The 144,179-nt window shown below is 42.8% G+C and overlaps 1 protein-coding gene across 1 annotated transcript; it reads right to left on the minus strand.

The window, feature by feature from the left end:
• Window positions 1-33,640: 33,640 nt before the first annotated feature.
• Window positions 33,641-109,280, minus strand: LOC147628284 (transcription regulator/ zinc ion binding protein). Its single transcript, XM_086813361.1, has 6 exons — window positions 108,760-109,280; window positions 72,438-73,097; window positions 72,254-72,352; window positions 60,045-60,596; window positions 34,564-34,920; window positions 33,641-34,407 (listed from the first exon to the last, which is right to left on the minus strand). Exons 1-6 carry the CDS (start codon window positions 108,913-108,915, stop codon window positions 34,132-34,134), a joined length of 2,100 nt encoding a protein of 699 aa, XP_086669487.1. The 5' UTR covers window positions 108,916-109,280; the 3' UTR covers window positions 33,641-34,131.
• Between the last annotated feature and the right edge of the window lie 34,899 nt (window positions 109,281-144,179).

A 144,179-nucleotide genomic window follows, 5' to 3' on the forward strand; every position in this document is an offset into this window, starting at 1 on the left:
TGGTCGCACATTTGGTGTAGGACGATATCTTGGTGCTAGAGTTGGGCTACTAGCAGTGGTCCACTTGGATGTTGAAGGTCCCTCTCTAGTGAACTCTCGTAGGGGAGGAGCAACAGTTTCTCCAAGAAAGGCTGTCTCTCCTAGTTTGGCTGTATTTGTTGAGAACACTTCCATGAATAATGGTTGTCCTTTCCACGTGAGTTCCCGAATCTCTTTCCAATCTAAGGTTCGGTATTCATTGGCCCATTTATCAATTATTCTGTTCATGTGTCCTGTAAGCTTCTCAACTACCACCACATGAGCTAGAGGAAGATCTAGCTGTGGCAATCTAGTTGTGGCATAATATCCCTCTAACGAGTCCTTATAGACCTCTTGAAGTGGGTCATCCTGTAAGACCTTTGTCACTGGAAGTTGTCGTACAAACTCCCATTGGTTCTCAGCCCCCTGATCCATTTTGCTCTTGCCTTTCCTATCCCTTTCCAAATTTAGATCTACAAGAAGTAAATCATCTATGGATGGTTTTGAGGACTAGGCATTGGAGGGTCCAGGCATGTCCGGCTCAATGAGCCAATCATCTCTAGACTCCCTTGCTCTGGAAAGTTTTGATAAGTCTAAGAACTCGGTTTTAGAGAGCTCCCCTAATTTGTCTACATTTTCTGGATGGTAGGTGACTTCGTAGCGAACACCATCTCCACCCATGTACATGTTACCCTGGTCATTGACTAGAGGTACTCTATCAAGTTCTGAGAAAATGTCTGCGATCTTAACAAGATACCGTTGTTGTGGATCCCTAAAGATCTCAGCTCCTTGAGCATTTGTGTAGACATATTGGAGTCTCACATTGAGTGTTAACCCCATGGTGTCGGCTTCAAATGGATTAAAAGATCTTGCGGGTGTCCTATTTGGGGCTACGGACTGACTATTTGACGGCCCAAGATTGTCCTATTTGGGGCTACGGACTGACTATTTGACGGCCCAAGATTGTCCATGGACAATGAACTAGTTGTTCTGGAGGAAAGGGTATCGGATTGGGATTCAGAAAGGGTTTCAGCAATATCTGCCAAATTGCCTACCGATTGGGTCCCACTTTCCTGCGTAGGTACTCTAGAAGGTGCCCTAGGCCCTATGGCAGAATCTATAAGACGTCTCGATCGCAAGTGCATAAGGTCAAATTTTTTTTGGTTTTTTATGTGCTTTTGTTTTGTTTTGTTTTGTTTTGTTTTTGTTTTTGTTTTTGTTTTATTTTTTTTTTATAAATATATATATATATATATGTATATATATATATATATATATATTTTAACCTACCTAATCACTAAATGCAACTAAAATGAGTATGTGTGGTGTAACTATCTATCTTATTTTTTATTATTATATTTTTTTAATTGATTTTTTTTAATATGATTTTATGTGTTTTACTTTTTTTTTAAATTAATTACAAAAAGTATGAATCACGCTAAAAAAATACTAATTATGCACAAAGTTACAAAAATTAAAAAAAATGCAAGTTACACTAATTATGCAAAAAATTAAAAAAAATGAAGAAACAAAATATGCAAAAAAGTAGACTCCTAAAAAACACTTAATTTATAGATTTTTTTTTTAATTTTCTTTTGTTTTCTTTTGTTTTCTTCTCCTTTTGTTGTTTTTTTTTGTTTGTTTGTTTGTTTTTTTTTAACTAATAAATTTCATGCCAATTACAAAAAATATAAATCTACTAATTATGCATGCAATTACAAAAATATAAAAATAAAAAATGCAAGCTACTTAAATTATGCAAGACTTTACAGAAATTTAAAAAATGAACAATGGATTCAAAATACAAAAATAAAAATTGTTTTTTTCTTTTTTTTCTTTTTTTTTAAATTTATTATTTTATTTTTTTTCTTTTTTCTTTTTTTTCTTTCTTTTTTTATCTCTTTTTCTCTTTTTTTTTTTTTAAAAAAATTTATTGTTTTTTTATATTTATTATTATTATTTTTTATTTAAAAATACAAAAAACATGAAAAATTAATAAAAATAAAAAAAATAAAAAATTTTGAAAATGCACCTACCTTATCCGCCGCCTCGCCGACTCCCGGATTCTTCGCCGGGCGCACAGTCGCCCGTTTTCAATGCTGCCAGCTCTCCATGCTCGCATTCAATGCAGCCGCCTGTTTCGGCTTCTTGCACTCCACACAGATCTTTGCTTTGCTTCACTAGCGAGTGGGTGGCCGACAACACTCTTCTTGCGGCCAGCCTTCCACACCTCTCGCGCAGGTCACCTTCCGGCTCTCTCACACCTCCACGCAAGCTTTACGGCCTCCTCGCCCTACTTTTCCCCAGGCTCTCGCCTCCAGCAACTATATAAGGCCTTGAGGTCATGTAGGAATGGTCCTTGCTCCTGTTGTGCATGAAAAGAATGGCCCTAGGGCCATTCTTGGATGCCCCATGGCCATCCCAAAATGACCTTGAGGCCTAAGGGTCATGCAAGAATGGCCCAGGGCCATTTATCCTCATGTTGTGCATGGAAAAGACCGGCCCTAGGGCCATTCTTGGATGCACCCACGTCCCCTTGGGGTCACGCAAGAATGTCCCTAGGGCCATTCTTCCACCTGTTATGCATAGAAGGAGGCCATTATTGGGAGCTCCATGGCTATTACAAAATGACCTTGAGGCCTTGGGGTCATGCAATAATGGCCATAAGGCCATTCTTTTACCTGTTGTGCATGGAAGGAGCCCATTATTGGGAGCTCCATGGCCATTATTGGGAGCCCCATGGCCATAAGGCCATTCTTCCACCTGTTGTGCATGGAAGGAGCCCATTATTGGGAGCTCCATGGCCATTATTGGGAGCTCCATGGCCATTCCAAAATGACCTTAAGGCCTTGGAGTCATGCAAGAATGGCCTTTGGGGTCATTCTTCCACACCTGTTGTGCATGAAAAGAATGGCCCTAGGGCCATTCTTAGATGGCCCATGGCCATCCCAAAAATGACCTTGAGGCCTTGGGGTTATGCAAGAATGGCCCTAGGGCTATTCTTCCTCATGTTGTGCATGGAAAAGAATGGCCCTAGGACCATGCTTGGATGCCCTATGACCATCCCAAAAATGCCCTTGAGGCCTTGGGGTCATGCAAGAATGATCCTAGGGCCATTCTTCCTCACATGTTGTGCATGGAAAAGAATGGCCCTAGGACCATTCTTGGATACCCCCATGGCCACTATTTCATGCACTATGATGTATTTTAAAGTAAAACAGTGGATATATGAAGCCTTGGGGTCATGTAAGAATGGTCGTTGCACCTATTGTGCATGAAAAGAATGGCCGTAGGGCCATTCTTAGATGCCCCATGGCCATCCCAAAAATAACCTTGAGGCCTTGGGGTCATGCAAGAATGGCCCTTGGGGTCATGCAAGAATGGCCCTATGGCCATTCATCCTCATGTTGTGCATGGAAAAGAATGGCCCTAGGTCATTCTTGGATGCACCCATGGCCCCTTGGGGTCATGCAAGAATGGTTCTAGGGCCATTCTTCCACCTGTTGTGCATGGAAGGAGGCCATTATTGGGAGCTCCATGGCCATTCCAAAATGACCTTAGGGCCTTGGGGTCATGCGAGAATGGCCTTTCGAGTCATTCTTCCACCTGTTGTGCATGAAAAGAATGGCCCTAGGGCCATTCTTGGATGTCCCATGACCATCCCAAAAATGACTCCTTGAGGCCTTGGGGTCATGCAAGAATGGCCCTAGGGACATTCTTCCTCATGTTGTGCATGGCAAAGAATGGCCCTAGGACCATTCTTGGATGTCCCATGTTCATCCCAAAAATGACCTTGAGGCCTTGGGGTCATGCAAGAATGGCCCCACGGCCATTCTTCATCATTTTATGCATGGAAAAGAATGGCCCTCGGACTATTCTTCATCATTTTATGCAAGAATGGCCTTGGGACCATTCTTGGATGCCCCATTGGCCATCCCAAAAATGACCTTGAGGCCTGGGGTTATGCAAGAATGGCCCTAGGGCCATTCTTCCTCATGTTGTGCATGGAAACGAATGGCCCTAGGACCATTCTTAGATGCCCCCATGGCCACTATTTCATGCACTGTGATGCATTTTAAAGTCAAACGGTGGATATATGAGGCCTTGGGGTCATGTAGAAATGGTCCTTGCACCTGTTGTGCACATGAAAAGAATGGCCCATGGGCCATTCTTGGATGGCCCATGGCCACCATGGCCATCCCAAAAATGACCTTGAGGCCTTGCATCATGCAAGAATGGCCCTAGGGCCATTCATCCGCATGTTGTGCATGGAAAAGAATGGCCTTAGGGCCATTCTTAGATGCACCCATGGCCCCTTGGGGTCATGCAAGAATGGTCCTAGGGCCATTCTTCCACCTGTTGTGCATGGAAGGAGGCCATTATTGGGAGCTCCAGGGCCATTCCAAAATGACCTTAAGGCCTTGGGGTCATGCAAGAATGGCCTTTGGAGTCATTCTTCCACCTATTGTGCACAAAAAGAATGGCCCTAGGGCCATCCCAAAAATGACCTTGAGGCCTTGCAGTTATGCAAGAATTGGCCCTAGGGCCATTCATCCTCATGTTGTGCATGGAAAAGAATGGCCCTAGGACCATTCTTGGATGCCGCATGAGCATCCCAAAAATGACCTTGCGACCTTGGGGTTATGCAAGAATGGCCCTAGGGCCATTCTTCCTCATGTTGTGCATGGAAAAGAATGGCCCTAGGACCATTCTTGGATGCCGCATGACCATCCCAAAAATGACCTTGAGACCTTGGGGTTATGCAAGAATGGCCCTAGGGCCATTCTTCCTCATGTTGTGCATGGAAAAGAATGGCCCTAGAACCATTCTTGGATGCCCCATGGCCATCCCAAAAATGACCTTAAGGCCTTGGGGTCATCCAAGAATGGCCCTAGGACCATTCTTCCTCATATTATGCATGGAAAAGAATGGCCCTAGGACCATTCTTGGATGCCCCATGGCCATCCCAAAAATGGCCTTGAGGCCTTGGGGTCATGCAAGAATGGCCCCACCGCCATTCTTCATCATGTTATGCATGGAAAAGAATGGCCCTAGGGCCATTCTTGGATGCCCTATGGCCATCCCAAAAATGACCTTGAGGCCTTGGGGTCATGCAAGAATTTCAAATTTTAGAGAAAAATTCAAATTTTAAATTTTGGGGAGATTTGAATTTCAAATGTTGGGAAAATTTTTAAATTTCAAATTCGAGGATGTAGCTTTATTCATATTAGCTTGGCCCTAGGGCCAATCTAATCTCTCAATCTATTTAGCCCATCTCTCCCAAAGTTTAGACCCAATTTCAAATTCTCACTCTCAATTTCAAATTCTCAATTCAGCCCATCCGTCCGAAAGTTTGAAAAATTCACAATATTTCAAAAAAAATCTAGTTTGGGGCTCACAAGTTTTTCCTCCCAAGCCTCCCGTGGATCGACATCGTCAACATCCAACCAAAAACACGAAAGGTGCACTTTCTTCTAGTTTGATTTTCTTATGTATGTGAATGTCCATTAAAGTAAGATTAATTAGTATGCATATGCTAATTTTAAACTAAATAACTCTAAATAAACTAATTAAGCACTAGTTAAACCAAACTAATTAAACACTAACTAGATTGTAAACACTAACTAGATTGTAAACACTAGTTAGACATAAATTAGAATCTAAAAATTAATTAGATTTTAAACAAATTAAACAAATTAGAAAGAGAAAGAGAAAGAATTGTGTGAGAGACTAATTAAAGAGAAAGAGAGAGAGAATTGTGTGTGAGGGATTAATTAGATTTTAATTTAAACTAATCATAGAGAGAGAGATTAATTGTGTGTTAGAGGGACCCTATGTGGGTGTTTGAAAGAGAGAGAGAGAGAGCTGAGAGAGAGAGAGAGAGAGAGAGAGAGAGAGAGAGGGGAACCTTTTTCTTGCACGGACTACAGTCCCTGAGGAGCCGATGCGCCCTCTCACCCTTCCTCGTGTGATTTTCGGCCTACAGCCGATGCACCCTCTCACCCTTCCTCTTTCACTTGTGCCCAAACCATAACCCTAGCTCCTCGAATAGGCGACATCTTCTTCTCGCTGAAGTTCCCTCCTCGAACAGGTGACGTCTTCTTCTCACTTGTGCACAGGCGGCGTCTTTCGTCGTTGCTTTTCATTTGCTGGCCTTCCTTTGTATGTGCGGCCACGTTTGTGGTGTAATCCAATATTAGGTCTAGGATTACATTAACCATAATATAATGGTTATTTTAATTTAACTGGTTAATATAATTTTACCATTATATAATGGTTAATATAATTTAACCATTATATAATGGTTAATATAATTTAACCATTATATAATTGTTAACCATTATATAATGGTTAAATTACAAAAAACAATTATAGTACATCTACGTTATCCATAGTACACCTCTAGGTTTTAACCATTATATAATTTAACCATTATATAATTTAACCATTATATAATTGTTAACCATTATATAATGGTTAAATTACAAAAAACAATTATAGTACATCTACGTTATCCATAGTACACCTCTAGGTTTTTTTTGCATAACATAGATGTAATTCTCTATCCATTTTTTAATAAATATATAATAATATTTAATAAGAACAATTATAGTAATCTACTTCTACCTTGTATCAAACACTGACATGTGAGGATGAAAATTGAACCTTACGTAATTATTGTAAAACAAATATGGAAAGGATGGAATCATTGTTAGAGAATGATGATTAATTTAGGTCTTTTTTAAAACTCCTCATCATGGCATCATTGTGTTTTGATCACATCTATGTTTAGACCCTTGTGAGTCATGTCAAATATGGTAAATATACACACTAGATTGACAATTAAAATTAGTAACGGGACATTTATATGTATTCTATCATATTAAAGCATGAAACATCTCCCTCCCCCCATATCAATTTTAAAATTTGGATTTGAAACCACCCTCATCCGTAATTTTCCCACCCATCTATGTCGTCCATTGCTTCTATGCTACATCATGCAAGAATGGCCCTTGGGCCATTCTTGGATGCCCCCATGGCCATCCCAAAATGAGAAAAAATGGCCCTTGGGCCATTATTCCACATGTTGTGCATGAAAATAATGGCCCTATGGCAATTCTTGGATGCCCCACGGCCATTCCAAAATGGCCTGGATGCTTTGGGGCCATTCTCTAATCGCACCCACGTTACGTATGCACTGGAGCCATTCTTGCATCTGTTATGCGCATGAAAAGGATGGCCTGGTTGGGTGGCACCAAGGATATGCTAGAATGGCCCTAGGCCATTGTTGCATGCACAAGAGCATCAAGATTAGCCCTAGGGCCATTCTTGGATACCCAAGTGCATGCAAGAAAGCTGGTGCCACCAAGGCCATTCTAGCCATTCTTGCATATAAAAGAGCATCAAGAATGGCCCTCTAGCCATTCTTGGATGCCCCATGTCCATTTCCAACATAACCTATGTGCTTGGGGTCACACAAGAAATGGCCCTAGGGCCATTCTTTGATGCCCTAGGGACAATCTTGTATGCTCTTTATTTGCCATGAAAGAATGGCCTTAGTAGGGCCATTCTTGCACCGGTTGTGCATGAAAAGAATGGCACTTGGGCCATTCTAGCACCTATTGATTAGGTAAAGGATGGCCCTATGGCTATTCGTGTTTGCCCAAGAGCATGCACGAAGGTTGGGTGGCACTAAGGCCATGCTAGAATGGCACTAGGGCCATTGTTGCATGCACAAGAGAATCAAGATTGGCCCATTCTAGGATGCCCAAGAGCATACAAGAAAAGAATGGCCCTATGGCCATTCTTGGATGCCCAAGAGCATGCAAGAAAGTTGGGTGCCACCAAAGGCCATGCTCGAATGGCCCCATATCCATTATTGCATGTAGAAGAGCATCAAGAGTGGCCCTATGCCCATTCTAGGATGCCCAAGAGCATGCAAGAAAAGAATGGCCATAGGGCCATTCTTGGATGCCCAAGAGCATGCAAGAAAGTTGGGTGCAAGGCCATGCTAGAATGGGCCCATATCCATTATTGCATGTAGAAAAGCATCAAGAGTGGCCCTAGGGCCATTCTTGGATGCCCCATGGCCATTTCCAACATGATCTATGTGCCTTGGGGTCATGCAAGAATGGCCTTGGGGCCATGCTTTGATGCTCTTGGGCCAATCTTGCATGCTCTTCGATGTCTTTAAGGCAAAACAATGACCTTATTTGCCATGAAAGAATGGCCCTTGGGCTATTCTTGCACCGGTTGTGCATGAAAAGAATGGCCCTGAGGCCATTCTTGCACCTATTGTGCATGAAAAGAATGGCCCTATGGCCATTCTTGTTTTTCCAAGAGCATGGAAGAAGGTTGGGTGGTACCAAGCCCATTCTAATATGCCCCATAGTCATTCTTGCACCTTTTGTATAAGAAAAAAAATGGCCATGTGGCCATTCTTGGATGCCCAAGAGCATGCAAGAAAATTGGGTGCCACCAAGGCTATGCTTAACCCCATATCCATTTTTGCATGTATAAGAGCATCAAGAATGGCCCTAGGGCCATTCTTGGATGCCCCATGGCCATTTCCAACATGATCTATGTTGCTTGGGTCAGGCAAGAATGGCCCTGGGGGCCATGCTTTGATGCCCTATGGCGCCCATCTTGTATGCTCTTTAAGGCCTTTAAGGTAAAACAAGGACCTTATTTGCCATGAAAGAATGGCCCTTGGGCCATTCTTGCAGCGGTTGTGCATGAAAAGAATGGCCCTATGGCCATTCTTTTTTGCGCAAGAGCATGCAAGAAGGTTAGGTAGCACCAAGGCTATGCTGGAATGGTCATAGGGCCATTGTTGCATGCATAAGAGTATCAAGATTGGCCCTATGGTATTCTAGGATGCCTCATGGCCATTCTTGCACCTGTTGTATAAGAAAAGAATGGCCCTAGGGCCATTCTTGGATGCCCAAGAGCATGCAAGAAGTTGGGTGCCACCAAGGCCATGCTAGAATGGCTCCATATATCATTGATAGGTATGGATGCTCAACCTGGAGACAAGGTCTTTATGATGCTAGCAAGTGAATGTGTTGGAGTTGGTTGCATCTCTAGAATAGATCCAGAGATGTTTTGTAGTGGCTCTAAGATCGGTCAAGGGAATGTGTCTGTGTTTGTATAGAAATGTTTTGTGGTGGCTCTAAGATCGGTCAAGGGAATGTGTCTGTGTTTGTATAGAAATGTGTGAAGGACGTAGACCAACTATGGATGCAAGATCTAAGAGGTGCAGTTTGGACTTCCGTCCGTTGGCCTAAAGTTACGTTAATGCCTTTTAGAGATTCTCCAAATTTTGGAGAGCAAATGGAAAATGCAAATGGACAAGCCAGTCCTATGGAACCTCCAATTGTGGATGCTATACCAGTGACATCTTTAGAGTCTAATATCAGAACTCGAGTCTTGGAAGAGAAAAAAATGTCCTTTTATAGGATGAGAGCAACACCCAAATGATGTACAAGGGTTTAATACTGTATGTGCTTCCAGAAAACTGTGTCAACTTTGAACAACTTGGTGAGCATTACGTAGGTGTTGCTATTTGATAGGGCGCAAGAGGGTACATTAAAGAGGAAATGGTTATGAGGTGGACAGCATCAACTTAGTTAAGTGGCCTATCAAGCAAATTACAATGTTAGACAATACTCCATTACAGCGCTATGTAGCCTTTGAAGACATTCAGGGTGATGGTGGTGGCAAGCAGAACACAGTTGAGTATCCAATGGTGGCTCAGGAGGTCCCAACCTCAAAAAAGAGATGCTATACTTTCATAAAAATTACTCCAAATGAGAGAGAACCACCAACTTTGAGTTTCTATTTGTTAATGGAATCAGTGCAAAGAGTTGCCTCTATTGATTGTTGTAAAAACAAATGTTGTCAGCTTGCAGATCGCAACATGATAATGTGCATACACCAAGATTTTTGGGGACAATCTCAAGAAATTCGGACAAACTATGTATATGATGTGCTCTCTGTGTCTTGGCTATAAGACTCAAAAACAAAGAAGATTAAATATTAATTTAAACTTAATAGGATGGGTGTCTGTTGTTGCCGATCATGGTATGAGGTGCATGGAATCCCGAAGACATCCTTTTACCGCTACATGGAAAAGTTTGAGATTGGTGTGCGTCAACATGTACATGGAAACACATGGATAGTTCGAAGAAGCCTTGAGCATACTGGTATGGCTAGAGCACTACTTGAGGACTTCATCAATATTAACTCAAAGAGCAAATGCCTAACAAGAGTAGAACTATGCTGGATGGCTCAAGGGAGACTCAGTTAAGGATACCCGAAACATACAAACATGTTGACATATTAGATGAGATCAATACAATGCTTGATCAATTGGGATATGAAAAGAAGTTATCCAAGTCTTCTTTTGGGAGAATATGGAATCAAGAGTATCCCCATGTGGCATTGACAAAGACAAGTGAGTTCTCTAAGTGCAATTTGTGTAGTTCATTGAAGGCTAGAATGGGAACCAAGCCAAGTCTATAGGAAAGAGCAAAGATCAAGAAGGAAATAAAAGTTCACATGAGTTAGCAAACAACAGAGTTGTAGAAACATGTACTATGCATGTCGTGCATTTTCAGAATTACAACCAGAGAAATATGTGTGCATCATGCATGATAAATGGATCAAAAGAAGACAACCATTCCTAGACTACGAACAGTACCAAAGGACACAAATTCAGCATGGCAGCTGCTGCAAGTGACATTGTTGGTATGATCACTCATGGACATGGGGAGGGGCTTTACGGTCACTTTATGCTAAATGGCTTATGGCCATCGGATCCTAATCTCACAATTGGATCAATTGCATTGTGTTTGCATAACCTAGAGCAGTTGGATAAGCACCCCCTTGGTGATCTAGCTATAGATGGGGCTTCAAGGAGCAATGTTTCACTTCTCCATGTCTTGAGCTCAAGGGAAGCTTTAGATTATCACTATGATTGTTACAAGGATCCTTTTTGTACATCTTAAAGAAATAATTAAATCCTCACAAATATACATCAATTAATAAAAGAGAGACTTGAAATTGAATTAAAAATCAATTAATAAAAGAGAGACTTGAAATTGAATTAAAAATCAATTAACGTGACTTGTTATCATTATACAAAGAAAAATTAAATACATAAAATAGCAACATCATCAAAGGTTATGATAGAGAGTACCACACAAAGAAGAACAACAGACTGGGTGCAATCTCCCTCCCCCCGACGTGTGTAGCTCCACTCCCACACGCAGTATTTAAATCATATTAATAAATTTAGCCCTTGGAGCCATAAATAGCATAGCTTTTCCAAAATTGGGCTTTTACAAAATTGAATCTTAGTCCAATGCTTTTAAAGCATCTCATCAAAAATAATCCTTGCCCAACATATGTACAATGGGCCAAACCATACAAAGTTAAATATTTAGTACAACTGTGCTTAGCTAGATAATCTCGTCCAATGTACACCTTGGTTGTCTCAAACCAAGGCCCATGATCTATACTCAACATAATCCACAATGTTAGATCACAATTACTTTGGAATCACTCACAAAAATAATTATAACAAATGGAAATCATTCACTACCATGCTTCACACATGAACCATGCAGCATCACATGAACCATGCAGCATCACACATCATTATTTGGATTCACTCCTATGATAAAATATTCTGAAAAATCTCACTCCCGTGATAGTCCTCCCGTTTGAGGAAGAAATTGTCCTCAATTGCGTCAAATGATCAACAACCTAACAAGGTTAACTCAAATAATTAAACATAGTTCAATCACCATTCCTCCCTAGTAATACTACTAACACTAGATTATTAGTATTTATTGTGGAGTCACCCACGATACGCAATCACTAGTATGGTATGACTCGTGTTAATCTCTCACTAGTGCGACACCTCATTCGGTACCCTCGCACTCATCTCTCTTGTGTGACACATCATTCGATACCCTCACATAATCTTTCACTGGTGCGACACCTCATTCGGTACCCTCGCACTCATCTCTCTCGTGTGACACCTCGTTCGGTACCCTCACACAATCTTTCACTGGTACGACACCTCATTCGGTACCCTCGCACCTGCCATCTTATTCGAATGATGATTTCAATAAGCATGTGTTTAAGGTAGGAATCTCGGTTTCTTGTTTGGTCTTGAAGATGGTGTCGTGAAAGTTACCTGTATCAACAGATTATTTCTAACTTGTCTGTAAGAAAAAGATGAAAGTTTAATAATTATTATTGATCTTGGTATGATATTGTATTAAACTTAGATAACATACTAAACTCCTCAGTCTAATATAGTTTTCAAGGATTTTAAATCTTGAAAGAGGTCTTGTTTACAATTGATGTTTGTAGACCTGAACAAATCTCTGTTTTTTAATAAGAAATTTGTAATCTTTAGCAATCTTGTACTTTGATTAAAGTTTTGGTTTGAACGTCTCTTGTACTAAAATAAAACTTCCTCTTGAGCTTGAATAGATCTTGTACTTGTATCTTGTGAAAAATTCAGTCTATACTCTCTTGTGATTGATACTTTGATTCGTAATCTTGAGTTGATGGTTACTTTTAATCTTACCTTATCATCCATGATACGATCAAGTGATAGAAAACTTGATTTTCAAAGTACTTTTCCAACAACTTAATGGGAACTTGTCTTTATCTACTAGCAATTTCTCATCATTTGAACTAATACTTGCTGGAGACCAACTAGCTATGTCATTAAATTTAGCATATCTTCTCTTAGTCGTAATAATCAATCCAAGTGATCTACTAGTACAAGTTTTCCTTATTCTTGATATTATGAATTGAGTGTTTTCTTATCATCTGGAATTGGTTTCTAGAAACTAGGGTTCTCTAAATTTTTCTTCCTAGGTCTCAATGAATGGCTAATAATATAGAAGGAAATGAATACTTAATTTTTAAATTATTTCAGAATTAAGGAAATGAATACTTAATTTTTGAATGAGTGATCTACTAGTACAAGTTTTCCTTATTCTTGATATTATGAATTGAGTGTTTTCTTATCATCTGGAATTGGTTTCTAGAAACTAGGGTTCTTTAAATTCTTCTTCCTAGGTCTCAATGAATGGCTAATAATATAGAAGGAAATGAATACTTAATTTTTAAATTATTTCAGAATTAAGGAAATGAATACTTAATTTTCAAATGAGTGATCTACTAGTACAAGTTTTCCTTATTCTTGATATTATGAATTGAGTGTTTTCTTATCATCTGGAATTGGTTTCTAGAAACTAGGGTTCTCTAAATTTTTCTTCCTAGGTCTCAATGAATGGCTAATAATATAGAAGGAAATGAATACTTAATTTTTAAATTATTTCAGAATTAAGAGAATTATTCGAAAGAAATGAAATAAATAATTAATTCGACTTTAAAAATGATTAATGATTAATTCTTAAAACTTAAACATATAAAAGATAGTAAAATAAATGCTTACAAAGTTTCCTAACCTCAAAAGTGAAATTTCAATCATTTAATGAAACTTGAATAAAATAATTAATTTAAAATAGTAAAAATTAATCAACAACTAATTTTAAAACTAAAGAGGGTTAAAGAGATTAAAGTTATAACTTACATGATTTTTCTGTAATTTCCTAGCAGTAAAAATGAATTTTCATACAATTCTAAAGAAAAACCACTAAGTAATTAGTTTAAATAACTAAATTTATAAAAGTTAATTTCTAAAATTTATAAAAAACTAAAAAAACATTTAAACGTTTATTGTAAATTTCCTTGGAATTTTTCTACTATTTGTACTAATTTTATTATAATTTTAATCTCTAATGCATTATACAATGAAATAAATTATAAAAATTAATTGAAAATGACCTTTAAAATCTAAAAATTAATCAAGAATATTTAGAAACAAAAATTTGATTTTTAGGAATTTTTTTAACATGCAACTATAATTTTTCAAACAAATTTTAATTAAAAACTAGGAAATAAACATTGAGATAATTAATTTTGCACATGCAAATGAATTAATCATCCAAAGAAAAAGTGATAATTTGAACAATGACTAATGAAAATTATTTGGATTTAAAAGGATATGATTTAATAATTTTTAACGAATTAATAATTTGAAGAAACAATAAATCAAGATTTAATTATTATGATCTTCAAATTAAATACTCGAAATTATAAAGATAAATAGAGAGAGTAGTGAAGGACTGAGCTCACATGAATTTGATTCGCCGAGCTGCAAAAATAATTGATTTGGATGACACAAAATATGCATGCCATAATTTAATTAATCTTACAATTAATCTAGAATGCGGATACGAAAACTTAACTCAACTTGTCGAAGTCAAGCTGCAAAAATCAAAATGTTTGGAAAATATAGAAAATTATTTTATAAATTGATCAAGGTATGAGAAAAGACTTATCTCATTATTTGTTGGGTTGAAAAAAAAGAGGATATTAACTAATCAAACAGAAAATTTTATTAGTTAGTAAGTATAGGTATCATTCTTGGGTTGAAAGCCTTTACATGAAATTTCCGATAAGGTAGAAAGAGACTGAGTAGATTACATTTTTGAATGAAATCATACAAAGTGAAATCATAATTCAGAGGATGGTGAGTTGGTCTGAGAAGATAGTAATCTACTACCCCTAATTTTTCCAAAAACATGATTAGTTTAATATTATTCTGGAAGAAATTAACTAAGTTTCAATAAAGACGAAGCAACGTTTTTTCGTCGTCGTCGCTCCAGCATACCGGCCATCTAAGAATTTGTTCAATAGGGTTATTAAAAATCTGTTAAGCCAAATATACATAAATTTTTTGTGGGTTGGTCGCCATGTGCTCTCAAACCAATCTCAAGATGTCTTCCATAAGCTTGATCCCCAGAGTCTTGGAAAATTCGAATCCACTAAAATTTTCAAAACTGAAAATAAACCTTTTAAACTTCCAATCCCTCAACGGGTGGAAAAGAAAATCGTGGCCAGTTGGAAGGAAAAGAAGGCATCCAACGCTGCTAAGAGAAAAAGGGGGAAAAATTAAAATTAAAATTATATATATATGGCTCGTTGTATTAAAGCTTATTTATATTTTAAACTATTTAAAACTTATATATTAACAAGCTCCAACGCCGAGCAGTGACTCTAAATTGAAATTGAAATTGAAATTGAAATTGTATAAGTCGAATTTGAAATTGAAGGATGAAATGGAAATTTAGTCCTGCGCTATTCTTTGTTGCTTATTATTTATATAAATAATAAGCCTTAATTCAAAGGTGCTTCCCCTCCATAAACGCGTGTAGGAAAATAAAAATAAAAATAAAGGAATTTTCGCTCCCTCCAGTCCCTGCGTCGGTAATTCTCCAAAGTCCCCTTTTCCTCGTCTTCTTCGCATTCGCGCGCAGGGCCGCTAGAGGCAGCCATCCGGGTAGCGAAGGTTAAATAACAAAATATTTTGTTGAAGTTTTTGTCTGCAACCCTTTATAATTTAGCAAGGTATAACTTAATATTCAAAAGCTGAAATTATTTGACACCGTCAATTATAGAATTCTTCTCTAGAATTCTTAGAATTCTGAGGATATAGGAGAGCGCTACTCATGCCTTGGTCTTCACATCTACTATAAAGAAAGATCTCAAAACCACATTGAAATTCTCAAAACCACTTTTGTGAAACCATGCTTGGTTTTCTCTCACACAGTAGTAATGGTATTTGCAAGAAAGGTGACATTAATTCTTAGCCATTGATTCTAATCTCCATCCAAGGATCCATACTAATCCCATAACCATTCAATCTTTGGCCCAAATGTCTTCTATGTTCTCTCTCTTTTACCCTTTGGTTTCTTGTGTGCTTTCTCTCTTTTACCCTTTGTTTTCTCAAGATTTAATCTTCTTCAAGAATGTACACCCAAGCTCTGATACCACTGTTTACGGGGATCAAGCTTAAAGCTTAAAGTTATCCAGTTCAAGCATGTACTTGAGCACTCTGAGAACCCGGGATAGTCATGCATTATCCAAAGCAAAACTCCTTTCACCTCCACCTCACACCTATTTATTGGCCTTGAGACCTTATGCACTTTAATACCTCGCCATAGTGTCTCAAGCTCCTCAATCAAAGGCTCGAGGTACACATCCATGTTTGCCACCTTATACTTTCCTGGTACAAGGAGAGCAAGCATGATATGACCTTTCTTGATTTCCACCCATGGACGCAGGTTGTAATTCACCAATACAATAGGCCAGGTAGACCATGATGTGGACTTGAAGCCAAATGGGTTAACACCATCCATGCCCAAGCTAAGGTATAATTGGCATGGCTCATCTTTCAACTTCGGCCATTGATGCTCCACATGTTGCCATGCCAGTGAATCAGCTATACGATCCTCATTATGCCATCGGTTAAGCGATGAGTAGCATGCCATGTCATGAGTTATGCAATCCTCTTACATTTAAATATGTGTTAATGCGAGAAATGATAGGGAAGTGTCTCAACACCTTCTGGGGAATTTAGTCTCTTTGCAAATTATCGCTATAGTAGCGGCTCTCTCCACATTGTAGACATTGTGTTGCATATTGATTAACCCCTCTAAATAGCATGCAATCATTGTTGGGACATGCGTGTATTTTTGTGTAATCTATACCTAGCATAGAGAGCATTTTACAACACCCATCTCGTGAGTCCAGTATTAGATTTTGAGGGGGAAGAATCTTCTTGCAAATCCTACAACGTAACATAAGAAATCATATGTCAAATATCTACAAGGAGAGTATATAAAACATGAGACATTTTCTATTTAAGAGAATAGAATGAGGCGATCTTACCTAAGAAGATTTATGACACTTGCATCACTCCATCCATAAGTTGTTTTCAAGTTTAATAGCTCCAAGTTTCTCACAGTGTGGAGTACGAACATTCCTCATACAAAGAGGTTTCCTCCTCTTGTAACATTGGAGCTTGCTCTCTATCATCTATGACCTCCCGTTCAAAGAAATCATTCACCATGTCTTCCATGATGAGATCCTCTTCCTCCTCATGTGGCAATGGTGGAGACACCTCATTCATTGGTTGGCAAAGATGAGTCTCAGCCATGCTTTCCCTATGAAGCCTTGTCACCTTTCACAATCTACCCGATGTCATTGAATGGTGTGGCATGTTGTGTAACACTCTCCTATGGTTCTCCTCCATGTCATCATCTGCACTTAGTCATGCCAATGCCTCATGAAGCCCATATATCTGGGCATGATTCAATTGTTATACTACATTGTCGTATATATTGACCCTTGCATCGATCAAACCATTACGACATTTCGGAGGTCATTTGGAGGGCCTTGTAAATTCACTAATTTCTAATTTCTCTCACTAGAGAAAATTTAAAAAATTACCAAAATGTCTGAATATCAAAATGTATATATTATTCCAAATTACCATTCTGATATTTAAGAAAGGTTGCAAGCTTGTCATAACCTTATTTTTGAATAAGGCTCCGAGTTTGTCATAACCTTATATTCGAATAAGGTTGCGAGCTTGTCTCATAACCTTATATTTAAGGTTGCGAGCTTGTTTCATAACCTTATATTCTAATATTTAATGAGACTGCAACCTTATTTTCTAATCTTCTTCATTAAGATTTTCCTCTTAAATGAAGCATTATGGGAGTATAATTGAAATTCAAATAATAAACCACTTCCGTACACCCTCTTTCATCTCTACACGTAAACAATGGAGGATTACAATGCAAGTAACCCTTCAATTAACCAGATTAATCAAGAAGATAAAAAGAAAAAGTATCATCTACACATTGATCTTGATTGTGAGTATAAGCCCATCCAAAAAGCACAGAAAAAACTATGCAATCCTCTCATCAAACGTTAAGGAAAATATGAGAATAGTAGGGTTGCAACACATAGATCTTTGGTGTGATGGATCAATTTACCTTATCAACCCTATGACCACTTTCCATCCTCCCTTTCGCAAACCCAACTACTTTGTTACGTTTTACAGGAGATGGAGTCAATGGATTGCTAGGATATTGTAAAATCTATTACTACGTATGCAGATGGTGAAAGACATTATTCACAACATCAAGCAGGTGAACTCCTTGGTTCAACAGAAGATTACAAAGAAATAAGTTGGAGAAATATGAAATTGAATTGCAAGATTAAGGCCACAAGTAAGGAGATATAGGGCAAAGGACACTAGCATTGGAGAAAGACAAAGGAGGAGAAAGCTCAAAAACTTTGAGACCTTAAAGCCATTCTCAGGTGGTGTGAAGAGAAGAATTTAAATGTATTTAAATTAGTTGATTTGTTAATATTGTCTTCTAGATGTTAGAATTTATCATTGTTGTAACAACAAGATTATAATGCAATGTGACAAGGAGAATATCAACCCCAATCTCCATCCAGAAAAGAAATTAAAACCTTTGTTTACTTCAAGAATGGTAAAGTAATTGATGCAGGAAAAGAAGTTCAAGTTGGTCAAAAGAGATATTATAGTGTTTTGTTAGTAGTAATATAGTTTCAAGAATGGCAAAGGAGTTGATGTAGGAAAAGAAGTTCAAGTTGGTCAAAAGAGATATTATAAAATGTTTTATTAACAGTAATGTAGTTTCCACATTAGAAATACATGAAGCTATGGATACTAATGGTGTTAGTCGTCGTAAGGTTACAATGCTCTTTAGAAGTCACAATCTTCAGTTCTTAAGGCTGCCAAGATTAAAGGGAGACTACTTCCAACTCCTACAAATTTTTGGACTTTTTGAAGCAAGCTCAATGCTGAGTTCTTGCAATATATCGCGGTAAACCTTACCACATTAAAGAGGAGTTAAATGGAGAAAATCGCAGCCTTTGGTACAATGAATTCAATAACATATTCCTAGATATGGAGCTTTTTTAGAAGAGAATGGTAGAATTCTATGACATAACTTTCAAGGAGACAGGAGGTCTGCTTAAATTTGTCATCAAGCTTGATGAATGTGATATTATCAAACAAAAAAAGGTGGAAAGAGTGACAATAACACTGATGAAGAGCACTTGATACAAGCATCAAGGATGATAAACCTCAATATTTGGCCACCAAACCGAACCTGATTGATGAGAACTTTCATCCTGTATTTTCCATTCATCTAGTTAATGTGCATATATGTACCATACATGCCCTGTGCCGTATCATAGAGAAACCAAGTGTTTCTATACATTGGCTTTTCTTGGAAGATTAAGGAGGTGGTAGAGAGACAGGGACCTATTGCATCATTAGAGAAAGTGTTGTGAGACATTGGACTACATGGGGGAAACATTCGTATTTTGCAAGACACAAAGAGGTCAACAAATGAGAAGGATGTTCCATCGAAACCATCCATTGGGTATTTAAAAGCAAGAATATTTCTTTCAAAACCTACAAAATCAGGTATGATCAATGGAAGAAGCTCCATAATGTTGTGAAAGACCAAGAGGGTGAATCGACATGCCAAAGCAAAGATTTGGTGGTCAATTGATGTTCTGTTCAGGATGTTTGAGAAATCTACTTGGACAAAGAAAGATAAAAAGAACTTTCAAGACAATCTACAAACATTTAAAAACAAGTCGTGAAGGATGCTTGGACTGAATCCAACATAACACACTACATGATAAGCTTCATGCTTTTTTTTAAGTAAAAGTAGCTTGTGTAATGCACTGGTAATGCACAACCTTATTTTTTTGTGTTGATTTACAGCATATTATCTACAATTATATACCATCATTTATTCAAAAATATGGATACCCAAGTATATGGAACACTCAAGGAATGGAGAAATCACATTACATGGCTCGAAATGCATATTTTAGACATACACAACATGGTGGAGGAAGAAAAAAAAGCAAACAACATGCATGAAGTATTCCAATGGTTCTACCACAAAATACTGCACCATAGGAAATAGAAAAGATCTGAAGACCTTAAAAATTCAAGAGCTATTGAAGCATAGAACATGTGGAGAGAGAAAAAAAGATATATGTAAATCACCGCTAGATTAATAGAATGTAATGATACAAAGTTGCTTTAATTCAATTCTCGTTATCTTTGTATTGGAGTAGATGATTTCCAACTTTGTTGGTTGGTTTCTTGTATCTAAGAAAAAAAAATTACCATACTCATCTACCTTATCAAGATTATCTACACATAAACAGAACATGAGCAGTGTATGCATGGGCAGAAGCACATGAGGCAATTTATAATAGTATGCCTTTTGAATTGTAATACTCTTTCTATGAGAGAAAAATTTCCAGTAAAAATTACAAACAAAATCATATACAATATTGATGAGTATCATGATCATCTGTTGGATATATCACCCAAATCCATTCAAAGGTTGAAAGGGGCTATGTAACCTTGATTACTTCACTCAAGACACCTCCTCAAAAGGGCGCCTACATCAAATATAGCCTAGAGGGAATATTTCTCATTTATGGCATACCCACATGGGGGAGATGGGATACCCACATGGGGGAGATGGCCTTCCATGCTTGTAAGACATCATAGATGATGTCATGTGGTCATGTACTACTTGCCTATATAAGAGGCTCTTGCTAATGAAGAAGTAACTTGTGTGTTTACATGATTATGCCTAAGCCATGTCTCATTAGTATCTCCTAATCCACTCTTAATCATGTTTCTAATCATGACATAATCATGACTATAACCATGTTTGATCCTCCTTAGCTCTTGCTAATCCACTCTCAATACCAAGAATTGGTATCAGAGCAGGTTTTACATCATCCAAAGCTCACTTATTAGGGATTAATTAGCAATTTATTAACTTAATCATATCTTATCCTCTCCTATTATCTAGGCTGAAAGACAGGCAGTCCATGGAGCTTCAATATCTCACTACCCACTTCAAGATTCACCACAAGCTTTCAGCTGCCCATTCTCAACTCAAACACGAAGGTGCTGACGGGCGGAATTAGCCAGAAATCGCCTGGAGCCAACGGCATTGCAGCAGAAACCGGCGCCTTTTTATTTGGGGGAAAACGCTGCCCCATCGCCATCGCGTCACCAAACTCTAATTCCTCAGAGCCTCAAGGGTTTTCGTAGGCTGCGAACACGCTGATCTGGTCAGAATCGCGAATGGATGCGTGGTTTGGTGGCTGTAGAACTGACAGAGCTTCTGAAGCTTCAGTTCTTAACAGTAAATTAATGGGTGATTATTCAACTTAATCACCAATGTTTTGTGCTTAAAATAGTCTCAAATCTCTGATATTTAAAGTACTTAAAGCATTAGATGCTTTGACCTAGGCCTCTACCTCCTTCAAGTACTCCAAGTGACCCAATTTTTGGAAGTTGTTTTGAAAGCATTTATCACATTGGTCACCATATACTTGATGATATTACTATATTGTGATGATGATATTGTTTACATCATTTTTTGAATCACAATGGCTGAACCATCTGATGCTGAATCATCGAACATTCAACATTTGAGGCCTAAGAAGAAAAGCAGAAAGCCGAGGAGACGGGTAAGAAACAATGTCTACAACTCAAGAGCAAACAATGTTTTAGGAGGGCATGATTGGTCTGAATTTTTCATAAATAACCTTCATCTATTTGGTGAAGGTATCTAATCTTGTAAAAGCATTAGACACTGCCCTTGAGGGATACTCAAGTGGTAAGACCTTGCTTTATCATCATGTCTACATCCTCATTCCATGTTGATAAGTTTAATGGGGTAGGCTTTCATACCTGGCAAGTTAGAGTAAGATTTATTCTCATGAAGAAAGGTCTGTGGGGAGTTGCTAGTGGAAAGGAGAAAAAACCTACCACTAGAGATGGTGAACAAGGATGGTTACCTAGAGATGAGAAAGCTTTTGCCATAATTGCATTAGGTCTAAGTGACAACTACATACATCATATCTCTAATGCAAACAACTCAGCTGAAGCATGGGAAATCTTAGAGAAATTATTTGGGGCAAAAGGGAAGCATTCCAAGATAGGGCTGAAAATCCAATTCTTTAAACTTGAAAAGAAAGCTTCTGAGTCTTTACCTACTCATCTTAATTATATGAAAAGCCTAATGTCACAACTTGCAACAATAGGAGCACCAATAGATGAGGAAGATGCCATTGCAGTTTTATTGAAAAGCATGCCTTATGATGAATATGGGCACTTAGTGTCAACTCTCATGAATCTTCCGGATCCTACTTTAGAAGCCATTGAAGCTGCACTCCTTGAGGAGTACAAGAAGAAGCAAGAGAATATAGGGATAATGGAAGGGGCATACTTCTCCAACAACAAGTCACACTTCAAGAAGAAGAACTTCATCGACACAAAAGGAAAGAAGAAGACTTGTGGATTCTGCGGCAAGGACAATCATATTGAAGAAAATTGTTTCTTCAAACAAAAGGCACAAAAGGCATTTCTCGCAAGTCAAGACAAAGAAGAGCTGCAAGAAGAGGCCTCCGAAGAGGCCAATTTTATCGAAGAAGATTGGGCCTTTTGAGTAAAATCAAGGGATAGCCCATACCATGTTTAAAAACCTCTCCATCCTAAACATAACTATCTCATTGTAAGCTTTACTATGGTATTCTAGCATCATCCATCATTGCTAGCATTGTAAACCTAACTGGAATAAGACCTACGGGCACCAGCATGGTCATCATAACTAGTTTTTGTATGTTGTAACTAGAACTTAGAATTGCCATCATAAAGGTAGCATTGTCATGGATTTGGTTGAAGGAGGGTTTGTTGGATATATCACCCAAATCCATTCAAAGGTTGAAAGGGGCTATGTAACCTTGATTACTTCACTCAAGACACCTCCTCAAAAGGGCGCCTACATCAAATATAGCCTAGAGGGAATATTTCTCATTTATGGCATACCCACATGGGGGAGATGGGATACCCACATGGGGGAGATGGCCTTCCATGCTTGTAAGACATCATAGATGATGTCATGTGGTCATGTACTACTTGCCTATATAAGAGGCTCTTGCTAATGAAGAAGTAACTTGTGTGTTTACATGATTATGCCTAAGCCATGTCTCATTAGTATCTCCTAATCCACTCTTAATCATGTTTCTAATCATGACATAATCATGACTATAACCATGTTTGATCCTCCTTAGCTCTTGCTAATCCACTCTCAATACCAAGATCATCGTCACTGAAAAATCACTAAACCCTTATCCTTTTTGGAGCTAGCTCATCGTCTACATGATCTTCGATTGGAGCAAGTAATTCTTGTTGATACCTGAGGAACTCCATTTTTTCCAAAATATTTAAGTAACTGGATATCCTTAGTTCCACATAATAATGCATATACTAATGTAGGTCAAGTGGTAAGGTCCTCTGAAGGCATAAGTACCAGGCCCCTGACCAAAGACTCGCAAAGTTGTTTACTTTTCTAGCAGCATTATCTTGTCGTTATTCCATCTAATAGGATATCCCTCAAGATATCTAAACAAAGTCTTGATTGCAAACAATGGAAAATTTGCATTGTCTGAAAACTTCTGGTGACATATAACAAATTGTGGCAATTTGAAGGATTTTATGTATTCTCCAAGGACCAAGTCCTTTCCCAATCCTCCAATGCATGAGCCTTTGCCTCGATGAATGAAATCATCTTCATAGACAACAAGCTATAAACAAGCAACACAAAGAGAACTAGATATATCTATACCTAGATGTCACAAAGACATTGAGAAAGAGCCCCCCTCACATAGTACTGACCCTCACCCTAAACCACACAAGATTGATTTAAGCCAATAGAAACTATTTGTACTCTTTTTGAGAAAGTGAGATGCTTTTAGTATGTACACTTATTGAAATGGGTAAGATCTGTACCAGTTTTGGTAAAACTAATTGAAGTGTTTTTCCAATTTCAAAGATTGATCATCCTTTACATTAATAGTCTATTATTGAAAAGTCAATGCTCAGTCAGTGCCTATTGATCAAAATTACAAAAGGTTAGTTAGAGAGGAATGATGTTCACTTTGTTCTATAGATCTTTACACAAAATTACCTTCTCTCTTCTCTGCAACACTTTTCTTCCATTTGTGAAAGAAAAGATATTCTGGTGGGAGCTCATGTATACATTCATTTGTAATATCCTTCCTCAGTTGTTTGCAGTAGATTACATAGCTCTCATAGTGAAATGACTGTTAGCAAGGTTGAGGCCTCATCATAAACTTCAATATCTATCACCTTGTTGTTCTCCAAACTTGCAACTTCTTGATCCATTAGAACTAGTTCTCCTTTAATGTAATGAGAGTGTTTATACCAAAATGACATGATAAATGTCTGTGTTGCTATCATATAATTAACATTTATTGTTTTTAATGCGATCTCACAATGGACTTTTGCATGTACTTTCCTGTCCCAGCTCTCATCAAGTAGTTTAGCCAAGAAACCATGCTCTAAATTTCTACAAACAGACATTGTTTTTGTAATTTTCACCTGACAAACATTGAATAGCTCCACAAAAATAGTTATTGGCATGTACAAGATAAGTTTCACTACCCGTGTGGGTATAATACCTCACAGTGAGTTGCTACACATCTTTGTAATGCTTGCTCTTAATATATTCTATAATAGAAGAATCGGGAATGGGCCAATCTATGTATCTCCAATCTTTGTTGAGAGGCAACTTCTCCAAATGCCCAATGGTGTTGTTTCTATCTAACAGAGAGTAGAAGTGGTCATTAAAAAAATACCTGCCTTTGCAAGGCTTCTTGCACTTCTCCCCTCATATTGCAGTTGCCCAATGTGTGCATGCAACACATTCATGATCCCAATGATGCACTCAATTGGTTGCCACTCTTCATAGGAGGAGGGATACACATATGCACACACAAAACATTGAACACTTGAATGAGAGAATGCAAACATAAGTAAGAACAAGATTTCATTAAATCAAAGGTCAGTGGCTTACAATTTAATATGTGTGCGGGTAAGGATGATGTATCATCTTTGCCAAGCACAAGCTCCTTGTGCATGTAGACATGTTGCACAAGAACCTCCTTCATATTGGTTTTCCCAAGCTCTATCTTGAAGTCCTTAATTATGCCCTTCCATGATGTAATGTAAATATTCTTGGTGTTTGAAAGCTTTCTACTTTTTGGTTGCATAAGTACCCATGTTCCCTAACTTATTTGAAGTTGAATCCATTGGTTCTGCTCATTGACTATTTGGAGAGACAATTATGGCATCATTACCGTTGTTCTAGGTCTCCTTGGACTTTGAACTGTTTCATCAATATCCTCAGAAGCAGGATAAGCCCGATATGATACAAAGCGATGAGTTGTAGCCATTTATGAAATAATAGATTAGAGAGAGAAGAAGAACATGCTGAGACGAGTAGAGCAAATGTGAAGAAGAAGACCAAAAAAGCGGGGAAGCATTCAAATTTTTTCCTTCTCTATAATATTAGAGAAGATATGCCTTGTACTTTGTCAGGCATCTTCAATGCCATTGGCATCTTCAATGCCATTGGCAGCCATTTTCTCCAAAAAGGTATTACTTTTTAGATGAATACGGCGGTTTTTGAATATACTATAAAAAAATGTAATGTATTTTTATATACATTTAGCTATTTTCAATGTTACGCCTCTTGTTAATTGATAGGCTTCTATTTTCTCTCATGTAAAAAGCCCTCTAAATGACCTCCAAAATGTTCTAATGATACAACAAATTTTTTCTCTCAACCATGCTTCAAAACCAACTTCCGGCCCTTGATCACTGTTAGACATCTGAAACTTGGCCAAAACTGATTGATCTTGTCAGACATCTGAAACTTGGCCAGAACTAGTTTTGTGTTAGTACAAAAATACATGAGCTACTGGTAGACATAAATTTGCCCAGGGTTTCGCTGCTAGAAAGCATTTACAGCAGCAAAATTAGAAACTGTAATTTGTGTTGCTGTGGACAGCAACCTAGAAACTGAGACTTTCGCCTAAATCATCTCCCGATGGGATTCTTCTCTTTCTACCTACCTCTCTTAGTTGCACATGCAAGGAAGATGCCTGTAGCAGCATTTCCTCCCACCAAGTCCTTTAATATCTTCCATCAGACCTCCCTTCCTCTCCAAGGTAATTGCCTCTCTCCTTTCTTTCTTTCTCATAAGCTTTCATGGAAAGTTTCAATGCTTTCTTACATTCTAAGCTTTCATGGAAAGCTTCTACATAGCTCTCTATGTGAGCTTTTCTTTCCCTTCCCCTCTCTTTCCTTTCCCATTCTCCCTTCCCCTCTCTTTCCTCTCCCTTGCCCTAACCCTAGCCTATGCATAAAGCTCTAATAGAGAGCTTTGATGGAGATCTCTCCATCATATCTCTCTATTATGCATTCTATGTATAATAGAGCTAGGGTTAGGGCAATATAAACCAATTTCTTTCAATCACATGCATTAGGAATAGGGTTTAGGATACTCACCTCTTCTTCTCCTTGCTTGCTAATATGTTAGAATGAACTAACTTTTTGATTTATTATGTTTCTTTTTTGTAGGTTTATTCAAGTGAATAACTAACAAGGGTTTAGGCTAATCCTCTCCTTTTACGGCTTCTCAAATAAGAGGTAAGCCCTCTTTTTTCATTCTTTGTTTATGCTTTTCTCTTTGTGTTATTGCACCCTTGGGTTCCGGGTTTAGGGTTAGGTCAAGTTACGCATGCATAAGACTTATGCAAGCTCTATGTGTAAGCCTTATGCACAAACTACATACATAGGCTTATGCATAAGGCTTAAGCTTATGCAAAGAGATTGAAGCTTATACATAACCCTTATGCATAAGCTCTATGCATATAGGCTTATGTATAAGCCTTAAGCATAAGGCTTAAGCTTATGGTGGATAATGCTTAAGCTTATGCATAGAGCTTAAAGCTTAAATGCATAAGGCTTATGCATAAACTCTCTATGATGTAAGCTTATGCATAAAGCCTATGTATAAGGATTAAGCATGAGGCTTAAGCATAGAGCTTTCATAGAGAGCATAAGGCTTATGCATAATGCTTAAGCTTATGCATAGAGCTTGCTGCTTATACATAAGGCTTATGCATAAGCTCTCTATGTAAGCTTATGCATAAGGCTTAAGGCTAACATATAATTATGTAACTGCCTATGGGATTTTCTATGCTGGTTTCTGACCAAACATTCTAGTGTATCCTTTGGAGTTTTATTTTGCTATGTTTGGTTTCTGACCAAACATTCTAGTGTATCCTTTGGAGTTTTATTTTGAATCTCACCAAGCGATAAGTGACTATCTGTAGGATCTATTGATTGTTATATATAGATTTGCTTCCATGACATGATAGAAATTGATTTGATATAATATAGATTTTGGCCCCAAACTTGTTTGGGTCTTTGAACACTTTGTATTTCTATGCCATCTATGGTTATTTGCTTCAGTGGCTTGCTAATCTGCTTGATAAGATGTATTTTGATTGCCTAATTAGAGTACTAATGACTTGCATAGGCATGGATATGAAGGCATTTTTCATTTCTTAAGATTACATTAAAGGTCTACGGGTTATTTATCCGAATTGTGGAATGGACTTGTGATTGGATTATTCTGGGACTAATTGACCCAGCTTTAGCTTACACTTTGGGGTACTTGCTTGACATCTATAACACGTGGTAGGGCCTAAGACACCTGTAAGACACACACAGGCTAACTATTTGTTTGTCTATGTTGGATGGATGCAAGTAACAGGTTCTACCCTCTCAAATATCTCGCAATCTAAGCTTCTTGACACATGGTGTACTACTGGAGATATTGTCTCTCAGTACTAATAACATGATTATTATAGCAATACTTTTGTTTTGTAATCATGTTAAACTTTTCGAGTTGTTGCAAGATCAGGGTGTCCAGTTTTGTCCAGTTTATGCTGGAATGGGACAATTCTTGGACAACAAATTTAGGGGGGAAAGGTACTTCAAACGAGATCAAGAAACTAATAGAAAATACACATACACTCAAATTTACTCCCAATATAACTTAAATTAATATAAATTAGTCCAATTTATCAAAATTAACCAAAAATATGATAAAACAATTAAAAAATGATCTCTCCATACTTAGAGTGATCTAATTTTTTTTCCATAGATGCATCAATACAAGTACACTAGTCCCTATAGGTTTTAGATGATTTACATCAAAAATGTAATTTTACTAAATTAGATTATTAGTATTTGCAGGCCTTCTGACAGCCTGGAAGACCTTTAGAAAAGAAATCATTAAAAATCGAACCATTGGATTTGCAATTTTGACTAACCACCACATTCTACCAATGTCTCACTATCTACCACTCTTTTGATCTACAAGATTATGCATTTTTAAGTGGTAGTTATTGTGGGTGCAAAAAGTGGCATATATTATAACACTTTAAAGACCTTGAAATATTTAAAGAAAATAGACAAATAGCTTAAAAAATTTTCAAAAAATCAAGTTAAGCTCTATATTATGTGAAGATCTAAGATGCAATGGAAATCTCATATGAGTTTATATGTGAAAGATATTAGCATTTTTTGGAACCAGCCCAAATTTGGGACATGGTGTATACATTAAGCTTGTACCTAAGGAAATGAGGACTTTTAACTATCTAATGCTTAATTAGATTATGCAACTATATTCCCAACTTTGCATGTGACGTTCCAACAAAAGAACTTGAAAGGAAATTCCTTCGTTAGCTAGGCGAGATTGGCCACTAAAGGTAAATAAATGCCTGTTTTTTTACTATTTACAAGGTGCCTGAGTGGACAAAACTAGGCACCCTGATCCTGCAACCACCCTTTCATTTATCAAGATTGGTTGGGTTCCCGAATTCTTTGGGTTCGGCTGCAGATATGTTATTTGTATAAATCAAACACACACACACACACACACACAAATATAGCAATTTGAAATCTATAGTGTGTGTGTGTGTGTGTGTGTGTGTGTGTCCCCCATTAGCCACATCTACCCCCCCACCAGTAGATCCCCACTCCACCACCTCCTTCTTCACAAAGGGCATAGTTCTCAAGCCATCTGTAGACTATGTAAAGGGCAAGCCCAAGATCATGAGGGACTCACTAACAAGTACATGCCAAGGATACCCTCACTAACAAGTACATGCCAAGGATACCCTCATGCCCCTACTAGCCTACATGTTCAATAGAGCCCTTTGTGAAGGATTTCCAAAGCAACTGGGCTACTCAAGTGTTCACATGTCCCATTCCATGCAAATTGCGATTGGCCAGTTATAGGTTTCATCCCACCACCATGCAGAACACAACTAGCCAGATACATGTTTGATCCCATTGCCTCCTCGGAATGGAGATAGGACCTAAGTGCCATGCAAATTGTGATTGGCCAAATACAAGTTTGATCCCATGCCCCAAACTGGAGATAAGAAGACCGTAGCACCTTTTGAGCCAAGGTGCTCATATACAGAGGAAAGGATCTGTTGATTATGCCACACAGAGGTTGAGACAAGGGAGAATTCCATATCCCACTATCCAATATACTATGAGATCTGTGCCGAAGGTTTCATTGTCTATTCCATGAGGGATTTGACCCACTCTCTAGGCTCATTAACTTCTAGGACCAGCGTTGCCTAGGGCTCTTCCTACTGCTACTTGAGCTCTGTAGACATAGGGAAAATTTCTTGAAAGAGCTTTGTCCCTAGCCACCCGTGCCCCTCCATCGCCAGCTAATCATCACATGAGCTTCTTCCAAATAGGAGGACACCCATACAAAGATCTCATGGACCCAGCTCGGGCTACTCCAGATTCACCTCACCCGAGAGGAATTACCTTAGACCACAGGCCTTCGCGTTTTAGTATGCTCGATGGGCGTGACGAGGATCTCCTCATCAACTCCAGATCCAAGACATGCTCCATCACCATCTAGCTACCTTTCCATGTGACATAGTTTGAGGGAGACCTCTTGGCCATACTCATTAGCCCCATGCTTGATATTTTGGAGAGTGGTATACCATCTAATGGGGGTTGATGCTCCTCTCATGTTTCATGTTTCATGTTCCTAGTATTCTATGATGAGATTTCCATGGAGAGTTTTGTATCATTCCAATGAGATAGTTTTGTTGTGTTTCTATTTTATTTTTTGTCCCATATGATGAGATATGCCATGGATGTTATTGTATCATTTTGGTCTCATAGGCCCATTTGGGCCTTTAGTAGACGTTTAATATTTCTCTCTCTCTCTCTCTCTCTCTCTCTCTCTCTCTCTCTCTCTCTCTCTCTCACACACACACACACACACACACACACACACACAGGGTTTACATTGTAGGGTTTAAGGTTTGTGTTTTGGCGTTTAAATTTTGGGCTTTCAGGTTTATAGTTTAGAGTTTAAATTTTGGGCTTTAGTGTTTTGGGTTTTGGGTTTTGGGGTTTGGATCTTAGGGTTTAAAGTTTGAGCCTTAGGGTTTTAAGTTTCCATTTTAGGGTTTGAATTTTGAACTTTAGGGTTTAGAGTACACACTTTCTACTTTTAGATTTAGGGTTTGAGCTTGAGGGGTTAGGCTTTAGGAACACTTTCAGGTTTAAGGTTTAGGGTTTGGGCTTGAGGGGTTAAGCTTTAGGATTTAGACTTTAGAAATTAGGCTTTGGATTTTTGGGTTTAGGATAAGGTTTGGACTTTAGGATTTGGGGTTTTGGATTTAGACGTTAGGGTTTGGGTTTTTAGGGTTTAGAGTTTAGGGTTTTGGATTGGGCTTTCAGTTTCAGTTTTTAGAGTATATGATTTAGGATTTAGTGTTTTTCTTTTATATTTCAAGGCTTATCCGTTGAGGATTTAGGATACAAGATTTAGGTTTTTAGCTTGAGGGTTTAGGGTTTTACCTTTAGGGTTCAAGTTTGGTCTTTTGGGTTTACAGTTTAGGTCTTGGGTCTTTTGGGTTTTGGTTTTGGTTTTTTAGGTTCACAATTTAGGGTTTGGGGTTTAGACTTTTAGATTTTGGGTTCTAGATTTACCACTTATTGTTTGGCCTTTTTTGTTTAAGCTTTTGGTTTTAGGTTTTTTGGGTTTTTGGTTTAAGCTTTAGAGATTTGGGTTTTGGATTCAGTGTTTAGTGTTTGGCCTTTTTTATTTAGGACTTAGGATTTGGGATTTAGGGTTTAGGGTTTGAGATTTGAGCACTAATTGATGATCATGAGAATACAAATTAATGGTGAATTAACCTTAAACAAGTTAAATTTACACTAAGAAAAACTAATTAATAATAACTTAATTCTAATTGATAATGAATTAAGACCAATTGATGGTTAATTGAACTCAAATGATGTGAATTCATGGTATATTTGCATCTAATTGATAATGAATTAAGACCAATTGATGGTTAATTGAACTCAAATGATGTCAATTCATGGTATATTGGCATTGATTGTTGGTATGACTTTGGCACTAATTGATGGATAATGATTCGTATGACAATAAAGGACACCATGGATTCAATATTGGACATAGAAGCCTTGTACCAAACCTATTTAGATCTAAAGGCCACAAGGCTTTACAAAGACTATGTATCTATAGTAGTTACACACTCTTGCAAAGTCTCATGGTGGCTACTATCAAATCTAAAATAGTCATAATGCAAAGCTTCAAGGTCCACATGTGGCACTAAAGAACTATGTTGGTACAAAATTGGGCGTTGAATCCTTATATCATGTCTTTTATAGCTAGTTTTGTTACAATTCCAGATGCAAACAGGTGTAATCGTCTTCTCTACAAAAGTCTTCTATAGTTTCTTTAATAAGTTTTCTTTGTTTTTTTAATCCCAATCTTGCAGTAGGCAACTTCTTTATCCACATCCTCATTGTCATCAACATCATCCTCTTCTTCGTCTAAAAACACAACACCATCCCCTACATTTGATCCCAAATCTAGCACTAAACCTCGCACGCCATCTTATGTCATATCTTGGACCATCCACCCCTCTCAAAGACCCCAATAGCAAGCTTCGCCACCGACTTGAGTGATAAAAAGACGGGTCACTGTTAGGAAGGAGACTCTGGTTAATATGGTTTCATCTACCTATTTTACTATAAGGCACTTTACCATCTCACCAATTGGAACGGGCACCTATCTTTTGTAAGATGGTGCTATAATATATAAAGTGACCTTACCATGAGCTTAATGTCAAATAAGGATAATATGTATACATGTGTATGTATCTGTGTGTGTTCGCATCAACGAGTATTCAATCATTGTATTTCTGCACTTCGAGCATTGCTACAATGAGAAGTGGGAGCCTTACAAGGAGAAGGTAACTAAGGGCTATAAGATTTAGGCCTACAGTCCTGACTCCTTTCTTCTGACTTACAAATTTACTTGGGTAGCTTAGGACCACCAAAAAAAAAGCATGGAAGTACATTCACCAACATGGCAAGATGTAATTGGCACTTTGCCTTTTTTCCTTCTTTTTTTAACAAAACATGATTGGGTAAGAAAAACATCTACAGGTACACCTCCCCTACAGCACACCTCACGGCCATCTACCACTATTGCTTAACCTATACATGCGTAAAGAGTTTACGAGGGATTCTTTTGTACAACGGTCAAAGCTTTTGCCTCGTTCTTGGCAATTACTCTCAAAATTCTAGTAAAATACAAGGGTTAGCAAGATGAATTCTCAACAAGCTTTACATAATCATTAAAAGAACATGTCAACTCAAAAAGCACAGCCCAATTGTCCAAGCATTTTAATGAGAATAGTGACTTAACTATTGGAATGATATTCCCAAGTTTTAGAGGTGACTTTACAATCAAGGAGATGCCCTTATTTAATGAAGTAAATGAGTGCTAGGAGCTTGCTAGGAAAGGTAACCCACCCAATTTTTAATAGTGGGAAATCAAACATGTGTCATGAAATGGAAAGTGATTTAAGTTAAATTGAATTTATCATGAAATACATAAATGACTTTTATGTTACAACTTACCGACAGAAACTTCTTAGCAATAAATATTGAACCTGCCAAAACCAAACCACCTCACGTTATCATTAACAAAAAAAGGAGTGTAGATTTCAGACCTTCTAAAAAGGAAAGATGACAGACATGCTCAACAGTTGAACACATGCATGAAAGGATGGGTGCACGTGTGAGAATGGGCATGAGTGTACACGGACGTGATAGAACCCCGAAATCCCAAAAAAAAAAGGGCACTTGCATGATATCTCTCTAAGCAAGTGGGCTGGTCGACTGACTCGTATGACTACAGACTCCAAAGAATGTGAAACTGGTTATTAGTTTTTCTCCTATCCTCAAATCATCGACTTTGCGCAAAAAAAATCTAAAAGCGTAAAAATCTCAGTGTAACCATATTAACCTCCTCAATCCTTGAGGTGTTTTATTTAGGTTTTATCAAAGAATGTGAAACTGGTTATTAGTTTTTCTCCTATCCTCAAATCATCGACTTTGTGCAAAAAATCTAAAAGCGTAAAAATCTCAGTGTAACCATATTAACCCCCTGAATCCTTTAAAAGTTTGTTGGTAAACCTTACCAAGCTACTACATTCTGATACGTCACCTTGCTGCAATCTTTTGCAACTATTGCTGGTTTTGTCTAAGTATTAATACTAGTACCTACAAAGAGGCCTTGGTCCATAAGCTATGAACCCTCATCTTATCATGCCATTGTTCCCAACACCAGAGAAATTCGTGCAAAGTGAGTTTTCTCATATTCCCCTACCAAAAAAAAAGTAGCATTCTTGGCTTCAAAACTAAGGGGTGGTCTGAGTATTTCTTTCTTTATACAAAACTTAATAATAGCTTGATCAACTTTCTTATATAACACATTGGCTAATCTCCAAGTGCTCTGGAAATTGACACACCAAAAAGTCAGTATGGCACTTAGGAGTCCATCAGAAGATGCCAGCTATAGCACAAAGCATTGGGTTGAGCAGATAAGTTGCTGCATCATGGCATCTTTCAACGTGAATACAAAAAGCTTTCATTTTTGCAGTTCAACCCTTCCAAGTGTCATGTTGAGAGCTTGAGCTGAGAGATATGAATGTGAATACAACTGCTGTGCCAAGAACTGTAACCTCTGGCCACATGCTACTGCGTCATGCAATAGATTCTAACGAGCTATTCTCTTTCTACATCAGCACAGTATCAGAGTATTAAAATGTTCCCTGTACATATTGTCATGATTGACGGAATGTCAGATTGATACGCCCAGGTCGCAGATTAGTCCTCTCAATAAGCCATGATGGAGCAGTTTGAGGAAGGATGAATGAAACCCCATGATAGATCATTCTAGAGGGCCCACCAAATATAAGAACATCTCCAGATTCCAGTATAACACTTTCAGCTGCATCTATGTCCCTGTCAACCCCATACTTGAACTCAGCTGAATCACCAATGGAGAAAGAAACAACAGGTATTCCATGCTTAAGGCTTTCTTGACTTTCATCCCTATCCTGAAACACGAAAAATAATGTGATTCCATTAGATATGCTGGGAGAGCTCCAGACTGCACAAGATACAGATATACGCCTTGCATGCATGAATGATAGCAAGAGCATTTGAATTACTACTGCCTAATCCAAAAACTTTCATGAGACACCTTGAATTACCTGATGCAATCCAAGCTTGCCATTGCGTTCATAAAAATTGATCAGGCAAATATTTGGATGCATGTCAGGTACCATATCTATATCACCTCCTTTGATGTAATTACTTCCATTTTCACTTCGGAATGCATGCCGAGCCTCACGAAGACACTGGGCTACTAGTTCCTCAAATAAAGGAGGAATAGCTGGCGGTGATGCATTATCAAAGGAGCGCTTCATCTCGTATGATTTAGTGATTGGTTCCCAATGCATTCCAAGGCACATCATCCATAAATGCATCTTGTTTGCAGTTCCATAGCCTGGCTGATAAAATCCACCAGGCCCAATGCCCAGATCTCTACATCTTTGAGCGATTTCCACCTGTATGCCAAGAGATTCTCTCTCTCTCTCTCTCTCTCTCTCTCTCTCTCTCTCTCTCACACACACACACACACACAAACACACACAAAATCAAGTTCCAGGATCAAAAATACCAGGTGGACTTTCTCAAAAAAAGGGTGGCGAAGAATTACATTGGTGATGATCTCACCCCCTTACAAGTGGACCATCTCCGGCCCAAGTAAACGAAGCAAGGCCAGCCGGACAATGGGCTGTCTATAGGGATGGCTAGGTCATTTTAAAGAGGCCCACCCCAACTAGGGGCCTGGGGTCCATGAGACCATCACAGGACTAAAGGTGGCCACCTGGAATTGCAACTGCACACTGGCTGGATCCCAGAGGCTTTGCAAAGACTTTCACTTAGATAAACATCGTCTTCTACATAGAGACACACCACAGCCCTGAGAGAGGGCTACCACAGATAGTTGGATATGAGAGGGAATCAGTGTACGTACGAGAGTGAAGAACATCTGTAGGGGTGCGAGTTCAGGAGTTTACCACATCTACGCAAGACCCTCACAGTGGTTAGGAAGGCTGAGGAGGCCCAACACATGTGGCTGCAACTACGTCTCCCAGGGGAAAGGCATGTACACATTGCAGCTTGCTATTTACCCAAGAAATCTGCATATGCCCAGCCCAGTGGAATTGCCATCCATGCCTCTATATGAGGACATCATGGAGTACTCCAGATTAAGCAACATTCACCTACTAGGGGATTTTAAGGCAAGGACAGCATCGGGTTCACTTACTGGATTTTGGAGACCCAATTTCAATACACGAGCTAGACCCTCAGGAGACAGATATGCATTGGGAAAAACAGGACTTGGGACACACCATAGCTTTTGGCAGATACTTCCTTGACATGGGAACCGATTATATATAACGGAATGGATAGATGACCCTCTTCTGACCATCTTACTTGCTTCCCATATGGTGGAGGCTGTAGTATAGTGGATTATTTGATGGGATCCCCGGCTTTGGCTACCCACATCTAGGATTCCACACCCACTCCGAGCCACTCATGCCTATCTCCTTCACCGTATCTGGGACCCTCCCCATTACACCACCTACCGTACCCATCTCTCACTACACAGGTCCACTTTCGCCACGATCTCGATGATGTATATCATGACAACATCTACAGACAACTCTGTGAGCTTGATCCCTCAGCCCCGTTCCCTGCACTCAGTCACCATCATCTTGCAAAACTGCACCCAAACCTCCTTCCCTTGCACTCCACCTTGTGGATCCATGCCTCAAAACAGTGGGTATGATGGAGAATATCGAGCCACCCGTCTTCGCCTCCTGCAACAGGAAGACTGGCAAATTGCGAAGCACGATGAGCAACAGATTTTCCGACGCCTTACTCTCGATGTGAGAAGCGCAGTTTCTAGTCGAACGGGAGAGTTAACTATACCAACTCTTTCGTGTGTGGATAGTGAGAAGGCCTCAAGCTCTAGGAACACCGACCACCCAGACCCATCACTAATGCTCTCATCTAGCACACATGCACACTGCACAGAAGCTCTACCATGTACCCAACCAACCACCCCTTGCCCCACCACCCAACTGTTGAAATATGTAAGCTCGGTTTATGTGTGTGTCGGAAAGCACTCTAGATATTGTATGGTGTGAGTTGTGGCCACTCATGTGGAAAAGCGAGTGCCACATGTAAAGTTGGATGGGTCAAAAGTCGAGCGCTCTCTGAGCTCCCCCCCCTGCGGTGCCTGCTCCCTTCCCCATTTCCCCCCTTTCTCTGCGCCGCCCTGCCCCGCTTCCCCCCCTTTTATCTGCACCCACCCTACCCAGCTCCCCTTTCCATCGTCTGTCCCCCGTTTCCCCCCCTTTTCTCTGCGCCGCCCCCTTCCGCCTCTTCACCCTCCGCCCGCCCCCCCCCTCCCCTTCTTTTTTTGCCCCTCCTTGTTGTCCCCCCAGCCTTCGCCACCTTTTCAGCCTGTCCCTGTTCTTCCCAGCCCCCCCCCCTCCCCCCCCCCCCCCCCAAACACCCTTTTGCCCTTTTCTCCCGCCTTCTCTCTCTTCTTTCCCGCTTTCAGCGCCCTCACCGCCCCCCGCCCCCCCGCCCCCCCCCCCCCCCCCCCCCCCCCCCCCTCCTCCTTCCCCAGATCTCCGCCTTCCCTCCTCCACAGCTTCTCCCCGTTTCTCCTTCATCTCCTTTTCCCACAGGTAGTTTTTTTTCAGGTTCTTAGGGGCATTTCCCTTTCAGCAAGTCTCAGCATTTTCTGGTCCTCCGTCAACCCGACCGAGGCTACCATTGCTTGCTTATCTTTTTCCGAAGTGGACCTTCAGATCCTCACTACGACTATTGCAACATTAGAGACCTCCACCTCAGTTTGCAAAATTGTTGGTAGCCACCTTGCGCGCGGACAACTCAGAGATCTTTTGCAGGCGAGCCTCATTGGTGAGCCAGCAAACATCATACACATTCACCATCTGGGACGTAGCTACTACCAAGTGGAGTTCGACTCACCAACAGCATTAGACCGAGTCATGCAGCTGAGCCCCCTTACATCGAGTACGGCCCAAGCCTTCTTTGCGCGGTGGCAGCATGGCTTCAACCCTGCATCCGACCCTCCGGTTGGTGTGTCGGGCTTCCCAGTGATAGTTTGCTTCCCAAGCCTTAGGAAGGAATACCTTCCTCTCTTCTCCTAGTGATTGGTGCTGCCATCGGGAGAGTGATGGAATCCCCCCCCCCCCCCCCGGTTGCCTCGGCCCTCACCCGGGCAGCCGGGATTCCTCCCCTTCACATCTATGTTGCCCCGTTGGATTCAGTGCCTCATGTTATATCTATTCCTTGCCTTCAAGGCAACCCCATCATTCAACGAGTGGAGTACTCAAGCCTTCCAGGCCAATGCTTCATTTGCAAGCAGATGGGACACCTATAGCCAGAGCTCTCTCTCGACGCCAATCCAGGAGACCACATCCTGTGTCCCCAACCCCCCCCTCCCCCAGTTTCCCGTTCAGATCATCACCAAGGGGTAGAGAGAGAGGCAAGTTCTCAGGCAGCGGAGCACCAAGTCTCGACCGCGGATGGCCCAGCTATGCCGAAGAGTGGCAGAAGGTTGGCCCGTGCCCGAGCCATCAACCGACCACCAAAGCTGAGGGCCACCACCGCGAGCGCGCCAAGTCGGCAGAGTACAAGAGGATTCGGTTCTGTCAGAGAACCGTTTCGAGCATTTATCATAGCACCCACCCATTGGCGATGGCCCCCCTCCAGTCACGGAGAGGGTCCCTTCAACCCCTCCGGTTTGGCGGCCAATTCCCCGTCGTGATTCCTCCCTCTGGCAAAGTACAAGAGGATTTGATTCTGTCAGAGAACCGTTTCGAGCATTTATCACAACACCCACCCGTTGGCGGCGGCCCCCTTCAGTCACGGAGAGGGTCCCTTCGGCCCCTCTGGTTTGGCGGCAAATTCCCCATCGTGATTCCTCCCCAGGCTCTCAGTGTCTAGTGAGGCCAGTAGGCCCCCCTGAGCCCCCAACGAGCCTCTCCCAATAGCCTACTTCTCTGATGATCACTCCCAGCCGTGCCCCTCTTGCCTCTCCGCCATAGTCGCCAGAAACAAGAAATGGAAACGGAAATGTTCGAGGAATGGAAATGGGGACATGGGTTTTTAGGAGTGGAAACGGCCATTTCCTGTAACGGTATCACTTGGGAAACAAGAAACAGCCATAGAAACAGATGGGGTCTTGAAATGGAGAAATGTGTTTCTAGGGACTGAAACCATAGTCACAGGGGACGCCCATCCCAGGCCTTGGGGACGGGGGAACGCCGTCCCAGCCTACCTTTCACACGGGGACGCATCCCTCTGCAAGGGGACGTCCCATGTCCCGTCCCTCACCAAGGGACGGCCGTCCCCTATCAAGGGACGCCTTAAACATAGGGGACGGCCGTCCCTCACCAAGGGACGGCCGTCCCCTATCAAGGGACGCCTTAAACATGTGGGACAGCTGGTTGGGGACGAGAAGGGAAAAAAACAAACGGGCGCCTCATTTTATGTTTTTTTTTGTAAAAAAGAAGGCCCAGTCGTGCGAGCATCAAGCGATCTCTGCTCTCCTCCGTCTCTGTTGTGTGCGATCAAGTGCTCTCCAAAGTCCCGACTCCTCCGTCTTTGTTGTGACCTGTCACCTTTGCACTTGCAGTCTTGCTCTCCTCCTTCTCTGCTCTCCTCCATCCAGGTCTGTGCTATTGCGCTTTCCAAGTTCCACTGTCTCTGCTATCACCTGTGCAGTGTGCACACTTGCTCTCAGCCTCTCCTCCATCTCTGCTCCTCCATCTTTGCTCTGCAGTGTGCAGTGACTGCACAGCAAGTTGCAGCACAAGTTCTTGCCACAGGTGACAGCCCACTACTCCAGAGTCCAGTCTCCATCTAAGCTGCCCAGCCCCCAGGCCCCAGGCCCATCAGTGGCCAGCCTTCAAAGCTCAAAGTTCAATCACAATGGCCTCTTCCTCGCGAGCACCAGCAGCCCATGTTGGGGACAAGGGTTCAAATTGGTCTTGGTGGGAAGAGGTGAATGCCCAGAGACCAAGAAGCGGGGGAGGTTCACGTCAATGGCGCTGCAAGTTATGCCCATACACACGAACAAGTGGGGCAAACAAGGTGAGAGCTCACCTTCTCCATGAGTCTGGGCATGAGGTGCAGTTTTGCCCAAATGTAAGCCAAGAGAAGAGGACGGAGCTCTTAGAGCAGGCTGCAGCACAAGCGTCTCTCTTTACAGCAAAGAGGGCGGCACGTCCTGTGGCAATTGACCCCGTAGCATTTGTCAGGCCACCTGTATCAGAGGCATGTAGTAGAGCCTCTAGAGCTTCTGCATCAGCATCAGCTAGCCATACATCCTCCACACCACATGCGTCCTTTAGCATGCCATCCACAATTCCTGCACGTCGACAGAGCACCCTTGATCAAAAATGGGATCCCAAGAGAAAGGAGGATGTTGATACGGCAGTGGCTCGCTTCTTTTTTCATGATCATATTGCCTTCAATGCTGCCAGATCTGAGTACTTCAAGGTTATGGTGAGGAAGATTGGTAAGGATGGTCCATCTTACACTCCCCCATCCTCAGAGACCTTGCGTACCACTCTTCTTGAGAGGCATGTTGTAGAGCAAGCTGCAGAAGAATGGAGTGTCTCTCATCGTTGATGGATGGAATGATACACGAAAGAGGTCTATCCATGGGGTAGTGGCCTATTCTCGAGGAGAGATGTATTTCGTTTCATCGCATGATGCATCAGGGACTGGGAAGAGTGCTGATGTGCTTGCATCAGAGTGGACAGAGGCAATAGAGTTTGTTGGTGGTGACCTTGTTATGGGATTTGTTGTGGATGGCGAGGCCAGGTGCCATTGTTGAAGGGATGTATCCACATGTGACAGTGTCATTTTGCATGGCACATTGCCTCAATAATTTGCTGAAGGATATAGGAAAGTTGCCTTGGATTGCGCCCATCATTGAGAGGGCAAGTCACATGGTCACTTTTGTGGTAGTCAACCCACAAGACTATATAACTATCAACTCCATTATGCATAGTATAGACTAGATACTACAACATCCCCACTAACGTCATCAGCACCCAATAGTGGGTGTAGAACTCTATATCAAGATATGCTCTCACACACGCACTCCACAGACACACACTTTCTTTTTTTTTTGTAAAGCTTCATGTCATTAATTACAGGTGGGAAACCTCAAAACGAGGAAAACCCACCAAAAAGACCATATACAAGGGAGACTACTAGAGTGTTCACTATGTTCAGTGTGAACATAGTTAAACATCTAAAAACAATCTGTAAAAAGAGCATACAGAGATGAGTCAATCTCATGAAGAGAGAGACAGTCATATAAAGATTGCTGAAGAGAGGAACGGAAGAATGAGTAAGCATCCAAATAAGGCCCAGCAAAAACTATCCTGTTGCGAGACTGCCAGGTAGTCCATAAAGCCCAGTAGCGAACCCAATCAAAGAAGACTTTATAGGATCTAAGGGGTGAAGGGAGAAGACCGAAGATCCAAAAGTATTTCCCAAAGGGTGCCTATCGGAAGCGTGCTCTCAAACGTGCAGCAATCCGATCCAGTAAAGTCCTGGTCAGAGGACAACTCCACAAAAGATGAAGACTGTCTCTTGAGAAGCACCACAACTATGACAAGTTGAAGGTGCTAAAAGTCGCCTAGCCAAGAAAAGGCCGACTGGCAAGACTCCAATCAAGCATCTCCATAAAAAAAGTCTACTTTTCAAAGGAAGACTGCATTTCCAAAGAGAATGAAGCCGCTGTTTCCACCAACCCTGACTTTTATGAAGATGCCAAATCTGATTCGCATGTTCTTGAACCCAAGAGGCAGGCAACAAGAGATGATATATCGAATGAACCGAAAGTTTAGCCATTGATAAAGGGCCTCGTGCAGGTTGTTCTCTTCTAAGGCTCCAATCAACCAAACGATCAGAACGATCCAAATCTGCAATTGGTTCAAAAGGAGCAAGAAGCTCTCGAATAAGCTGCCAGATTGATCTATAATGCATCCCCAGACCAAATTTTCTGGCGGCAACCACAAAAGAAAGCACATGGCCACCAGCATCCAAAACATCATCAATAAGATAAACTCCTTTCTTTGAAAGGAAATATCCCTTCCTAGGCTCTCGTAGAGCCAAGGGTACATCAAAAGCCTTTGACCAATGAATACTCTCAAGGCGAAGCGAAGAAGATTGCGCATTAAGCCTGGGATTCCAAAAAAGATATTGCGTAACCTGTTTCCAGGCAAAAATTAACTTAGATGAAAGAGGACAGCCGACAATTTTTCCATCGAAATGGCTGAACATTGCATCCCAATACGTAACAGTCCACTTTCCAAAAGCAGGTGAAGACATAGACATACACATATTACCCAACATAATAGCCCATGGCTGGCGCTGATGTACAAATTCCAACAGCAAAGTGGATTTATGAGAAAGCACATGAAAATGAATATTCAATATGTTCAAGCCACCATGTATCTTTGGAGAACACATCTTTGGCATTGACAAAAGACGAAGACCCTTTTTACAATGTTGAGTTTTCCACACAATTGCCATTGCCATAGACATAAACCGATCTATATCAGCTTTCCTCCACATAATCAATGGAAGAAAGAACTGTATGTAAGCCATTACAATAGCCTGCACTATCCTGAGACGTACATGAAGAGGCCAAGTGGAAAGCTGCCAATAATCAATTTTGCGATTTAATTTTAGCATAACCCATTAAATCATTTGTGAAGATGACAGCTGCCAACCCAAAGGGTAACCCAAATGACGAACGATATGTCCACCAGGAGGTATTCCACCGGGCCACAATACATGATGCCATTGCTGTACGTTAAGCGCAAGCAAGGTAGACTTATGGAAATTCACTTTCAAACCAGCAGCCAGACCAAAAAGTTGCAAAGCCTCCATTAATCTCTGAAGATCTTGTTGCGTATTCTTGGGCATAAAAAAAGAATCATCAACATAAGCCTGAGCCAGGAAAGTAAAGTCTGTACAACACTGCTAAACAACTTTTTTTTTTTTGAAAGCTGTATGCTGTATACAGGAGCCTTTAAAATTTCTGCTGATGCGAATCAAAAAGAAAGCTCTGTTTACTGGAATACTGAAACTGACTTCTGCTGATGTGAATCAAAAAAAAGCTCTATACACTGGAATTCTGAAACTGACTTCGAACTCTAGAAAATCTGCAGATACGAACTAAACCTGAAAAGGAAGGCGAAACTGCACGGGGAGAGAGGATGGCGTGCGAAGATCTCAACGCGCGCGCGCGCACACACACACACACAGAGTAGGAGGAGGGAGAGGCGAGATTGCAGGCTCACAGACAGTTGTGTCACAGGCGAGCAGAATCGAAAGGAGACGCAGGCGAGACAATCGCAGGAATCGCAGGCGAACAGAGTCGCAGGCTCACAGGCGAGTAGAGTCGCAGCTTCGAAGGCAAAGGGAGTCGCAGGCGAACAGGCGAACAAGGTCGCAGGCGATAGGCGAACTGGGTCACAGGCGATAGGCGAACTGGGTCGCAGGCGAGCAGTCGAGCAGGCGAGCCGTCACACACAGAGTCTTCTTACACACTCTCTCTCTCTCTCTCTCTCTCTCTCTCTCTCTCACACACACACACACACACACACATCATAAGAGCATATATTCACACAAAGGCCTTCGTACTGAGTTTATGTCAAATCTCAGGAGATGCAGGGCAAACTCAGCCATAATGAAGCCTAGCACTAAGGGAAGTAGCAAATAGAAATAATTAGTTGATATGGCAAATATACCGCTAAAGATAGAAAGAATCAACACAATATCAACTACTCTGATACCAATGTAACTTGGTTGAACACAATGCTAATCAGTACACTTAAATACACCAAGATTTAATGGACAACATGCTCAATACAAGAAGTAATTTCCTCAATTGACAAGAGATGCACAATGAGCTACAACGGACGGCCCCTCCCTCAAAGAAAGTACATTGATCTTGGGAGAATCAAGTACATAGTATCATGGGCATTTCTGACCAGATTTCCATACCAATGTATATGAATACAGTATTGCAAACAATGTGATTGTTGGTGTAGACTTACAACTCACACTACCCTCTCAAGTGCCCATGTTCCCTACCATCTTCTCTCTATTGTTCCACTAACACATGGTAGCAACAATCTGCAAAAGAGCACGTAGGACAAGAGAACACTACATAGGGTATGTGATCTTGGAGTCCGGTTCAGTTGCAAGTAGAGTCAATGACATCGGAAGTCTTCGCGATGGAAACGCTTGGAGTGTTGAATTCTTAGATTTGTCGCAATCCTTCGCGACAAAAATCTTCAAGAGGATGAAGAGAACCCTGGGAAAGCTTCCCTTATGGTTCAACTTAAGAAAGGAAGGCTGAAATTAGGGTTTTCAACAAAAAGACCAAAAATTACAGTAAAAATAAGAGCTGTTTTGCTGAATTTCAGTCATTCGGAGTGTGTAGAAGAGTATACAATACCTGGAAACACTCTTGGAAGCTTGGAAAACACCCTAGCAAGCTTGGATATGGAGTTGGGAAGGAGAAAGTGCAGAAAATACAGCCAAAGAGGCCTCATGCCTACTTCTAGAGAGAGAGGAAAGAGGGAGATGGTGAGTTGTCCACTCTAGGTATCAGGTAGGTGCTTTGTGGTGCAAGCTAGAACGGACACATGGCTGGTTGCTCCCTTTGTAGAAAGGGGATAAGATCTGGGTGATAGGCATTGGATTTTGTCCACCTCGGGACATCAGTGTGTGCGAACATAGGACTGGTCATAATTTATAAGTGAGTTTTGGTCGCCCAAAACTTAATGAAGTGTGTACACACTCACTTATAAATTAGTGCTAATTCCTAAGGCTAGGTTTATGACCAATACTTACCACCTGTCACATGCCACATAACCATGTCAACAGACAGTTTCACACGCACGGTTCACAGGCGGCGTCCCCTTACTCAGAACCACACATTGGTCAAGCAAGCATGAAAACAGCATGCAATTTCAATTGCAAGCAAGCACATAAAGATGCTATGCAATGCGGCATTGGTATGGACAATCCCCGTTCATGAGACTATATACCAAAATAGATGTGCTCCAGGCAAGTACACGAGGTACCAGACCCAATGGCACACCAATCCACCAAGCATTTCCGGATATGTACACAGAGGCACAAGTCCCAACAGAAAGTCAATTCCACAGTATCACATGAGTGTAATCAATCCCCAAGATATACACATTTAGTGCATGAAAAACTAAAACAACTTTTATTCTATCACCGTGCTTGCTCATCATGTATGTACATTGGACTGGTGTGCATGGCAGTGGGTAGGCACATAGATACATACACCTAGTGTTGCAGTGAGTTTTAGATTTGGGGGGAAGTTTTTTTTTCATGAAGACTATGGACTAATGTAAATTTTTCAAGTTTGATGAATGAATGTTTTGCAGGGACTCTTGAGGGAGGTGATGAAATGCGGTGTGGGTGCACCAGTCACTCCAGAGCAATGTGTGTTGGGGTAAAGGCACTGTAGGCATATGCTCACTTATGGTAGTGCTATGTGTGAACACGGCTTAACCAAGGGCACTTTTTCCCATGTGGTTTTTCCCCTTGGACATCAAGTGTGAAAGGACACATATAATATTTTGTAGTTTTATATTATATGGATGTGGCACACATGCAAGGGTTGACTTGCATTTTGTGGATACCACACTTTTGGCTCTCTCTCTCTCTCTCTCTCTCTCTCTCTCTCTCTCTCTCTCTCATTTCTGTGTGTGAGCTTCTCTACCCTGCACCTAACCCTAATGTGCAGGTTTGTGTGTGTGAGTGTGTGAGTCCAACACCCAACATTTGGTATCAGAGCTGGGAGCTGGGAGCTGGCCTTGATATTCTGCTGCTGGAAAAATTCTTGCAAAATTCCGTCGCCACTGTGGTTCCGTCCGTCGAATTCCGTCGCCGCTGTGTTTCCGTCCGTCGAATTCCGTCGCCGGATTGTCTGGTTCCGTCGGAGCTCCTCCGTCCACCAGTTTCGGGCGGCACTAGTGGGGAGCCCACCACCTCCGCCCAGCCTCGCGAGCGGCACCGCCCTGCAACCGGCGACCCACCACCAGCTCCATCACGCATCTGGGCACCGTCGGCGCTTCGTCCGGTCGACCAGAGGCAGGTGCTCGCATCAATTCCGTTTCCACGACGCTCGCGTACGCTCTGTCTCGAACCCGCCGTCACCGTCGCTCAACGCCCCAGCCGGCTGCCCAGAGCCGACGACGCGTTGCTGTCCCGTTCCGTTCCGGCATTGCTGTCAGCTCCCCAACATTAGCGCCGGGAGCCTGCATCAGTAACGCCTAGCCGACTCCAGCACGCCTGCTGCTCGCCGGCTGGGACCCGTCAACTCCCCAACATTCCGCCTGCTCGACTACCCAGCACACGCCCACTCTAGTTGGTCCGACGTTTGCTCTCATCAGTCCTCTGCAACGTACAACACATTGGTTTGACTCCCTCCAACGTCTCCACCTGCAACGACTGGCCACCTGCAACGACACCTTGCCTGAAGAAATTTGGGGTTTTCAAAATTGAGGTCAAAATTGGCAAATTGGAGCTCTTACATTTGCAGAAATTTGGGGCTTTTGTGAAAATTGGCCAATTAGATGCACATTGAAGCAATTGGAGTGCATAAAAATTGGGGATTTTCAGATTGGAGCATGTAATTGGGCATTACAGCTGCGATTTGTCGCGTATGTATACACATTGTGTGTAGTTGGACAATTTGGTGCAGGTTTACACTTGCTTTGGTTTGCAGGCATACATTTGCACAGGACATTTGGTTGCCTGGCGGTGCACATTGGTGCTTGGTTTGCTTGCAGTTATACTTTGTTGACATGGCACAGAATGCTACAGATGTATTTGGTGTGCTCACCCAGGAGGACAAGCTGGATGGATCTAACTACTCCCTCTGGAGTTTTATGATCCGTAATTTGCTGGTAGCCAAAGGGCTTTGGGGCATCGTGTGTGGTGATGACACACGCCCACATACCATTCAGCCAGCCACGCCTCAAAGGGGAGGTGCTCAAAGAGCTCCTGATGTAGATCCTACTCCCACACAAGAGCAGAAGAGATGGGACTCTAGAGATGCACAGGCCATGTCATTGATAGCCCTTTCAGTGAAAAGGACTATTATTCCGCACATTCGTTCATGCAAGACATCGAAGCTTGCATGGGACACATTGGAAGCAATGTATCAGGTACGCAACGAGGCAAGAGTTGCCTACTTGAAGAGGCAATTGGATCTTCTTTCTATGGATGAGGGTGACTCTATGGCAGATCATCTCACCAAAGTGAAAGATTTGCAGGAACAATTGCTCAACATTGATGAGGTTATCCCAGACAGACAGATGGTCACCAACACTCTTCATTCTTTACCGCCTTCCTATTTGGGCTTTCACACCTCTCTCAACCTCTCGATGAGAGGAGGTGGTGATCCCATCACTTTTGAAGAGCTCGTGGGTTTACTCTTGCAGGAAGAGCAAACAAGAGCAAACATATCGAGCAACTGTGGTGGAGAAAAGGCATTTACAGCCAAGGATAAGGGTAAAGCAAAGAGCCTTAAGCATGGGGGACAACAGTCTAGCAAGGCTGGTCATGGACAGCCCTCTTCTAGTGGTGAAAAGTCTGACAAAGGGGATGCAAACAAGCCCAAAAAGAAGGGCAAATGTCACTACTGCCATAAGCCTGGACACTAAGAAGCAGGCAATGCAGTAGCAGACTCTTCGAATGACAAAGCACAGCAATCAGCTAATGTAATCCAGGAAGAGTACACTTTTTTGGTCACATGCACTAGTGACACACCAGGTGCTTCAGACACTGATATGTCTTGCATTGCATCTGACAGACAGAATACATCATGGTATTTTGATAGTGGTGCTTCGAGCCACATCACTTCATGCAAAGATGTATTTCAGCACTTGGTTTATGCTTCAAATGGCCGCACTGTATCATGTGCAGATCATACCACATATCCAGTAAAGGGAATTGGTAATGTCATACTTATTGCAGCCAATGGTGCCAATATATATGTATGAAAAATGTATTGTATGTTCCAGGGATAAAGAAAAATCTGCTCTCCGTCTCAGCCATAAACGACCAAGGTTTAAAGGTTGAATTTGAAGATGGGAAGTGTTTGGTAAAAGACCCATCAAAGGGTTATGAAATAGTCACTTCTGGAACACGATACAAAGGCTTGTATAAGCTGGACAGCTATGACAAGCGCACTTATGATGTAAATACAGTGGCTGCCCACACTCCTGCTATGCATGATGCAGAGCTATGGCATGCTCGTTTTGGACATGTAAATTTTCAGAGTTTGATGCCGCCTCTTGAGTCTCCGCCAAGACATGTATGTGAGGGGTGTATTTTGGGAAAGATGCATCGGAAACCATTCCCCAAAGATGGAGCTGTTAGAGCTGAAAATAAATTACAGCTCATACATAGTGATGTATGTGGTCCAATGCGGACACCATCCATAGGGGGGCATCTTTACTTTGTCACATTCATTGATGACTACTCCAGGTTTGCTTGGGCTTACCCTTTGAAAGCGAAAGAAGATGTGTTTACATGCTTTCGACACTTTGTCGCAATGGCTGAAAATATGTGTGCATGTAAAGTCCAAACACTTCGCTCAGATAGAGGTGGAGAATACATGTCAAATGCATTCAAGGATTATATGCTTCAAAAGGGCATCAAACATCAATGTACTGTGCCTTATACACCGCAGCAGAATGGTGTAGCTGAGAGGAAAAATAGATCTCTCATGGAGATGGCAAGATGCATGGTGAAAGCACAAAAGTTGCCTCACAAATTCTGGATGGAAGCTATAATGTGTGCAACTCATGTGTTGAACAGGTGTCCAACAAAAGCTTTGAAAACCATAACACCATTTGAGGCTTGGTAAAGCCAACAGTGGATTATATGCGTACATTTGGGTGTTTGGCATATGCACATGTGCCAGAACAACTCCGAACAAAGCTTGATGACAAAGCAATTAAATGCATTTTTGTGGGCTACAACAATGAAAGCAAAGGATACCGTCTTTATAATCCAACTACACGAAGGATTTTTGTGAGTAGAGATGTGGTATTTGCTGAAAATTCAGAACAGCCCATGGTCAGCTTGTATAAAAGCAATGATACAGGCATACAGGACATGTTTGATGGACTTTTACCCATTGCAATTAGGGGGGATTCAGATCAGCCAGCCCCTACACAAGAAAATCCACATGTAGAACATGTGGACCAGCCAGCCATTCAGCCCCCTTCTGTAGAAGAAGTGGAAGATCTTGTCAGGGAAGAGCAAACAGCCATAGACACAGCCAAGTCAGTGCCAAGATGGTTGCTGAAAACTTTGCAAGAAAGCAAACTTGCAGCTCAACTCACAGGTAGAACAAGGGCTAGTTCCAGCCATGCTTTGAATGTACATCGTGGGGAGTCTGCATTCGCAATGGGTGGTCTCTTTGATTCAGAAGAGCCTTCTTCTTATGAAGAAGCACATGAGAATGAGCATTGGTTGCAAGCTATGCAAGCTGAAATTTCTTCTATCATGAAGAACAATACATGGGATCTTGTGGAATTGCCTAAAGGCAAGCATGTAATTGGAACAAAGTGGGTGTACAAAGTCAAAAGAAAGTCGGATGGTACTATTGACAGGTACAAAGCAAGACTTGTGGCTAAAGGCTACTCCCAGAAAAAGGGAATAGATTATGAAAAGACTTTTGCTCCTACTTCGAGAATGACCACAATAAGATCTGTGATTGCATTGGCTGCCCATAAAGGATGGAAAGTGCATCAATTGGATATCAAAACTGCATTCTTAAATGGGGATTTACAGGAGGAAGTATATGTAAATCAGCCCATTGGTTTTGTAGTTCCTGGTGAGGAACATAAAGTATGCAGGTTGCACAAAGCATTGTATGGGTTAAAGCAAGCTCCAAGAGCTTGGTATGATAAGATACATGCTCATCTAACCAACCAAGGTTATGAGAATAGTCCAGCTGAATGCACATTATATGTGAAGAAAACCCATGCCGATATTCTCATAGTCATCTTGTATGTAGATGACATGCTCATTACAGGTACAAGCAAAGCACAAATTTCAGATTTCAAAGCTGATTTGAAAGCTGAATTTGATATGTCAGATTTGGGGCCTTTACACTACTATCTCGCCATACAGTTTATGCATACAGATGATGGCATTGTTATGCAGCAAACTAAGTACATAAAAAGTTTGCTAAAAAGGTTTCACATGGATGAATGTAAGCCCATTTCTACTCCGGTAGAACCAGGTGTAAGGCTTACTATGCATGATATTGGAGAGCCTTTTGAGGCCGGCCTTTATAGCCAGGCAGTGGGATGCCTCATTTACTTGTGTAACACGAGGCCAGACATATCTTTTGGGGTGTCTTTGTTGAGCAAATTCATGCACAGCCCAGGCACAAAGCATTGGCAAGCAATCAAACGCATTTTTCGATATCTTAAGGGTACCCTGGATCTTGGTTTGTTCTATCCCAGGGGGGGCAGCATGCAGCTTTATGCATACAGTGATTCAGATTGGGCTGGTGATTACGATACCAGGCAATCCACCAGTGGGAATTGTTTTTTTCTTGGCAGCTCATGCATATCTTGGTTGAGTAAAAAGCAACCCACTGTTGCTACATCTACTTGTGAGGCTGAGTACAGGGCAGTCTTTACAGCTACAGTAGATTGTGTATGGCTGAGGAGACTATTGGCTGATCTTCGTGAGTGTCAGCAGACACCCACCACCATTCTCACTGATAGCCAGAGTGCTATGGCCGTGGCACGAAATCCAGTATTTCATGCACGTACCAAGCACATAGAGATTCATTATCACTATGTCAGAGAGAGGCTACATGCAGGGGAGATCAGTTTATCTTATTGCCCTACACAGGATAATGTTGCAGATCTATTCACAAAGGCTTTACCTCGAGAAAAGTTTGAAGCTTTCCGCAAAGCTTTGGGCTTACTCTCATACAGAGAGTAATCTGCTACCTTGCACAGGTTCACACTTCCACTACAGGGGGGATTTGTAGGCATATGCTCACTTATGGTAGTGCTATGTGTGAACAGGGCTTAACCAAGGGCACTTTTTCCCATGTGGTTTTTCCCCTTGGACATCAAGTGTGAAAGGACACATATAATATTTTGTAGTTCTATATTATATGGATGTGGCACACATGCAAGGGTTGACTTGCATTTTGTGGATACCACACTTTTGGCTCTCTCTCTCTCTCTCTCTCTCTCTCTCTCTCTCTCTCTCTCTCTCTCTCTCTCATTTCTGTGTGTGAGCTTCTCTACCCTGCACCTAACCCTAATGTGCAGGTTTGTGTGTGTGAGTGTGTGAGTCCAACACCCAACAGGCACTATGCCCACCCTTATAGTGTGTACAAGCCCATAAGTTATAGTACATAGTACACTTAGTACTTTTAATGTACTAAGTGCACTATGTGTACTAGTGCAATATACATGTGTGATAGGGGAGTCACACACTCATTCCCATGAGTTGACTTATTCCCACAACTCTCTCTCTCTCTCCTTGCTTCTCTGTGTATGTCTCCCACATGAACTCTAACCCTAATTCTAATCCTCCCACACAACAGGTATCAGAGCCAGTGCTGTCTTGATCCTTCCCCTTTGCCCTAGAGCTTGCCATTTTCCGGTGCAGCACACTCGGCTCGTATTCTTTGTGCATCTCTGCTGATGTACAAGCCTAAAGTGCTCAGTAGCCAGCCGACCAACGCTTGAAAGCTGCAAGCGCACGAGTGGTGACACGCCTGTGGCCAGGCGTCTAACGCCTTGCTTGTTTGCTTGTTGCGCTTTGTGGCCACCAGCGGCTGCTGCTGTAGGCGAGTGGCGCTCATCAACGAGCGAACACAGGCGAAGGCTGCGAACACGTAACCGGGCGTCAATACATCAGGCGTTCAACTAGCTACTAGGCGTAAGCGAAGGAAAGCACCCGTAGCGCGAAGGGGAACCCAGGCGAATACCCGTGGATCGAACACGCGTCCTTCACAAGCTGGGAGCGTAAGCACTGTAGTCACCTGCAGAAGCTGGGAGCGATGGCGTGGCAGCTGGTAGGCAGGCGAGCGAAGAAGAACGCCGTGCATTCAGCTGGTAGGCAGGCAAGCGAAGAAGAACGCCGTGCATTCAAGTCGTAAGTAGGCGCTCAGCTCCACGTCACCTGCTGAGGAGAGCTACGCAGCCCAGCCCGTACAGTACCTGCTGCAGGTGATCTAAATCTGCAGCGCAGCCAACTCCATCAACACAAGCAGCATCAGACGTGCCCCCCCCTTTCTCCTGCAACAACTGAAATTCAGCCTACAGATCAGAGAAATTCAAAAAATTAAGAGGTATTTGCCTTCAATTTTGGGAATTTCTTATCAATTCAATCAATTGAGCAGGTACAGGTGCCGAATTGCTCAATTTCTGAGCGAAATTGGCAAAATTGGGTGACATTGGTCACAATCAAGATTAATTTGCAAGAAATTGGATGTCGAAATTTGGGGCTTTTCATGTAATTGTGCAATTAAGCATTCATACATGCTGTATGATGTGAGAAATCGCACATTCGGGCAAAATTGCAACAAATTGCAGTGCAAATCAAGGGGCTTTTATGCCGATTGGATTGATTTGCATGCAGGCAATCGCATTTGATGCTGTGGATAATGTCTTGATGCCTTACAAGCACTCAATGTGCCTGTAAATCAAGGGGCTTTCATGTATTGGATGTATATGTGGCCAGGGGGAAGCATCGCAAAGACTTTGGATGCCTTCATGTGCATCAATGTACCATGTATGATCAGCAATTGATCTTAAATCAAGGGGCTTTTCAAGATTTTATGCTTGTTAAGCTTGGCAAAGCAGCAGGCAAGACATTTATGCCTTGAATCCTCAAAAATCAGCTTGCAGTCAAGGGGCTTTTGCCCAATTTCTGTTCGGAACTGTTGTATGCAGTGTTCGGGACTGGAAAAGTCTGATTTTCACTCATTTGGACAGCCAAGATAGCATTTATTGCTATTGTACCTGTTGGTACAGATTTGGTACAGTTTTGTACAAGTTTTGGCATGGCTGCACATTGATTTGAGTGAGCAAAAGGTTCATTTACAGCTGCTGTACTTGCCAGTACAGGTTTGGTACATCATTGGTGAGCACTTAGTACTGCTGTACAGTACTTTGGAAGGGCAACAGAGCACATTTAAGGTGCTGTCCTAAATCTGCAGCAACCAGATTTTGGTGATTTCATCACATATAGTGGGAGAAAAGTTGCATTCGTGCTTCCGCAGTGGGAGATAAAGCTTGGGAGAACAACTGTAAGCACTTTGTGTGCTTTTGGTGCAGTGTTTGCACACTTGCAGGGAGTCAGGCATTGACAGGTTGCATATTGCTATGGCAACCACAGGTGAGAGCTCTTCATTGCTTCACATCAAGAAGCTTGAAGGCTCACATAACTATGATATTTGGCAAACCCAGTGCTATAATGTGTTGCTCCAGAAGAAGCAGCACAAGCCTATCAAAGAAAGGGGTGTAAAGCCCGCTTCTCTTACTGCTGAAGAGTGGGAAGATATGGATGAGCTGGCAAGATCTACTATCATGTTGTCTGTGTCAGACTCTTTACTTTTCAGCATTCGTGAAGAGAAGACAGCTTGGGGAATGTGGCAGAGATTGCAGGACTTGTATGCCCAGCAAAGTGTCTCAAGCAAAGTGTATTGGTTGAAGAAACTCATAGGTCTTCAGATGAAGGAAGGGGCTTCTATGACAGCCCATCTAAATGAGTTTAATGGTATTGTCAGCCAAGTTATAAATCAAAAGTTGGCAATGGACGATGAGTTCAAAGCCACTTTTCTCTTATGCACTTTGCCAGAGAGTTGGGACACATTCAGGACAGCCACTAGCAATTCGAATGCTATGCTGTCATATGCAGATGTTGAGGGTGCTCTTCTTCAAGAAGAGATGAACAGAAAGAATAATTCTGTTGGAAAGTCCAATGCAATGAATCCACGTGGGAGATCTTAGCAAAGGGGTAAAAGCCAAGAACGGGGAAGGAGCAAGTCTCGCTCCAAAAAGGACTTGGAATGCCATTATTGTGGCAAGAAGGGACACATTAAAAAGCAATGCTACAAATGGAAAAATGATCAAAAGGAAAAGGAAAAAGGCAAAGACAAAGACAAAGATGAAGCCAAAGATGTAAAGCCAAAGGGCAAAAGTGGAGTCAAGATTGAAGAAATCAATGTGTCACGTGCAGGTGACAGTGAGGATGAGGTCCTATTTACGTCTTCACTTGATGCCCATTCACTTCTTACAGGCGGTCATGGTATGCACTCATGGATCATTGATTCAGGTGCCTCCTTTCATGTCACAGGTTGCAGAGACTTGTTTGTCAGGTATACTGCTGGCAATGAAGGAGTAGTTTATTTGGGTGATAACCATGCATGCAAGATTCTTGGCAGAGGTGATGTGAGGCTTGTGTTTTCAAATGGCTCACAGCTTATGCTCCATGATGTCAGGCATGTGCCTGAGATCAAGAAGAACCTGCTTTCTACTGGACAGCTTGATGATGCTGATTATGTTACCACATTTGGTCGTGGAAAGTGGAAGATTTGTAAGGGCTCACTGGTTGTTGCCAGAGGCTCTAAGGTGGACACTCTTTACTTCATGCATGCAGGTGTTTGTCACCATGCTAATGTAAATGCAACCGAGCTGCCGGAAATCTCTATGTGGCATAGCCGGTTGGGACACATGAGTGTCAAAGGAATGGAGCAATTGTCTCGTTTGGGTTACTTGCCTTCTCTAAAGTTTTCAAGTTTTCAGTTTTGTGAGCATTGTATATATGGTAGGCAACTACAGTGCCCCCACAAGAAAGCTCTTGGACAGAAAGATGCTCAGTTAGAGCTTGTGCATACAGATGTATGTGAGATGCCTCAGCTTTCTTTGGGAGGGGCAAAATATTTTGTGTCATTTATTGATGATGCCACACGTAAGGTGTGGGTTTAAACTCTTCGTTTGAAGAGTGATACATTGAGAGATTGCCATGCATTACTTGTTCTCTGGATTAGTGTAGTGGAATTGAGAGATTGATTGATGTGTTGAATGGTTGGATCGTCAAGTGGTGGTTCGTGTATGTGAGCTCTCCCGCAAGGGATAAGCCTTCATGCACTAATCGGGTCGAGTCCTCGGATTGACATTGTGTTTCTCAATACATTTGTTGATCGGTAGTAGTACTCTATGAACACTATATTGCACGATAGAGAGAACCGCTTTTCAATGGCGCCGCTGTCGGGGAGCGAGTGCCTACATTAGTTACACACAACCACTCCTTGTTAAGCTCCAATCGGTTGCAAAACCGTTGGATAGGAGAGCAGGTTTTGGGACTAATTTTAGTACTTATGTAAGACTAATCTGTTGTTAAATTCTCTTTAATATCTTGCAATTTGAGTGCGATTGGCTAGCTATGCCTCTCCCTTGAGAATCAAACTCGCAAAACACTGAAGGCTTTGCGTTCTGACAATGGTGGAGAGTATATGTCCAAACAGTTTCAGGACTTTTGTGATGCTAAAGGCATCAAGAGGGAGCTCTCTACTCCTTATGATCCTCCACAAAACGGGACAGCAGAGAGGATGAACAGGACCATTCAGGAGAAGGTCCATTCTATGTTGTCACATGTTGCATTACCTCATGGTTTTTGGGCTAAAGCTGTTATGACAGCCGTTCACCTTATAAACAAGTCACCTAACACGAGGCTTGGTGGGAAAGTGCCAGAGGAAGTATGGACAGGGAAGCCTCCGTCATACATGCACTTGAGAGTGTTTGGTTGCGTTGCGTACGTGCACATACGCAGGGAAATGCGCACCAAACTTGATCCTAAGTCTCACAAATGCATATTCCTAGGATATGGTGACAGAGGTGAAATGGGGTATAGACTTTGGGATCCCATGAATAGAAAGATTATACGCAGCAATGATGTCATTTTTGATGAAACATGCATGTATAAGGAGCCTGCAAGGCAACAGGAGCCTGGCAGAGTCATCTTTGATGATGATGGACATCATGGACAACAACCAAGGGCTGTAAATCAGCCATTACAGCAGCAAAACCAGCTCTTAAATGGTGCTGAAAATGGTCCAAATGGACAGCCAGAGATGGCAGAAGATATCCCTATGGATATGCCACAGTTAGAGGAGATACCGGGCATGATTTTTCAGCCTTATGGCATGGAACAGGAGCCACCAATGGGTGATATGCAGGCTGGACAGCAACCTACAAATGATGGTCATTGGGTACGGAGGTCCACAGACCCTCCAGAGCCCCTAACAGGTTTGTTCCAGGGGTTGACTACTTGATGCTCACTGACTGTGGGGAGCCTTCATGTTATAAGGAGGCTTTACAGAGGGCAGACAAGGCTCTTTGGGAGCGTGCCATGAAGTCAGAGATGGATTCTCTGCACAAAAATGGAACATGGAAGTTGGTGCATTTGCCTGCAGGCACGAAGGTTTTGCCATGCAAGTGGGTTTACAGGCTCAAAGTTGCACCAGATGCAAAGCCAAGATACAAAGCCAGGTTAGTGGCTAAGGGCTTCAAGCAGGAATATGGTGTGGACTTTGATGAGATCTTCTCTCCAGTGGTCAAAATGACCACACTTAGAGCTGTGTTAGCTTTGGTTGCACATGATGATCTGGACTTGATTCAGATGGATGTGAAGACTGCTTTTCTTCACGGTGATCTCCATGAGGAGATATATATGCAACAGCCAGAGGGTTATGCAGTGAGTGGAAAGGAGAAGCTTGTATGCAAGCTGAAAAAGAGTCTTTATGGGCTCAAACAGGCACCAAGAGAATGGTATCATAAATTTGATACATTCATGAAATCCCAGAAATTCAGGAGAAGTGACATAGATCACTGCTTATACACCAAGAAAGCTTTGGATGGCAGTCTATTGATCCTCATCTTGTGTTGATGATATGTTGATTGCCGGGAAATCTCGTAAGGAGATGGATGCCTTGAAGCAGAGGCTGCATCAAACCTTTGATATGAAGGATTTGGGTGATGCAAATCACATTTTGGGTATGTGGATACTTCGGGACAGAAATCAGCATGTGTTGTATTTGTCTTAGAAGGAATACATTGGCAAAGTTTTGCAGAGGTTCAATATGGACGGGGGGAAGAAGACTAGTACTCCTTTGCCTCCATATGTGAAACTCAGTGCTATGGACAGCCCACAGTCAGATAGTGGCAGGGCTGATATGGCCAAGATTCCGTATGCTTCAGCTTGTGGCAGTCTCATGTATGCCATGGTTGCTACTAGGCCGGACATTGCATTTGCAGTGGGAGTGGTTTCTAGATACATGGCCAACCCTGGCAAGAAGCATTGGGAAGCAGTGAAAGGTGTCATGAGATACCTGAAGGGCACACAGGATATGTGCATTTGTTTTGGCAAACAGGATGCATTAGTGCATGGTTACACGGATTCGGATTATGCCGGTCATCCAGATAACCGGAAGTCTACTACTGGTTATGTGTTTACATTCACAGGAGGTGCTGTGTCATGGATATCCAGGATGCAGAAGTGCACTGCCTTATCTACAACAGAGGCCGAGTATATTGCAGCCACAGAGGCTTGCAAGGAGGCATTATGGCTATCTCGGTTAGTGGTTGATTTGGGTTATACAGGGGATGTTCCATTGTTGCATTGTGACAGTCAGAGTGCCATCCAACTGGCAAAGAACCCTGTCTTTCATGCAAAGACGAAGCATGTGGATGTGAAGTATCACTTCATCAGAGAGGTGATAGAGAACAAGCAAATTCAGCTTGTTAAGATTCACACGGATGACAACCCGGCTGATCTGTTGACAAAGAGTTTGCCTCCGGAGCGGTTTGCTCATTGCAGACACTTGATGGGCATTGGATGAGGCCAGTTTCAACCTTGATATGGCCTTGTATATTATCATGTACATGCTGATTTTTTCTTTTCCTTTACTTAAGGGCACTTTGCCTTTAAGTGGGAGGTTGTTGGGGTAAAGGCACTATGCCCACCCTTATAGTGTGTACAAGCCCATAAGTTTTAGTACATAGTACACTTAGTACTTTTAATGTACTAAGTGCACTATGTGTACTAGTGCAATATACATGTGTGATAGGGGAGTCACACACTCATTCCCATGAGTTGACTTATCCCCACAACTCTCTCTCTCTCTCCTTGCTTCTCTGTGTATGTCTCCCACATGAACTCTAACCCTAATTCTAATCCTCCCACACAAATGTGGTGTCAGTATGTGACTAAATGTAGTGTGAAATGTCATATGTCTATCATGATTGCCTTGTCATGTGTATGTGAACTATCATTTGTGGGCTTCGTTTTACAGGATGTCATGTATATGTCCTTGTGAGGGAAATGGCATATTTTTTATATGGTCCTGTCTAGGTTTACATGCATTGAATGTGTTCTTTCAAGTGCATGTGCAAAGAATTTGCTAGGATGGGACAATTGAGCATTAATTGCTTGGTGTGGATTTGGGGGAAGGAAATCGAAAGAGTGGTAAATTCAGTTTGCTGAGGTGGCTCGCAGAATTAGAAATGAGCATGTGCATGCAAGTTGACTAAGGAATAGAGAATACGTGTTCTTGGGAGGAGCATAAGGTGGAAACTTGCCATGCACGGTGTACGTGAGGAGAGGATCGGCAAGCTTCTGGAGGCATGGCTGCCGCTGTGAATTGGGGGAAATGAGCATGTGCATGCAAGTTGACTAAGGAATGGAGAATACGTGTTCCTGGGAGGAGCATAAGGTGGAAACTTGCCATGCAAGGTGTACGTGAGGAGAGAATCGGCAAGCTTCTGGAGGCATGGCTGCCGCTGTGAATTGGGGGGCACGTGATAAGGGTTGCTGCTAGATAGAGAATAGCGTAGGATTGCAAGAAGGGGGAGACCTCGTGTACTTGGTTGCATAAGCTAATAAGGTGGCTGCTGGAAGGTGACGGAGAGAAGATAAAATCCATCTTTGATATGCTGCATTTGTGTGCTGTTTTTACAGAATGTGTGCCCAGGACTCATAAACCCTAATAAACAGCACAAGGCTCTGATACCATGTTGAAAGAACGGTAGGGGAGAAGGAGACACACACACAGGCGTTGATTCTGTGTTTGTTGTCTTAGTATGTGAGAGAAGTTGTGAAGCTATTTGTTGACAGCCACAAGCTTGGTGTTGACAAGCTTCTTTGCTGGAATTGATGAGGGGATATGCAGTAATCACTCTCCTGTGGAAGCTGATTTCGATATGCAGCAGAATATGATTGAGGTTCTTGTGATCTTGAAGAGGTTTACATGAGAGTTGGTATCAGGCTGGTTCAGCATGTTATTGTGAGTCTATGGTTATGTTGGTGAATCCATGGTCAGTTTTTATTGCTCAAGACACTGGTTGCCTATGCTCGTACTTTATGAGCAACCACACCGTTGCTGATTCCTCAGGAATTCCGACTTCATGAATCTCTACCCGAGTTACATTCATGGTGATGTATGGTCTGTGTTGTTGAGGGTGGTGGATGAAGAGTGGACTGAGGTAGTTCTTCCTGACGAAGAGGACCTTCCTAAGTTTATCTATCACCTTGAGTTTTGTGCAGAGGAGGATTTAAATTGAATTAATGGTTTTGAGTAATGGTTGTCTGGGGGTGTTTTCAGAGTGTTCCTGTCCATCTTTGCTCATCTTTCCTTTCCTCTCTTTTCACCTATCAACGGGTGGATCAATTGGGTGGCCAAATGGTGACAGCAGACGAATCCTTCTGCAAACGGTTGATGGAACCCCAGCAGCCCTTCCCCATTGGAAGGCTCAGGTGGTACCTGCACCCCTTTGTTATAAAGGATTTCTGGCAGCACCTCTGGAGCAGTTTCAGGCACCAGAAGGTGTGGCATTTTCGCTGAATGTTGGCACACAGGAGCCTTGCAATGGGCACATAGCTAACAATCTCTGGACGGATGGCCGGTTGCAGCCACTGCAGCTGCCTTAAGAAGAGCCAGCGACATTGCCTTTGGGACTGACCAAAGGCCCTGCAGATATGGTGGTGCATTCTTCATCTTTTCATGACGGATCCGAGCACTGCCTGCACGGTCACGTGGGAGGCGATTGCTTGGATGGCTGAGGCAGGGCCAGCTCTTTTCTACAAGGACGACTTTCCTTGGCTTAACTCCCCTATAAAAAAGAATCCTTGGCAAAGCCATGAAATTTTGCTGGCTCAAAACCAGCATAGCAATGCCCACAACAATGTCATGCTAACCTTTGATTTGGCACAAGTTCCATGGTGTTAGACGTAACGTTTCCTCTTTTGAGTTTGGGAAGGATCCACTTCTTACACCTGAGCTAAAGCAAAGCATAAATGGAGTGGCAAACAAAAGATTCGTTTAAAAAAAAATGCTGGGCAGGACAATCCAATTGAAACATAGCATACACTGGTTATTTGCTAAATGCTTCTCAGAATGCTGCATGTACTAGTCTATTATGTACAAAAAAAAAATAGAGAGAGAGTGGATGCATACCTGGTCATTTTGACTCAACGAATGCTTCAATAAAACCATTCCTGGCTTTAAAATATTGACAGCCAAACTACTTTCCATCTTCTGCTTCCTTTCTGCTTGTTTCTCTGCCAAAATGGAAGGAGAAAGAAAATATCGTTTCCCTGTCTGAGGTGTGCAAATATCAAAGACAGCTGCACCAGATTCCTTCACGTCAGAATCCATCAAGCACTCTTCATCTTCAGTTGAAAATGTATTAGCTCTCTCCTTCAAGTTTGGTGTTTTCCATGCTCCATCATTGACGTTGTCATAGCCAAGTGCAGACACAACAGGATCGTCATGTTGCACTCTCCCAGTTTTTGCGAAAGCCTCATTGCAGTGCAGGTCACTGTGTCTTCTGCCTGGTCGAATGCCTTTACTTTCAGAAGATTGCCGAACATTCAAGAAGACGGGATTCTCCAGAATACATGGATTTGGCTTGATCCGTACATCATTTGATCTCTTATCCAATGGACTACCATCTAAGATGCTGGTCTTGATGCTGATATCATTTTCCATGTCACTAGCCATCACAACCTGCAAAAGAGACCTGTGGAACTGAGCTAAGCTTAAAACATGTTGCTTTTCATTAAAGGAACATTCAACCCAATCAGAAGATATTCTTGAAATTCTCAACAATCACAGACAATCTTCTCCTTGCTGCATCATAATCGATGAACAGTAATTATTCGTAATAAAGTTTAAGTAAAAAACCTGGTTAATAATCTTTCCAAAATATGGAAGAGATACCTACATTAATATTGTAAGCTATTCTTAGGATGATACGTTTTAAAAATAGTACAAGAAAACTTTATTATTGATAAATAATGAGTATTTGTAGTATAGTTCTAAAGCAGCGGACCTTGGTAAGCAATTTTCCCTCTTTACTAAGAGAGATGCCTTTCTGATAAATTCTTTCAGGAAGGAAACATGAATACTGTAAACTATTGTTAGGACAAAACATTCATTAAGAAAAGGTACAAAAAAACTTCCAAAAAGTTCTTACATTCCAAAAAAGGCCATACGTGGGAGTTGGCCATGAACATTTCCAACCAAAATCAAATCCATTACTAGCTGCAGATTAAACCCACTGTGCTCTTTCTATATGATAATGAGGGGATTTTGTGTTGATGATAAATCCATCAAATTCAAAACCTTTGATGGACAGAAGCAGGGGGCTTGCACACTACTCTATAAATAGGATTAAACACATATTTAATGGCCAGAGCGAAAACCACAAAACTTCAAAAGATATTTTGCACAGTAACTCCACACTCAGGCCGGAATGGGCCCACACCCCTTGCAATGTCTATATTACCAAGGAGTTTTAACAATAAAGCTTGAAGCCTTCACTTCGCCCACACTGGAGATTAGGCCAGATTACCCAGAGAGAATATTTAATATACAAGTACACCTAGGCTTTATCCATACCCCAACATCACAAATAATGATACGTAACTCTTGCCTCGAAACACATACACTTACAATTTGCAGCTCCACAACAAGAACAGGGTGCCCAACATTTAGAATGAGTGCCCAACAGCCAATACCACGAGTAAATCGACCCAGTGCAGATGATGTCAATGATCAGCAGCAGCAAGTACAGAAAATCCAACTTCAACAGGCACACAAGTACCACCTACAGGTTACCAAAATTGTACTTAAAAGTACAGATGCTGTACCGCTGGTACAAACAGGCCAGAGGGTAAAGTAAGCAGCAAGTACATGAACAGATGAAACAGCAGGCTTGGTATGAACAGGTAAGCAATATGGTTGGCATAGGGCAGGTACAGACCATAGTGCTGTACAGCAGGCCTAGAGTCTAGACACTTACCATAGCAGTTCGAACAACACAGGCAGTAGCTGCCAATGGTACAAAGGTGCACAAGTTGTTCGGAAGGTGAAGGTGGTCAACATCATAAAAATGGTGCCTCTTTATTGTTTAAACAACCTTTCAACTAAAGTTGGCCATGCTGAACGATGTTAGCCATGTGTAGGAGGGGTAGGAGGTAAGTCATGTTGTTGGAATATATATCATCTTCAGAGGGTCTACATACACCTTTTCATGCTTCATTGCCTGGATCCCCTGCTCCCGCTCCCCAAGTGGTTCCTCTTCCCAATTTTTCTTCTCTAAGTTTCTCATATCCAGGTCTTGCTCCCACCCCTAACCATATACCATCCAACAATCCTCCCCAAGTCAGTGACTCCATGAAGCTTATAGCAACCAACTATCATACTTGGTCTTTCTACACTCAATTATTGCTGAAAGGAGCCAATGTGTGGATGGCTATCTCCACACCTCACTTGGTGAACCCTGCTTTGAGAAGCATATTGGATGCTCAGGCTCGTCTTATCATCATCCATTGCATGATTCCATCTATACATGCACGATTTGTCTCTACCCGGAGTAATGCTCATCAAATGTGGACGGAGATCCAGAGGAGGTATGGGAGAGTTTCGACAATGAAGATTGCAAATTGAAGTCAGATCTGGACAAGCTTACAATCAATTGAGTCAGATAACTTGATTGAGAAGATTGGAGAGTTCACCCGTATCAAGCTGCAGCTTGTGGAGTATGGAAGCACCATCAACAATCCTCTCCCCCTTCTGAGGAAGTCGTAAGTTATCTCCACACGACAAGTGCATGCTTCGCGGAAAAGGCAAGTCGGAGTCTACTTTTGTTGCCTCTGACAAGGGCAAAGGCAAAGGTAGAAAAGGGACCTCCAACAACAACAACAACAACAACAAAAACAAAGGCAAAGGCAAGGGTAAACAGGATTCAAAGAAGTCCAAGGACAAAAGCTTTGGGTTCTTTTGCCACTTACATGATGTTTTATATGTACCACGGATTTCCAAAAATCTATTTTCAGTATACAAACCTTCTCAGAAGGGACTTGGTGTGTACTTTGATGATGAGATCATTGAAGTGATCAACAAGAAGACTTTCTCGGTTGTTGCCAATGGAGTTCATGATAGGGGTCTCTACAAGATCACCAACTTTTCTTCCCAAATCCCTCGCACTGGCTCACATATTCATCAGCTTTTCTCCCCCTTGATGGCTTTGGTTTCCAAGGCAAATACTACTTTGTGGCATTCTCACTTCGATCATGTACCCATTGCTGCCTTGTAGAAGTTCCATTCTCAGCAGGTTGTCAACGGACTACCTCAACTTACGTCTCTTTCACACATCTTTTCATCCTGCAAGATGGGCAAGCATAATCAAGATGCATTTCCAAAGGAGGCCACTCATCGAGCAACCCGAAGACTGGAGCTTATACATGTAGATCTTGCTAGACCCATGGAGTTTGAGTCTCTTGGAGGGACTCGATATTTTCTTCTTCTTGTGGATGATTTCACTCGCAAAGTCTCGGTATGTTTTCTGGCTCGCAAGTCAGATGCTTTTGCCAGTTTCAAGACTTGGATCGTGATGGTGGAAAATCAATCTGGGAGTACAGTTTCTTTTCTTCGGATTGATAATGGTAGTGAGTTTATACCGTTTGATAACTTCCTTGCGTCAAAGGGCATTCACCGATAGACCTCTGTTCCTTACACTCCTCAACAAAATGGAGTTGTGGAACGAAAGAACCGGACCGTAAAAGAGATGGCTCATTCTTTGTTGCATCATGTTGGTCTACCTCCTGCTTTCTGGGGTGAAGCTGTTGGTGGCTACCTCAATTTATCTCATTGAGCGCTCTCTCACAAAAGCGGTTGAGAGGATGACTCCGAAGGAGGCTTTTACAGGACACATGCCTTCTGTTTCTCATCTACGTGTTTTCAGTTGTGTTGCTTATGTGCATGTCCCAGATCAGAAGAGGACCACACTCGCACCGAAGTCAAGAGGATGATCTTCACAGGCTATAGTCTGAGATCCAAAGGGTACCGCTTCTAGGATCCAGGCATTGATGACATCATCATTTCTCGGGATGCTCAGTTTGATGAGAGCTTGTTTGGCATCAACTCCTCTCCACCTAATGTATCTAGAGATTTTCTAGACGGCGGATGTTAGTGATCTTATACCTCTTCCACCTCCACCTCCTCGTCCTCTTCCTCCTCCAACTCCGGTGCCAACGGCTACTTTAGAGCCACCAGTTGTTGCTTTTGCACCAGCTTCTACAGCTCCCAGTCCCTCTACCAGTCCTGCTTTGACTCCGGGATTACCCCCACCAGTGCTTACTTCATCACCTCTCCCAGCAGCATTAGATGAGTCCTCTACTACAGCTGGATCTTCTTCTTCTTCACGCTTTGAGAGGAAGGCTAGCCTACCTCGATGGGTTCAGCAACTCTTTAGTGATTCTGGTCTCACTGTCTAAGCTCCATAACCAGATCTCTACCACCACCCTTGGACCTCGCCGTTCATCTCGGGCTTCCACATCTCATCACACAATGAATTATGCTCTCATGAGTTCTCTCCAGGAGATCGATGAGCCTGAGAGTCCAAAGGAGGCTCTTTCACAGCCGCAGTGGCGGCAAGCCATGGAAGCAAAGATGTCCTCTATTGAGAGGAATCACACTTGGTCTTTGGTGCCACGGCCTTTACATCGTCGTGTGATTGGTGTGAAATGGATTTTCAAAGTCAAGTTTCATGCAGATGGTACTTTGGATAAGTACAAAGCCCGCCTTGTTACTCCAGGATATGCTCAGAAGGCAGGTGAAGACTTTGATGAGACATTTGCACCTACAGCCAGGTATATCACCATTAGGATTGTTTTGGCTCTGGTTGCACACTTTAGATGGCCAATGTTCCAGATGGATGTCAAATCCGCTTTGTTGAACGGAGATTTAGACGAGGAAGTTTATGTTGAGCAACCTCCTAGTTTTGTGATTCCGGGACAAGATACCCATGTGTATCTTATGCAGAATGCTCTTTATGGTCTCAAACACACACTCCATGACTGGTATCAGAAGATTGATGCCTTCTTGTTATCTCTTGGCTTTGAGAGGGCATATGCTGACAGCAATCTCTATGTGCTTCTTTTTGATGGGGATATTTGGCTCATTGTTTTGTATGTTGATGACCTCATCCTTTCTAGCTCAGATACTAAGTTGGTCACATAGGTTCAGTCCAAGCTTTCAATGACATTTGAGATGATTGATCTTGGCCTTCTTCATTATTTTCTTGGACTAGAGGTTTGGCAGAAAGCTAACTGTATCTTCATTTCTCAACAGAAGTATGTGAAGAAGCTACTCTCACTTTATGGGTTGCTAGATTGTACACCTCTCTCGTCCCATGGATCCCAATGCCAAGTTATCCAAGGAAGATGATACACCCTTGGTGGATTCCACATAGTACCAGAAGATTGTTGGCTCCTTGCTTTACCTTGCCAACACCCATCCACATATCTCCTATGCTATGAGTGTCCTCAGCCAATTCTCATCAGCCACTCCAAGGTCTCATGCGCAGGTAGAGCCTTGAGAGTTCTTCGTTATCTTCGAGGTACTTCAGATTATGGCATCACCTATTCCAGTGGTGCTGATTTGTTTGGTTTCACAGATTCTGATTGGGCACGCTGCATTGATAGTCGGAGATCTACATCTAGATATTGCTTCATGCTTGGTATTGGATTGGTTTCTTGGAAGTCTCAAAAGCAAAGGATTGTTTCTGCTTCCTCCACCGAGGCTAAGTACAAATCTTACCTTCTCTCCTCCACCGAGGCACTTTGGATTCATCAAATTCTGGAGCATTTGTGTTGTGCCGACACTTCCCCAGTTACCATATTCTTGGATTCTCAGAGTGCTATTACTCTAGCTTAGAATCCTATGATACGAGGACGATCCAAGCATATTGAGGTGCATTATCAATTTGTACGTGACTGGATCGAGTTGGGACTTCTTCAACTGGCCTACTGTTCTACCAAGGATAATGCGGCTGATCTCTTCACCAAACCACTTCCGAGAACTACTTTGGAGGTGTTACTTCAGCGTGATGGTATTGGACCGCTCCTCTAGCGCTGAAGAGGTGTTGGAATATATATCATCTCCAGAGAGTCTACATACACTTGTCATGCTTGTACTGGTCATTTTATGAGACCCTACATTAGCATATTTAGCAGATATTATTTAGGATTTTTCTACCATTTTTAGGCATTTTATAGCATTTTTATGCTACTGGACAGTTGTCGGACTGCTACAGCTGGCCGACTAGCTCTCAGGAGGGATATGTAAGGGTGCTCACTCTTTCCCTCAGTTTTCATCTCATTCTTGCATATCTGCGCTGGAGGTCATTGGCTGTAGAGATAGTCTCTTATGCTTGTAAGCACCTACAAGCTCCCCTCGTGCTCATTTTCAGCATTAATCAACTGTTCCCAGCCTTCTACAGTTTGTGCTTTGGGCCTACAACCTGTCTTTGCTCTTTCTTTCAAGTCACACCACGTGTAACCATGCAAAAGTCCACGACTCATGAAAGGTGCCCACATAGGGATGTTCCTAATGAGCATAAAACCCATTAAAAACGAGTGACAATTTTTCCAGCCTCAACCAATGGGTGTGAATCCTTTTAAACTATGGAGTGCCCAAGTAATGAATCATCCGTCTTACCCCCAAATCACTGGGGCTGCCCGAGAGTGTTTCTTGCACAGTCTCCATCCTCTTGTCCACTACAAGAGGATCTTGGGCCTAAGTCCAATCGAAAAAAAAATAAGATGCTGATGTACTCAGCAATGAATCTGGAGTGACCTCCCATCTAGCCTTGACCTCAGACGGTCCCTTCCATTTGATCAAATACTGATAATAGATGGTATATCAAGACCATCTATTACGTTGATCCAAAACCGTCTCAAGTTCCATACAAATCCTCGAGGTTAGGGATCTCCTCTAATCTCATCACCTTCACCAAGACGTTCTTTCAAACGCTAGTGTGAAATACAAGGTGAATCTTGATTTTAGGTGGTAGTGCTATCCGATAAGCTACATCACTAATCTTCTTTGTGATCCGGTAAGGACCACAACATTGAGAAGATAACTTGTATGCTTGCCAGTTTTCATCATCTTGGAGTCCTTAGAGACTTTTGAGATACACCCACATGCCCTCTCGTAAAACTCTCGGGGTCCATAGTTGGTTGGTGTAATATTGAGCGTGGTCTTGAGCACTCTTTACACTTTCCCTTGCAACCTTCAGCATATCCTACATATTGTCACATGCACACACGTGGACATGGCTAATCTCCTTGCTAATCCTACATATCCTACATAGTTGGTTGGTGTAATATTGAGCGTGGTCTTGAGCACTCTTTACACTTTCCCTTGCAACCTTCAGCATATCCTACATATTGTCACATGCACACACGTGGACATGGCTAATCTCCTTGCTAATCCTTCATTTGGCAACAAGTTTAGTTTAGTTCTAGAGCATTGGTAGGCTCTAGCAGGTAAAGAAGAAGCTCTACTGGTCAAAAGGACGTATATATACCTAGATGAATCCAGAAACATGCCCAAATTCACCTTGCCATTTATAACCTCATGGTAGTCATCCACAAGACAATAAACCATCAACTCCATCATGCATAGTATGGACTAGATACTACGACATCCCCACAAAGGTCATCAGTGCCCAATAGTGGGTGTAGAACTTGGTATCAATATATGCCTCTCCACACACACACCCCACACGCACACGCACGTAAGAGCACACATTCATACAAAGGTTTATCTACTAAACTCTATCAGAGCTCTGAAGATACAAGGCAGACTCAGCCATAATGAAGCCTAGCACCGAGGATCATAACAAATAGAAAGAATTACTACAACAAAAAGGTAGTTGATAGGACATATGCACCACTAAAGATAGAAAGAATTAACACAATATCAACTGACTGCAACTTGGACAAAAACTTCACAATGTGAAATTTGCATTGTTCGCTAATACAACATAAAGATATACCTAGATGAATCCAAGAACATGCCCAAACCTCATGGTAGTCATCCACAAGACAATAAACCATCAACTCCATCATACATAGTATGGACTAGATACTACGAAATCTCCACTAACATCATCAGTGCATATATGCTCCCACACACACAACCCATGCACACACACACACACACATAAGAGCATGCATTCATACAAAGGTCTGTGAACTGAGTTTCTGTCAGAGCTCCGAAGATACACGGGAGACTCAACCATAATGAAGCCTAGCACTAAGGATCATAACAAACAGAAAGAATTATTACAACAAAAAGGTAGTTGATAGGACATATGCACCACTAAAGATAGAAAGAATTAACACAATATTAACTAGCTGCAACTTGGACGAAAAATTCACAATGTGAAATTTGCATGTCTGCTAATACAGCAAGGGACTGATCGGCCAGGTCATATGACACCATACAAGGGAAGTCAGTAGCATTAAAAAAAGATCGGGCTTGTCATTTGTTGGCCAACAACGGTAAAGTAATTATAGGGGCATTTCATGAGCCTATAAATAAATAGGCAAGTCTTAGTCTTTAGTATCTGATCCCCAGTTGGAGCAAGTCAACAATCAATCTAGATAGGGTCTTAGTTTACCATTTTGGCCACATAAGTTGTGCAGCCAAAGACATTTCTTTGGATCATATCAATATACTGAAAACACAGTTCATCTCCCTCTTCTCTCCAATCAGAGTCACTCCAACCTCGGAGACTATCTTGGTCCTTCGATCCCCCTCTAGTGTCATAAAAGATTCCAAGATACTTCGTACCCTATAGATACCACAAGATCCGCAATCTTGCATCCCAATGAGTCTTCAAAGGTTTCTGCATAAATGAGCTCAATAGCCATCATTATTATGTTCCTAATCAGTAGGCTTAGGACTGGATCAAGTAAGCAAAGGCTTAAGAAACGTACCAAGGTAGCAGTCATCATAATGGGGCTAACCGGCAGGCAAAACCACAAGAAAGAAACCCTGGGAGTAGTATGCTCAAGGGGCATACCATAGGCTCTCAAGAACAGTTCCAAGGGTGGAGTAAAGGCATGATCATCCTCGGAAAGAAGACCATCATTGTGTTTAGGGACAAGGATTGCACCCAAGAGGACAAAGTGGAATAGATGCACAGTTTTCAACATCACACGTGTAGTGGAATCTCGGAATGGCAAGGTTTTCAAGGTTGCCAAGAAGGAAGGATGTCAAATTTTGGAGTCCGTGTGCACACAAGCGATGATGACAGTCATCAAATCAAAGTTCCAAGGATGGAATCCCACCATCAAGTTTCGCAGGAGGGGACGTCACGAAAAGCACACACGTAGACATGGCTAATCCCTGATTTGGCAGCAAGTTTAGGTTAGGTCTAGGATACTAGCAGGCTCAGCCTAGGAGAAAGGTTCCGAATGAGAAGAGACTTGCAAAAGAGGAGGCTTACTAGCCACAGCTTGGGAGCATAGAAGCGTAGCTCCGCCAACTGCCTCTGTAAATCAAGAACGATGAAGTATATAGAATCCACAAAATGAGATGCACGAGATTAAAGCAGGTGAAGGCTGTCCAGAAGGTAGTGGAGGCTCTACATAGTCCATTTATTGTTGATATGGTTGTGGTGTGGTCGTCAAATGTACTTGAGTGCTGGGCAGACTGCACAGCATCATCACCCACGAGCTCATGAATAGCAGGTAGGGTTGTTGTTTGGGCACCAAAAACATCCATAGGCACACTGGCCATAGCTTGTTGTGAGTTGATCCGCCATGAAGTAGAGGTGCAGATATTCAATAGGCATGCAGGAGTAGGAGGAACTCAGACAGTTGAAAATAGTCATCAATCAGGGGTAAATATAACAAGAGGCTTCAGCTTAGGTCAACTTTCCGAAGACGCTTCATGCATGCAGGCTATTATGAGCATGTACCCCAAAAAAGCAAGATTACCCCAAGGCGCCTAGCTTTTGGCTCTCTGTTCCCCCTTTTTTTAGCATAAAGTTCAATTATGCAGGATTCAACTCCACGCTCATGCTTTTTTGAGACACCCATGCATCCCTGTAGTGCGCCCAGTCCTTTTGAGTGTTTCCAGCCCCCACACAAATGGATCTTCTGTACAGCCTGTTTCAAAAAGACTTCCACGATTATGTGTATATGGTGGGCAGGGCTGTACAGCAGCCCCAAAGCATGCCCAACTCATGCTACAGTCCTCTTCCACACACCCAACCTCTAACAGACACGCCTTCATGTATGCGCTAGGGTTTAGTCTCTGCTTGTGTCACTTTCCCTGGATGAGGTACTGCTGTTTGCAGCCATGTACACAAAAAGCATCCTTTAGAAACCCAAAAACTCCATGCACGTCAAAAAGCGCATAGGATTAAGCCCTGTGCAGAACTCAACCAGCAGTTCAAAACCCTCCTGTGCAGGTAAACGACCAAACAAGGACTGTCAAAGAACAATCAAAGCACGCAGACATAACAAAAAGCTCCTGTTTTTCCATAGATATGCAACGATTTCAAACACTGTCTGAGCATACCTAATCATAGCGTCTTCTCCACTTGTCTCTGACTCTACTCCATTTTCCGCCCTAAGAATCCCAAGCCTTGGAAGACAAAAAGCAGCCCACATATTAGAACCTAGAAGATCCACACGATGGCATTTCTCCTCTCCTTTCAAAGTGTTCCCAGATTAATTCCAGAAGGTCTGGCTCTACATACCAATATAAAGCCCCTAGGCTAACAGGCCCTGCGATTAAGCATAAACATAGACACTGGCATCTATCTCCAAGCCCAACCAAACACCATCAACCAACCTCCTGGGAATTCTTCCATGTCTCACTTTCCTGTGTCTTGGACATGTGCACCTTCATCTAGGACTAAATCAGTGTTTAGCCTTGCACAAAGTTGCCTGATTCCCACACCACCACAAGATCAAGACACACGCGATGGTTTCATCCATGCGCGATGTAGTAAGGGTGGGTGGGACATGGGCAGCAACTATATCTTAGAACCAGCCTGAAGCTCTGATACTAATGTTACATGCGAAAGCTCTGGGAGTCTTCTTTCAACCCTAAACACCATCTCGGAACATGCTGATGCAAAACGCATGCAGAAGCAAGAGAAGAGAGAGAGAGAGAGAGAGAGAGAGAGCTGAGTATTCAGTATATCATATAGTTCAAAAAGGTACAACAGTCTTGCCACCCTTGGCTTCCTTCCATGAAAAGGTGTAAACCCTAGTCTAGGCCTAATCCTATGATCCAGCCCATTGCTGGCCTAAACGATGAGCTTTTTTGCCTTTTATAGGCTAGAATAGACATATTGAACTGGCCGACTGCTAGCTCCTGGACAACCAATATTCACCTTGCTGCAGCCGACTGGACATACACCTGTATATGCTGGCCGACAGCCATCCAAGTCCACCAATAGTAAATCGCTTGCCAAATCAGCAACACCTGCTCCAAAATCTGGCTCAAATCTATCTTTATCTTGTTGCCCCTTCAGGATTAGCCTCTATCTATCTTTATCTTGTTGCTCCAAAATCTGGCTCAAATCTATCTTTATCTTGTTGCCCCTTCAGGATTAGCCTCTGAGTTCAGCCAGTGCATGTCATGCACACGACAATCTCCATCTCCAATTCTTGAAGAGAGTTTTTTCATACATGCATTCTGTCTTCTTCCTCCATTAGAATCTAATTGTCAGATAGAGAGCAGCATGTCAAAAAAATGGAACAGGGCAGATCCAGGTGCATACTCATGGGCTACAAGGAAACTGCAAAGCTTAAAACATGTGAAAGAATAATTAACCATCAGGGTTCTTCTACGGAAGCTGTCTTCAAGTTCACCAGACGCCCAAAGACATCCTAAACCTAGAGCCAAATAAAAATCTCAATGCAATGCGGGAATCAACCAAATATAAGTTCTCAATAGACATACTTTGCATTTCACTTCATACACCTATCATCACTGGATCTCCTTCTGTATAAATATCTATGCATCACATTTTATTTACCTATTGCTCTCTCTTAGAGATAAAAATTACAATGTTTTCTTGCTGTGACAAACTCTTTCTTACCATGAAGTGTGCACGTGTACCTGTGCAGTTTTTTTTTTTTTAAAGCAAAAAGCACAGCATTCAAATATACAATGTTGTATACGATGCCATTCCATTGAGCACCAAAGCTAAGAAGTCCCTTTGACATTACACTAAGAAATATAGGCAGATGACTTCAGGACAACAAAGTACTCCCATCTCCATAGCATGTTACCTACATATTAAGGTGACAACATGACACCGTATAAAATATTTCAATCTTCAGTACCTTGCGACCCAGTAAGTCAATAGAAACAACCACTTTTTTCTTGCGAGCCTCTTCTGCCAATTGAATCTCTTCTTGACGCATCAAAATAGCTCTCTTTTCCTGTTGATAAAGGTTCCTTCAGCAACCAATAGCTGAAAGCATATCTTGAGCACTCAATAATAGAAAGAGTAAAGTGGTGATGTACCTCTTCAGAAAGCCATGTAGTTTCATCAACCTGAAAGTAGTCACCTTGATCATCAATTACAGTTGTACGTTGTGATGACGTGCGCCCGTATTCAACAAGCCTATTTTTGAAGGCTTGTGCAGCAGCCTCAGAGTCAGAGATTGGCACATTGATACCTTCAAGGCCTGCATATGTACTTCCTTCAAGAAGGACAAGAGATCCACAGAAATTACAGGGCCCCTCCCCTTCCTGCTCACAAACAATCCTACCACATGAAAGGCAATTGTTCACCAATTTGTGCCTAGTTGCCTGGCAAGTGCACGGAGCTCCCCTGGAAATAAACATCTTGCCCTCTGCAGCCTCAGCAAGTGAAACCCCTTTTCCTCCTTTCTTTACTTTGCTGCCTCCAGTTTTACCTTTAGACACTGGCCCAGAAGATCCATTTCCATTGGAAGTATCAGCAGCTGGGGAGCTGATTTTACTTTCTGGCATCATAACCCTTGTTTTTGAGGATTTGGTGATCTTTTTGCTTCCAGCAGACCAACTTTCATCCATTTGAGGTTTAACATACACACGCATGCCATCTTCAAGACCACCTTCATCTTCTGAAGGCCCCTTAAATCCACGTCTGTTAAGATATTCTGTAACAATGTCTTTGCAGTTCTCTTCCCCTAGCATGTTCTGCATTTGAATCATAACACATCAAACGAGAAAAGTCAGATTACAAACATGCTGAGCATTAAAAATGTGACTTCCACTATAGAAATGGTAGTAATATTGAGTGCAATTTTGCCCTCTGATGATAGCAGCAGGCCAGGGTGCCCAGCTGCCAACAGGCCCAAGTCATAGAGCTTTACATGCTTCATTTCCAATCATCCAAAGAGTTTGACATGTCGAAATATTAAACCCATCCAGTTTTAGACCCAGCTGCGAATGAGAGCATCCACCGAAGCTCACAGAATAGACCCTCTTTGACAAATTAAGAGACCGTGCTAGGTCAGACAACATGTTCAAGTTATAATTATCTTCAAGATTCTTGATACAAGATTCCATGTACATGGTTAGGGTTTCTCACAAACACAGGTGGGTGACAAGTACTTTTAAGGAGCAATTCTATGATCAGTTTCTTCCTCCGCACTTTGAAAAAGATGTACGGAAGGAATGGGATTGGTTGACACAGAATGCAGGGGAATCCGTTTCTTCGTATGTTTCAAAATTCTGGCAGATTCTTCTCAAGGGTCACACCTTTCATGACTATCAGTGAGGACAAGAAGAAAAGGACATTCGAGTCAGGCCTGCAATGAATCATCCAAAAGAGCCTGGCAGTTTATCCTCACAGCACTTTACAGGAGCTAATAACCTCAGTCACTATTTCCGAGCAACTGCATGGCAAGAGAGCATCAAAAAGGCAAGAACTCAACTCATACAAAGGAAAATTCAGAGCTGGAAATGAGCAAAAAAAGGGTGGAGTGGAAAGCCACCTTAATTTATGCCTAATGAATCCAAGGATAAAAAAAGGGAGTTTTGAAAAGAAGCCGGGAGGTAAGAAGGATAATACCAAGCTGTCCAGACAGCATATTTTTGAATGCATGAAAGAGGGGAAAAGTTTCTTATGTGGCAATAAGATCACATGAAGTCACAATGCCCTCAGAATGTCAAAAAGACTAATGTGTAGGATGCAAAACCAACGTGAATGTTATACCCAATGTACACGGGAATACTGCACACGAGTCCAAGAGTAGAATTTTATGCAAGGCTTGGGGCAAATTGAAGGACCAAACAGCCTTGTTTCTTTTTGATAATGCCTCTACTAATAACTTCATATCTATTCAGATGCCTACTTCCCTTGGGTTAAAGCCTGAGGAGTTGTGTTACATACTCTGCACTGTAGTGCATGGTGACAAGATGGCTCATCATCATCAACGCAACATTGTACATTATTAGCACTTTTTAGGATGATATTTCTCATACGCCATGACCCCATTGTAATCCTCAATCCAAGATAAGTCAGGCACAAGCTACATAGGTCATTCTCAACCTTAGACAGTCAGTCAGTCAGTCAGTCCAAGTCCCTTAACCCACTTGAAGAGATGCATTCATGCATGTAGAGTCAGTAGAAGCCTTAGGGTTTGCATTAGAAAGCACTCTACATAAAGCATAGCGTTCATCCACTGCATTTAGACCATGGCAAAAGCCTTCAGATACCATCTAGCATTCATTAGAATTCATCCAGTATTATTCCCATAATTTACAGCATTTTTTGGGCATTTTTACATCATTTATATATTTTAGCCAGGACAAATGCAATCGGTCAGCTCTGTAGCCAGCCGACCAGCATCACAAGTCCATATAAATAGCTGAGCATATAATCCATTCATTCATTCATATCATAGCACTCAACACTTGGAGCCTTCAGCACAAGGAGCATAAGCGATTGCAAAATTCAGCACAACAGCCTTCAGCGTTTTCCTCATCAACATCTAGGAGCATCAACGCTTGAGCAATTCAGCCTCCTTTGGTAAAACGTAGCATCTACAGCATTTAGCCTTCAATACCCCTTGCGTTTTCAGCATTCATACAGTTTTCAGCACCCTCATATGCATCGTTGTGCTACAGCCATTTGGTGAAGGTAAAACTCAGCATTCATACATAGTCTAGAACAGTCCCAATGAGCCCCTTCTCTCAGCCTCAGATTTGCAGCCTTCCTACATCCATTGGGAAGAGTGCATAGGCTCGAGATTGGTCATCATTGGTGCTTCTAAAGCCATGTACAGTTCAGCCCGACTCTTGGTCTTCCGAGATCTTGCGTTTGGCTTATCGTCAGTCCACCGTCAATCTCTTCAAAGAAATAAAGCAAATACTATTCCGGTAACAGGATAGGTGGCCCTTCAGTCGGTAATTCGGGACCCCATACGGTGTACAGTTTCTCTCTCTCTCTCTCTCTCTCTCTCTCTCTCTCTCTCAAATCTCTTAAAGTTTGAAGTCTTAAAGTGGATTGCTAAACTCGCGAAACTCAAGATACAAAAGACGGTGTGAGCATTTGTGTGAGGATCCTCAAATTATGAATACTTCCGCTGCATGTTACATTGGTATCAGAGTCAGCTTGTACACACACACACACTGTATCGTAGCGTGTGGTACTAGACTGTGACGACTGCTTGGGCTTGCCTCCGTTCATCTTCATTTCTTCATTTTGAGCAAGAGTCAAAGCCCGGTCATGTGTACTGGGTTCAAAGTTGCGAACTGTGAACCAGATGTTGGGATCTAATCCACGAATGAATTGATCCATCTTGACCTGCTCAGATAGCCCTAATTGTTGTGCTAAAGTGATAACCTTTCCAGAAAACTGAAGCACAGCTGACTCGTTCTGTTTGAGTCCATAGAACTCATCTTCCAAGCCGGTCATATATGGAGGCGAGAGAAATCTAGGCTTTAGGTCATGAATAAATGTATCCCAGCTAAAAGCTATGACACTTATGGTTTTACCTGGGATACATGTATTCATGACCTAAAGACCACATTTCTCTCGCCTCAATATATGACCGGCCTGGCAGATGAGTTCTATGGACTCAAACAGAACGAGTCAGCTGTGCTTCAGTTTTCTGGAAAGGTTATCACTTTAGCACAGCAATTAGGGCTATCTGAGCAGGCCAAGATGGATCAATTCATTCATGGATTAGATCCCAACATCCAGTTCACACTTCACAACTTTGAACCCAGTACACATGACCGGGCTTTGACTCTTGCTCAAAATGAAGAAATGAAGATGAACGGAGGCAAGCCCAAGCAGTCGTCACAGTCTAGTACAACACCCCAGCAACAGCAATCTGCTACGCAGCCAGGGAAAGGTAATGCATCTTCTAAAGACGCTAAGAAGGACAAGAGTAATAGCTCTAGTTCAGGGGGTAAGAAGGATAAAGAATCTAAGCCTAAGAAAATCCTTGAGGAAAAGGCTAAAGAGCAAGCATCACTGGAGGTTATCTTCCTCCAAAGGAGCAAAGGAAATATTAGTCAAAAAATAGATGCTTTTTCTGTCATACCATAGGGCATGGTAAGAAGCATTGCCACAGATGGCAAGCGGAGCAAGCCTCCAAAGCACCTTCTGCCACAGATGCCACAGCATCTCCAACTCCTCTAGCCCCGCCTACTACCACAAATGCGGTGCAGCTTTTACCTTCTATGCATCCTATGCCATCCATGATGGTATTTGATGCTAAGCACGAATGTGAGAGCGATGTTGCACAGAAAAGCCTCATCCGAGCTTATGGCTCTGCCAAGGACCGGCAGTTTGTAGTCCTATTTGACATGGACAGTTCAGAGGACGCCATCTCTTCCCAGTTGGCTAACAAGATGAGCTGCACATTAGTACCATATCATTTGGATGTGGACGGGTTCACACTTGGTCTCTGCACCCACATATCTCAGAAGGCACAGCAGTTTGTCTTTGAAGTTCAGAAGGCCTCATTCCAACGAGATTTCATTCTCGCCTCTTTTGGGGTGTGACATGATCTTAGGAATCCAGTGGTTTCGTCAATATGAGCCTATTCCCGATTGGGGGCAGGACACTTTTACTATCTCTAAAGGTTTTCCTGAGCCCATCATGATTCGTGGGGATAGAAGCATTCTTGGCATCCCATTGATTTCACACCTCCAGGTCCAACGAGCTATCCGCAAGGGAGCGGAAGGAGCACTACTTCATGTTCGTGCTCAGACATCCTCTACCTCATCGGTAGCCCCTATCTCATCTTCAGTCCCACAGTTAGCAGACCTCATGTCCAGACATCAAGACATTATGCTTAGGGAGGATCTTCTGCTTAGTCTCCCTCCATCACGTCCTGAGGACCATCATATCGATTTGGTCCCTAGATCAGAACCTCCTAGCAAGTTCCCCTATAGTCTTTCCAAGACTTTAGAGGGCGAGCTAGAAAGACAGTTATCTGAGCTCCTCCGAGCCGGATTCGTTCAGCCTTCTTCCTCACCATTTGCTGCACCCATCCTATTTGTCCAAAAGAAGCACGAGTCTGCACGCCTTCGTGTAGACTACAAGGCATTGAATAAACTCACCATTAAGAATAAGTTTCCTATGCCAAGGATTGAGTCCATCAACAGAAGAAAGGGAAAGGGGGTTCTGACAAGAACTCTAAGGATAACGACGAGGATAAAGACAAAAGCAGATCTTCTAAAAACAAGGACATTAAGTGTCATTATTGTGGCAAGAAGGGTCATAAATCACCCCAATGTCACAAGAAGAAGCGGGATGAAAAAGCAAAGAACTCCTCCTCTACAGCGGTGTCTCAGACGACCAAGAAGAATGATAGTATTCTTCTATTAGCAAGTACTCGTCGTGTACTTGCTCTTGTGACTTCTCAGTCGCGATCGTGGATTGTGGATAGCGGTGCTCACTACTCACATGACACCCCATCGAGATTGGTTCGAGGACTTCACTGCCAGGACAGGCGAGATCACTTTGGATGATTCTTCTTCCATGCCAGTGCATGGACACGGCACCATCCCCATCTTCCGCTCTTCCGAGGACAAAAGGTACTTCTCTGACGTACTGTACATTCCAAATTTGGCATTTAACCTTTTGTCAGTGAGTGCTCTTACAACTCAGGGTGCAGAGGTGATCTTCTCTTGTTATGAGATTACCATTCATGATAAGGAGACTGGTAGCATCTTCGCTCAAGGAGTCCAAGATAGTGGTCTGTACAAGTTGACCACTCTACTTTCTTCCGGTTCTTCTTTTGCTCTTTGGCATGCTTGGTTTGGCCATTTGAGCTATCAGCTTTTACAGCAAGCTTCAAAGGATGGGTTGGTTGAGGGTTTACCGACCATCAAGGCTCCATCTTTTGTTTGTTCCTCTTGTTTACAAGGGAAGCAACATCAAGCCGCCTTTCCGAAGGAGGCTACACACAGATCTTCGACATCACTTGCTCTTGTTCATGCAGACTTATGTGGTCCTATGAGTACCGCGTCTTTGAGTAAGACGTACATGCTCGTGATGGTGGATGACTTCTCCAGATATACTTGGGTCTTCTTTCTGAAGTCCAAGGATAAGGCTTTTCAGCACTTTTGTGATTCGAGAGTTGAGATGGAAAAAGAGACCGGTTCCTCGATCAAGGCTCTCAAGACCGACAGAGGGGGTGAGTTTACATCCCAGGAGTTTCAGCAATATCGCAGGACTCATGGCATTCGGAGACAGCTTACTACAACATATACTCCATCACATAATGGAGTTGCAGAGAGGAAGAATAGGACCATTATGGAGATGGCCCGTGCTATGCTTGAGCATTCTTCATTACCTCAACGTTTCTGGGCTGCGGCGGCTTCCACTACTGTCTACATTCAGAACAGGTCTCCTACTGCTGCGCTTCCAGATAAAACTCCATATGAGGCTTTCCATGGTGAGAAGCCCTCTGTTGTTCATTTTCGGGTATTTGGTTGATCGGCAGGTCGGCAAAGTTGTTGTGAGCCGTGATGTGGTGTTCGACGAGACTCCTACATCTTCTGAGGGGGGTGCTGAGCTTCTTCTTCCTCCACCTCCTCCTCCTCCCCCTCCCTCTGCTTCTATTACACCTCCAGCTGTCGATTCTCAGTCAGTTGATGATGACTCTGCTCCTCCTCCAGTGAGTTCGAGCAGATCTGTGCTTGGATGGTACTTTCAGATAGTTCGTGATTATGGGTTACGTGAGCTTCCTTCTGCTCCTCCACCTGGTTCTCTCAAGTGATCTTCTAGAGTTTCAAGGAAACAAATTCATGAGGGCAACATGTTTGTTAACTATGCTCTTATGTCCTCTATCATTCATGGTCCTTCGGATCCCACTTCTGTGGACGAGGCTCTTTCACATGAGCCTTGGCATCGTGCTATGCAGGCAAAGCTGGATGCTATTGAACGGAATGGCACTTGGATTTTGGTGCCTAGGCCACTGCAGCGTAAGGTGATTAGTGTGCGCTGGATCTTCAAATCGAAGTTCCGAGCTGATGGCAGCTTGGACAAGAACAAGGCGAGGTTGGTATTATTTTCTTGGCTTTGAGATTTGGCAAACCCCGAAGGGCATTTTCTTCTCTCAGTAGAAGTACACATGGGAGATTCTTGACAAATTCCAGATGACTGGATGCAAACCAATATCTTCTCCTATGGATACTAGTGAGAAGCTTTCTCTTCTTGATACTTCTCCAAGGATTGATCAGGGACAATATCGGATTCTCGTCGGTTGTTTGGTTTGGTTGACCTACTCCCGATTAGACGTGTGTTTCGTAGTCAGCTTATTGAGTTTTTTCTCATCCAAACCCCGACAGCAGCATTGGCAGTGTGCTCTCAGAGTTCTTCGACACTTGCATGGCACTCTGGACTTTGGCATCTTCTATGGCCAAGGATGCACTCTTCTTGGATGGTATGACTCAGATCGGCTAGAGATCCAGATACTCTACGTTTGACCACCGGTTGTGTTTTTTCACTTGGGTCTGGAGCCATTTCATGGAGCAGTAAAAAGCAGCCTACTGTGGCGCTTTCCTCTACAGAGGCGGAGAATCGTGCGGTTTGTTTTTTTTTTTTTTTCCGAGAAAAGATCCTTTCATTAGTTATAGAAAAAACGCCCGTAGGGCTACAAAAGATCTCTCCTGCTCATAAGAGAAACAGAGCAGTGAATACAGCATGGCAACCCGGGAGACTCTCCCTAGGTGCTGCAAAATACAAGCATCAGTACAAAGGACTGAGAGGCTAAATCATACAATAGGGGGGGGGAAGAGCCAAACAGGTGGCCTGTAGTGCCAACGGGGGGATCCCGCGTGTAAGGTGTAGAAGGGGCCACAACGCCAAGTGGTGTGAAAGGCCTGGCGCCGCAAGATCGCCTCATCCAAGTCTCCCTGGATGCGGTCGTACTATCCTCGCAGGGTGTGGACCAACTCCTGCCAAATCCCACGTACAGTCTCTGCTGGTGGCTCCAATCTCCCCTCAAAGGCCGTAAAGCACCGGGCCCTCCAAGTGAACCAGATGGTGAGGCTGCTGAGGAGCTCCCGTCGTAAATCCCGCTCCTGTGTCCAGCTGGCAGACCAGAAATCCGGTGCTGGAACCAGGAGAGGCTGGCCCCTAATAAATCTAATGGCCTGACTGCCCTGCTCCATCTCATAGCCCATAGTAGCAGGCCCTGACGAAGTCGACCAAGCAGCGGCACCCCACGTAAACATACCCTCTGGAGAGAGGGGAGCCAGAATACGCAGCATCCGCAGCCAAATCTGTTGCGCCTGAGGGCAATCCCAAAGGCAGTGTCTCTGTGTCTCCATAGGGTGGCCGCATCAGACGCAAGCCGCCGGAAGACCGCTGTAAACAAGCCAAGTGCCAACTGCTGAGCCCCTGTGGGCGACCAGCCATTGAAAAGTCGAGATCCTGCGGGCCTGTCGACTAGCCCAGAGCCGAGCCCAAGAATCCTCCAGGAACTCCTGTGAGAGTCCCTGTAGACGCCAATGCCCCGTTGTTGCTGATGGAGAGACCGTCCTCCTCGCCGTCAAAATATGCCGCCCCAGCCGAACAGTATACTGGAAAAAGGTAATCTCTGTGGCCTCAAGGGATGCATAAGGATCGTGCCACTCATACTCCTCGGGGTCCCACTGTAGCCGGGCCAAGGGGCGCGCTGCATATGCCCATATGCGCCAATCCGGGAGCACATCAGCAGGATCGGGGTCTATATGCCACTTTCGAGAAGCGGCGGCCACTACCCGAATCCTTTGAAAGGTGCACTCTGCAACCAAAGGCGACTCCTCCTCCACTCGTTGGAGTCTGCCCTCATCCTGAATCTCAAAGTAGAGGCAACTGCCATCCTCAGTGCAAGCTCTGACAGCAATCAGGATCCCCAATTGTGTAAAGGCTCCCATCCACCGTGGGGTCACTGGCTCGAGAGGCGTGAACCACTCCTCTGTGAGTGCCTCCTGAATATCCTCTCTCATAATCATCCCCCCTCTGAAGTGACTCAGCCTCTCCACCTGGATCTCCTCTGGGAGACTGCAGAAGGCCTGCCAGTCTCCAAAACTACGAGCTGGGCCTGCCACTAAAGGCCCCCAGGCTAAACGAGGCCGAGAACCCAGCATATGACCCTGCTCTGTGCGAGCCGCTGGGCTCCAGATGAGCGGCTGTCTGGCCCGCTCCTCAACACAAGAAGGAGGTCGCTGAGAGAGCCCCGGTCTCAGCAGCTCCCAAGCTCTCAGGGTACTCAAAGCAAATCTGTCCTCCCATCCTCTACTGAGGCCTGTCCTCCTCATCTCTATGAAGATCTAGCGAATCTCTGGTGCCCAAGTGCCCCCTGCTGGGGGCGCCCGAGCCTGCAGCCGCTGCAAGAGGAGCTCTTTCCAAGGCTCACCGCCTGGAAGTAACCCCCGAACAATAAGCTTCCCCAATAAGGCTCTACTCTGATCGACTCGATCTATAATGCCCAAACCTCCCTGAGCCAGCGGAAGTGTAATAACTGCCCATGCAACCTTTGCCCGAGCTGGCTGACCGTCCCGCCCAGACCACAGAAAGTTCCTGATCAGCCTCTGTACCTGGCTGATGCAAGAGCTCGAGAAGATCCAGCAAGACGTAATGTACCACATGGTCGCTAACAGCACCTGATTTGCCACCACCACCCTCCCAGCCAAGGATAGTCGAGCTGTACTCCAATACAAAAGCTTCTTCCGAATGCTCAGAAGAAGCGGGCAATCTGCTGCTCAGGTGACAAATCTAGGCCAATCTGGCATCCCAAATACCGCACAACTGTGCCTCGAGGAATCCATCTAAAACCGGGGTCCGGGCTCCATGCCGGAGTGGGAGCACTACTGATCCAAAAGGCCACTGTCTTGCGCCAATTGATCAATGCTCCCGAAGCTACACTAAAAACCTGGAGCGACTGCTCTGCCCGAAGAAGATTGGCCTCTTGGCCATGCAAAAATAAGCCCGTGTCGTCTGCAAACTCAGCATCAAGCAAGTCCTCCCCCCGGACTGGGAGCTGAAGTCCTCTCAAACCAACCTCCTCTGCCGTCAAATACATGCTCATAGCCTCCGCAAAGAAGAGAATAAGAAAGGGGCCGAGGGGGCACCCCTGACGGACTGATCTGGTCAGCTCAAAACTCGGCCCCCGTCCTCCTGCAATCAACACCTGGCTGCGAGCTGTGGAATACAGAGCCGCCACCCCTCTGATCCATCCTGGCTCAAAGCCCAGGCGAAGCATAGTGCCCTCTAAGAAACCCCAATCAACTCTATCGTATGCCTTCTCAAAATCGAGAAGCATCACGACCAAGTCCTCGCCAAGAAATCTAGCTCTGGCCGTTGCCTCCCAGAAAGTAAAGATGTTGTCAAGGATACTGCGCTCCTTGACAAATCCTGTCTGAGTAGCATGAATCAACTCCCCCAGGAAGGACTGGATCCTCAAACTCAAGGCATTTGCTAAGACCTTGTAGACAGTATTGAGAATCGTAATAGGCCTCCAATGCCGAATATCATCTGATACTCCCTCCCCCTTGGGGATAAGATAGATCAAGCCCTCTGAAAAGCTCTGCGGCATCACCCCAGTGTCCAAAACATGCTGAAAGCCCCTGCGGAGGCCTGGCCCCAAAAGGTCCCAATAGCGCATAAAAAAGGCCGGCGTCAGTCCGTCCTCCCCTGGGCAACTATGTCGCGGGCGGCAGGACCCTCAAGGCCTCGGCAAGCTCAATCTCTGAAAGAGGCGCACCAAGAACCGAACGCATACGATCTATGCACATGGGCCCACACAGTCTGTCTGCAAGCATCTCTGTCCTCAGTGGCTGGCTCCGCTGAAAGCAGGTCTCTATAAAATGCAGTGACTATGGCTCTGATCTCCCCGGGCTCAGTAGCTACCGAACCATCCGGTCTACCAAGCTGACGGACTCCTGCCCGAGCATGGCGGGGTCCAGTGATCTCAAAAAGCTCACCAGTCACTCTATCACCAAGCTGCGTCCACTGAGAGGCCTGACGACGATAGTAAAACTCATGTCTCTGCTCCTCTGCCTCTCTAACCTCCTGGCGTGCCTGGCTCAGCTGGGACACCAACCACTCACATGCCGGCTGCTGCTCCTGGAGGCGCTGTAACGAGGCAAGGCTGCGTCTCAGCCGATGCTCCCTCTCGCGAATCTCTCCCAGCCGTGTCAAAGCTGCAGCGTGCAGAAAAGAGCTAAGCTCGATGAGTCCCTGGGCACACTGGCCTACTGCATCCTGGTCAGAGCACTGACTATCATGCCAGATCCTCTCAATGTCCTCAGCGAGACTGGGATCTGTAAGTACCCTCTCTGGGATCCTCAACTGCAAGCTGGGCTCCCGTGTCCTCTCCTCCCATGTCAGGATAACTGGAGCATGATCTGAAAATGAGGTGCCAGCGAGAATGCCGACGGAGCCCCCTCGCTCCCCTAACCAGTCGCCCACATAAAAGCGATCAATCCGTGATAAATTAGTCCCTCCCTGTCGACGATCCGACCGAGAGAAACTAAGACTGTCCTGAGAACGGGAGAAAGCCCCATGCTGCCATGCATCAGTGATCCTCAGTGTCATGCAAAACCGATCCCAAGCTGCAAGCTCCGTGCCGTGCACTGTAACATGACTGCCTCCCACCCTATCGGCCGGGTCCTCAAGCATATTGAAGTCTCCCCCGACACACCAATGTGCGGCCTCTGGCAATGCATCCGTAACCTGGGTCCAGAACTCTGCTCTGGCACTAGCATGATTAGGCGCATAGACGTTGAGCACGCCCAATAGCTCATCATGCATCCTCAGAATGACATACTGTGCTCTACCAGGCACAAAGATCCCTCGATCAGGCACAATGATCCCTCGATCCACAATGGCCTGCCGCCATACATCTGCAATGACCATGCAAACTCCTCCCTGTCCACCCAAAGAACCAAACCCTGCAGACCAAAAGGTATCCCATCTACCAGGCATCACCGAACCATATCTCCGGATCCTGCTCTCACCCAAGTGGTGCTCCTGCATCATCAAAATATCAATGCTGCCACCAACCTCAGCAACCTCGATAGCGTATAAAATGTGCTCCGCCCAGGCCCTGTACATTCCATGAGATGATCCTCATGGATGACCTGCTGAGGTAGATGCTGTGTCTCAGCCGTGCGGCGGGCCTTCGCAAGCGGCTTGGATGGAGAGTAGTCCCCATCCGAGCGGCTGCGAATCTGCCCACCCGGTGTACTGCAAGAATCCCGGATCAGGCGCCAGTGGTGGCTGTGGCCCATGGCGACTGCCTCCCGCTCTGACAGAGCAACCTCGTGTAAACATACATATCCAGGGTCGCGTGCTAAGTCTGCCACTATACGCACGACCAAATGACGAATCCCTGAGACATCCACACTCCCAGGATCCAAGAAAAAATGAGCCAACTCCCAGAGCCGGCCTATCACATCTGTCACCTCCAGGTCACTCACATGATGTGAAAACTCAACTGCCTGAGTCTTCAAAGTGCTAATAGCGAGCTCTAGAGTCCACTCCCGGTCGCAAGGGCCACAGAGAGGGAACGAGAAGGCCACTACTGAATCAAGTGCCTCCTCCCCGCGGGCCGGAGGTATCACTACATGAACGCGGATGGGTGCTGGCTCATGGGGGCCCTCTGCTCCAAAAAGCCGAGTGAAGGCGTAACCGAAAGCCTCCGATCACTGTCTAACACCGAGGCGACTCAGCCGACTGCGGATAGATGATATCCGTGAAGCCCGGATCGGCATGGCAGGTCTCCTCTGTGGTGCTCGAGCGAGATCGGTGCTCAGCGCCCTCCGGACTGCGGGCGAGCGCCAGGGGGCTGCTAGGGTCTCCCGGGAAGGCGAGGCAGGTGGGGGGGGGAGGAGGGGGGGGCGAGGGGGGCGGAGAGGGAGCCGCTGCCGAGACCGGAGCGGGGCCGGGCGGAGGCGGGCGGAGGCGAAGGTGGAAGCGAGGCAATGGGAGGGGATGAGGGTGGGAGTGGGGGGGGTGAAGGAGGGGGTGCTGGCATCTCCTGGTCCTCAGTCGCTGCAGGGGGCTCCTCCTGGAGGGGAGCAAAGCTGTTCCTCACAGAACCCAGTGAGGCTGAGCCTGTGGCTGCTGCTGCAGCGGTCTCTGTGCGTGCTGCTGTGACTGTCTCCCTCGGCGGCGCCCCTGTCCAGGCTGCCACTCCGAGGTCTCTGTGGCCTGAGCAGGTGTCCCGGAGGCAGCCTGCCCTGCCGCATCTGTGGGCGGGCCATCAGGGGCCTACTGCTATGGTGAGGGTCCAGGTCTCCTGCGAGGGCAGGCCTTGGCCAGATGGCCGACCTGCCTGCATATGAAGCACTGGTTCGGGAGCCCCGAGAACTCCACTCTCTGATCAATCCATCCCTCCCCTATCCTAGGTAGCTGAATGACCTTAGGAAGGGAGGAGATGTCAGACACCAAAACTCTGACGGAGGGTAGCCCAGCTGCTCTGGCCACCACTGAAGCTGCTGTGGGGCCAGTCTCGAGTACCGAGCCCACCAATGCTCCTAGCCGAGAGAGAAGCGGAAGATACTCCCGGCGGAGTCCAGGGAAGCAAACTGTAACATGAAAAAGGCGCTCTCCCTGCTCAGCTGCTGCTGGATCAAAGCCATGCTGCCAAGGTCTGAAGAAAGCCCGAGCACCCCTGATGTCAAGGGGACTCATGGCAAGGACCTTGGCCACACTCTGGGCGGTCTCGAACTCGATCTGATAATGTCCCCGGCCCAGAAGCTGTACGTCCAGGATCTTGCCCACATCTGCAAGCAGGCGGGCCTGGAGAAGATCTCGGATCTCCCCTCTGCTGGGGCGAGTGCCGACTATACGGCAGATGGTGGAATGGGCCTGAAGGCGTTCCACCTCTGCGGTGAGGCTCGCTTCCTCTTCCGGCGAAAGAGAAAGCCTGATGGGGGTGTCCGAGGGGGCGGGCGAGGGGGCTGCGGATGAGTCCCTCTAAGGCGAGGCGGGAGGAGTCTCCATCAGAGTCTGAAGCTCAGGCGTAGGCGAGGCGAAAGCGGAAATCCTGCAAGAAACGGGCTGCACACAGAAAGGCGGAAGACCGGGAAAAAAAAGAAACAAATCCCCCAGGGGGGCGGAGGTCAGCACGAAAAGGGGAGGGGGGGGTAAAAACGGCGAAGGAAAAGCCTGGGGGGGCCGGTAGCTGCGCGAATGAGGGGCGGGGAGGAAAATGCTGGCGGAAGGGGGCGATGCAGAGGTGAGATGGGCGAAGAAGGGGATGGGGCGAGAAGGCGAGGAGGCAAGGAGGGAGGGGGCGAGGGGGCAAGGAGCGCAGCAGCGAGGGAGGGAGGGCGCAGCAGCAAGCAGGCGAAGGGTGGCAGGCAGAGCAACGAAGGAAGGGGGCGCAGGAACAACAGCAGGCGGGGGGGGCAAGAGCAAGCGCAATGGCGGGGGGGAGCTGGTGTGCAGGTCGCGCAGGCAGGAGACGGGACGCAGCTTCAGCGAGCGTTTTTTTGGTTTTTCTCCTGAACCCAGGACCACTTGGTCCTTATCGTGCGGTTTGTTGTGCTGCATGTGAGGCGATTTGGTTGCGGAGATTATTGGAGGAGCTTGGCCGTCCTCCTACCGGATCTACTCTTCTTTGGTGTGACAATCAGAGTTGCATCGCCATCGCCAAGAACCCTATGTTTCATGCTCGTACGAAACACATTGAGATACAGTCTCACTATGTTCGTGAACAGGTTCTTGTTGGAGATTTGTGTTTGGAGTATTGTCCTTCAGTGGAGAAAGCTACGGATTTGCCAAGCCGGTTTCTCAGGCTTCCTTGGCTCCTCATCTTCGGCTTCTCGGAGTATGTTCAGCATCTGGTACTGAGAAGAGGTGTTAGCACATTCATCCCCAGTTTCTGCCTATATTTGGTGTCCCTTTTGGTCCCTTTTGATGGCCCTTGATTGTGGGCTGGCCACCCCTTTTCTATATATTTTTTTGGGATTTTTCCCAGCCTGGATGTATTTTCCCTAGTCGGCCAGCTACATCATGTCCAGTCGGCCAGTTTATCATGTCCATTCGGCCAGCCCCTCTTACCTATAAATAGGTGGGTTGGTGTCACCATTTGGCCACCCAATTGGTCCACTCGTGCTTTCTCATCATGTATGTACATTGGATTGGTGTCCATGGCAGTTGTATATGTCGGGGATTGATGCCACTCATGTGATACTGTGGACTTGGCTTTCCGTTGGGACTTGTGCCTCTGTGTACATGCCCAGAAATGCCTGGTGGATTGGTGTTCCATTGGGTCTGGTACTTCATGTACTTGCCTGGAGCACGTCTATTTTGGTATAGTCTCATGAACGGGGATTGTCCATACCAATGCTGCATTGCATAGCATCTTTATGTGCTTGCTTGCAATTGAAATTGCATGTTTTCATGCTTGCTTAACCAATGTGTAGTTCCGAGTAAGAGAACGCCCGCCCGTGAACCGTGCGTGTGAAACTATCTGCTGACATGGTCATGTGGCATGTGACAAGTGGTAAGTATTGGTCATAAACATAGCCTTAGAAATTAGCACTAATTTATAAGTGAGTGTGTACACACTTCATTAAGTTTTGGGCGACCAAAACTCACTTATAAATTATGACCAGCCCGGTGTTCACACACACTAATGTCCCGAGGTGGACATAACCCAATGTCCACCCCCCAAACCTTATCCCCTTTGTACAAAGGGAGTAACCAGCCATGTGTCCACTCCAGCTTTACTCCACAAAGCACCTGCCTGCCACCTACACTGGACAACTCACCACCTCACTCCTCCTCCTCTCTCTAGAGATAGGGGCCTCCTTCATGAGGGCTTTTGGGCTGCATTTTCTGCACTTTCTCCTTCCCTACTCCATATCCAAGCTTGCTAAGGTGCTTCCCAAGCTTCCAAAAGTGTTTCCGGGTACTAATCACTCTCCTACACACTTCCAATGACTGAAATTCAACAAAATAGGTCTCTTTATTGCTGTAATTTCTGGTCTTTTGCTGAAAACCCTAATTTCAGCCCTCCTTTCTCAAGTTGAACCATAGGGGAAGCTTTCCCAGGGTTCCCTTCATCCTCTTGAAGACTTTTGTCACGAAGACATACGACAAATCGAAGATCTCAACACTCCAAGGACTTCCATCGCGAAGACTTCCGCTGTCATCGACTCTACTTGCATTTGGTAAGCTTTTATGCTTAAATATGGAAGCAAGTAGCAAGAGGGAGGAACCGGATTACAAGATCACATACCTTGTGTAGTGTTCACTTGTCCTACATACTCTCTTGCAGATTGTTGCTACCATGTGGTGGTGGAACAATAGAGAGCAGATGGTAGGGAACATGGACACATGAGAGGGTGGTGTGGATTGCAAGTCTACATCGACAATCACTTGTTTGCAATACTGTATTCATATGCATTGGTATGGAAATCTGGTCAGAAATGCCCATGACACTATGTACTTGATTCTCCCAAGATCAATATACTTTATTTGAGGGAGGGGTCGGCTGTTCTGGCTCATTGTGTCTCTTGTCAGGTCAGCAAATTACTTCTTGTATTTGAGCAAGTGTCCATCAAATCTTAGTGTATTTAAGTGTATTGATTAGCATTGTGTTCAACCAAGTTACAGTTGGCCTCTCACTTTTTCATCTTGCCTAGTCTTTCTTTTGCTCCCTCACTTATGAGACACTTTCTGTCTCTTGCTTGGGATTGTATCACTTCAGTATATTCAGCATAGTTGCTCCATATCTCTCTCTCTCTTGCACTCTTTGCTCAACACACTCTAGTGCTTATTTGCTTCCGCTCTGTGCACTCATTCACTTCTGGCAACGTGAATGACTAAAGTGCTGGAGCTGATGGCTTAGTGCTGGCGACGGCTGAGATTCTGTTCAGAGCAGAAGCTATGCTCAAGCCGTACACAGGGCAAAGGTGGCATATATACTTAAAAGGGGCATTGCAAACTGAAACAGCACAGGCTCTTCGGGGGCGGCGAAGAGGGTAGAAGCGGCATTATGCAAGAGGTGCTGTTGGACATAGCGTTGCAGACAGAGGCGACGCATGGGCAGTGTAGCACGATGGCGCACAGGTAGAGAAACAAGGTGACGCATGGGCAGTGTAGCACGATGGCGCACAGATAGAGAAACAAGGCCGCGCGACTGGCGAAGGCGGCGCACAGTGGTTCACAAGCGCTGCAGGGGTGGTAGACTAGCGGCGCCTGGCTGAGCTTCCTAGAAGTGGCAGCAACAAGAGGTGGAGATGCATGTGCAGATCGAGGCAACACAACTCACAAGGCGACGCAGGGCGAAAAAGAGAGGTGGAGCAGTGGCGGTAGCTGGAGACAGAGCAGCCACAAGGTTGCACTGCAGGAATATTGCCGCCAACAATGGGTGTTGTGAGAAGGTAGGGAGAAAAGTTAACGATGCTTCTTCAACAAGATTCTCTTGTTCTTTTCTCCACAAATAATAACTCCAAGAATTTTCTCTATGCCTTTCCATAGTGGTCCAAGCCTCTTATATAGTAGATAGGAGATCCCTGCTTTTATTTTGCTTTGCTTTTGCTTTTACTTCTTGGCTTTTGTTTTATTTTCTTGCTTTTGCTTTGCCTCCTTGCTTTTGTTTTAATAATAGTCAAAGTTCTTGATTTATGCTTTTAGAATCTTCAAGGCCTTGCTTTTTGGCCCTCGAGAAACTTTTTGCAAAAGGAACTTTTTGCTTTTTGATCCAATTCGATGCCCTCTTTCCAATGGTGCCCTCAGCTTTTTGGTCAACAAAGTTTGACTTTTGCTTTTTCTTGCGTTTTGACCAAGACGGGTGCTTTTTCCAATGCCAACATTAGGAACCCTGTTTCCATGTGTCTATCATCATGTACATGTATCCGGGGATGAGTTCTATCATGTGAAAAGAACATGGAGGACCAAATAGTTACAAAGTCACTCCTATCATAGGGAAGCTTTGTATATAGATTCAAGGCTATTTGGATCATGAAGACTTCTAGGTAGCACCGCTGAAGGGATGTGATGTGATAGTTGGGATGCCTTGGCATTACCGTTTGGATCCCAAGATTTTGCATAAGGAGAAGAAAGTAAATTTTACTCATAGGGACAGAAAAATTGCACAGATGACTAGGAGTACCATACCAATTGTAAGCCATATTTCCATTTCCAAAGCAAATAAGAAATCAGCTTGTTCTTACTTGGTTTTTGTACGTGATAATGTTGAACATGATTCTGTGACTCCAATAGATCAGGACAAGATTAATTTCTTAAGTGATTATGCTGATTGCTTTGCTGACACCCTACCTAGATATTTACCTCCAGAAAGGCCGGAGGATCATTGTATTGACATAATCCCTGGTAGCTCCCCTCCTAACTAACCTCCCTAAAAGGTAAGTGCTGCCCAACAGGAGGAAATTATGACTCAGGTGAATGACCTTCTTGGAAAAGGGTTGATTCGGCTGAGTTCTTTGCCTTAGTGTTCTCCAGTACTGCTTGTCCAGAAAAAGGATGGTTCATACAGAATGTGTGTAGACTACAGAGCCCTAAATAAGATAATCATCAAGAACAAGTTTTTGATTCCTAGAATCGATGATATTCTTGACAAGCTTAAGAGACCTACGTGTTTCACTCATATTGATCTTAAGAATGGCTACCATCAGATTAGAGTGATACCTCAAGATATACATATAACTGCTTTCAGGACATCTTTCGAGCTCTATGAATACTTGGTGGTGCCATTCGGTCTTACAAATGCTCCCGCCACTTTCAACAAAATGATGAAGACCTCACCGCAAATTCACAAGAACTTTCTTTGATGATATTATTATCTTTTAAAGAGTGAGGCAGAGCATAAGGAACACCTCGCCATTGTGTTTGAAAGCTTAGGAAACACAAGCTTTTCATCAATGGAAAGAAAAGTGAATTCTCTTTGTAAGAGAGATCCATTATTCTGGGCATATTGTTTCGAAAGTGGGTGTACGCATGGATCCTGCAAAGATTCAAGCTAGTAAGGACTGGCTAGAGCTTCAAAATGTTCATCTAGTCGGGAGTTTCATTGGCCTATGTTCTTACTATCATCGATTTATTCGACACTCAGCTTTCTTGGCTTCTTTGTTGCATTCCGTTGGTTTGATTTAGAAAGAACAGCTTTCCAAAGCTAAAGGATGCCATTATCTCAAGGCCTGTTCTTATCATTCCAGATTTGCATAGACTCTTTGTGGTCGAGTGTGATGCATGTGGAGATTGTTTGGGGGTTGTTTTGAATCAAGACGGTCAAGCAGTGGCTTTTGAAAGCCACCACCTACAACATGCAAAATTGTATTTGCAAGTTTATGAGAAAGAGTTATTAGCCATCATTCATGCCCTATAAACATGGAAACATTGCCTTTTGTGTCAAATCCCCACGGATCTCCTCGTGATCGTTCTTGGTACTAGACTCGAATCCTGCAAACAAACGAACAAACAAACAAACAAGGGGATGCATGCCTGACTCACCTCCCAACCATGACAGTCGTGGGCAAGCCCACAGTCTTGGCTGTCCCCACCGAGCCACGAGCTGAGCTAACTAGGATGACGTACCGACCAATCTCCTCCTCGCGACGTCCCATACCACCACGAAGCTGCCCTCGCGGGCCTCGAGATTGTTGCCGGCCTCGGCTGCGTATAGCAGGCGCACGTCTGCACTAGATCCAGGCTCCAAGACCATAGAGCTCTCACAAACTCGCGAGACTCTCTATATCCCAATAACTAGTCATCGGGCGTCCACACTTGGACGCCCGCCCGTCCATACTTGGGTGCCCACCCATTAGTATATCCCTAAGTCAGCTCGTCAATCAGCCTGCCTAGCTCCAAGCTTCCCCAAGCCTCGAAACTAGTCTTGCGTGCATGTAGCACACGGTAGATACACACTGTGCACATGACATACTCCCCTTCCTCTAAGAGCTCACTCCTGAGCTCACTAAAAAGCCAGGGTAATCTCTCTGAAGAGTAGTCAATGTCTCCCATGTAGCGTCCTCCTCAACACGATCCTTCCACTTGATCTTGTATTCCGTGATAAGCGTATTACGCAATCTTCTTTCATGAAATCCAAGAATCTTTTCAGGTTCGTACGGAACAAATGTCATGTCCTCGACATCTATAATTTCTTGAGGAGTAACTAACTGATCTGTTCCACCCAGTACTTCCTTAAGTCTACTGACATGAAATATAGGATGAACTTTCACATGAGAAGGCAAATCCAATTCATATGCAACTGAACCAATCCGTCATGTAACACGAAATGGTCCACAGTATCTAGGAGATAATTTCGGAGATCGACCTGTCCGTAAAGTCTCGGAATCTTTCGGAACTCGCAAATACACCATCGTTCCTTCAGAGAACTCTCTGGGTGAACGATGTCTATTAGAATAAAATCTGTTTCGATCTTCAGCACTTCTAATAGATTCCTTCGCAACTTGTAACATTTCCTGCATATCCTGCAAAAAATTACGTGCTGCATCATGCTGAAGTCCTAAGAATCCTACTGTAACAGGTGATCTAGGTTGAAAACCATACATAAGCATGAAAGGACTAAAACTTGTACTCGTATGCTTAGTACTGTTATAAACAAATTCTAACATAGGAAGATAATCCTCCCATGAACTCTGTCTTTTGGATACATATGCTCGAAGCATATCCTCCAAAATCTGATTCTTTCTTTCAATCTGGCCATCAGATTAAGGATGATCAGAGGAACTCAAATTCAAAGTTGTTTCCAACTTCTCAAAAACAAGTTTCCAAAAATCACTCATAAACTTGGAGTCCCTATCACTGACTATGTCTTGCGGTAACCCGTACAGTCTAAACAATTGCTCGATAAACTGCCGTGCTAATTGCGTAGCTGTAATAGTCTTCCGAGTCCGTAAAAATCTAGCCATTTTTGTCACGCGATCTATCACAACCCAAATAGAATCGTGGCCTTCATGTGTTCTTGGTAATCCAGTAATAAAATCCATGGAAATACTTTCCCATTTATTACCTAGGATTTGCAAAGGATGCAACAACCCAGCCTATCTAAAGCGTTCAGCTTTATTTGCTTGACAAATTTGACACTTGAGAATATAATCTTCTACATACCCTTTCATCTTTGGCCAATAAAAAGTGTGTTTCACTAACGATAGTGTCTTGTGTACCCCAGGGTGTCCAGCAGAAGGGGCGTCGTGACACTCCTTAAGAATCTAAGACCTAATGTCCGGGATCTGTGGTACACAAATTTTGTCATTACGGAATAGTAAACCATTCCGAATCATCCACTGGCCTCCTGCAGCCTGCATGGTAGACTCCTCAGTCATTGAGTCTTGGTCAATCAATGAGCTCCCGTCCTGGATCTTCTGCCAAAATGGACCAACATAACTACCAGTCTTGCAAAGCCCTCTCAATGACTGAAATAAGTCAGTAGAAATCTTGGTGAACGACAAAGTATTCACCTCTCGAATTCGACTAAGCGCATTTGCAACACTGTTCATGGACCCTTTCCGATAATGGATCTCAAAATCAAAATCTTGCATTAACTCCGCCCAAACGAGCTTTCCTTCCTCTCAAATCATCCGCATCACACACATACTTGATTGACTGATGATCAGTCAATACCACAAACTTGGAGCCGTATAAATAATGTCTCCAAACCTTGAGAGTATCAATCATAGCATAAAGCTCCTTCTCAAGGGTTGGCCAACGAGATTGAGTCTCGTCTAGCTTTTTACTTTCAAAAGCAACCGGTCTACCATCTTGAAATAAAGCAACCCCGATAGCATAGTCACTGGCATCAGTTTCAAGAACATAAGGCCGACTAGGATCAGGTAATGCTAAGATAGGTGCTTCCTTGACTTTATCTTTCAAAAGTCTGAAGGCCATACCAAATCGTTATTCCAAGTGATAGGCTGATTTGACTTATGTCCACGACCTTTCAATAAGTTGGTCATCGGTAGTGTGAGCTGAGAGTACTCCCGTACAGATTTCCGAAGAAAAACTACAAAACCGAGAAAAGAACGAAGTTGTTTCACTGTTCGCGGTATAGGCCAGTCCAGAACCTTCTGAACTCGGTCATAGTCAATGCTCAATCCATCTCGAGTGATCTTGTGTCCCAAGTAAATGATATTGGTCATAAAGAACTCACATTTACTTAACTTAGCATATAGTCGATTCTGTCTTAAAATAGATAAGATAATCGTGAGGTGTCTGACATGATCCTCAAGAGTACGGCTATATATCGAAATATCATCCAGGAACACCACTACAAATTTTCCCAAATGTTCACGAAAAAGATCGTTCATCATTTGCTGAAAAGTGGCTGGAGCATTGGTTAACCCAAAAGGTAATACGAGAAACTCGTAATGGCCATACCTAGTCCAAAAGGCGGTTCTTTCGACATGCCTTTCATGAATACGTATCTGGTGATAGCCAGTACGTAAATCTATCTTCGTGAAATATTTTGCTCCTGCTAACCGGTCAATCAGGTCATCTGATCTAGGGAGAGGATAACGGTTCTTAATGATCAGCTTGTTCAATCTCTTGTAATCTATAAACATTCTCCAGGTGTTGTCCGTCTTTCTCCTAAGCAACACTGGTGCACCCCAAGGTAATTTACTTGGACGGATCTGGCCCATCCTCAAATAATCTTCGAGTTGTTTAGCCAACTCATCTTCATCAGCTTGGCTCATCCTGTAAGGTGGAATACTGACAGGATGAGCACCAGGGATCAAGTCAATACGATGATCTACTGCCCGTTCAGGTGGTAAAGCCGATGGCAGTTCCTTAGGAAATACGTCTTGAAACACACTTAATTCATTGACGTCCATGGAAGGTATGAGAAATGAAGAAAGTGGAATCAATACACAATGGAAAGCGGTATACAAAGAAGAATCCATTATATTTTCCAAAATCAATTGTATTTACAAGAGGTCCCTGAGAGGGATGAATACAATCACCTAAAATACTATACTTGGTGTCCCTATGCTGAAAAGAAAAAATATGACTAGATCAATCTATCTAGACTTGAAGAGTCTTAAACCACTCAATCCCTAATAACAAGTCTACATTTTCTAAGTGCATAACATAGCATTCTAGAGTATCTTTGTAGTCCTGAATCCGGATTGGAAGCATCTCCACCTTTCGATCCCATACTTGCCTTCCCGCAGGTAGGCTACCTCATAGGTATGGTCGCTGAGTGTCGTATCAAGACTCAATTTCTGCACAAGTTTGTAGTTAACAAAATTATGTGAACTGCCAGGGTCTAAAAGAATGTGAATTTTATGGCCATTCACTTCTCCATAAACGCGGAGAAGATCATGCAAGCCAAATACTTTAGAATTGAACAGACAATCAGAACAAGTACTAGGACGAGAAAGTACAGTAATTGACATACCTGTCAAAGACAACTGGTTAGCTGCCTTTGGCTTGGGTCCTGCGTTTGTCTTGGTACCCTTTTGCTTTGGACACTCGTTACGCATGTGTCCTTTTTTTCGCAGATAAAACAACGTCCTTCCTTCTTGAGCTTTAAAGCCCTAAGGAGTCGTTTCTTCTTCGCTGGTGTCGAACTTGAATTCTTCGAAGGTTGGTCCGAAGACTTGCCTTCAGTCGTGTTAGCCATAGGTGCGGAGAACTTTCGTTTATGCTTGTTCCCCTGCTCGGTATTTTCAACTTGGAAGAGACCATTGTATCATCATAGATACGAGCTAAATGAATGGCCTCGTCCAATGTTTTACATTTGTTATTTTTAACCTGTAATCGGTATGAGTCTGGTAAACCAGCTACGAAAAACCCCAAAAGAGTAGTGGGTTCCATCTTTGTAGCTTTCATCTGCAAGTCACGAAACTTCTGGAGGTACACCTCACAAGTGAGGTGCTGCGAGGTCATGGTGAAAGCTGAAAACCGAGAAACAACATCATAGTCATCCTCTTTCTTGAGGAATTCTTTCTTGAATATATATGGATATATATATATATATTCTATACAAAAAATAAACACTTTGAAACCTTGGAGGAGGTGTCTTTTAAAACTTTTATAAATAAAAAAAAATTTAAACTTAAAAAAGCGAAAGCCCATAAAAAAAACCTGTGCTTTCACCTTTTTTTTTCCCTCCAAGATTAGCCGCCGGCGTACTGGCTGCCGTCGCTGGAGCTGCCTGCGCTTGCTGTCCAACGTCTGCGCCATCCTCTCATAGGCCTGGCCATGAGGCCACGTGGGCCTGGGCTGGCTATGCAGGACTGGCCTGGGCGCTGCCTGGCTGGCTACGCTGCCTGGCCTGGCTGGAGTACCTGCCCGCCTAGCGTAGGCGCTGCCTGGGCTGGCTGCGCAGGCCTGGCCGCATGCCTGGCAGGCCTGGCCGCATGGCGTAGGCGCTGCTGCGCTGCCTAGGCTGGCTACGCACGCCTGGCCGCCTGACTTGGCAAGCCTGGCCGCCTATGCACTTGCGCCCTCAACCACCCCCGCAGCATCAATCTGCACCCGGCCAGCAAGCCCACTCGCCAGCGAGTCCACCTTCTCACACGCGTGCTCTCTATCTCATTCACGAAAAGCAAACCTACTTTTTTCAGTATTCTCTCTCTACGTTCATGCGACTGCACAAACGAGTCATGCCTCTTCTTTGCCAAGCAAAAGACCCTACTTAGACTACCACCTCCCATCACCATGGGTCTCTTTGATGAAGAAAAAACACACATTGAATCTGAAAACAGCAGTATGCATAAAAAAAAACAGCAAGCTTTTTAACACATACCTTTCTTCGACCTCTTCTTCTCTACCTACCGACTTGCTCGTTCACGAGGTATGCTCTGATACCACTGTCAAATCCCCACGTATCTCCTCGTGATCATTCTTGGTACTAGACTCGAATCCTGCAAACAAACGAACAAACAAACAAACAAGGGGGTGCAAGCCTGACTCACCTCCCAACCATGACAGCCGTGGGCAAGCCCACAGTCTTGGCTGTCCCCAGCGAGCCACGAGCTGAGCTAACTAGGATGACGTACCGACCAATCTCCTCCTCGCGACGTCCCATACCGCCACGAAGCTGCCCTCGCGGGCCTCGAGATTGCTACCGGCCTCGGCTACGTAAAGCAGGTGCACGTCTGCACTAGATCCAAGCTCCAAGACCAGAGCTCTCACAAACTCGCAAGACTCTCTATATCCCAATAACTAACCTTGGCCACCCTTTTATAGGCTCTTGGCCGATCATCGGGCGTCCAATCTTGGGCGCCCGCCCGTCCATACTTGGGTGCCTGCCCGTTCGTATATCCCTAACTCAGCTCGTCAATCAGCCTGCCTAGCTCCAAGCTTCCCCAAGCCTCGAAACTAGTCTTGCGTGCATGTAGCACACGGTAGATACACACTGTGCACATGACATTTTGGGGGTTGAATTTATGGTTAAAACAGATCATCAGAGTTACGACACTTTCTCACACAACCTGAACTCTCCGAGAATCATCTAAGGTGAGCGAATTTCTTGTCCATATTTCATTTTTAGAATTTGCATACTAGTGGATGCTTTGTCATGCAAGCCTCAAGTGCATGCAGTGACTACCGCCTACCATCAGGACTTGTCAAGGATGCGAGATACGTACTCTTTGGACACAAATTTTCAGTTTATTTGGGTTGATTTGAATGGGGGTATTGATGTCCCATCTTATTCGGTACAAGATAGTTTTCTAATGATGCAAAACCGCAGTTCTGTAGTCCAAGATTTACAGCAAAAGGTTATGGAAGAGTGTCATGCTTCTCCGTATGCAGGTCATCGTGGCATCCTGGGTACTACACAAGCTTTGGAACGATATTTCTTTTGGCCAACTTTACGCAGCGATATCAAAACTTATGTTGGTGAGTGCCTGGTGTGTCAGAAAGTCAAATTTGACAGGCACAAAACACTTTGGAAGCCTTTACCCATTCCACATGAACCATGGGAAAGCATTGCCGTGGATTTCATTATAGATCTACCGAAATCTGATCATGGTAATGATGCTATTTGGACTAGCATTGATCGCTTTAGCAAGCAAGCACACTTTATTCCTGTGAGAAAAACAATTAAACCAGAGCATATGGCAAAGCTATCCTTGCTCATATTTTCAAACATAATGGCATGCCCAAATCTATTGTGGGAGATAGAGATCCTTGAACCACTAGTTTATTTTGGCGGGCATTGTTTGATAACATGAACACGAAGCTGAATTTTCATCAACTTATCGTCCTCAAATGGATGGTCATAGTGAAATCACAAATTCAGCCGTACTTGATTTGCTCAAATGTTATGTATCCGAGCAAAAAACAGATTGAGAGAAATACTTACCTTTGGTTGAGTTTGCAACAATAATACTATGCATTCTTCAACTAACAAGGCTCCATTTAAGATAGTTTATAGCAAGGTGGTGCTACCGTCTATCTTATTTCAAATTTTACAGAAGATAAATGAAATGGCTAATAGATTGGTGTTATCCGATCATTGGAAACTACATAATGTGTTTCATGTCAACTTGTTGAGGCCTTATGTGGAACCACCTCCTATGTTTGGAACATCCACTAGAGGTGGATGAGCTTGAGAAGATATTGCAACCTGAGCAGATAGTTTTTCACAAGGGGCATAAGAATGCGGGAGGGAAGCTTGTACGCAGATATCTTCTGAAATTTAAAAACTATTCAACTAGGCATGCAAAATGGATGGACGAGGATTATTTTCAGGATTATCCGAAACTTTTGACGGCCTATCTGGAAGCTTTTCAATTGCGGTCAACTGCTTAGAAACCAAGGAGGAATGTCACAAAATTACTCATTGCTTCTGTTTTATATTGTACATATGTGGCATATGAAGCTTGACATGACAATTATGGCTTGTGGAGCCTGACATGGTGTGTTTATCCCGAGACTAGCTATCCTGGTGTTTACTTGTACTTATGTTTTGGGAAGATTCCGAAAGGATTTTGGATCCCTGTACAATTTACCTGACTGATACAACTGAGCAGCTCGGTGTTTCTTCCAGTTTAGTTACACTCATGTGTGTGCATGACCTTAACTTTATATTTCGATGACTTGTTTTGTTTGCCTGGACAATGCCTAAGATTACTGCCTGCGTTGTGGCCGAGGACGCTTGGGCACCCTGTGGACAAGCATGTGCACACTTGTTTTGGGACTGATAAGTGGTCTACATGTGTTTTACAGGTGGTAAGTGCTCCTGAAAACTCAATTTACAGCTTTATGTTTTCACATGCTAACATTTATTGATGCAGGTCCACACTCACTTATAAGTGACCGGGCAAACTTAAAAGTTGTACACACTAGACATGACTATTTTATTGCTGCAGGTCCACACTTACTTATAAGTGACCGGGCAAACTTAAAAGTTGTACACACTAGACATGACTATTTTAATACACATGGCAGCCAAAGGATGGGCACTGGACAGATTATGGGCTATTTGCTTGTAGGCACCTTCTTCTGGACCTAAAAAGCACACGACTTGTTATTCCTGGTGGAGAAGCTAGTCGCATGCTTTCCAAGTGGCTGGTGGGGAGCTGGTTTGGAGAGCAGAGATAAAAACCCTCCTATGTGGTGGTCGACTGGATCAGACTTTCCTTGTGCTGGCCGACTGCTAACAGGCCTTGAAAAGCTGCTCATTGACTTCTATTGGTGGAGCCTGTGTGCTGGACGACATGTGGACTGTGCCCCATGTGCTGGCCGACTCCTTTTGGCATGAAAAGATTGCTGGCTGCCTTCTTCTGGAACCTCTGAGGGCTGGTTGACTGCAAGCAGCCATACAGAGTTGTCCCGGGCTGACGTGGGAATGTTGTGGGCTGACCATGGCTGTCCTACATGTGCTTTAAGCTGGGAAAGCTCCCCTATTCTACTAACGATGTCATGTACAAGACGTGCAGGGCTGATCTTAGCTAGTCCTGAAGAGGCAACAAGATAAAGAACCAAATAGAACTAGATTTTGGAGCATGAGTTGCTGTTTTTGGCCAAGCAAATGACTGGTGGTGGACAAGCCTCAAGGGGGCTGTCGGCCAGCATATACAAGAGTATGATCAGCCAGCTGCAGCAAGATTAATGGTTTTTGTCCAGGAGCTGGCCGGCCAGCAGTTGGCCAATTTCCAAGGCCTATAAAAAGACACAAGTGCTCATTGTTGGGACCATTCAGTCCAACCAGGACTGGGTCTTAGACTTAGGCATAGATTAGGTATTGTACTACCTTTTCAAGGCAGCCAAGGGCTACAAGATTGTACATCCTTTTTGTACCATATGATTATACTGAAACTCAGCTATCTCTTTCTCTCTCTCTTTTCTCTCTTCTACATGCTTTTTGCATCAGCTTGTTCCAAGATGTGTTTAGGGCTGAAAGAAGACTCCTAGAGCTTCCGCGTGTAACATTGGTATCAAAGCATCAGGCTCAGCAAGGCTAAACACTGATTCAGTCCCAAATGAAGGTGCGCAGGTCCAAGGTAGAGAAAAGTGCACAGGTACGAGGCCCAAGGCAAGGAACACAAGCCATGGAAGAATTCCTAGGAGGTTGGTTGGTGGTGTTCCACAAAACCCAAGGGAATGGCAGTCTTGTGAGTCAAGTGCCACTTGGGGCACCAGGTATAGCTGTCGGCCAGCAGAAAAAGACAAATAAATGCCAAAAATCACACCCTTTTGGGCTGGATAAAATATCAGTTTGGGTATATTTTCACACACCTTGTCCACCACCAGTCATTCGCTTTGCCACAAACAACTCATGCTCCAAAATCTGGTTCTTTATCTTGTTGCCTCTTTAGGACTAGCTTTGAGATTAGCCCTGCACATGTCTTGTACATGACATCCCCCTCTGCTAAACTTGATGACAGGATTGGATGACCGTCATCATCTCATTGTCTATTCACGCCGCATGGAGTCCCCTTGTCATCCTTCCCTTTCTGGCAACCTTTTCATTGAAAACCCGCCCGGTCTCCAACTCAGCTCTAACTCTGATGATCTATGCTTAGTGCCCTTTCCATCCGTGCCTTGTCCCTGAACATTGTCTCTGGTCCTCTTTCCTGAGTATTGAGTCTGGCACTCTCACTCCACCCCTTGGAGGATCAACCTCCCCTAGAACCGTTGTTTGAAAGCCTTTCCATTGAGCTACACACCATATGGCACGCAATGCTGAAATGTTCATCAACACAGGCCCCAACCAGGCAACTTTGCATAATGTTTGTCTTGTCCCTAACTTGGGCCTCAACTTACTTTCTACATCCTAGCTGATCCAACTCGGTCATGGAGTTTACTTCAACAAGCAAGTTGTCGAGGTAATTGATGAGACTACCGGTCTTGTTGTTGCCAGAGGTCAAGCTCAGAAGGATGGATTATACCGGATGTCTAATTTTTTATCTGAGCCATCCTCCGAGGGTTCAGAGTTTCATCAGGTTCATGCTTATGTGACTCAAGCTCCTTCGAACACTGAACGACTATGACACTATCACTATGGTCATTTTCCCTATGACACACTCTATGAGTTGTCTAGAGGCGAGTTGGTTGAAGGCATACCATGCCTCAAACTGACAAAGGATGTCTGCTAGCCATGTCAAATGGGTAGGCAGCATCGTACACTATTCCCACATCATGCTACTCATCGTGCTCAGGGTTTACTCAAGTTGATTCATTTTGACTTGAGTGGGTAATCCCCAACTCCCTCCTTGAATAGGTCTCTCTACTACATGCTGATTGTAGATGACTATTCGAGGTACATGTGGGTGTATTTCCTGAAGCATAAATCAGCTGCCTTCCAATACTTTTCCACGTGGGTTCGGTTAGTTACTAACCAAATGGGCGTCTCAATTGGGATTGCTCGCAGTGACAATGGTGGTGAGTTTCTCCCATCAATTTAACGAGTTCTTGCAAGAGCAGGGCATTCAACGCCAACTCACCTCCACCAAGTCCCCCTCACAAAATGGAATGGTCGAGCACAAGAATCGCACCGTTATGGACATGGCACGCTCCATGCTCTTTGCAACAGGGTTTCCTGAACCCCTTTGGTCAGAATCGGTCAACACTTCTATGTACCTTCTGAACCGTTGCCCCACAGTTGCTATCCCTCACATGACCCCGTCGAGGCATTTTATAGTGAAAAACCGATTGTTTCCCATCTTCGTGTACTTGGGTGTCGTGCATACACACACACTCCAAATGACACAAGGGGCAAGCTTGAGCCAAGGAATTAGTTGCTCATTTTTGTGGGCTACTTTTCTGAATCAAAGGCTTACAAAGTCTTTGATCCTAGATCAAACAAAGTCTTCGTTTGTCGAGACATTGTCTTTGATGAGCGAGATTTACTTCGTCTTCTGCTAACTGTACCACCCCAACAAGAATCACCAACTGTGCCACAAGAACCCAATCAGTCAACTATTACCCCGCCTCTTGAGGAGCCTTCCTCCTCCCGACAGCCACCCAGGGACCCTTTACCCCACTGGTACCAACAAACCATGCGTGACTATGGCATGCTTCCTCATGATACTCCCTTGGACGATCCTCGTTGGTCCACCAGGCTCACTCCTCATGCCACATTTGCCTCTGTTTTTTCCGCAAACTATGTGCATAATGAGCCAACATCGTGGAAAGATGCTATCAAACTTCCATCCTGGAAACAAGCTATGGAACAAGAACTCGAAAGCATTGACCGTAATGGCATGTGGTCTATTGAGGATCGCCCTCGTCATTGGAACCAAATGGATCTTTCGCACCAAATTTAAAGCCCATTGTACCTTGGATAAGTACAACGCCAGGCTGCTTGTGCAAAGCTTTCGCCAGAAAGAAGGCATTGCTCATGGAGCGTCTCCAACTCTTGGAGGCACCAGCAGCACGTCCTCCTCCGCCTCCAGCAGCACCCGACTACATCTCCCTCTTCTTTCAGATGGAACACAAAGGAGAGAGGATGAGGCCCAAAGGAAAGAAGTAAAAGCAGAAAGACGGGACTATGAGGAAGCCCAACGCAGGATCGACGAAGACTGGCGTCAAGCTAAACTCGCCGCTCGGGAACACCAACGTGAGCTTGATCGAGAACGTATGTTACTCGAGCACCAACAAGAAAAGGAGACCATACACTTGAGGTATCAGCACCTCTCCTCAGTCTCCCCAGTCATAGGTGTCACCAATCCGCAATCCGCAGTCCGCAGCAACATCAACCACCGTCATTCGCAGTCAACCAAACTTCAGTAAGTATGATGGTAAGTGTGATCATTCATCAGTTAATCAATTTATTCATCAGTTTAATGCTCATTTTCCATTAGCTAGGATCACAGACCCACAAGATAAAGTCTACTTAGCGGCTCCCCATCTCACTAGTGAGGCAGTCACTTGGTGGCAGCATTGGTCTAGTATTCATACAGACCAAGCCACAAGTGTCACAGCCTTTGACTGGGACATCTTTGTCCATGACTTGAAGACCAGATTTCTCCCGCCCTAGTACATGACCGGTCTGAAAGATGAGTTCTATGGACTCAGACAGAACGGATCCCCAGTGCTTCAGTTTCCGGAAAGGTTATCGCTTTAGCACAGCAGTTAGGGTTATCTGCGCAGGCCAAGATGGAGCAATTCATTCGTGGATTGGACTCAACATTCGGTTCACAGTTCGTAACTTTGAACCAAGTACATATGACCGAGCTCTGACTCTCGCTCAGAATGAAGAAATGAAGATGAACGGAGGCAAGCCCAAGCAGTCATCACAGTCCAGTACCAAACCCCAACAGGGGAAGGGTAATTCATCTTCTAAAGACACTAAGACAGACAACAGTCCTAGCTCTAGTTCAGGGGGTAAGGAATCCAAGCCTAAGAAAACCCCTGAGGAAAAGGCTCAAGCAGACATTACTGGAGGTTATCTTCCTCCAGAGGTACAGGATCGTTCATCAAACCTGAGCTGCTAGGGGGCTAGCTGGTCACCGTGCCGCCTGTGCGTCTAGCTTGTGTTCTCAAGCTTTGCCATAGATCCCTCCTGATTCATGATGTGTCACTTAGTCACGAGGAGGTAAGTGCCCTCCCTTGATGTGTAGGATAATGTTAAATTTGTTTGTTCATTATGAAATGAATCAATTCCTCCTTATCCATGCCTCTAGAGCTGTTATAAATGTCTTGTGAATTGCCTTGTGAATTTGATGATGTTATAAGCACATTATTGCTATTTATTTGATCTGCAATCTGTCCCTTCTTCATGAGAAAAGAAAACTAGCTCATTAAAAAATGACCTTAGAATGAACTTGAATTGCCTTGTGTTTAGATTTCCTTTATACCGCCGATGATCTAGAATTCGGCCTTCCACCCTCTACATGCTGGGCAAAACCCTACGGGACCATACACCTCATCGTCGGCCGCTGGCGAGAACTCAAGGCGGCCTGTCGCCCTCTCAGGTTCCATCGCTCGATCCTCCCGCCCCTCAGAGAGATGTCTGTACACTAGGGTGGGCTAATTCACCGCACTAGCCTGGGCCCTCAGAACTAGGCAGCATCACAATCACTCGCCTCAATCGGCGAACCTCATTCTCCCAATGGTATGAGGGATACTATGGACCAACTCCGGACCTTACTAACGTCTCCGCCGTCCGGCTATACAAGCACAAGAACAAGGCAGCGTCAAGGCAGGGAGAGTTGTACCTGTATCTTAATTTAACCAAGATAACAATCCATTTACTCACTAAACCATAGGACTAGAATCCATGTTACCTTCTTAAGAAAACAATCCTTTTCACAAAGTTTTTAGCATTTCAACTTGAGATTACGATAAGACATTCTTTATTAAGACATATGCTGTTGTTTAAAAGAATACAAACTTTCAATAGTAAATCAATCAAATAGATCACTATTAACAATTAATAGAGAAGCCGGGGCCATACCTCAACCCCTAAGAATGATATATAATTGAAAAACAAAATATATATATACCTTATAGAAATTTGTCGTTTATCGTTGCCTTTGCTCGTTAACAAGAGCTTTAGAACTTGACATATGAGAATAGAGTCTTCTAATACCTTGTCTTACGATTAAAATCATCCAATCATCCCCAAGCTTTATCTCCTCTTACTCGTACTATGACTCTTCTCTCTTTCTAAGATCTATGGCAAAAAAGCCTTCTCTTACAGGGCTACGGCATACTATTCTTTCTCTAAAAGAAAAGCTATGGAGTTTTGGTCTCTTCCTTCGAAAGACCATAGCAATCTAACCTTCTCTTCTAAGATATTAGATAAGAATGAAGGGATATATACATCTCAAGCTCTAGGATTACCTTGAGGCTACTTGCTACCTTCTTACAGTTTTCCTTGGGTAGAGACCCTGACTGAATCAGCAAATTGTTTGAGCCATAACTCTCTAATAAAAACTCAGAATATGGTCATATAACCAGTCAAAAGAACCGGAAGACATCTAGTCTACAAGCTAGCGCGGGTAGAATAGGCAAAAACGTCTGTATATAGCCACAAACGCGTCATCTTTAGAAACGCGTTGCTTTTCCACATTTTTAGTATGCATGGACTCTAAATATGTAAAAGTACTCTAAATATGACCTCTTATCACCTAAATTCGAATTTCTATTTTTGGAGATACTTATCTCTTTTTAATAGAACCATTATTGTCTTCTTATTTCTTTTTTTGGAGATACTTATCTCTTTTTAATAGAACTATTCTTGTCTTCTTATTTCTTTTAAGATTTTGGAGCTAATATTTTTATTCTAACACTTTCCTAATGTTTCTAGTCTTATTGTCTCACTCTTCTCTAAGTACACTCTCTTTCCTTATTGAAATCTATATTAAAAGACACATACATGGCTTGGAAGGGACCTTACAAGCATTCAGTCTTCAGTGAGCTAGGCACCCTTCATCCTCAGCCTTAGGAGCATCTCCGCCTTCAGCCCTAGACTAATCCAACACCATTGGAGCTTCTGCGTTTGCTTCTCCAGCCTTGAGAACCTGCGTTTTGCTTCAATCAGCCATACAGTAGTACTTGTACATCAACGCAGCAGTCCAGTAGACATTCAATAGCTCAACAGTCCTTGCAGCAGATCATAGGCGCAGCCATTCAACACTTCCACACGTCCCAAAACAGCATATATCTCTGCGTTTTTGCATGCATCACAGTCGCCTGCAGTCCAGTTCTCTACAGCCCTGCGTTTGCAGTTCTACAGCGGCCCAGCCCTGCGTTTTCAGTTCTACAGCAGTATACCACCTTCTGTGCATCATCCATACATGCAACAGTCATCTGGTGAAGGTAACATATCATTCATAAGCATTTACAACATAGTTACATAGCTTAGAACAGTCCACCACAGTCCTTTCTCAGCCTCAGGTGTGCAACCCTTCCTCATGCCCTTGGAAAGAGTGCACAGACTCGAGATCAATTCATTGAGATGTTTCTACAACCGTGTACAATTCAGCCAGGCTTCCAATCCTCCGAGATCTTGCATTTGGCTTATCTACAGTCCACAGTCATTCTCTCTAAAGTAATAAAGAGAATACTATCTCGTTATCGGGATAGGGGACCCTTCAGTGGGTAATTTGGGACACAATCTGGTGTACAGTTCTCATATATCTCTCTCTCATCTCTTTAAAGTTTGAAGTATTAAAGTGGATTGCTAAACTCACGAAACTCAGGATACAAAAGACCGTGTGAGCATTTGTGTGACAGGATCTTCCAATACACAGACTTCCGCTGCATATCACATGAATATACTGAAACTCAGCTATCTCTCTCTCTTCTCTCCATCTCTTGCTTGCATTCTGCATCATGTTGTTCCAAGATGGTGTTTAGGGCTGAAAGAAGACTCCCAAAGCTTCCGCTTGTGACATTGGTATCAAAGCTTCACGCTAATCTCTCTCTCTCTCTCTCTCTCTCTCTCTCTCTCTCTCTCTCTCTCTCTCTAAACTTTCACTATATATATATATATATATATATATATGTGTGTGTGTGTGTGTGTGTGTGTGTGTGTGTGTGTATAACAGACGCCTCTAACATGCCTCTAACGTCTCTAAAAAATACGAGTCTTTCGAGGCGCGTACCATACCCGCCTCGTACCAAACGCCTCTAACGCCTCTAACAACCTTGCTTGGAAGAGCGGTGCTCTCATCACCGTGCGGGGTGCTATGGATACGAGTGGTATTCCTGATTCGACGAGCGAGGCTAGTATTATTGGTACCTGTCTAGCTCTTGTACAAGGCATATGAACCTGCAAAGAGATTTATGAGTCTAGTATATGGATCATACGGGTGGTGCCCATATGGGGTCCAAGAACATAGCACAATGGTATGTGCATGCATATGGATCATACGGGCAGCTCGTATGGAGTTCACTGGCTTGGCAAAAGAGTTGAAAGACTCATGAATAGAGTGGTTTCATGATTAACAACTATTGGAATGAGTGGTGTTCATCACAATTAATGAATTTATGGATTTCTCACCGTACATTCGGCTTTGATTTTTCATAGCTGGAACAGCTTATACCTGTGCTTGACAAGAACTTGGATTTAGATGGATCTAAAATTATGAGATATGCTACTCAAAACTAAAATTTCCCATGAACTAATGTTATATCTTACAATTTCATACAATTGCTTATGAGAAGGGAGGAATGTCACCATTTGGTCCACCCTTATAATTTGGACAATGTCTAGTGAGCCTAGACTTATTTTACAATGGATGTGAACAGGAGATTTTTCCAAGGTATGATGGATTGCAAGGTAATCTAAAACTCTATGAATTACGATTTCACACATACAAGGTATGGTGTGCACAAGTACACGCTCATATTTATGACATGGACATTTCACATGGGAGAGGACACCATCGGAGGTCAGCATTTGATATGGAACCTTTACAGAGGTTTGACTAGCATGGATATGCCTGAAGGATGGCCACAAAACATAAGTTTTATGGGATTTTAATCATTTATATAGTTTATAAGGTTTATAAGTGTATGTATTGTGTTCAGTGCAGTTGGGCGGCAAAACTAAAATTTATGACTCATGAGAGAGGAAATGGTCGAAATGGGGATAACGGGGCTTCCCATGGTCTCCCCAAGACCATCTGGGGGAGCTTGAAGATTTGCAGCTTCCATTTCATTTTTCCACCTCGAAAATGACCTGTAAATGAATGTACACCACATATCATTATGCTGCTGAAATTCTGAAGCTGATAATGACTGCTGTACAGGACATGTAAGGCAGAGATCGGGATGGCTGAACGAAGGAGGCTAGGAATCGCCTTCAAGCAACCCCAGACAAAGGGACATTCTCACCTAGAGTCTATAGCGAGACATAGGCTAGGAGCAGCTTGATTAAGGTCTAACCGATCTGTATTTGCATAAGAAAGCTGGTTGGAGATCATTGTAAGGCTGTTCAAGCCCCTTCTTCAGTCTTCTTAAGGTTGAAGTTTAGAGATATTGATGGTAGTGGGGACTTACGCTGAGGTATTCCTTGGCATCGAAAGGCGGTGCGTGTTCGCAGTAGGAGACGAGGCTCGCGACGATGTCGGGGTCGAGTTGAATGACAGAGTGGACGTCGGAGCAGAGGTGAAGCAAGGACTGCTGCAGCCAAGCTCCCGCTGTCAAGGTAACCATCTTGTCTTCCTCTAACAAAGCAAGGCGAAGAGGCCCCCTATACTGCCGCGCCTGTTACACACTTAGCGCGTACACACTACCCCGGCCGACCATGCTGGATTCAGCCTGCCCGTGCCAGGGGCGGCCTTGGGTGTGGACGTCCCTTTGCAAGTCATGGACCGTGGACATGACAGGGGTCATGTAGAAAAATGAGATTGAGTCTAAAAGCAACTCTACCATTTGCTTGGGGGTGGGGACAATAGCCCGCAGCAGGTGGTTAAGGCAGCACCCTTCTCCTCCTACGATACAGGTTTCAACTAGCCCTCCCTCCCCCTCACTGGGTGAAAGAGTGTGTGCGCGCCTCCTTTGCCCCAAAATTTTAAAAAATTTGCATTTTTCCACCATATGCCAAACTTGTTTCAACATATTGTGTAGTCTAGTGGAGAATTGTAAGAGTCTCCAGCAAGGGATTCAATGCATGGTGACACATGGTTCAGTCTTTCTAAAAGATTAGTGGCAATAAAGTAGAAAGAATGTCGTGTTCAACTTTCCACCATAGCCATTAACATATAGAAAAGTTGAAGAAGAGACTATGCTATAAAGTTGGGTCTCAAATAAATGCCAATGACGCTTAGCTATCATACAAAAAAGTTGGTGTGTATTACATAATCAAACGCTTATATAAATGCTTAGGTCTCAAATAAATGCCAATGATGCTTACCTACCATACAAAAAAGTTGGTATGTATTACATAATCACCTTGTCGAATGAACTACTTTGGTACTAACTTCTTCAATGGTAGCAACACCTCCACTTCAACCTCAACATTGTTATGGCAACACCTCCACTTGTGTCAAAATTATGGGGAGTAAGCACAACGGAAGCAATAGCAAGATAGAGCAACATATATGAGAGAGAGCAAGAACACAAGATGTATAAAAAGCTTTTATATTACCTTCTATTTCAGCCACTCCAAAGTTGGCTTAACCTTCACCTTCAAGTGTTTGTGTTACAAAAAGTGAGGCCTCCTGCCCTTTATATAGGGTTCACCAAGGGCTAGGGTTGGGCTAACCCTAGATCCCTTTTCCACCCACATGCCCACTTTATTTGGGGTGTGTTCACACATACATGACCTCTTTTTCTAATCCTTTACCACTTGTACATCATATATTTCAACACCCCCTCTCAATGCCACCATGGGACAATGCCAAACATGGAGCAAGGTGAGCATTGGACATACAAGAACAAAATGACCCCCTCTAAACCATAGGATAGATGACAAGGTAGGTAGCCTTTATAAATTAGGCTTTTACAAAAGTGATGAGTTATAGAGAAATGTGGTTCACTCCCAATTTTAGCAAACATGCTTCACTCTTCAACTAGAAGAGTTGCTTATCTGGAACATTTAAGGAATTTACATAATTCCTCTCAACCTTAGTAACAACTTTGGCACCATCTCTTCCATAGTGGCTTCGTGCACCACCCTTGTTACTCCTTCGCTTTGTGAAACCATCTTCTTGCAAAAGACAATCTTCAAGTGGGATTTGGATATACCATTCTTCATTACATTGGCTTCATTGGTTGCATCTTCGTGCTTCTCCAATCCTTTCTCGTAGTAGACACATTTCATGCGTACATGTCTCCTTCCAATCATGCTAGCTTTCTTAGTCTAGCTACCACATAGACTAACACATGGCTGCCACCCATGTTTTAATAGCTTATGCATGTGCTTCTCAATATGCTTCTTGCTTCCACCTTCCACTTCATCATAATGTAAAAATACATACACCAATGTGAACATTAATTTAGGAGAGGTGTTACCACTTGTTTATCAACACAAGGGCAGTGTCTAACTCCATTACAATATGGTAGATGATTTCCATGCACATGAGTTCATCAAAAAAAATTTAGGATCGGATTTCATGCTTGATGCGTCGATTTTGCTTAGTTTTAAAAATTGTGCATGCCTTGCACTTTCCAAGTGAGAATGACAAAAATAATAATTTTTTAGTCCGCTTGCCTCGAGCTTGAAAGAAATGAGGGAAAACCTTTGAGTGCTTAGAGAAAACCGGTTGAAAAAGGTTTAGAGAAAAAACTTTATAGAAAGGTTGAAAGACCTTTGGAGAAGGGGTTTTTTTCTTTTAAAAAAACATTGAACCTTAGAGAATAGCATTTTTTTCACACAAAAAAATGAAGAACTTCGTGTTGCGTCACCTGCTCGTTTGTTGAGGCAAGATGCCGTTGTCGTTTGGCACTGGTGGATGCTGTTATCGTTTGGTCGCTCCCATATGCTTATAGTAGTGAGAACTGCCAAATGCCTAATGGATAGCACAACTTCTGCATGACGGACGACACTACCCCATCAATCATTGAGGATGGCGCTGCTACTAATGGACGGTGCTTTTGTTGCCTTGATGACTAGCGGCATAGCTTGGACTTCTTGCGTCGTGGAGCTAAGACGACCTGCCCAATAGCTCCTTTGCTTCTTCACACCCTTGCCTCTTCTTCAAAGCTCCAAGGTTTCAAGGATGATTAATCAACCAAAAATGCAAACGGAGCTTTTTGATGAAAAATCACACGAAAAAATTCGACGAAACTTCTTGACGGAAAAAACCAGAAATATTACCAATTTTCTTGCATTTTCTTCTTCTTTTTCCTCTTCTTGTTGTTGATGATGAGGATCATCATCTTCTTCTTCTTCCAAGCTTCAAGAGCTTATTGATGATGACGGAATCTCTTCTTTGATGAAGCTCTTTTGTTGCCTTCCTTCTCTGACGCCATTTTGCTTCTCACCTTCTTCTACCACTGTCCTTCTTGATGAGGATGTGAATGGCTTATGATAGTGAGAGAGAAACAAAAGGGTATTGAAGGGGAGCTTAGCCTTCGCAAGGCTCTGATACCATGTCAAAATTATGGGGAGTATGCACAATGAAAGCAATAGTTGATGGCAAGATATAGCAATAGTTGATGGCAAGATAGAGCAAGAGAGAAAGAACACAAGGTGTATAGAAAGCTTCTATATAACCTTCTATTTCAGCAACTCCAAAGCACACATATGCACGATCCCTGTACAAAGTACTAGATTAGGCCCCCATCGCACCAACCACCATCACACCCATGTCCCATCACATCCACCTTCTTCACACCCACCATGGTAGCCCGAGCCATCTAGAGACTCAATAATGGTATATCACAGGACCACGAGGCCCTCATGGTAGAGCACATCTCCCATGCGAGGGAGAGTCTGGCACCCATCTTAGCCCATATGTTTAACTAGGCTATTTCGGAAGGCTTCCCACCCACCTGGACAACCCATATCACACCCATCCATAAAGCTGGAGATCATCCCATGGACCCCAACAATTATAGGACTATTATGATTGGCCACACACTGGCTAAACTTTATGGGTCAGTACTTGAGATTGAGCTCAACACACTAGCAAAGAGACATGGGCACATAGCATTAGGGCAAGTAGGCTTCCGCAAGTCATTCTCCACTTTACATTACATCTTCACCCATCTGAGCCATCATAGAAAAGGCTAGAGCACGAGACCGATGAGTTTATTATTGCTTTGTGGATTTATGCAAAGCATTTGTTACAAATGCCTCGAGCTACAGTATTGCACAGACTCCGTGATTTAGGGGTACCATCAGCAGACATGATTTGGGGGATCATGGCATTATATGAGTTGGTTATAGGCGGATGAGATGTCCATTACCATTGGAGTGAAGCAAGGATGCCCATTGTCCCCAGTCTTTTTGGCCTCTACGTCCATGAGATTTTAGCCTTCATTAATAGAGGAGGGGAGGAGACGTATCACTAGCAAGCATTCTTGTTTCCATGCTACTTTATGCTAACATTGTGCTTTGCAGATTCTCATGTGGCTCCTAGAGGCTTCTCCAGAGGCATCTTGACACACTACAAGATTTTTGTGCACAGCATGATCTCATATAGTAAACCTTGGGAAAACCAAGGATATGATCTTGAACACATCCCCTCTTTTCACATCTCGACTGAGTTTCACCTACATGGGTAGCTCAGTGGAGATTGCACACTCATATGTGTACTTGGGAGTCACTTTTACAAGAGTGGTCTTCTCGATGAGCCATGCTGAAGAGGCTAGATTGATGAGAGGGTATGCTTCTATTGCACTCATATGTGTACTTGGGAGTCACTTTTATAGGATCGATCTTCTTGATGAGTCATGTTGCAAAGGATAGATTGATGCGAGGGTATGCTTATATTGCTCTCATGTGGAGAGATAGTACTTCCAAACCCATTTCCAGGAGCTGAGGACCAAGATGTGGCTGTTTGACACCTTGTGTGGTCACTCTAGCATTGATGTATGAGCACCCTTTTGCTGACCTTACAGCTACTAAATGACAGAAGATAGAGAGGGCTCAAGTCATGATGCTCTCGTGTATGATACGCAGCAAACGATCAGTCCCATATGATATTATCCTGGTAGAGTTTGCCAGGTAGAGTTTGCGAACACCCATGGTAGTAGAGGCATTCTTCCACACAGTCACATATATTCACATGATATTATCATGGTGGCGAAGTTTGTTGCAACACCCATGGTAGTAGAGGCACTCTTCCAGACAATCAAATACATTCATAGGATCAGTGCCATGCCCCCCTGGAGAACTCTCGAGGCTCGCCCTCCTATAGTCCTCCCAGAGCAGTTGTGGGCACGAGTCATGGTATATGTTAGAGGCACTAACATACATTAGGAGAATTCACTAACATACACTAGGCGGATTCACCCCACGGAGATTCAATAGGGCATTAATGTTGCTTTAAATCTTCATTGTAAACACTATATATAAGTGCCAAGTGCTCATTGTAAGAGAGAACTAACTCAAATTCAATATAATACATAAGATAATTATTATATTCTAGTTATGTTCTATTAGTGTTATGTGCATTTCGCTATGTTACTATTATTTTTGCAAAACTCACTGTGTTGGTTAAACCCTAACACTTTTGGTGATCTTGCTGTTCTCAAGTGCTTCAGTGCATGATGGCATGACATATCTCTTTGTGACACGGCATAATAGTGTTTTCCCAGCTCATGGTGGCAATCGCCATGTTGGGGCTTCTGCGTCATGTCCCTGACGCCACGTGATCAATGTATCCTCACACGGAGGAGACCCAACGTTAATGGGAGGCCTTGGCCAACCAACTGCTAGTTCTAGACCAATATGACGAGGCAGATCAATTTTATGAATTCACTATGATTCTTGAGAATACATTAGGCACGATTAGCGTGCAACCCACTCAAGTGGAATCCATTGATGGGGGTAGTCAATTCTTGGACGACGAGCCAGATAATGCAATTTTGCTTACAGATCCACGGGGGGTGGCTGCTAACCTCTTCATTACTGGCGTCCTCTTGGAGAAACTGATGACTTCACCACCCCCTCGAAGGAACCACGCTCTAGGGTTATGGGTTGCCACCTTTCCACAATGGCGCAACATCAAGAGAAAATGAAATATCATGTTTTCAAAGGGAACATTTTGAGGATCCTTATACTTATGTGAGTACCTTTGAAAATTGTTGATGCTCCAATGGTAATCAAAATTTACCTGATGAATTGAAGCACAATGTGTTCGCTAACCTTGGAATCTAAAGCGGGAGGATGGAAAGCGCACTACACAGATGCACATTTTTCCACTTATGCAGCATTATGCGAAGCATTTCTTCAGTGGCATCGTATCACCAAAATGTCTTTAGAGGTGTTAAATAAGCTTCGATCTCAGAGGTAGAAAAGATTACCAATCGAGGATTATGTAACCAAATTCCACACTCTCCCCAGATGAGTGGATGCAGTCAATCGGCTGTCTAATGAAGGAACCTGCGAATGGTTCGTGCACGGCCTAAAACTAAAGCTACATCAAGCATTACCTTCGATAGATTTGGCCAATATTGTGTTTGCTGAACCGATGGAGGCTGTAGTCCAGAGTTTGCAGTCCATTCTGAATGGACACTGGCGTAGTGAATATACATACCAAGAAGAAACGAAGAAATAAGAAGAATGGGCACTGGCGGTGGTGGATATACATACCAAGAAGAAATAAGGAAATAAGAAAAAAGTGTAGGAGTCACAATTCACATCATTGATAGTGGGGTAGATTCGACATCCGATTAGGATTCGAAGGATTTCTCAAGTGATGATGAGAAGCACAAGCACCGAAGGTGCTGGCAAGTCAGTCAAGGAATGGCTAATAGCATCATTGGCCAAAGTAATTGGGGGCAGTGCCGAATCATCTGGTTCTAGAAACTCGTGGTGTGGAAAATGTTCCAAGTTTGGACATTTGAAGGAGGACTACATTGCAACTCGTTTTATTGTGTTATCTGTAATCTAACTAATCATTTAACAAAGCAATGCTACTACAATAGCTGCTTTGGGTGCCAACCTGTGAACCGCATGAATACTCAAACACAAAATGTGGTACCTATCCAAGTTGTTATGCTTCAATCGATAGTACCAAAGTAGCCGGCGCGCCGATGGTGGCTAGTGTAACTCTCACCTCGCGCCATCCATTTGGTTGCGGTAGGGGAAATCCACCACCAAAAGGGTGCCAATTATTTTACTATCGATGGTAGGGGCAATGTTAGACCGAATGTCCTATCTGGATCAAACAGCAACAATAGGAACAGCAAGTAACAGATAATAGTGCCCAACCGGTGGCAAAGATGGTACTCATTACACCGGATTTCAATACTAGATTTCAACAGTGAATAGGAGAATGAGCCAACTGCCTTGGCGGTGACACGGTCCCACAAGCAACAATAGTTCACTACAGAACTAGGGGAAGCTTCTCACGTGAAGGAAAAATTACTTGCATGGTAGGACCAACAACAGATATACGGGAGCAGGTGACGTGGATGGTAGGGGAAGCCCAAGAAAGGGGTACGGTCTTGCCCAGTCTGATTAGTGCTTTGATAACGGTGATTGCTGTGGGGAAGAACAACCAGGAACAACACTAAGGAATCCAAAAATTTCAGCACAACAGTAGCTAGAAAACAAAGTTCGTCAAACTATGGCCAGGCAAGGCAGAGCCAGTGGAGCTATTCAATGAGGGTCAAAGCTAGACGAAGGGCAATAAATCATCATAGTATGCTGTATGGGAAGATTTGAATCAAATGAAAACCAATATGACATTGGACTAGCTACTGAGCCTAGTATCGAATTATCGAAATGAGCTTCTAGATCCCTTTTCCACCCACATGCCCACTTTATTTGGGGTGTGTTCACACCTACATGACCTCTTTCTCTCATCCTTTACCACTTGTACATCATATATTCAACAACTTGAACCTCCGCATTGTTGGCTAAGCTCTTCTTTAGCCTAAAGAGTGTCATTCTTAGAATTTTTCTATTTCTTCCTACACTATTCCTAGGCATGGCTCCTTTTAAAATGTTTCACCTTATTTTAAAAAAACTCGAGGAATTACCATATTGCATCACATTAAGGGTAAGGCATCCCCCCCCCAAGGCAGCAACATGATCCTCTCTCTCTCTCTCTCTCTCTCTCTCTCTCTCTCTCTCGCACCAAGATGAAGAGATCCTAAAAATGGGAGACCTTGCATTCAAAACTGAATGCAATCATTGACAAGGTGGGGAAACATGTGCTCACTATCTCAGAGAAGCCAGAGAAGCATCCCCTCGGCGTGGGGATGGGAAAAAGACCAACTGAAAGTTAGGGACATCTTGATATGCAAGGAAGATACATAGGATAGAGAATTAAAGAACTCAAGGAAGCCCATGCGATTGAAGTAGGAAAGTGGAAATCACAATCAAGGAGAAGCTACATGTATGCAAAGCATAGATGAAAGAAGAAGGGGAAATTAATCCCTGCGAGGCTGAAAGTCTAAAAAATAAACTGAAGAAGGAGGAGCTACATGTATGCAAGCATAGATGAAGGGAAAATTAATCCCTCCCTTGCCTCAGAGGTTGAAAGTCTAAAAAACAAACTACAAAAGATGGTTTAGTGGCCACAAACAAGGAGACGGAGAAAGGGTGGGCCGCAATGGTTAAGCAAGAACTAGAGAAAGAATGGATAGAAGTGGTGAGAAAACACCCCACAGCCAACCCCATCATACATGATAAATTAGAACATGAGAAGAGGAGGAAGGTCCATGCTCTTCATGTGAGGGTGATAAGATTAAAGGAGGGGGAATCCCCCAAGGCTGATGCTCTAGCCCTATGCAAGAAACTCAAAGTTGACAGGACCCCCTATGTGGACACATGGCATGTGGGACAGGACACCTCACAGGAGTGCCCCCTCATCTTGAAATTCTCAGACCTTGTTAGCCGAGAGGCCTTTACGGACACATGGAGAGCTCTCCGATTGGAGAAGATATACTTAGGGGATGATCTTACCCAAACCCATGTAGATCATAGACACGCGAACATGCCCAAGGTGCATGACCACAAAGGCAGGGAAGTGGGTAGTATACAAGGACAGGTGAGTCATCATCCACAAAGTAGCATCCCAAATAGGGACAAGGGGTTTATGGGACCATACACTTGGAGTTGGCAGTTTGGAACTACAATGGGACATTGGGGGACTTAGGGAAGTTTTTACAGAGAGGGATATTATCTTCTTCATCACAAAGACCCACCAGAGCCCGAAGAGGGCTCTACTCATGCCAGAGCCCGGAGAGAGGGCTCTACCACGCATTTCAGGCTATGAGTGGGCATCCACCTACTACTACTGAGAGGAGACACGTGCATGTGGTGGGGTACACAGGTCTAGCAGAGTGGCGGTACTATTCAGGACACATTTATAGCCCATGATCACCATAGTCGCAGGGACTTTATGTGGGTGAGGTTATAGGTCACATTGAAGAGATGTATAGACATTATAGTATGCTACTTCCAACCTATGAAGTCCTCATATGCTATTCTAGAGGAGGGAGAGACATATACACATTGTAGTATGTTACTTCCCACCTAGGAAGTCCTCATATGCTATTCTAGAATGCTATTCTAGAGTGAGAGCAATTTTATCCCCTCTAGCAGACATCATTGAGTTCTCATGCTTGGGTGAAATTCTCCTTTTAAGGGACTTCAACTCGAGGACTCGGAGCAAGCATGACCATGCATGAGATAGACTCGGAGGAGATTGGCATTTAGCAAGCATCACAGGACAAAGGGGACATTACAACATCAAGGAGAGAGTTCCTCGTGCTCGGGACCACGCATGTCTTAGCCATCTTCAATGGGATGTCTTGTTTTGGACCTCTCACATGCTTCCCACATTGTAGAGGTTTGAGTATAGTGGATCTCCTGATAGAATCTCTGGCTTTAGCCACATCTATACATGCCTTTACCATTCCCATTGCCGCCTTGGAGCTGACCATGTCTATCTCTACTTTACCCTTAGCTTTTTCTGACCATCCTCACCACCACCATCTCCAACTACACTTAGATTCACTTCCATCATGATGGGGAATCGACTTATTTCAACCATCTCTACCGACATCTAACAATGTAGACCCCAATCTCCCACTAGCTGACCTCACCTCTTAGCTCACCACACAATATTACACACCTCTTCCATAGCTACATTTCCATCCACCATCCAATCTACTGCTAGACCCCCCACTGGCACATGCCCCACAACAATTGGTATGACGAGAAATGTCACACATAGCACGTGAGCATCTTATAGACACGAGGTTGCAACTAGCCAAATCCAAGAGTGTTAAAACCCTAAGATCTCTCTAGATAATTGTTATGCATAAACATGCATAAATCATGCATAAACTCAACCACCCAACCACCCCCGAGCCCAAGGGATGCACACATGAATAATGAATGAAATACATCATACCTCTACCTTGATGTCCCATACCATCAAGAGGTATAACACAATCCAATAGCATGTAGCTATAGTGTGAAATGGTAGGCGAGTAGATATGGACCTCTACACAAGAGACCATAGCATAAGCCTCCAAGCCCTCAAGCTGCCCCATGCCCCTATTATATAGGAGGGCCCTCAAGTGACTCTTGACTTTCCATTCCTCATGTGTGACCCTTGGATGCCTGACCCTAACCTTAAACCTTAAGGTTAGTCCTAACCCATGCTCCACTAGAGCTTGTTCCCATGCTCCCATGCTCACAAGCCTAATGTGGGTTAGCCTCCTAGTATATGCACACATAATGTGTATATAACATAGCACACATAATGTACATATAACATACTTCCCCTCTCTCAAAACATTGCACTCTTGCAATGAAAAGAAGGAGAACTGCGTTGAACAATCTCAACCGACTCCCAAGTCGAATTCTCAATTTCCCTATCTTTCCACCTAATTTTAACCTCAGGGATTAGTTAACTACAAAGTTTCCTTTCCCTGAATTCAAGTACCTTATCAGGTTCATGTGGAACATAGGATAATTCATCGACTTCAACGAGTTCTTGAGGAGTGACTATGTCATCCTCACCTCCCAGTTTCCCTTTCAATCGATATGAAAGACTGGATGAACTCTAACAATTGGAGGTAGTTTTAGTTCATACGCAACCGTGCCAATCCGATATATAACTCGAAATGGACCACAATATCTAGGAGATAAATTCGAGCATTTTCCCATTGACAAAGTCTAAAAATCTTTAGGAACATTAAAATAAGCCAACGCTCCTCGTTCAAAAGACCGAGATGAGCGTCCCCTATCAGCATAAAATCGTGCCCTATCATGAGCACTCCTGATAGAATCCCGAGCTTCGGTCAGCATTTCCTGCATATCTCGAAGAAATCCCTCGATGCATCAAGCTCGATGTCCTTAAGACCGACATCAATAGGTGCCCTGGGTTGATACCCATACATAAGTATGCACGGACTAAAAAATGATAGCCGTAAATTTAGAATGTTATAGGCAAATTCCATCATTAGAAGATATTTTTCCCAATATGATGATTTTCTAGAGACATATACATGAAGCATATACTCTACAATCTGATTCATACACTCTGTTTGCCCATCAGACTACTGATGATCAGAACAATTCACATTCAAAGTAACTTTTTCGTTGTAAACCTTTCGGAATAAAGTAGGAAATCATGTCATTATAACAGCAGAAACCAGGGATTCATCGGCGCCCCGACATACCCACATCTGCATATGGAATAATCGACATCTCGAGTTACCCATATCAACATAGAGTCATCAAACGTCTAGATGAGTCACATATGTCCATCCGTAAACTTATCAGGTTGATTGTGTAAATCAGCTAAAGTACGGAACTAGAGAAAGAAATGCCAACAAAGGAAGAATCCAAATTTCCTTATCCGAACACAACAAGATAAACTTGTTTGAACTCTAAAGAAATAAATTTCAACAAGTGAAAATGCCGATGAGATTACCCTCATCAAAACATGCAGGCTATAGATAAAAGAAATTTATCTAGAGAATGCCCACAATATAACTTCTAGTGAATTTAGAAAATAAGATTGTCTTTGAATGTTGAGGTCAACATGCTAAGTGATGTAAGCAAAGCAACAATCTTGAGCCCAAATTATCCCATAAGATAATATATGTGAGGGATCCCTAGCGTCCCATTCCACCATGATACCACCCATACATACCTTAACAATTAGAAACTCCCTAGTATGCTGTCTAGGAAATATGAATAAAATTCTATATAAAAGGAATAAGATGGCCTTATCCAGACTTTCACATACTAAACTTGTCTCTATATACTTGAGACTACATCAAGGAATAAATCCTTCTGAGTATATCATTAGAAAAGAAATTGGATAATTGGCGCCTTTCTAATGATAACTACCCAAGACACAATAAAGTTAGGGTAGAAAAATAACTCACCTAGATATATAAGCAACTAGGTATCCGAGTTGGAATATATATAAGAGTACAAAAAATATACTCCAAAATTACGTGCAAAAAACGAAGGCAAATGCTACCTTCAAAGCACATGTAAATATTCAAAAGATCAAAAGATCCTTATAAAACCATGGATAAAAGCATAGAAGCTCCTCGAATCCATAAAAACCATAGTTGATCATAAAAATCAATGCATACCATCTAATGGACATAAATCATGCCAAAAGAAGCATTAAAATTGGTGGCCAACTCATCAATCCGGGAGTATATGAACGTTGTGTTGTTCAAATAAAACTCCAAAGTAAGAAAGTGAAACACATGTGTGTAGCACTCAATAAGAAAACCCTAGACATAAGTGATCTAGGCAGAACCTGATGAGTCCATATAAAACTTAAAAAATCCACCAAAACAAACTGATCAACTGACCCATGATAGAGGCTTAAGAAATTAAGCACAATCCACACTTAAATAAGTGCAAAATAAATTATCATGGAAAAGTGTCAAAGGTGAAACACACTTTGAACGTAAATTATAGCCATCAAAAGAAATTAAGGAACATGTCCAAAAAGAATGGCTAAATAATGGTAAAAAATCATGAATACATCGTTTAGAATTAATCCAAACATAAATATCCATTAATACGAGATATAATCGTATTAATAATATGCGAATAATCCGCATCTATCTAATGTCAGCACGAGAAAATGTACTTCAACATTAAATAACCCTCGAAAATATTAAATTCTCGAGAAAAAGAATTTATCATGATTTTTTTTAATTTTTCCTAATTTATAGGGCCTCAAAATATAATAATTTTGAATTCCACCAAACCTATCTCATGGCATTCCAAACCTATATTTTTCTAAAAAAAATTTAGCAATTTAATTTGCCAAAATACCATTGATATTTTAAAATACCAATTTTTAGGATTTCTAAATATAATATCTAGAATATTCCTAATTTTCCCTGAGAATCCCATCGTTCACGAAATTTCCAATTCCGCCCGACAATTCTCAAATCCAATGAAAAATTTTAATTTTAATGGATTTTTCTAAATTTTTGGGTCAAAAAATATATTTTTAAAGGAATTTGAATGGTCATGGGCGCCCGAATGGACACACCACATGCCAAACACCAACCCCACATTTTTCCAAAATTTAAAATAATTTTCCACTAATTTTCAGGAATTTTTTAAAATTTTTAATCAACCCCGAACGCATTTAGAATACGAACGGTCAAAAAATTTCGGAATTCCAACGGTTTTCCCGGAATACGGAAAGCCAAAAGTTTTGGGAAAATGAAAAGACAAAAAAAATCGGAATGTGAAAGGTCAAAGGTTTCCGGAATACGGAAGGTCAAAAGTTTTTCCGGAATTCGGAAAGCCAAAAGGTTTCGGGAAAACGGAAAGCCAAAGGTTTTCCGGAAGATGAAAAGCCAAAAATTTTTCAATAAGAAATTTTCAGGAAATTTTCAGAGAAATTTTTACTCAAATCCCAAATTTTTCAGTAAATCCCAGGCTTTTTTCAAGCTTTTTTGAAATAAATTCAAAAGCTTTTTTTAAAATAAAAAACTCATTTTTTTAAAAAAATAATAAAAAAAGCTTCAATAAGCTTATAGTCATTTTGATTTTTTTAGGGGGGGGGGGCGACTTTTTTCGCCCGGCTGCAGCGCAGCCCCCCCCTCCCGTCTCGCCTGCGCGTGGATGAATGAGAGAGAGAGAGACTCTCTCTTCTGCCCTCTCTCCTTCCTTTCCTCACCAATTGAATCCTTCCCATCTCTTCTCTCTCTCTCTCTCTCTTAATAAGAGAGAGATTAACTTAATCTTTGTTTAAGATTTTTAATTAAACTTTTAATCATAATTAGATATTAATTATGATTAATGTTTAATTTAAAAAATTCATTTTTAAGAGAAATTTCATGAAAAAAATGAGAAAAAATCAAATTTGAGAGGCGGAGAGGACCCCACGCACACGGGAGAGCTATTTATGCATCAACACGCTGTCCCCTATTGAATTTCAGTAGAAAATTGACAGAAATTTGATCGCATTCCCACGGAAAAAACCCGCAAAAATGTATAAAAATACATTTTTAATCATAAAAATGCTCAAAAAAATTCCTTAAAAAATAGGAAAATTTTCTAAAAATTCTAGAAATTCAGGGAATCCATCCTACAAAAATATCCACCATAAACTTTATGGTATTTTTGTAAGAAATTCCATTAATGCTCGATTTTAACCATAAAAAATAGGGAAAAATAGCATTAACTCACGGTATTCCCCCGCAACGTCGATTCGTCCATTGAATTGTAGTTACACACGTTCCAATCACCAAATCGATGATCCACGTGCAATTCATCAACACAAATCAATAAAAAATAATATTTATTAGTAAATATTAAAATTTACTAAAAAAAATCAACAATTAAATAGAGATTGCTCTGATACCACTGTTAAAACCCTAAGATCTCTCTAGATAATTGTTATGCATAAACATGCATAAATCAGGCATAAACTCAACCACCCAACCACCCCCGAGCCCAAGGGATGCACACATGAATAATGAATGAAATACATCATACCTCTACCTTGATGTCCCATACCATCAAGAGGTATAACACAATCCAATAGCATGTAGCTATAGTGTGAAATGGTAGGTGAGTAGATATGGACCTCTACACAAGAGACCATAGCATAAGCCTCCAAGCCCTCAAGCTCCAAGCCCCCAAGCTCCCTTGAGTGTGCCCCATGCCCCTATTATATAGGAGGGCCCTCAAGTGACTCTTGACTTTCCATTCCTCATGTGTGACCCTTGGATGCCTGACCCTAACCTTAAACCTTAAGGTTAGTCCTAACCTATGCTCCACTAGAGCTTGTTCCCATGCTCCCATGCTCACAAGCCTAATGTGGGTTAGCCTCCTAGTATATGCACACATAATGTGTATATAACATAGCACACATAATGTACATATAACATACTTCCCCTCTCTCAAAACATTGCACTCTTGCAATGAAAAGAAGGAGAACTGCGTTGAACAATCTCAACCGACTCCCAAGTCGAATTCTCAATTTCCCTATCTTTCCACCTAATTTTAACCTCAGGGATTAGTCAACTACAAAGTTTCCTTTCCCTGAATTCAAGTACCTTATCAGGTTCATGTGGAACATAGGATAATTCATCGACTTCAACGAGTTCTTGAGGAGTGACTGTGTCATCCTCACCTCCCAGTTTCCCTTTCAATCGATATGAAAGACTGGATGAACTCTAACAATTGGAGGTAGTTTTAGTTCATACGCAACCGTGCCAATCCGATATATAACTCGAAATGGACCACAATATCTAGGAGATAAATTCGAGCATTTTCCCATTGACAAAGTCTAAAAATCTTTAAGAACATTAAAATAAGCCAACGCTCCTCGTTCAAAAGACCGAGATGAGCGTCCCCTATCAGCATAAAACCGTGCCCTATCATGAGCACTCCTGATAGAATCCCGAGCTTCGGTTCGCATTTCCTGCATATCTCGAAGAAATCCCTCGATGCATCAAGCTCGATGTCCTTAAGACCGACATCAATAGGTGCCCTGGGTTGATACCCATATATAAGTATGCACGGACTAAAAAATGATAGCCGTAAATTTAGAATGTTATAGGCAAATTCCATCTTTAGAAGATATTTTTCCCAATATGATGATTTTCTAGAGACATATACATGAAGCATATACTCTACAATCTGATTCATACACTCTGTTTGCCCATCAGACTACTGATGATCAGAACAATTCACATTCAAAGTAACTTTTTCGTTGTAAACCTTTCGGAATAAAGTAGGAAATCATGTCATTATAACAGCAGAAACCAGGGATTCATCGGCGCCCCGACATACCCACATCTGCATATGGAATAATCGACATCTCGAGTTACCCATATCAACATAGAGTCATCAAACGTCTAGATGAGTCACATATGTCCATCCGTAAACTTATCAGGTTGATTGTGTAAATCAGCTAAAGTACGGAACTAGAGAAAGAAATGCCAACAAAGGAAGAATCCAAATTTCCTTATCCGAACACAACAAGATAAACTTGTTTGAACTCTAAAGAAAGAAATTTCAACAAGTGAAAATGCCGATGAGATTACCCTCATCAAAACATGCAGGCTATAGATAAAAGAAATTTATCTAGAGAATGCCCACAATATAACTTCTAGTGAATTTAGAAAATAAGATTGTCTTTGAATGTTGAGGTCAACATGCTAAGTGATGTAAGCAAAGCAACAATCTTGAGCCCAAATTATCCCATAAGATAATATATGTGAGGGATCCCTAGCGTCCCATTCCACCATGATACCACCCATACATACCTTAACAATTTGAAACTCCCTAGTATGCTGTCTAGGAAATATGAATAAAATTCTATATAAAAGGAATAAGATGGCCTTATCCAGACTTTCACATACTAAACTTGTCTCTATATACTTGAGACTACATCAAGGAATAAATCCTTCTGAGTATATCATTAGAAAAGAAATTGGATAATTGGCGCCTTTCTAATGATAACTACCCAAGACACAATAAAGTTAGGGTAGAAAAATAACTCACCTAGATATATAAGCAGCTAGGTATCCGAGTTGGAATATATATAAGAGTACAAAAAATATACTCCAAAATTACGTGCAAAAAACGAAGGCAAATGCTACCTTCAAAGCACATGTAAATATTCAAAAGATCAAAAGATCCTTATAAAACCATGGATAAAAGCATAGAAGCTCCTCGAATCCATAAAAACCATAGTTGATCATAAAAATCAATGCATACCGTCTAATGGACATAAATCATGCCAAAAGAAGCATTAAAATTGGTGGCCAACTCATCAATCCGGGAGTATATGAACGTTGTGTTGTTCAAATAAAACTCCAAAGTAAGAAAGTGAAACACATGTGTGTAGCACTCAATAAGAAAACCCTAGACATAAGTGATCTAGGCAGAACCTGATGCGTCCATATAAAACTTGAAAAACATCCAATAAAAATCCACCAAAACAAACTGATCAACTGACCCATGATAGAGGCTTAAGAAATTAAGCACAATCCACACTTAAATAAGTGCAAAATAAATTATCATGGAAAAGTGTCAAAGGTGAAACACACTTTGAACGTAAATTATAGCCATCAAAAGAAATTAAGGAACATGTCCAAAAAGAATGGCTAAATAATGGTAAAAAATCATGAATACATCGTTTAGAATTAATCCAAACATAAATATCCATTAATACGAGATATAATCGTATTAATAATATGCGAATAATCCGCATCTATCTAATGTCAGCACGAGAAAATGTACTTCAACATTAAATAACCCTCGAAAATATTAAATTCTCGAGAAAAAGAATTAATCGTGATTTTTTTCTAATTTTTCCTAATTTATAGGGCCTCAAAATATAATAATTTTGAATTCCACCAAACCTATCTCATGGCATTCCAAACCTATATTTTTTTTAAAAAAATTTAGCAATTTAATTTGCCAAAATACCATTGATATTTTAAAATACCAATTTTTAGGATTTCTAAATATAATATCTAGAATATTCCTAATTTTCCCTGAGAATCCCATTGTTCACGAAATTTCCAATTCCGCCCGACAATTCTCAAATCCAATGAAAATTTTTAATTTTAATGGATTTTTCTAAATTTTTGGGTCAAAAAATATATTTTTAAAGGAATTTGAATGGTCATGGGCGCCCGAATGGACACACCACATGCCAAACACCAATCCCACATTTTTCCAAAATTTAAAATAATTTTCCACTAATTTTTAGGAATTTTTTAAAATTTTTAATCAACCCCGAACGCATTTAGAATACGAACGGTCAAAAAATTTCGGAATTCCAACGGTTTTCCCGGAATACGAAAAGCCAAAAGTTTTGGGAAAATGAAAAGACAAAAAAAATCGGAATGTGAAAGGTCAAAGGTTTCCGGAATACGGAAGGTCAAAAGTTTTTCTGGAATTCGGAAAGCCAAAAGGTTTCGAGAAAACGGAAAGCCAAAGGTTTTCCGGAAGATGAAAAGCCAAAAATTTTTCAATAAGAAATTTTCAGGAAATTTTCAGAGAAATTTTTACTCAAATCCCAAATTTTTCAGTAAATCCCAGGCTTTTTTCAAGCTTTTTTGAAATAAATTCAAAAGCTTTTTTTAAAATAAAAAACTCATTTTTTTGAAAAAATGAAAAAAAAAAGCTTTAATAAGCTTATAGTCATTTTGATTTTTTTAGGGGGGGGGCGATTTTTTTCGCCCGGCTGCAGCGCAGCCCCCCCCTCCCGTCTCGCCTGCGCGTGGATGAATGAGAGAGAGAGAGACTCTCTCTTCTGCCCTCTCTCCTTCCTTTCCTCACCAATTGAATCCTTCCCATCTCTTCTCTCTCTCTCTCTTAATCAGAGAGAGATTAACTTAATCTTTGTTTAAGATTTTTAATTAAACTTTTAATCATAATTAGATATTAATTATGATTAATGTTTAATTTAAAAAATTCATTTTAAGAGAAATTTCATGGAAAAAATGAGAAAAAATCAAATTTGAGAGGCGGAGAGGACCCCACGCACACGGGAGAGCTATTTATGCATCAACACGCTGTCCCCTATTGAATTTCAGTAGAAAATTGACAGAAATTTGATCGCATTCCCACGGAAAAAACCCGCAAAAATGTATAAAAATACATTTTTAATCATAAAAATGCTCAAAAAAATTCCTTAAAAAATAGGAAAATTTTCTAAAAATTCTAGAAATTCAGGGAATCCATCCTACAAAAATATCCACCATAAACTTTATGGTATTTTTGTAAGAAATTCCATTAATGCTCGATTTTAACCATAAAAAATAGGGAAAAATAGCATTAACTCACGGTATTCCCCCGCAACGTCGATTCGTCCATTGAATTGTAGTTACACACGTTCCAATCACCAAATCGATGATCCACGTGCAATTCATCAACACAAATCAACAAAAAATAATATTTTATTAGTAAATATTAAAATTTACTAAAAAAAATCAACAATTAAATAGAGATTGCTCTGATACCACTGTTAAAACCCTAAGATCTCTCTAGATAATTGTTATGCATAAACATGCATAAATCAGGCATAAACTCAACCACCCAACCACCCCCGAGCCCAAGGGATGCACACATGAATAATGAATGAAATACATCATACCTCTACCTTGATGTCCCATACCATCAAGAGGTATAACACAATCCAATAGCATGTAGCTATAGTGTGAAATGGTAGGTGAGTAGATATGGACCTCTACACAAGAGACCATAGCATAAGCCTCCAAGCCCTCAAGCTCCAAGCCCCCAAGCTCCCTTGAGTGTGCCCCATGCCCCTATTATATAGGAGGGCCCTCAAGTGACTCTTGACTTTCCATTCCTCATGTGTGACCCTTGGATGCCTTACCCTAACCTTAAACCTTAAGGTTAGTCCTAACCCATGCTCCACTAGAGCTTGTTCCCATGCTCCCATGCTCACAAGCCTAATGTGGGTTAGCCTCCTAGTATATGCACACATAATGTGTATATAACATAGCACACATAATGTACATATAACAAAGAGTGAGATGCTTAAAGGATTAACCAATACACAGCCAGACGTAAGAATCTAGCACATGTTAAGGGCCACTAATACACAACCAGATGTAAGAAACAAGCACATGTTAAGGGTCAATACACAACCAGATGTAAGAAACGAGCACATGTTAAGGGTCAATACATAACCAGATGTAAGAAACGAGCACATGTTAAGGGTCAATACAAGGACTTATCCTAATCTCTTAAAGGTTTGAACTGTATTGAGGGCTGGAAGAAAATCCAAGAGAAACACCCACCCACACCCATCATATCTCCATCCATATGGCACACATATGCATGATCCTGTACGAAGTACTAGATCAGTCCCCCCATCACCAACCACCATCACACCTATGTCCTATCACATCCACCTTCTTCACACCCACCATGGTAGCCCAAGCCATCCGGAGACTCAATAATGGTAGATCACAGGACCACGAGAGCCTCATGGTAGAGCACATCTCCCATCTGGGGGAGACTCTAGCACCCCTCCTAGCCCATATGTTCAACTAGGCTATTTCGGAAGGCTTCCCACCCACGTGGGCAACCCATATCACACCCATCCATAAAGTCGGAGATCATCCCATGGACCCCAACAATTGGAGAACTCCCAAGGCTTGCCCTATAGTCCTCCCACAGCAGGTGTGGGCACGAGTCATGGTATATGTTAGAGGCACTAACATACATTAGGAGAATTCACTAACATCTTGGAGATGTATTGATATAAAGGGTATTGATCCGTATTTTTTTAACATTGCATCAATCTTAAGGAGGATGCGGTGCCAATCCATCAGCAAAGATATTGTATGAATCCTAATTATGCTGAGCAAGTGAAGAAGGAAATCGACAAACTCTTACAAGTTGGGTTTATTTACCCAGTTAATAAAGCCTATTTTGGTTGTCACGAATTGTCATTATCCCCAAGAAAAATGGTAAGTTAAGGGTATGTATATATTATAGGAAGCTAAATGCAGCTATAATGACGGATCCATTCCCATTACCTTTTACAAATTCGTTGTTAGATGTAGTGGTGTGTCATGAGATGTACTCTTTCCTCGATGGGTTCAGCAGATATAATCAAGTTGTCATGGCAACAGAGGATTAAGAAAAAACATCTTTTGTGAATGAATGGGGAGTGTTTCTTTAAATGTAATGACTTTTGGGTTGAAGAATGCCCCAGCAATCTTCCAAAGGATGGTTCAGGAGCTATTCGATGAATACCTGACAAGTTTTATGCGGGTGTTCCTTTGATGATTTCAGTGTTTTTGGGAAGGAATCCACTCACCTGCTACATCTCATATTGTGTTTGGAGAAATGTAGAAAAGCCCGATTAAGCCTTAATTCAACTAAATGTGCTTTTATAGTCAATACTGGAATTCTTCTTGGGCACATTGTCTCCAACGATGGCCTTACAATAGATCCGCAAAAGGTGGAGGTCATTAAGACCCTTAGTAATCTTGGTAATGCAAAATAGCTCAGCAAGTTTCGTGGCCAAATCCACACAAGCATAGCCAGTTTCTTCGATACCTAGATGATGTAGCGCATCCCTTTGAATCCATATTATGGGAAGTTACCATATGATCAGAAATGGACAGTTCAGTAAGTGGATGGGAATCACACTGAAACTCTAGAGGGTTCGGTTGAACCAGTGGTGGTGAATGATCAATTGGTGATTTTGACCTTCCCGGTGGAAGTTACAAGACGACAGGGGAGATTCCATGGGTGGATTTTGTTGCAAACGATTCCATGTGGGCGGATATGGTGGTCACTTATACTGTGGAATCCTGATTAATGTGGACATAGTCATATGTTTCATTTCTTTGGAGGAACTAGTGACTTATTATGAGGGGGTTAGGTTAAGGCCATGTGTTTACCATGCATTAGTGGTCATTTATACCTTTTTATTGCCCACCTAGTCACAATACCCTGAATATGAGGAACAACCACCATCTTGGCCTCTGTCATGTCATACGGAAGGATCTCCATGAGTCGTGGATCTCTGTGGGACTGCCTTGGTCCACTAAATGTGGCAGGGCATGGGCAATCGAGGAGGGTATCAGAATCTCCCAAACCACAGAAGGCATGATGGCCAATGGAGGATCTTGGAGATTTGGGCGATTTACGACAAGTTCTTTTTCATTTGTATTCTTTGTCTTCATGTATTGTCTCTTGTCTTACCACTGAAATAAACTTTCTTACAAATCTATCTTTGATTTCCCACCTTCACCCTCGCCTTCCTTGTCTTTGACCTTGTCTCTCACATCATGGTGGAATTTGAAAGCCTTGCAACTCTCGCCAACAATAGTGCATGAGTGTGTTAGTAATGGCTCAGGAAGGTGCACCTTGAAAAGTTTGTGTCACTACCATGGAGCGTGTGGGAGGTGAATCCCCATGCTCGACACTATCTTCAAGCACTAAAGGATGGAAGCTCTACCCCTCACTTTGGAAATGGTTGCATAGGTGTTTGGTCTCCCGATGGTGGATGGTGTAACCCTAGCTCTCAGGCTATGGAGGAAGACATGATAATCTGGTTCGAGCCCCTCAAGCAAAAGGAGTTTTTAATTCAAGGCTATGAGGACGTGCAAATTCGATCTCGAGTAAATTTTTTGGTGGAAATGATTTCCCTTACTCATAAGCTCTCCTATGCCTCCAAATGGGTGGGAGGATGGCTCTTAACAATCTAAAAGGGGATAATATTCCTTGGGCTGGCATTCTCCACCATCAGCTTCTTGTGAGTGATGGAAATAAAGAAGATCTCGAAGAAGGCCCATACAAAAATCAGGCCATATTTGGTTGCTCTTCATGGAGTGTCTGTAAATGCCTTGACTTTTTTTTGCCATTGGCATTTATAGCAGCTAGGCTTGTAAATCCAAAATTTGCATGGTTTTGTTATGACACTTTGCCAAAACATTACTCAAAGACTCGGCCATTTCTTCTTTTATAGCTAGAGCAGAGCTTAACTTAGTATTCTAAGTTTCTAGCATTAGTTATGTTGCCCTACTTCTCGCCTCTGCATCTATGAGATGTACTTTTGTAAAGAAAACTCTTGTTGTTGTGTCAACAAAGTAGCCTGGGCAACGTGATGGAAAGTGGGTTTCATTCATTCGTGCAGCTGCCATATCGGGTGTGCTAGGTGTTAGCGTACATTAGGAGAATTCACTAACATACACTAGGTGGATTCACCGATAGGGCATTAATGTCACTTCAATCTTCATTATTATATATAAGCCCTAATCACTCATTGTAAGAAAGAACTAACTCAGATTCAATATAATACATAAGATGATTATTCTATTCTAGTTATGTTCTATTGTTGTTTTGTGCATTTTGCTATGTTATTGTTCTTTTTACAAAACTCAGTATGTGTTGGTTAAACCCCCAAGGCGAGTATGCACTTGGTTCATGAGATAGGGACTCAAGATTGATTGCCTCCCCCCCACTCCAGCATGACTCGGACTCCCCATTCATCACGCTCTCTCATGATGATAGGAACTGGGTGATAAGGTATGTATATTGGGACTATACATATAGGATACATATATCATTTATTGGGACTATACATATAGGATATTTGGATCACAACACATGAGCCACTCACACAAATGCCAGTACACTACATGGATACTTTCATGAGGCTTACATTGGATGGTTTCATATTGAGGGCCAGATATCTTGACATATACATGTTACATGATGCCATGCGGATTGTAGTGGGCACGAGTGCCATCGCACTGCCTAAGGATAGAGATAGGGGGAGCCATGTAGATACCTCATGAAGAGATGGTATGTACTATGTGCTAGCACGAGGTTGAGTCAGAGTAGCACTTCACACTGTATATTATGAAATTCAAAAGATGTTCCACTATCTCTTCAGAGAGGGGTTTGGACCCTTATCCAGGATCATGGATTACCCAGATCAGCAGTGCTTGGGTCTCTCCCTACTAGAGCTTCATTACACAGAGATTCACTAGTTAGGGAGTTGAGACCCCATGGGAGACATCCACCCCAACCCTAGGTGAGCATCACTCAGTTCTTTCGACCACGAGAGGATGCCCCACCAACCATGGATTACATACCCATAGCCTCATCATTCTCGAGTGCTCAATCCCCCACCACACCCCACTTAGGTGCGACTCTAGACTGGGCCATGACACTACAGTGAGCACGACGTCTTAGACTCCCTAGACCTCACTATAAACACATACATTAGCCAGAGCTTGAGTAGACATTAGAGAGACATAGAGCCACCTTCCCATGATCAACCGATCTGTAGAGCCTTCTATAGGCTAACCCCATGCTCTATATCCTTGATGGCCCCCTCCCCCCCTACTGAGGGGGTTCTCTCCATAGGTTGTATGATGATGATGGTCCCACTTTGTATCATATGACTTGGATTTGATAATCCCAGCTCATAGCTCTAGTCTTTGTTTTCTTTTGTACCATGATGAGATTACATGGATACTATTGTATCACTTTCGGTCTCATAGCCGACTGGGTCTTTTGAAGACGTTTAATATAACTTTCTTTCTCTCTCTCATCTTCTTCTTCATCTCTCTCTCTCTCTCTCTCCTCTCTCTCTCTTCTCCTCTCTCCTCCATCCTCTTTGCTCTCTCCTCCATCTCTCTCCCTCCCCCCCCCCCTCTCTCTCTCTCTCTCTCTCTCTCTCTCTCTCTCTATATATATATATATATATATATATATATATATATATATATATATATATATATATATATATATCACATGCACACGCACATGCACACGCGTGCGCGTGCACACACACACATCACCCTCCTACTCTCCTCCTCCTTTATCCCCCCCTCTCTCTGTTCTCTCTCTCTCTCTCTCTCTCTGTCTTTGTGTCCATCTCTTTCTCTCTCATTGTCCATGTAAACACAAAATAGACTTAGAGAAATTCCATCACACAGAGGATATTAATAACCATTATGAGAGAAGAAGAGAGGCCAAGCAAAAGAAAGTTGCACGTGCCCATCATTTAGTGTTGATTGTATGTTCTACATTTTGATATTAAGCATTGATTGTGAGAAGAAGAGAGTATGAACATAAAAAAGCTTCATATGTCCATTATTATATCCAATACAATTTTCTTGATGCTCTAAGAGAAGTAATTCCCTTTGTGGTGGTAGGAAACCATCTACATGTGTGTGTGTTGGGGGAGGGGGGCAGGGTCACATATAGCATCACATGGATATCACATAAATACTCCTGTTGATTCAGCTAGTTGTGCAAATCATGTGCCCAACCATCTTTAATATGCAACCCTTGTTAGCTACGTTTTTATTTAGCTTGGCTGTAACCCTAGTCCATGCATGTTGGCATGGCGGGGAGGCTTTCATGTTCATTCTCTCTCTCCTTTTTATTTTCAATTTTTTGCAGGCAAAAGTTATAGCTTGCAAGCCATATAATGAGTTCTATATTTAATATAGAACTCCTCCCCCTTATGATTAGAGATTGCAGAGGGACATGCAACTCTTGGGACCCAATATTTAATATGGCTTGCAATCCATAGAATGAGTGGGGAGCATCTTGTTCTTGTAAAAACTTTACTTTCACGAGGACTCGTGAAAGTAAAAACTTTACTTTCACGAGGACTCGTCCATCAGTGAAACTTAGATTCTTCTTAGAAGATGGGAATGTGATTATATAACTCATTGTAAAGAGGAACCAAAACGTACATAAGAACAAGAAAGAATGACACAACAAGTACCAATTACACAAGAAATGAATGGTGATTAACACCCTTAAATAAGTTGGCCATTTTTAATTCGATCATTTTAAAGTAATTATTAGTTTTTAAAATATTAATTCTAAAAAAAATTAATTTCTAAAAAAACAAGTTTTGTGACACGTGCGCGCGTGCACACACACACACACATACACATGCTCTTATATCTTATGGCATGGGTAGTTCTAGATATATATTAAAAAATCAACACTCCTCTCTCTCCCTCTCTCCTCTCTCTCTCCTTTATAGTAAGAAAGAACTACCCCGCCTCCCACTGGCCCTCTCTCCTTTTTAATATCTCACATAGATCTTGGACTTTGTCCCCCTCTAATGGAGGACAACAGAGCCAGCAGATCGCTACAAATAATTATCAAAATCATTTGAAAATTTTACCTATTATCTCTCTCCCCTCTCTCTCCCTCCCTCCCTCATCTCTCTCGCCTTGCCCCCTCTTTCTTTCCTCTCTCCCCTCTCTCTCTCTCCCTCCCTCCCCTCTTCTCTCTCCCCTCTTTCTTTCCTCTCTCCCCTCTTCTCTCTCCCTCCCTCCTCTTTCCCTCCTCTTTATCTCCTTGCTCCCCTCTTCTCTCCCTCCCTCCTCTCTCTCTCTCCCCTCTCTCCCTCTCTCCCTCTTCTCTCCCTCCCTCCTCTCTCCCTCTCTCTCCCTCCCTCCCTCCTCTCTCTCTCTCCCTCTCTCCCTCCCTCCTCTCTCCCCTCTTTTCTCTCCCTCCCTCCTCTTTCTCTCCTCTCTCCCCTTTTCTCTCTCCCTCTCCCCTCTTATCTCTCTCTCTCTCTCTCTCTCTCTCTCTCTCTCTCTCTCTCCTCTTTCTCTCCCTCTCCCTCCTCTCTCTCTCTCTCTCTCTCTCTCTCTCTCTCTCTCTCTCTCTCTTCTCCCTCCTCTCTTCTCTCCCCTCTTCTCTCTCCCTCCCTCCTCTTTCCCTCCTCTTTCCCTCCTCTCTCTTTCTCCTTTTCCCTCTCCCTCCTCTCTCTTTCTCCTTTTCCCTCTCCCTCCTCTCTTTCTCTCCTCTCCCCTCTTCTCCCCCCCTTCCCTCCTCTTTCTCTCCTCTCTCCCTCTTAGGTGGTGGAGAAGTAGTGTTTGTGATCGGGTATATATTCTCGAGCACCCTTCAAATGCATGGGTGTAGTCTGAGACAAAGGAGACAAGATTTTACCCTGAAGCGTGGATCAACGAGCTTCGGGCCCAATGACATATGGATATTGTGTCCTGGTGGCTAGACTACCCAGAGGGAGAGTTTCCTCTAGAGGAGGCAGAGCAGTTTTAGATTACATTTCATTGTGTATGGTAGATCATTTGCATGAACTATAAAGCATATTTTTGGGGAATTTAAAGTTCATATGTTGGTTGAATGCAATGGTGAAGAAGGACAAGAAGCCTGGCACCGAGCAGTAATCATCCCCCCCAAGAAGAAAACGGGTAAGAAACCAACAAACAAGGAGCCTCCATTGTCCATAACCGTGACACCAACACCCCAAAAAAGGTCACAACCAGAGTGAGAAGGGGATGACATTGATGAGGGTTCTAAAGATATCTAGTCTAAGGATGATGAGCATGACAATAAGCAGTAGTCCCACGTACAGGCCAATGAGCAGGTGACCCCGCATGATGGCAAAGGGAAGGGGTGGGAGAGTTTAAAAGAAGACAAGGAATCCCTCTTTGAATCTAGTAAGTGAACTTAACATGTTTGAGCATCCATTAGTTCATTTATTGATCATAACATGTATTTGTTGGTGTTGTCTAAATGAAGACATCAATCCCAGTGTGGTGGACCCCTTGCACTTAGTTTTGAAATCCAACATTGATCACCTCCGTCTCGTGCTTTTGGGAAAGCAAAAACACAGGTACGATCTCTAACCCAGGCTAGTGACTCTCTCCATTCATCATCATTATAGTGTTTTCAGTCCACTTATATGCTTTGTTGTTCCAAGAATCTTACAGTATTACAACGATTCATGGGATCTCTGACAAGGTGGGGAAGCATGGACACCTTCAATGGAGGCTTGCACTTGCTGTGGACCAATTTTCTAACAAACATCTCTCTCTGCAAAGGACGATGTTTTGGTTCCTCGATGGAATGTTTTTAGGGAGGTACTTGTGGAGTTGCTTGCTATAGAGTTCCTACATGTCGATGGCACCATGGTGTGCACTCTACATGTGGAGCACCTAGGGATTGATGTGCAAGAGGCAGGAACTTAGAACTTCACATTGTAAATGACTTTGTTCATGCGCTTCCCGCAATACATGTATGTCATGTTAGAAGTGTTGAAATATACAAGTGAATAGGGTGTGTGCGGGAACAGGCGCTTGGCAAGAGGCTGTAAAAGAGAATGTGTAAATGTGAAAGAACCTGTGAAAAGGTGAGAAGAATCTACTGGGAGAGAATAAAGGGTAGCATGAGAAGATTTAGGAAGTGTGGAGATATTCTGGGAAGTGTGGAGATATTCTGGGAAAAGTGAAGAGGTGGAGAGAATCAGGAAAAAGAGATGGAGTGAATCGAGGAGAAATCAGTGGGATTAGATGCTTGATGTAAACTCTATAAATTGAGGCATTGCCCTAATGAGAATTTGTTGGTTTTTGAGTATCCATGCCTACATTAATCTATTTGTTAATTATCCACTAATTATATCTTAATTATTTGTTAATTACCTATTAATTACATCTTAATTATTTGTTAAATACCCACTAATTATGTCTTAATTATTTGTTAATTATCCACTAATTATGTCTTAATTATTTATTAATTACCCACTAATTATGTCTTAATTATTTACTAATCACTTTGTTAATGATGTTGATTCTAGTGTTTGATCCACCATAGCTCATCATATTCCTGTAATTTCAACATGGTATCAGAGCCTTGCCTAGAATCCATCATTTTGTGAGCCCATTATCTTGCTAATCATTTTACTAATTAGGATTAGGAGCTAATTATAATTTTTCCTCTTTTTTCTACTCACCTCTTCACCCCCAGCCAGTGGAGGAGCTCTAGCTCCTTGCACACATAAAATTAGGCCTATTGCTTCTAACCATAGCTAGCCATAAGCCTTGTGCTCCAGCTAGTCAAGAAAGAAGCGCAAACCGCCAGCGAACGAGGGAGAAATCGTGAATTTACTAGGCGCCATTTTTCTGAGGAGTTATTGACATTGTTGCTTCATCCAATCAAATTGGTCTGATTCCTCATAGCCACGGGGGTTTTCAAGCATGCTCTTCAAGCTGGTGAAGTCAGAATTCAATTTGATCAAGTCTACAGTGAGATCCAAGATCTTCATCAAATCTGCAGGTGACTTTGGTAAAACAGAGATTAAGCTTTCAATATCTGGTCAAATCTTGTGTTTATTGGCTTAATCCTCTACTAGACTCATTGTTATTGATGGCTTTGAAAGCATTTGAGCTCATTTGAAGTCTAAGGCACTAGATCTGGACTCCCTGCATACTGGACTCCTTGCATACTCTATTTTCTACACACTAAACATAGGATTAATTTGCTAATCAATGATTAATCAATACTAATCACTGTATTGTGGTGCAATTGAGGGTTCAAATTAACCATTAGGTATCTGATACAGATCCCTATAACTTCAGATTGCAATTCGGAGTTGGTTTGATACTCCAACCATCCAGTACAAATTGGTTACCCTTGATTTAATGTAATTTTTAATGTAATTTTTGGTAAAATTATGCTGATAAAATTATGATAATTATCATTTTACATTTAACCCTTGGTTAATGCCTGTAAATCTCACTCAAATTCAAGATAAGAGTTGCATTTGGGAATGTGCATAAGAATGAATGTTATACGCATTATGTATTGGGCACATTGCATCAGTGTAAATATGGGATCAGACACTGTCCTTGTCCAGAATAAGGCAAGAGGTAAGACCTCCCGCATAAATTTGGGTTTGCATTGCATAATGATACAAGATAAACATCAAAAGCCCAAAAGAACCGTCAACAAAACATTTAAATATGTTGCTCACATGGAGCAAGAAGACCTAACGGACAAAAAGATCATGGCCCCAGCCATGAAAGAAGAAGAATATCTCTTTCCAAGAAGAGGATCCACACTGAGAAGAAGATCTAAAGGAAGAATTGAAGGAAGATATGAACATGAGAAGAGAAGCTTCCACAAGAAGAGAAGCTGCCACACAAGAAGACTGAAAGAAGAGGAAGACACGGACGCGTGGAGAGAAGCTGCCATGACAAGAAGATTGAAGACAAGAGATGTGAGGCTCCAAAGAGCGAGGAGCCATGTGAAAATCTCAGAGAGAGAGAGAGAGAGAGAGAGAGAGAGAGAGAGAGAGAGAGAGAGAGAGAGAGAGAGAGAGAGAGAGAGAGAGAGACCCCACAACCCAATGTAACCTGCCCCAACAAAGTAAAACCACCTCTGAGCCACCGATGATGTAGGCCATGTGGTAGATAGATGTATGTGTGAGCACTTTAGTCAAGGTTGCGGGCAACTATAGTAAGCCTTGGACACATAGAGAGAGAGAGAGAGTGTGTCAAGGACTATGAGTTCAGGGACTTGAGGCATTGGTCGTAGGCTATCAAGTAAGAGAGAAACTTGATATAGGGTCCAAGTGTGCTAAGTTAACTTGAGGGGAGGTGTGCTAGACACTGGTTGCAGACTATCAAGTAAGGAGGGAAACTTGGTATAGGGTCTAGGTGTTCTAGGAGTATTCACTTGAGGGGAGGTGTTGAAATATACAAGTGAATAGGGTGTGTGCGGGAACAAGCCCTTGGGAAGAGGCTGTAAAAGAGAATGTGTAAATGTGAAAGAACCTGTGAAAAGGTGAGAAGAATCTACTGGGAGAGAATAAAGGGTAGCATGAGAAGATTTAGGAAGTGTGGAGATATTCTGGGAAGTGTGGAGATATTCTGGGAGATATTTTGGGAAAAGTGAAGAGGTGGAGAGAATCAGGGAAAAGAGGTGGAGTGAATCAAGGAGAAATTAGTGGGATTAGATGCTTGATGTAAACTCTATAAATTGAGGCATTGTCCTAATGAGAATTTGCTGGTTTTTGAGTATCCATGCCTACATTAATCTATTTGTTAATTACCCACTAGTTATGTCTTAATTATTTGCTAATAACTTTGTTAATGATGTTGATTCTAGTGTTTGATCCACCATAGCTCATCACATTCCTCTAATTTCAACAAGAAGATGGCCAAGAAGAGGTGAGTGTAGTAGTGACTAGTTTTTATTAAAGTGAAGCTTAATGATTTCCCTCCCTAGCGTACTTACTAGTGTGTGCATGTAGATCACTATTTTGGCTACTGCCATCTTCACGCAGAGTATGTCTAGTTGTCCAAAGTATGACAGAGGCAGGGAGGGGAGGTAGCTGTTGCAAGTGGACGACGATATCTTCTTGGAGCCGAAACTGCAAGAGAAAACCTCGCCATACCAGCTGAATGCGGATGGAAATCCCATCTGAGATGTTGTTGAGTGTAGCGAGCCTTTCGCAAGGTAATTATAGCACTCACTTCATTGTAACTCGATTCGAGTAGTGTAATAGTTATATAGTCATTGTCTTTTATATTGTCATCCATTTATATGTATGTTAATTGTGAGCTTGTACTAGGGCAAGTGGTTACTTAGGATGTTCACCGATGTCGCAGGGATGCAATCCTAGATTGCTTTACCCGATATACGAGACCATGGCTAGAGCATGCAGGATATTGCAACAAGATTTCATCAACGTGGAGAGCGACAAGGTGTGCCTTAGTTTGTGCCTACGACCACTTGCCTACTTGCATGATGATTTGGGTCAACAATTTTTCAGGGGGTAATAGTTATATAGTCATTGTCTTTTATATTGTCATCCATTTATATATATGTTAATTGTGAGCTTGTACTAGGGCAAGTGGTTACTTAGGATGTTCACTGATGTTGCAGGGATGCAATCCTAGATTGCTTTACCCGATATACGAGACCATGGCTAGAGCATGCAGGATATTGCAACAAGATTTCATCAACGTGGAGAGCAACAAGGTGTGCCTTAGTTTGTGCCTACGACCACTTGCCTACTTGCATGATGATTTGGGTCAACAATTTTTCAGGGGGGAGGTCAGTGAGTATGCTTGACAGGTGCAATAGATGGACGTGGAGGCATCGTCTCCACACATTCCTTGGCTATATCATCCTCCACTCGTCCCAGTACCCATGAGCCCAACACAGCCAATTACCTTGTCATGGCCACATTGTGGATGAAGAGGGACATTTTTTACCATCATGGTCAAAGGTTTTACAATATGTGCAGTATAGAAGAACAGGTGTCTTGTATGCACAATGAGCCCAACACAACCAATTACCTTGTCATGGCCACATTGTGGATGAAGGGGGACACTTTTTACCATCATGGTCAAAGGTTTTACAATATGTGCAGTATAGAAGAACAGGTGCCTTGTATGCACAATGAGCCCAACACAGCCAATTACCTTGTCATGGCCACATTGTGGATGAAGGGGACACTTTTTACCATCATGTTTACCATCATGGTCAAAGGTTTTACAATATGTGTAGTATAGAAGAACAGGTGCCTTGTATGCACAATGAGGATTGGGATGGTCGTATTGATTGCATTCAACACAAAGCATCTCGCTCCTCATTTTTAGAGGCATTAAGGATGTTTGGTTTTGAAGGTTTTTATCCTATCTTATAGATGTCTGCTCTGTTATGTTTTAAGCACGGCTACATAAAATTCTAGGAATGTTAATTCCGAGATCGATCTTTCTTTTGCCATTGCTTCACTTGGTTTAGATGAGGAACATCTCGTAGCATGTTGTCATTTAAACGTATTGTTTCTTTGCAACATTGATCGAATGTTTCCGGATTGGATACAATGATCAAGTTATGTAAGTTGTTATTCTTTAAGCCCATCATGAAACATCTCCTCAATTGAACATCGTTTAATTTTTCCCATGACTCATAACGTGAGTCCAAGAGTTTTATCCGAAGGATAAAATCTCTAATGGATTCATTTGGTTGATGTTCAATTGAATAGAGTTGTGTTGTTGCACTCCACCTATCACCTTGTCTGGAAAAGCCATGTATAAAGGCTGATTTCAAAGTTTTAAAGTTGGTCTTGATCGTCGAGCATCAATGCAATGAAACATCGACTAGCTTTTCCCTCTAAGCATAAGTTCAATGCATGTACCTTAGTGGGGCAGTTGGGATTCCTAATGGCTTCACATCTCTGTTCAACGCATATACCTTAGTGGGGCAGTTGGGATTTCCAAAGGCTTCACATCTCTATTCAAACATTTGAATGAATTAAATAGGGTCGATTGTTCCGTCATATTTGCCCATAATTTTGGAAATTTGTACGGTCGTATTTTTGTAAGAGTCATTGAGGCCGTATGTGAGTGCTCTTGTTGGAAGAGACTCATTGAGTCCTTGGGCCACCCCCCTTCCTAGACTAGTCAGTATGGTGTGGGCATCCAGGAAAGGGTTGGTACTTATAGGGTTTTCGGGAATATTAGGCAAAGGACCAAATCCCGGTTGAATTGAAGTGACAGGGGGTGTAAAAACCGATGACACGCTTGTTATAGGCATGGCCAATGGCATGGGGAGGTGAATTGGTGGCATAGATCTGAATGGCTTGAAGATGTCAGTAATTGGGTTGAGTTCTTGTGTGATCCCTGGCAATCCCTCTATTGTGTGATCCTTGTGTGATCCCTGGCAATCCCTCTATTGTGGCCATGTCAGAGTGCCTAAATGCTCCTTAATGAGTAATTGGGTTGAGTCCTTGTGTGATCCTTGTGTGATCCCTGGCAATCCCTCTATTGTGGCCATGTTAGAGTGCCTAAATGCTCCTTAATGAGCAATTATAGTTTTTTTTCTTTTTATTCTTTTTATACTTTTTCACAACCTGTTACAGCCTCAAGAGGCTTGGCGTACTCTTCGTTGGATCAAACGGGTGTCTGTTTGCCCTAATTAGCTTAGGCGCTATACGTACGTGAACCTCTGAGATTTTTTCAGAAAAAGTGTATGCTAAGAACTTCCCACATGGAGACCATGTGGGAAGGAAAATTGACCATGTTAAGATTTTCCAAAAATTCTATGCACATAAGGGATTGAAGGCAAATATAGTGATGATGATGTGATTTGGAATGCTTATTATGCTTATGTTGCAAGGGAGAATGACCTAGTGCAATTTGAAGACAATTGGAAGCCATTTGGAGTCACTTTGACAATTTCTGTAGAAATTGAAAATGCTTATGAGATGCAAGGGAGGTTGACCTAATGCAATTGGAAGCTATTTGGAGTCACTGACAATTTTTGTAGAAATTGAAAACCCTAATTTAGTCCTTGCACAATTGGATTGAGGTTTGGGCATTTAGATAGTCTCAAAGTAGATCATCCTATCAAGCCTTCAACTTGTCAAATCGGGCACCGTTTGAGACTCCAAATTGCCTAATCTCACTGGAAGGTAATCTTTGGCCCAATCAAAAATAGTAAGTTATTTGGGGCATTTGATATCGTGGAATGATTGTACAACCTTAGGGCTCTCCAAGAAACCAAATTACACCCAATTCCGATGTCATTTGGATGGTCAAATCTTTAGGGTTGACTTTGACCTAAAAGTCAAAATAGAATGGTTGCACATTAACTAAGGTCAAATCCCTTATACCATTGTTTAGTACACTCCTAGAGCATCCTCAAGAGCCAAGAATATTTCAATTTTGATAAGTTTTGAGGATTTTAGGAGCAAATCTTCATTTTCAGCTATATCCATGTTAATCCCAAAACAGAGAATACTAGGGCACATCCAATTTCCACTATTTTCCATAGATGGATCTTAAGAGCTTTCTAACAAGCCTTAGATCACCTCATTTCGACATCTGTACTCTATTTTATCATCCACTTTTGGAAAAACTGTATTCCATGGTTGGCAAGCCAAAAGGGAGACCGAGGAAGTTGTCATTGGCAATTGAGGAAATGGATGGTGGGGATATGAATGATCATGACACTATGGGCAAGATGGAGGATACAATGAGTCAAACCTCAAAGAAAGTTCAAGAGGAGTTGAATGTGGTGAGTGCTTTATAAGCCGAACTCTCAAGCCCCGCAACCCAGATTGAATGACACGACTTCAAACCTCTCACAAAAAAGTTGGAGTCTATCTACACTTTGAATTCCAAGTTTGACATCATGGTCACAAAGATGGGAATTATGGAGGAATGGTTGACCTAACCCATGATTCAACCTCAAGTTGGCAATCTTGAAGGGAGGACTGGCGCGAGTAGCATCAAGTTGACCTAACCCATGAGTTAACCTCATGTTGGCAATCTTGAAGGGAGGAATGGTGGGCATCAAGTTGACATTGGTAAGCAAACTTTCCAAGAAACTTACGTTGAAATCCATAGGGAAGGAAAGTAAACTTGGTAAGAGGCTTCCTTGAAGACTACCCATGATTTCAACATTAAGGATCCCTCAATAGGACTCATGATGGATTCTAGAAGACCACTCTTGAAGGATATGGGACCAACTTCATTCCATGCCGGTTCATCTCAATGGGAAAGAACCATAAGTATCATTAAAATCTATGGCTACATCTTGTGGGGATGCCAAGAGGGTGTTTATCCAACAAAAGGCAAATCAATCTATGATGGTGGAAGATGAATGTATTGGGATGAAGAAGAGGTCATCCATCACACATAAGATTGGGATCATATGTCCTTCATATAGAGAGACAACACCATGCACATGCTAGTTGGATGGATCTACCTTATCTCATCAAGCGAGAGTGCAAAGATTTTTCTCAATTCTTGGAATCTTACTCCAAAATGTATAAATTCAAACCTTCACCACGTCTTGGGAACTCAATCCATACTTCAAAGAATGTCAAGGATAAGGTCACAATATCAACATTAGGACCTCAATGGAAGGCTTCTTGGGCCCTTTTATTTGGCAATTTAAGGAGTCAAACCTTTTCTCTTAAGAAGAAACGTTTTCTAATTAGAAGCTTCAAAACGGCTACTTTATTCGAATTTGAATTTTGGGAGAAAAATGGAATTTAAAATCTAGCGAACAAAACCATATCATGTAACATATCTAT

This window comes from Cibotium barometz, chromosome 19 (genome assembly GCF_041138505.1).
Source record: "Cibotium barometz isolate CiBa-2024 chromosome 19, ASM4113850v1, whole genome shotgun sequence".
NCBI classification, from domain to species: Eukaryota; Viridiplantae; Streptophyta; class Polypodiopsida; order Cyatheales; family Cibotiaceae; genus Cibotium; species Cibotium barometz.

Bases quoted from the DNA above. Each gene is read 5' to 3' on its own strand.
- LOC147628284 (XM_086813361.1), bottom strand. From the start codon at position 108,915: ATGGTTACCTTGACAGCGGGAGCTTGGCTGCAGCAGTCCTTGCTTCAC. The intron at 73,098-108,759 runs GTAAGTCCCCAC...ATTCAAATGCAG, and splicing joins ATGCCAAGGAATACCTCAGC to AACATGCTAGGGGAAGAGAA. The intron at 34,408-34,563 runs GTAATTCAAGGT...TTCGTGTTTCAG, and splicing joins GCAAGCTTGGATTGCATCAG to GATAGGGATGAAAGTCAAGA.